General features: G+C 39.3%; 4 protein-coding genes and 6 long non-coding RNA genes across 10 annotated transcripts; 6 read left to right on the top strand and 4 right to left on the bottom strand.

Moving 5' to 3' along the window:
- Nucleotides 1–127: 127 nt before the first annotated feature.
- Nucleotides 128–5,490, bottom strand: LOC309474000. Its single transcript, XR_014197164.1, has 3 exons — nucleotides 5,323–5,490; nucleotides 1,563–1,676; nucleotides 128–333 (listed from the first exon to the last, which is right to left on the bottom strand). It is a non-coding gene; the product is annotated as an uncharacterized lncRNA (long non-coding RNA).
- Nucleotides 5,491–11,714: 6,224 nt separating this feature from the next.
- Nucleotides 11,715–16,794, top strand: LOC309473990. Its single transcript, XR_014197151.1, has 3 exons — nucleotides 11,715–12,381; nucleotides 15,726–15,791; nucleotides 16,087–16,794. It is a non-coding gene; the product is annotated as an uncharacterized lncRNA (long non-coding RNA).
- A 27,652-nt stretch (nucleotides 16,795–44,446) lies between these two features.
- LOC309474539 (uncharacterized protein) lies at nucleotides 44,447–47,800 on the bottom strand (the record flags this gene model as incomplete). Its single annotated transcript, XM_082137074.1, has 5 exons — nucleotides 44,447–45,453; nucleotides 45,652–46,613; nucleotides 46,787–46,920; nucleotides 47,235–47,261; nucleotides 47,780–47,800. The coding sequence occupies 5 exons, from the start codon at nucleotides 47,798–47,800 to the stop codon at nucleotides 44,654–44,656; spliced, it is 1,944 nt and encodes a 647-aa protein (XP_081993200.1). The 3' UTR covers nucleotides 44,447–44,653.
- Nucleotides 47,801–52,412: 4,612 nt separating this feature from the next.
- On the top strand, nucleotides 52,413–53,961 carry LOC309474266. The gene is made up of 2 exons (XR_014197278.1): nucleotides 52,413–53,170; nucleotides 53,789–53,961. It is a non-coding gene; the product is annotated as an uncharacterized lncRNA (long non-coding RNA).
- A 10,519-nt stretch (nucleotides 53,962–64,480) lies between these two features.
- Nucleotides 64,481–70,316, bottom strand: LOC309474538 (outer dynein arm-docking complex subunit 3-like; the record flags this gene model as incomplete). The annotated part of the gene is made up of 7 exons (XM_082137073.1): nucleotides 70,117–70,316; nucleotides 68,175–68,288; nucleotides 66,923–67,083; nucleotides 66,636–66,825; nucleotides 66,206–66,290; nucleotides 64,972–65,090; nucleotides 64,481–64,648 (listed from the first exon to the last, which is right to left on the bottom strand). The coding sequence occupies exons 1-7, from the start codon at nucleotides 70,183–70,185 to the stop codon at nucleotides 64,481–64,483; spliced, it is 906 nt and encodes a 301-aa protein (XP_081993199.1). The 5' UTR covers nucleotides 70,186–70,316.
- A 2,994-nt stretch (nucleotides 70,317–73,310) lies between these two features.
- On the top strand, nucleotides 73,311–79,505 carry LOC309474816. Its single transcript, XR_014197431.1, has 3 exons — nucleotides 73,311–73,977; nucleotides 78,437–78,502; nucleotides 78,798–79,505. It is a non-coding gene; the product is annotated as an uncharacterized lncRNA (long non-coding RNA).
- Nucleotides 79,506–84,188: 4,683 nt separating this feature from the next.
- Nucleotides 84,189–85,360, top strand: LOC309514005 (outer dynein arm-docking complex subunit 3-like; the record flags this gene model as incomplete). The annotated part of the gene is made up of 3 exons (XM_082190122.1): nucleotides 84,189–84,326; nucleotides 84,434–84,511; nucleotides 84,639–85,360. The coding sequence occupies 3 exons, from the start codon at nucleotides 84,189–84,191 to the stop codon at nucleotides 84,831–84,833; spliced, it is 411 nt and encodes a 136-aa protein (XP_082046248.1). The 3' UTR covers nucleotides 84,834–85,360.
- Nucleotides 85,361–106,505: 21,145 nt separating this feature from the next.
- LOC309513595 lies at nucleotides 106,506–107,926 on the top strand. The gene is made up of 2 exons (XR_014211490.1): nucleotides 106,506–107,142; nucleotides 107,754–107,926. It is a non-coding gene; the product is annotated as an uncharacterized lncRNA (long non-coding RNA).
- A 13,421-nt stretch (nucleotides 107,927–121,347) lies between these two features.
- LOC309514039 (outer dynein arm-docking complex subunit 3-like) lies at nucleotides 121,348–125,051 on the bottom strand (the record flags this gene model as incomplete). The annotated part of the gene is made up of 4 exons (XM_082190152.1): nucleotides 124,839–125,051; nucleotides 122,897–123,010; nucleotides 121,647–121,807; nucleotides 121,348–121,549 (listed from the first exon to the last, which is right to left on the bottom strand). Exons 1-4 carry the CDS (start codon nucleotides 124,905–124,907, stop codon nucleotides 121,348–121,350), a joined length of 546 nt encoding a protein of 181 aa, XP_082046278.1. The 5' UTR covers nucleotides 124,908–125,051.
- A 5,374-nt stretch (nucleotides 125,052–130,425) lies between these two features.
- Nucleotides 130,426–135,202, top strand: LOC309473988. The gene is made up of 3 exons (XR_014197148.1): nucleotides 130,426–130,789; nucleotides 134,134–134,199; nucleotides 134,495–135,202. It is a non-coding gene; the product is annotated as an uncharacterized lncRNA (long non-coding RNA).
- The last annotated feature ends 8,977 nt before the right edge of the window (nucleotides 135,203–144,179 follow it).

The following is a 144,179-nucleotide window of genomic DNA, read 5'->3' as shown; positions in this document are numbered from 1 at the left end:
ATGAAAGTCTTCTTTGGTCAATGGTTGCTTGGTCAATGATTGACTCCGACTGCTGCTTCAGCTTGACACGGGTGATGACATCCTCATCATTGCTCCTGTTGTCTTCATCTGTTGACAGAAAGGTCAAACATTATTAAAGTTAAAGCTTATTTAGCGATATCAGCCGAATGGCTTAGTGCAGGTGCTAATGGATCAAGGTTGATCAGTTTGCCCTTCTTATTTGTAATGAAAGTCTTCTTTGGTCAATGGTTGCTTGGTCAATGATTGACTCCGGCTGCTGCTTCAGCTTGACACGGGTGATGACATCCTCATCATTGCTCCTGTTGTCCTCATCTGTTGACAGAAAAGACATGCAGGTGTGTTAGGTGTGTGTCAGCTCTGTCTGCTAAACGTAATAGTTCTGTTATTGTTCCATATGGATCAACAGCATTCATAGTTCCCATGTACCAGTAGGCCAGTCTCTCAGTCACACACACAATCACACGTAAACGTGATCTGGCCTTTGAGACATTAACAAATCCACCACCACTCTGTACAACAGAAGGGTGAGCTTTAATACTTCATACTTCAATGTATATGTAATGAGTGATTATAATCAAGGTATTAATCAATATTTTTCCTTCTAAATATCAAATGAGTTAAATGACTTCTCTGGGGATTTTACTTTGTTATAGAAGTTACCAGTGTGATTACTGAAATGTTCTTTTCATGTATTCTTTAATGTCTGTGTTTGATATCTGAATGCAGTAACAGTGCTTGCTCATTTAGCCCGGCTTCCAGAAATGAAATATGGATTTGTTTTGTGTTTGAGAAAGGTCTTCAACGTGTTAAAACATAGGGTCATTGAAGCCAATAGTTTAAGGGACCATTTCTTTGTTAAAGCCTTACTTTCCAGTTAGACTAAAGTGTAGCTCTCCTTGAGAGAAAGAATGCATTATCTTGATGTTTTGAGAGGACTCTCCTGTTTATAGTTAGAGCCTGGCCAAATCCAACCTTAGAGAAGCTGTGTGTCGGTGTGTGTGTGTTAATCTTCTTGGTTACAGGTTAAGGAACCACTGGCATTATTGGAGATTGACTGAGTTATTGTTCTGGACATGCTGGCGCCCAGCAATGCAGATCTGTGACCTGGAAGGTCACGACGTGTCTAACTTCAGGGTCTGAGTGTCAGCGGCATAATCGATAGAGATATGCTTCCGTCTATATGTATATGTGTGGAAAATTACTATGTTTATCTATTTCTTAGCCAATCAGAAACTGCAACCTGAATAAAGGACGTAGCTTAGACCTTGGTGAAGGGTATAACTGCTGTGTGTGTGTGTGTGGTGTAGGATATAACTGCTGTGATCTTTGTAACTGTAAGTGGGGCGGCCTACGAACTACTGTGTGAGTCTTGAAGCTGAACTTCTGCTGATGAAACTGCAAACTATCTTCAGTAAAACTTTTCTTTAATTTATTATAATTCTGACTCCGGGGTCTTCTTTCAAACATCTGGTCCTTGTGTCCTAAACTGTTACTCCCCTAACACACTGAAAACAGTTGAATGTTGTGTTGTGTGTCCTCACCCGTGGGTCTGTGACTCCAGTGGCCTCTCTGATTTGCTGGAAAGCTTCCTCAAAAGGAGAGATGGCTTCCACTTCTTCTACTGCGTTGGCCTCGCTGCTCAGCTCGTCGGGGAGCTATTTTTCAACATTGATAATAATAAGAAAGGTTACTTGAGCACCAAATCCATATTAGAATGATTTCTGAAGAATCATGTGACATTGAAGACTGTATATGATGCTGAAAATATAGCTTTGCATCACAGGCATAAATTATATACTTAAATAGAAAACAGTTATTTTAAATTGTAATAACATATTTCGCAACATTACTTTATTTCTCATCAAATAAATGCAGCTTTGGTGAGCAAAAGAGACTTAATATCGTAATTATTCCAAGCTTTTGACCGGAAGTGTATATACTTATAAATAGTTGAATTGTCTATTTTATTTTATTGTTGTGAGCTTTGCAGCATGCTAACACAAAGCTCTATTAACATCAATTGCGAGTCCAGTCTCCTGTGCACTTCACATGAGAAGTGCTATTAGTATGACACACATATCTTTATGCTTATTAGAGTATTACATTGTTATCTGATGTGTGATGGATGATGCTCGCTCTTCTCTTCCTCTCCTTTGCCTGAGCAATCCTCTCCTCCTGCTGCTTCTTGTAGAGGGAGAGGATTTTCTCTCGCTTTCTGCGCTCTCTGCACACTAGGGCTGCATCTAACGATTATTTTTGTTGTCGATTAATCTATCGATTATTTCTTCGATTAGTCGACTAATCTAACGATTATTTTTCCGATTAATCTAATGATTATTTTTGGGATTAGCTGATTTATCCATTGGCAAACTTTCCAATAAATAATAAGTACAACAATATATCAGCTGTATTTTGAAGAGGGTAGTGCATCTGTATATTATTTTAACATGAAATCTATGAATGATGACAAAAAAAATATTCTTTCAGAAAGGGTAATTGTCATTTTATTATGAAATATGCGAACAGGAAGCATTTTAAACTTTATTTTTAACTAATGGTACTATTGAAAAAAATGTAAGATACACAGGCCTATTTAGGAAATGTGTTTACTATAATCTGTTATTAATTACCGTAGTGGGAGTATGATTTACTCAATTAACTTGTCCGAAAATGCACTTGTGTTTATCTGCAAAAAGGTTCACATACAATAGATTGCAGCCTATAGGCTACTGTTAATGTTAATATAACGTTAGTCGTTTGTTTTTAAAGTCTACATTAGAGACCTGCGCAGGACGGATTTCTCCCTTAATAATTCCTAAAAACAGGGTTGCCAACTCTCACGCATCTCGCGTGACAGTCACGCATTCAGCCTCAATCTCACGCTCTCACGCTCAACAAAGAAATCTCACGCAAAAATAGACATTCTTCTGTGCTCTATTTTTTTTTCACTCATGTGCACTAAATTTCAGAATTACTATAAACAATTCAGGCTCTTAACTACTGGATGGACCACTAGTTATGGCGCAAATTAGTTAAAAATCTCCCAGAACCTAGAGCGAGCACGCATGCGAGACTGTCGTCCAAACCAACCGATAGCGCGCGCACGCACGGCAGAGAGGGAAAGTCTTACAACTGCGCATTTTATCAGTTGCGGCGCCTTCATCTATAGTCTACACTGCAGCACGACGTATATTCACATCAAATGTTAACGCAGAGGAACGGGACACTGCAGTTCACAAAAGTTCATTATTTGCATGTGCTTTAAAGCCTTGCCGGTTAAACATGTCATTCGCTGCTGATGCGCTGTTCAAATATGCGCTTTACTGAGCGCGTACACTCGACGCGCACATGCACTAAAAAAGCCTGTTACTGGACTAAGTTATCTTGTGAGTCTAATATTGCGCTAATACTGTCAAATACAGACAATGTTTACATAAACAAAGTTGGTTATGTCTAAAGTGAAAGCAAACAGAGAAAATTAATTAAAATTTGCTTGTCATATATATATGCGTGTATATTAGACGCGTCGCGTGCAGTTCTTACAGAGACAGTAGCCCTAATAATAAACATGCTGCCGCTTGTTCTTAAAGAGATAGTTCACCCAAAACCAAACAGTTGCTGGTCCCCATTGACATACATAGTAGGAAAAAAATATACTATGGAAGTCACAGGGGTACATCAACTGTTTGGTTACTGACATTCTTTCAAATAACGTTTATTTTCAACAGAAGAAAGAAACTTATTCAGGTTTAAAACAACTTAAGAGAGTAAATTATGACTTTTTGGGGGGAGAACTATCCCTTTAATGTTAATAAAACAACAAAACACAGAGGAAATCATTCACTGCTCTTGACTGAGAACTTTAAGTCTTTTGTGTTTTATTTTCATATTTGTCCATTTAATTACTTTCTTCAATTCTACTGTTAAATACACCTATAGCTGAAAAAATAAAGCACTGTTTATTTCATTTGTATATTAAGTTGTGTATGTGTAATATGTATCTCTGTTCTTAATTTTTAATAACAAAGAAAATAGTGACAAAGATTTTAGCTTCGCCACTTTGACCTAAATGTCTGCCATTCTTTTTTATTTTATATTTTGTTACCTATATTTTGTTATAAGGCTTTGTTTTTAAAATAGGGACATTAGTTTGGCTGTAATGCTCAGTCACATGCAAAATAGTAAAACCAACATGAAAAAGAATCATGATAAAATCGTGATTTTTTCTGAAAAACAAAACAAAAATTGTGATATTATTGCCATATCGCCCACCCCAGGTGTAAAAAAGTGCCTAGATGTGCTTAGATGCTAAAAATGTGTTATTATTGATCATTATATCACACTACAATTAAACATAATGAAACATTCATTTGAATTGAAATTGTTTTATTAGCTTAGCTAATATTATTTATTAGCTTTTTCTAGAGATTGCAGTCATGCATGACATGGTGAAAAATGACTTGAAATAATACTGAAAATAGGTTAAGATGAATGTTAAAGGTGTGCTCCCTAAAAGCACAAGTGGCCCCTGCCTGCCCCCCCCCCCCCCCCCCCCCCCCCAGTTAGCCCCCCCCCCCCCCCCCCCCCGTCGGAGAAGTCTCACTCCGAGCTAAACTGAAAAGTTGGCAACCCTGTAAAAAGCTGACATCTCAGTTCATCGCGATCTCACAGATTAACTCTGTTATTATCAATGAAACTGGCTGCACAATGAATCTTTCATAATAGCTACACTTTGTTTGCTATAATCAGATGATTTGCCAGTATGCAGAATTCAGCACTGAACAAAAAGTCCATTTTGAGCGGTGAGGGGATTCTAGCATAAATGCATCTGATTGGCGTTCAAGAAATCAACACATATGTCTGTGATTGGCTACATTGTTCAACGCTGCAAACATGTTATAAATAGATAGAGACTCTGGCCTGTAAATCGTTTCTATTTTGTTTTAGTTGTTCTTGTTGCTTTTGTCAAACAGATGAATGACAATTTATTCGTTTTTAGATGTTCAATGTATAGATAATTCTATTTTGCGGGAGTTCCGCGAATCGTTTTATTCTCCCGCAACCAGCACACACACGAGTGCATTACCGCCCGCGCCCGGCCATCAGATCTATGTTCCCGGCTCCCGCGCCGCACTCTGTTGCGTTGTGACCCGCGGGAGTGCAGGTCTCTAGTCTACATGTGCATACACAACTTTTAAAAACTGGCAAATGAAAGCTTCGTTAACAGATTTAAGTTTAAGTTATAAATTAAAGTCCATTTTATTGTCACCGAATGGGGCATAGTTTGCATAGTGAAAGCACCTTTCTGTTCGGCCGTAGTGGTAAAGTATTCCCATACTTTGGATGATCGTGGTCTGTCATTTTCACCATGAGAGGGAGCAGAAGCCGCCATTACTCGATATTTAAACGTAAATAATTACGCGTCGACGCATTTCATGCGTGTCGACGTATTTTCATAGTCGACGTAATCGATGACTTCGACGCGTCGTTGCGGCCCTTTTTTTTTTTTTATTTATTTTTTTTTTTTTTTATTTTTATTTTTTATTATTATTATTATTTTTTTTTTTTTTTTTTTTTTATTGCATAACACATTTGATACAATTTGCTAAAAAATAAACTGATCTTGTAATACAAAATTCATTTAAGTACAGTTCACGTTTTCAAAAGGAATAAAAAAAAATAAAAAAAATAAATAAAAAAAAGTAACAAATACACATCAGCCAATAGAGAATTGAGACCAACATCATACAAGTAGGCTAACAAATAATCTGTATAAAAATTATAAATAACATAAAAGTACACAGCCAGAGTATCAGACAGTAAATATCAGTTAAATTAATTATAAAGTTAACTTAGATAAGTATTGCATACATTTTGATGCTGATTTACCATCTAATCCAGAGATACAGTCTATATAATTTTTTAAGTCAAGCTTAAAAACATTGAAAAGAGGTATGTTCTTCATAAATTTCGATTTATGAATAAAGAATTTTCCAAGCAAAATTAATAAGTTGACTATATATTGTACAAAGGAGTTTGAGTCAGAAAAGTAAAAGAAGACGTCAAAATTAGATAAGTGTATGTTTGAGCCAAGTTGTCCATTAATGAAACACTGTATATCATTCCACAGAGAAGAGCTATGTGAACAGCTATAGAATAAATGGTCTAACGTTTCTGTTTCCAGAGAGCAGAAGCTACATTTTTCCTCTACAGTAGGGATAAATTTAGAAATAATCTTGTTACAGGGGTAATAATGGTGAAGAATTTTAAATGATATTTCTTTTACTTTGTTTGTGATTAAAAATGTATGTGGGTTACTCCATGCTCTATTCCAGTTAATATGTTCATACAAGGGGGACCATTTGTACCTGGAGGCAGGGATAGATTTTGCACATAAAAGGTTTTTTATTACTTTGTTGTTGACTTTTCTGTCTAGAAAAGATAGACCATTTATTGAAACACTGCTGGAGAAAGATATATTAATTTGATCCAAATCTGTCTCATCTCTAAGTAGGGTGATGATCCCATGGGGTATAGCTCTGGTTACAATATCAAATTCTTTTCTTGGAGGATGGAAATTAAATTTATGTGTGAAGTCATCATAAGTTAAAATTTGATTTGAGTTATTTAATAATTGGGATACCAGAATAATATCATGTTTAAACCAGTTTTCTATAAAGAGAGTCTTGTTTCTATATATTATGTTCATGTTGTTCCAGATAAAACATTTGTGAGGGGAGAAATTGTGTTTGTACAAAAGTGACCAACAAGTTAGAGCCTGTTTATGGAAGTTTGACAGTTTGACTGGCAGTCTGTTGATGGAGTATGGGCATTGAAGTAAGAATGTGATTTTACCAAGTTTTTCAAAGATAAAGTTTGGCACAATGTTCCACAAACTGTTTGGATTTTTTAGAAATCTTTTAATCCATTTGATTTTTAATATCTCATTGAAAAGTGAGAAGTCAATTACAGATAACCCCCCGTCCTCAATTTTATTAGTCAAGATGTTTTTCCGGATTTTATGGGGTTTCTTCCTCCATATAAAGTTATATAATAGTTTGTCTAGATTGGCACATTGGAATTTAGGTATTTCTATTGATGTAAATAAATATGCTGCTCGTGAGAGACCTTCTGCTTTAGAAAGAAGAACCCTGCCATACGTAGATATATCTCTTGCGAGCCAAGAGTCAAACTTTTTATTAATAGAGTCATGTAGTAATGAGATATTACTCTCTGTCATCAACTTGTGATTATGACTGATTTTTATTCCAAGATAAGTTACTAAATTATTTATATTTATGCCACATATTTGACCCAAATGCTTATTTTTAAGAGAAAACAGCTCACATTTTGAAAGATTTAGATTCAAGCCTGAGCTTTCAGCAAATTGGTTTACAATATTTAGTGCAACTCCTATTTGGGATTCATTTTTTAGAAACAGGGTTGTGTCATCCGCCAGCTGTGAAATTTTTATTTCTCTTTCATTTAAAGAAATTCCTTTGAATGAACTCTTGTGGATTAAATCACAGAGAATCTGAGCCACAATCAAAAATAGAAGAGGCGAGGTGGGGCAGCCTTGGCGGATACCTTTGTTAATGTAAAATCTGGGTGAAGTTCCATTAGCCAATTTAACACAACTGTTTCCTCCCATGTACAGAGTTTTTACAGCATTAATAAAATTCTTACCAAAATTAAAAAAGTTTAAAGTATCAAAAATAAATTTGTGGCTTATCGTGTCAAAGGCTTTCTGAAAGTCTAAGAATAAAATCAGGTGTTCATCATCTAGAAAGTCTTTGTATTCAATTAGATCCAAAACTAAGCGAATGTTATTGGCTATGTGACGATCTTTCATGAAACCAGATTGGCATTCATCAATTAAAGTGTGTAGTTTAGATTTGAGACGTTTTGCTAAGATAGAAGCTAGAATCTTATAGTCATTATTTAGCAATGTAATGGGACGCCAATTTTCGATTAATAGAGAGTCTTTGTGAGGTTTTGGAATAAGTGTTATGACACCTTGCCTCAGAGAAGGAGGAAGCTCCCCTCTGTCAAGAGATTCTTTGAAGACAGCCAGAAGAAATGTACCTAGTGACTCAGAGAAACATTTATACAACTCAGAGGTCAGGCCATCACAGCCTGGTGACTTATTGTTCTTTAATTGAGCTATTCCCCAAATAATCTCCTCAAGAGTTATGCCCTGGCAGCAGATTTTATTATATTCTGCATCTACACATTTAGGCGAGTTAATCAAGCTAAAGATTTCCTCTGGATCTTTGAGATTAATATCTTTTGAGTAAAGTTTTTCATAAAAAGCACTTATATAGTTTGATATCTCTTTACTATCCTCGCTAATCTTTTCCCCAATGTCAAGTTTTCTTATAGAATTGATTTCATTTCTTCTTTTTTCCATGTTAAAGAAATATCTGCTGTTTTTCTCACCCCGTTCCATCCAATTCCTACGTGACCTTATAAAAGCTCCTTTCGCTTTGTTCTCATATAAAATATCTAGTTGATTTTGTAATTCTAATAAGGTATTATTATCTTCTTGGCTCAAATGCTCTTTTTCAGTAAGTTTGTTAATATTATTGATTAGCGTGCAAGTTACATTTTTCTTTTTGTGTGCCAATATCTTACCATAACCTGAGCAGACGCCTCTAATTTTCGTCGTTGCGGCCCTACTGCACACCTTCTCGTCCTGAAGCTGCAGCTCAGCCTGGACACACACACACACACACACACACACACACACACACACACACATCTTAATGAAATGAGGCATTTATAGAGCGCTCTCCCCTCAACCACCACCAGTGTGCAGCATCCACTGTCAGAACAATGGCGCCAGTGCGCTCACCACACACCAGCTATAGGTGGAGAGGAGAGAGAGTGATAAAGCCAATTGAAAGCATGAGGATTCTTATTCGTAGGCCATGATTGATAAAGGCCAATGGAGGGAATTTGGGCAGGACACCGGAGTTACACCCCTACTCTTTACGAGAAGCATTACTTGCACAACCTTTACCATGGCACACTTACACGTATGCTTGCTTTATTATCTCATTACATTTTTTGGTTACACTTTATTTTACGGTGTCATTGTTACAGTGTAATTATATATTTAAGTACTGAGTAATATTAATTAAGTGCAAGTACTTACTATAGGGTTAGGATTAGGGTTTGATTGAGGGTTAGTTGCATGTAATTATGCATAATTAACTGTTAATACTATTGTAAGTACATGTAACATATGTAACAAGGACACTGTAAAATAAAGTGTTACCCATTTTTTTTTTATCATTTATTAAATGCTTTGTCTTTACCATGGCTGCATCCTTTGAGAAGTGAGCGTCACCGTTCGTGACCTGCAGTTCTTTGAGCACTTGTGTCTGCCGGTGGATCTCTGCCTCCATCCTGTCCAGCCGTGGCTGAAATGTAAAACTGTCTCCCTGAAGAAACAAATAAGAGGATAATCATAAATGTTTATTTACCATGATGCTGTTCAAAAGATTGGGGTCGCTAAGAGTTTTAATCTTAAAGGGATTATTCACCCAAAACTGAAAATTCTGTCATTATTTACTCACCCTCATGTGGTTCCAAACCCATAAGACTTTCGTTCATCTTCGGAACACAAATGAAGATATTTTTCTGTCCCTCTATTGACAGCCTATGCAACTACCACTTTCAAGCCCCAGAAAGGGAATAAGTAATCACCGAAAAAGCACCGTGGCGCATGTGTGTTGTTGTTGCATGAACGCATGCTGGAGATTAATATTTTGTAAATAAGGTGGTAAATTATGTTTGTTTTTTTCGCAATATTTAATATTATTATATATTAGAATATTAAGAATATTTATTTTAAATATTTTTAAAAGATTACTTTAATGATGTCTATACTACCTTTCTGGGGCTTGAAAGTGGTAGTTGCGTAGCTGTCAATGGAGGGACAGAAAGCTCTCAGATTTCATAAAAAAGATCTTAATCTTGTGTTCCGAAGATGAAGAGTAATTAATGACAGAATTTTCAATTTTAGCTGAACTAACCCTTTAATGAAAGAAGTCTCTTATGCACACCTGTACAATTTAAAATAACTGTTTTCTATTTTAATCTATTTTATAATGTAATTTTTTCCTGTGATCAAAGCTGAATTTTCAGCAGCCATTCTTCATTCCCAGTGTCACATGATCCTTCAGAAATCATTCTAATATGCTGATTTGGTGCTCAAGAAACATTTATGATTATTATAAGAATATATTTTGAATGGTATGGATGAGTGTCATTGGATACATTGGATTGCTTAAATTTTCAACATTAAATATATGGGGTATCATGCTTTATAATACACATCTGTGTGGGTTTATGTGTGTGTGCTGTGTCAGTCTGTACATGAACCAGTTCATCTGTTCTTTCTCAGATACCTGTAGTTTGTCCTTCTCTTTGAGGTATCCTCGCATTACGTTCTTTGCTTCATGACGTTTCAGCTGCGCTTCCTCCAATCTGTTTTCCAGAATGCGCAATTTCTATAAAACAAGCACACAAGTTCATTCATTTTCTTGCTTGAACTAACATATTTAATTGTGCTCATCGATACAGGGTGGCTAAACACTCTGCTTCCCACTAATCAAGACAGAGGGGAAGACGAAAGACTTGAGAGAAGGAAGAAGAGCATTTACAATGGAAGAATGACCACTTAGGGAAACTTATGGCAGAGTTCCCTTCTTTACTCTAATTCTCATTATGATGTGCAAAAAAATCGTATTCTCGTGAATTGTTTAGATTATATAATAATAATGGTGATAATAAAACTGTGGGCATGGTTTACAGTAATTACAGTAAGGAGAAATTGGGACAAAAATGATTTGACTGGAAAAAAAGGCTCAATATTCTTACTGCTTTTTTTCCTTTCGATTTTGGGAGGAAACCTGGACAATTCTTAAATTGTAAGATTCACCAGTGTTCATTCAAAATAAAAAAAAGAGACAATTTCTACCTTTTCCTCGTCTAGTTCCTGGTTGTCAGGCAGAGGCTTCATGCTCTCGTACTGGCGCTTCAACTCCTCCAAACGCTGCCTCTGTGTGTCAGTGGTTTGTTTCAAAGCATTCAGCTTCTTCGCTTTATCACAAACCTCCTTCTCCAGCACCGTCAGAGCCGACTGCACAACAAAAATGACTGTCAACCACAACTGATATGCAGGTGATTCTGTAACCACTGGATAGTACAAGTGAAAGAAGTGGAAAAAGGTTTTTAAATAACTGATATAAAGGTTCATTTAACCTCACCTTAACGGGCATGTTCCTAAATGATTCATTCTCCATCCCACGGTCTTGAAAAACATCCTTGGTTACTTGTTCCTCTCCCTGGAACAACCAAGACCAAGATATGCATCAAATACAGCTATAACGTGACTTAAATGATATGGATATGTTTTAACATTACATATGTGTGTGTGTTCATAATGTCTGACCTCAGCCAGTTTCTTGCGCATGTTTTCATTCGCATGCTGCAACGTGATCTCATGAGAATACGTGTGTATTTTTACGTAAAGTGTAATTCTACCATACGTACATTTACTTACGTTTTATACACACAGAAACGTATAATACTGACGTATTTACAGCACTAAAACGTAAAATATTTACGTATTAACAGCACAAAAACGTAAATTATTGATTATTGATTATTGAGAGTAAATTCAACCCAGGGTCCTTTGCACCATGACCTCAAGCATTCCAGGGGTGTTTGGCTTGAGGTCATGGTGCAAAGGACCCTGGGTTGAATTTACTCTGAACCATCCCTTTAATTTTATGAAGAATACTTTCTGTGCACCAAAAAAAACAAAATGTCAACTTTATTCAGTAATTTCTTCCCTTCTGTATCAGTCTCCAACGCACATTCACGAGAGCACCACGACGCATGCGCGGCCTCGCGTGCATCTTCCTCTGCTTGTAGGTTATATGTCAGAACGCCAGCTGCTGCGTCATCACCACACACACACACGTGTCGTGGTGCTCTCGTGAACGCGCATCGGAGACTGATACATAGTATAGGTGTTTTAGAATGTTTTTTTTTTTTATGTTTTTTTTAGAAACTGTATAAGAAAAATTCATTAAGTGTCCAGGGATGTTTTCTCTGTAGTTAGTGATTAAGGAAATGTTTTTACATTCAAATGATGCATGCATGAAATGTCTGAGCATTCCTCTTGGTCTCTGGCAGATGAAGGGTCCGACACCACAGCTGACTCCAGACTCAGAAGAACAAACACTGCAGCTGATGTCTGAGGCTGAGCAGAAACTGATGCTGCTGAAGGAGGAACTACAGGGCAAAGATCTGGCAACCATCCTGAAGGAGATAGAGGAAGAGGAGGTGAGGAACAATGATTAGTCAAGTTGCTGTTATTGTATTTTGGGTTGTTGAATATTTGTAACTATTGAAACATTGACTGTTTTGTTTACTTTAGGAATATATGTCATATTTAACTTTTTTGGAAGTTCTAAAATAACGCTGACTAATATTACTAATATGTTGTTTATTTCATGCCCCTTTGCAGTTCCCTCGTCCCGGTTACTAACGTAACCTAGCTTACCTGGCCAGCTTACGCTATGAGAAAACTCCATTTCTCGAGAATATTGAAGCCAAATCTTTAAAACGCAGTGCAGCTGCACAGCATACACAGATAAACAGCGAGTACGGTCATTGGCTGTGCTGCGGCAACTGCACGAATCTATGGCGAGGCAGCTCAGACTCACGAACCAATTCCAGGTTATAAAACCTCATAAATGTGGACGGCGAGGCCCAGCCTGCCACCACACATATCTTCAATGGGTATTCCACTTGACCAAGCCCAAGACGAGGCCATGCCTCTCGTGGAATGAGCTCTGACCCCTTGGTGCGGCCGCCAAAGCATACGAAAAACTGTTCCGACTGTCAGAATGCTCCCGATAAACTCTGAGAGCCCTGACGGGACAGAGTAAATTCGTGTCTCTTTCATCCTCTGGTGAGCGAAGAGCTGCGAGTGAAATAACCTGTGCTCTGAACGGAGTCGAGAGCATTTTAGGAATATAACCATACCTTGGCTTGAGGACGGCTCTGGAGTCGTTAGGCCCAAACTCAAGGCAGGACGCGCTCACTGATAGCACATGTAAATCGCCCACTCTCTTGACTGAAGCGAGCGCCAGAAAAAGAGCGGTTTTGAACGAGAGGTGCTTCAGGTCCGCACACCGAAGCGGCTCAAACGGTGCACCCTTCAATGCTTCCAGGACCGTGGAGAGGTCCCAGATAGGCACAGAGGGGGGTCGCGGAGAGTTTAGCCTCCTTGCCCCTTTAAGGAAGCGCACAATGTTCCTTCCTAGTGATTGTCCGGCCACAAGAGCATGAGATGATGTTATGGCCGCCACATTTACTTTGAGCGTGGAGGGGGTGCGACCCGCGTTCAAGAGCTCTTGCAAAAAAAACCAGTACACTTGGTACTTTGCATGAGTCGGGGTCCAAGCTCCGTGCTGCGCACCAGCCAGAGAACACCACCCATTTCTGAGCATAGAAGTGCCTAGTTGAGGGGGCTCCTGCTTCAGTGATGGTTTTTAGCACCCTATGCAGGAGACACCCAGGTACCCGTTGAGGGGCCATACATGAAGGGCCCACAAGTCGGGACGGGGATGCCAGATTTTCCCGTTCGCCTGCGTGAGGAGATCTCTTCTCAGCGGAATTAGCCATGGGGCTGTTTCCAGCAGTTGTGTCAACTCGGAGAACCATAACTGGGTCTGGAAGACCCAGCACTGCACACTTGCTTTCCCTGATCTGTTCGATGACTTGTGGTAGCATCGTGACCGGAGGAAATGCATATAACGGGCGGCTCGGCCAGTCGTGGGCAAGCGCGTCCTTGCTCTTTGAGAAAAATCCTCTTCTTAATATCATTCATTCATCTTTGTCATCAGGATACGTACCAAAAACTTTTAAGCTGGCTATGATTAAACCGCTTGTTAAAAAAACGCAACTCAACTTGATCGTACAGAATTAGTCAATTACAGGCCGATCTCGAATCTACCTTTTCTTTCAAAGATACTAGAAAAGGCGGTATCCTCACAACTATGTTCCTTTTTAGAAAGAAATGATATCTGCGAGGATTTTCAGTCAGGATTTAGACCGTACCATAGTACTGAGACTGCTCTCATAAGAGTTACAAATGATTTGCTCTTATCATCCAATCGTGGTTGTATCTCTCTATTAGTGTTACTCGATCTTAGTGCTGCATTTGATACTATTGACCACAACATTCTTTTAAATAGACTCGAAAATTATGTTGGCATTAATGGAATTGCATGAGCACGGTTTAAATCATACTTATCCGACCGTTATCCGTTTGTAGCAGTAAATGAAGAGATGTCTCATCGATCACAAGTTCACTATGGCGTACCACAAGGCTCAGTACTAGGACCGTTGCTTTTCACTCTGTACATGCTACCCTTGGGAGATATCATTAGGAAGCATGGAATTAGTTTTCACTGTTATGCTGATGATACTCAGCTCTATATTTCTTCACGCCCTGATGAAACTTACTAATTCACAAAATTAACGGAATGCATAGGTGATATAAAAAATTGGATGACTAGTAATTTCCTACTACTTAATTCTGAAAAAACAGATTCTATTTATTAGACAAAAAATGTCCTCACGTAATAATCTAGAATACTGTCTAACACTTGATGGCTGCTCTGTTAAGTCTTCGTCGTCGGTTAGGAACCTGGGTGTGCTCTTTGATACCAATCTTTCATTTGAAAGTCACGTGTCTAGTATCTGTAAAACCGCATGCGGAACAATTAGTCCATGCGTTCATGACATCAAGGCTAGATTGTTGTAATGCTATTATGGGTGGTTGCCCTGCACGCTTAATATTCAAATTACAGCTGGTCCAAAACGCAGCAGCTAGAGTTCTTACCAGAACCAGAAAGTATGACCATATTAGCCCGGTTCTGTCAACACTGCACTGGCTCCCTATTAAACATTGTATACATTTTAAAATATTGCTGATTACTTACAAAGCACTAAATGGTTTAGCTCCGCAGTACTTGAGCGAGCTCTTAACGCATTATAGTCCTTCACGTCTATTGCAATCTCAAAATTCCGGCCAGTTGATAATACCTTTTAACACCAAAACTTTGGAACAGTCTTCCTAACATTGTCCGGGAAGCAGACACACTCTGTCAGTTCAGAGCTAGACTAAAAACACATCTCTTTGACCTAGCATACACATAACACATTATAGACTTTTATAATTCAATGTTAGGCTGCATAGATTAGGTCAGCCGGAACCGGGAACACTTCCCATAAATCCTGATGTACTCGTTACATCATAAGAAGAATGGCGTCTACGCTAATATTAGTCTCTCTGTTTAGTACGATGGTTAGAAACTTTGTTAGAAGCTTAACTTTTTGTCATCTCTCTTCATTGTTAATTTTAAAACAACAGGGAAGACTTGGCCTGTGTAAAGTCTACATCATTTCCTAGTAAAATTATCACTCAAGGTATTGTTGCACAGTCACGCTCTCCTGACTTCATCCGGTTCAACAACTTTGCCATGATTATTATATTATTATAATATAGAATTGGCTGTCTGCAGTTTTACATGTATCCCCTCATGCCCATGGTGTTTGATTGGTAGGCAGACAGGCTCTTTAAGCCCATACATTTATACTGTGCAATATTTCTATAGATGACCAGGGGAACGCTGCCTGTGTAACTTCGGGTTCACCTCATCTCCCTGACTCAGTTACTCAAGGTATTATTTAAATGTGGTGCCGTGTCCATCACTAGACACACTTGCTAATGTGCAATCAACACTTACATTATGTTTGGTTAGACATAGAAAGCATAGAAAGAAGCTGGATGTATCTTGTTTTTAACAAGCATGTTAATGAAAACAATCTAACTTGATTTTTAGCAGATCTAAAGGCAATTTATTATCACACACATTTTGTCTACACAAGTTCCAGCTTGTTTGGCGATTTTGAACAGCAACATCTCTTCCTGCAAGTAATTTTTTTTATCTTCTAATCTTTGTTTTAATTGTTCAGGTGTCTGTGTTTCATCAAGGCGGTGTGTGAAGAGACGACAACGCAGTACTGAAGTGTCAACCAGTCTCTCCGTTTACTGAAGTGAGGTGGACCCCGGCCGTATCCAGATCAGATGGTGGATCTGCACCTGGACCCAACCATGACGCATCCCTGAAGTGCCAGCCTCATCAGCCCTGTGAAGGCCTCATCGACACGACCAATCTGACCTCTGACCTGTAACGCTGCCTGGATCATAATCATACACTGTTCGCTCGTTGGCTAGAGGAGAACTGGCCCCCGACTGAGCCTGGGTTCTCCCAAGGTTTTTTTCTCCATTCTGTCACTGATGGAGTTTTGGTTCCTTGCCACTGTTGCCTTTGCTTTTGGCTTGCTTAGTTGGGGACATTTAATATTCAACAATATTATTGATCTGCCTTAATAAGTATAATAAATAATAAATATCGTTTTCTGGTGGACGATGATGCAATTTTCTTCTAGAAACAAACTTTGTTGTATTATTTTCATGTTATCAATGTGAAGCTGCTTTGATACAATCTGTATTGTAAAAAGCGCTATATAAATAAAGGTGATTTGACTTGACTTGACCATGGTCTGAGGAGGAGATGTCAGGATTCACTTTTATTTTCCTTCATTCATTTTTACAATGCTGTCCTTTGTTAAGGAACGGATTCTTGAGGTGACCAAATCAAATAAAGTTCAGTGATTCAACTAATGTTGTTTTGTGTATTAATAATGACAAACCTAGATTATTAAATGCAGATGAATCAAGTTTAGTAGTCAAACATAATGAAATCAACTAATGAGCTAAATATACTTGGTGAGACCTCAGCAACTTGCGATCCTATCCACAATCTCCACCAAACAACAAAAGAGCAAGCATTATTATAATAATGTGATTAGGTTGTCTGAGAGAATTGAGGTTGCTTGTATTGAGACTATAACCCTACGCTCCACAAATAGGACTGGTTGAAGGGGAGTGTGTAAGTGCATTTTCTTTTAAAACTTTGACAATGTCAATCAAGACATTAAAGCATGGAGGCCTTCAAGTTACTTATTAGGCTATTTAGGCTTCGTTCTCCTTTATATGTTGCTGCTTTTTATGTTCTTGTTGCATTCTATAAACCCTTACTATTAAAATTGCTAGTAAAGCTGATGAACTCTGATAGAAAGTGAAACTTTTTAAATAGGTTTTAACATATACCCTCATCACTTTGTGTAATTTGTGACAATATCCCAAAGTAGATAAACTTGTTTTTGAAGAGTGGGTTGGTAAGGAGCAAGTGTAGTTAGTAATATTTGGAGAAATGAGATTCCTTTATGCATGTTGTTGATGTTAAAAGTCCAGGTCATTTCTAAAGGTAGATTTTATGCACTATAACCTATTAATCGGACTGGTGATAACGTGAAAAAATACGTGAAAACGTTCTGATTTGACATCTTTATGCATGGGAAAAAGAGGCAAGAAGAAAGTTAAACAAGTTTGGCTTGACACCATGTCTTCCGACGCATCTGGCTCAACTGATCAATTTGAGAATTCAGCATCAGCCTCGAGTAGTGCTGGATTTAAACTTAAGAAAGATACCGAATCACAGTGGTTTGACACATGTCCAAATTTCGACAATGAGGTTGTTGTCACATCCCTCCCCAGATAGCAACATTGTTTCGGCCCAGATCCGGCCCACATATGGCACTTGTGGAATGCAGATCTGGCCCACATGCAGCGTGGAATGACGGCCCTTGGGTGGCCCACTCCTGTTTGCCAGATCTGGGCCACAAGCAGGCCATAGCAATGCCACATGTCAGCCAAGAGCAAAGAAATAAACCAGAACTGGACCTTATCTGAGCCACAAAGTCTGTGTGTATTAAATGTGGAGTCATTTAACAGTGATTGGTGTTTCCATCAGGCGCGTAGCCAGTAATGGGCCAGGGCGGCACTGGCCCGCCCACATTACTCACTGGCCCGCCCAGGCAAGTTTGATCAAAATACATTTTTAGTTTCTTTTTATTATTCAAATGTATTTAAGAAAATATATTAATATAATCCTGATTTATTGTTGACTGGTGTGTGTGTTTAATTTGTTTTCCGAATAAAATGGAACTGTTGAAGCAAGTTGTATAAACTCTCTCTCCGGAAAGTAATTGGTTGCTATGGTTGCTATAGACTCTCTGGGCGGCGGGCTCTGGGCTAATTTTGGTAACTTAGCTGCTTTTTAGCCAAAAAGTTATTTGAAAAAAGAACTCTGTGACTCTTTGGACTATGATGAGACCATTTCTGTTTTCAGCACTAAACCCAGGCACTTACGTCTTGTTTTGTAGAATGAAAACAACAAAGGTAGGCCTGTTGTTTAACTAATTTCCTTAATTTTTGCCCGTGAAGTGATTTAACCCATTCAGACCCTGCGTCCATTACAATGGACATCACATGTCAACCCCCCTTTTTTTTTTTACTTCTGGAGCATTTCACCTAGTTTAAAGCCTGCAGTCCATTAGATTGGATGCTTGTCATCCAATCAAATGGCAGTAAAGCTCTGCATGTAGTAATTATTAAAAAAAAACACTACTTTGAAGAGAAGCATGTCAGCACTTCACTCCAAACACAGAAGCAAGCAACATTTTCTATGGTTTTATTTAAATTTTTTGATATGTTTGTCAGTATTTCATAGTTTGTATGTAAAATAGAAAGATTGAACTTATTAATTAAAGTTAAAAATCGATTGTAGAATTTCAAATTTTAAATCAGGATTTTTTCAAATGTGTCTGTCCATTAGAATGGACAGTGGGTTCAAAAGCCTGTTACTGAAATCACATTCCAGTAATTGAAGTCCAGTAATGCTGATTGAAATTTCTTATATAAAAAATCTATATCACAGTACCAATACATTTTTTTTACTTTTTCATATGCAGAATATATAGTTCTTGAAGTGCTTGAACATATAGCTGATGGAAGTATCTCAGATGTTGACTTTATGTGGAGTGATGATGAGGAAGATGGAGATGTAAGAAAAATATCCGTATTTAAAACTTTATAAAGTAAAATGACTAGCTTCCGGCGAAACTGTACAAAACATACAGATTTGACATAAATCTAAAGCGTAACTTGAAAATGAATCATTTTTCTTACACAAACGCATCGCTTCGCTTCAGAAGGCCTTTATTTACCTTCAAGAGCCGCATGGAGCACTTTTATCATGGATGGATGCACTTTTATGGACTTTCAACAGAAACAACCATTCACTGCCATTATAAAGCTTGGAAGCCAGGACATTTTTTAATATAACTCCGATTGTATTCGTCTGAAAGAAGAACAATGTCATACACCTAGGATGGCTTGAGGGTGAGTAAATCATGGGCCAATTTAAATTTTTGGGTGAACTATCCCTTTATAGGTATAGTACACCCAAAAATTATATTTGTCATCACTTACTCATCCTTATGTTGTTCCAAATCTGTATGAGTTTCTTTATTCGGCTGAACACAAAAGAAGATATTTTGAAGAATGTCGGTAACTAGACAGTTGACAGTATAGCCATTGATTTCCATATTTTTTCCCATTATAGCCTATATTTCCTAATAACTACATATTATATTATGATATAATATTATCATTATTAGTAATTATTTTGAAAATTACAATAATATTTATCAGTAATGTATCAATATAGATATTACAGTACAACACCGTATAATTAATTACAGCAAAAGCAGATCAAATGACGAAATACAGTACAAATCCAGTAAAGTACTATTTGGTAGTTTACAGTACTGATCTTGTGTACTGTAAAGTGAATTACAGTAGTTACTGGAAATCGAAATACATGCATCATGCATGGCAACCGTGCTGCCATAATGTACTGTAGAAATACAAGAAATCGTTAACAGAGAAATTGTTTCAAAGATGCACACAGTAAATTACTCTAAAGTGAATGCGTTGATTGATTCCTAGGTTTATTTTGTTATAAATAAACAAATGTGCGATCTATAAAGCAAAAACCTTACAATTAAAGTTGAAATGTTGTAATGTTCAAGTTTTTGATCTAAAAAAAGAAAGATGCGCAAAGAAAATGACTCTAACATGACCATATTGATTGATTCTAAGATATTTAGTTTGTTACAAACAATGTGCAATCTATAAAACAAAAACCTCAAAATTAAAGTTGAAATGGTATACTGTTGGAAAGTTTTTGACCTTGAGAAAAAGCTTTAAGTATATACTAACAATTTTTATGTTTATTATTTAATTTTATGTTGGTACATTTTTGTGAAGTACACCTGTTTTGACCTGACGTCCATTGAAATGGACAAAAAAAATTACAATTAAAGCCAAACATTTTTAAAAAAATTTTTATTTGTTCTCATTTATAGAAGCCTCATGAGCTGGGAAAATGTACTTTTATATTTTTCAGAAACTTAAAACATAATTCAGGTCTGAAGTGATTTAAGGCGAGACACGGCAGGCAAAAACATAGGGTTTTTTTTTCACTGGTCAATTTTGAGATTTTTGGCCATTTGTCTTCAATGCCTTCTTTCAGACTTGTGGTGAAAAAAAGTCCAAAATACACATTTTGGTCTTTATTTTACTACATTTTGTCTATTTGCGTCTGTAGATTTCTCCTAAATTCAACAAAAGTTGGCGTTCGCGTTCTAAATCAATATGTTGCTCCGCCATCGCTTCTGCACCCTTATTGCTGGTGGTTTTTCCAGCCTAATTACTGAGCTCTGTTGGTTGAACATGATGATTAGACAGTGTTTTGTTATTGCCTTTGCCGAATATTGCAAAATAAAGGTGTAACTGTTTTTGCAGTTTGTCTATTCTTTTTTTCTAATCTCTAAGGTTTAATTATTTAAGTCATTTTTTTTTTCTAGGAAAAACTATAGGCCCACTCACTTTTTCACTGGCCCGCCCAAAATACAATTTCTGCCTACGCCACTGGATATATGGTTCAAAGCTCACAAACATATTGGTGATACACCTTCTATTTCTCAGTTCTCTCCTATCTGGAGTAATGCACAGTTCACTCCGGGCAGGGCAGACGGCGGTTTAGTTTATAATATAATAAATATTCATAAAAATGCCTGGCGTCAATAAGCAAGCTATTCAGCGAAATGTTTCCGAGCTCCAGCGAAAAATTCAACTTCTGGGTAACTTAAGTTTTTTATTACAGATTTCGCCAATTAAGCTGAAACAGTTAACGTTAACTTAAAACCTGCTTAAATAGTCAGTAATATTGCGGCAGTAGTGGAATAATGAGTATTTCAATTGTTTTCTTATTATTGCTCTTATTAATAATGTATTCTCAAGGATGGCAATGTTGTGTTGTAATGTCAGCCTGGAGTTATTATATAGCAAAGTTGCTTCTATAGCTGTTTAATACATTTATATTACCTTTAAATTGAATAAAGAGCTCAGTAAAATTGTCTACAGAAAGTTAATATTGCATTAATTAAACCCAACTTCGCATGAATGTTTCTCTCTGTCCACTAGAGAGAGAAAGAAGCGCGAATTTCGAAAGCTCTCAGTCTGTCATCGAGAGGAACAGAGAAACCATCTGGCAGCTGAAACATGCGAATGAAAACATGCGCAAGAAACTGGCTGAGGTCAGACATTATGAACACACACACACATATGTAATGTTAAAACATATCCATATCATTTAAGTCACGTTATAGCTGTATTTGATGCATATCTTGGTCTTGGTTGTTCCAGGGAGAGGAACAAGTAACCAAGGATGTTTTTCAAGACCGTGGGATGGAGAATGAATCATTTAGGAACATGCCCGTTAAGGTGAGGTTAAATGAACCTTTATATCAGTTATTTAAAAACCTTTTTCCACTTCTTTCACTTGTACTATCCAGTGGTTACAGAATCACCTGCATATCAGTTGTGGTTGACAGTCATTTTTGTTGTGCAGTCGGCTCTGACGGTGCTGGAGAAGGAGGTTTGTGATAAAGCGAAGAAGCTGAATGCTTTGAAACAAACCACTGACACACAGAGGCAGCGTTTGGAGGAGTTGAAGCGCCAGTACGAGAGCATGAAGCCTCTGCCTGACAACCAGGAACTAGACGAGGAAAAGGTAGAAATTGTCTCTTTTTTTTATTTTGAATGAACACTGGTGAATCTTACAATTTAAGAATTGTCCAGGTTTCCTCCCAAAATCGAAAGGAAAAAAAGCAGTAAGAATATTGAGCCTTTTTTTCCAGTCAAATCATTTTTGTCCCAATTTCTCCTTACTGTAATTACTGTAAACCATGCCCACAGTTTTATTATCACCATTATTATTATATAATCTAAACAATTCACGAGAATACGATTTTTTTGCACATCATAATGAGAATTAGAGTAAAGAAGGGAACTCTGCCATAAGTTTCCCTAAGTGGTCATTCTTCCATTGTAAATGCTCTTCTTCCTTCTCTCAAGTCTTTCGTCTTCCCCTCTGTCTTGATTAGTGGGAAGCAGAGTGTTTAGCCACCCTGTATCGATGAGCACAATTAAATATGTTAGTTCAAGCAAGAAAATGAAAGAACTTGTGTGCTTGTTTTATAGAAATTGCGCATTCTGGAAAACAGATTGGAGGAAGCGCAGCTGAAACGTCATGAAGCAAAGAACGTAATGCGAGGATACCTCAAAGAGAAGGACAAACTACAGGTATCTGAGAAAGAACAGATGAACTGGTTCATGTACAGACTGACACAGCACACACACATAAACCCACACAGATGTGTATTATAAAGCATGATACCCCATATATTTAATGTTGAAAATTTAAGCAATCCAATGTATCCAATGACACTCATCCATACCATTCAAAATATATTCTTATAATAATCATAAATGTTTCTTGAGCACCAAATCAGCATATTAGAATGATTTCTGAAGGATCATGTGACACTGGGAATGAAGAATGGCTGCTGAAAATTCAGCTTTGATCACAGGAAAAAATTACATTATAAAATAGATTAAAATAGAAAACAGTTATTTTAAATTGTACAGGTGTGCATAAGAGACTTCTTTCATTAAAGGGTTAGTTCAGCTAAAATTGAAAATTCTGTCATTAATTACTCTTCATCTTCGGAACACAAATTAAGATCTTTTTTATGAAATCTGAGAGCTTTCTGTCCCTCCATTGACAGCTACGCAACTACCACTTTCAAGCCCCAGAAAGGTAGTATAGACATCATTAAAGTAATCTTTTAAAAATATTTAAAATAAATATTCTTAATATTCTAATATATAATAATATTAAATATTGCGAAAAAAACAAACATAATTTACCACCTTATTTACAAAATATTAATCTCCAGCATGCGTTCATGCAACAACAACACACATGCGCCACGGTGCTTTTTCGGTGATTACTTATTCCCTTTCTGGGGCTTGAAAGTGGTAGTTGCATAGGCTGTCAATAGAGGGACAGAAAAATATCTTCATTTGTGTTCCGAAGATGAACGAAAGTCTTATGGGTTTGGAACCACATGAGGGTGAGTAAATAATGACAGAATTTTCAGTTTTGGGTGAATAATCCCTTTAAGATTAAAACTCTTAGCGACCCCAATCTTTTGAACAGCATCATGGTAAATAAACATTTATGATTATCCTCTTATTTGTTTCTTCAGGGAGACAGTTTTACATTTCAGCCACGGCTGGACAGGATGGAGGCAGAGATCCACCGGCAGACACAAGTGCTCAAAGAACTGCAGGTCACGAACGGTGACGCTCACTTCTCAAAGGATGCAGCCATGGTAAAGACAAAGCATTTAATAAATGATTAAAAAAAAATGGGTAACACTTTATTTTACAGTGTCCTTGTTACATATGTTACATGTACTTACAATAGTATTAACAGTTAATTATGCATAATTACATGCAACTAACCCTCAATCAAACCCTAATCCTAACCCTATAGTAAGTACTTGCACTTAATTAATATTACTCAGTACTTAAATATATAATTACACTGTAACAATGACACCGTAAAATAAAGTGTAACCAAAAAATGTAATGAGATAATAAAGCAAGCATACGTGTAAGTGTGCCATGGTAAAGGTTGTGCAAGTAATGCTTCTCGTAAAGAGTAGGGGTGTAACTCCGGTGTCCTGCCCAAATTCCCTCCATTGGCCTTTATCAATCATGGCCTACGAATAAGAATCCTCATGCTTTCAATTGGCTTTATCACTCTCTCTCCTCTCCACCTATAGCTGGTGTGTGGTGAGCGCACTGGCGCCATTGTTCTGACAGTGGATGCTGCACACTGGTGGTGGTTGAGGGGAGAGCGCTCTATAAATGCCTCATTTCATTAAGATGTGTGTGTGTGTGTGTGTGTGTGTGTCCAGGCTGAGCTGCAGCTTCAGGACGAGAAGGTGTGCAGTCTGCACTCAATGAAAATTGGTAAATCCCCTGGTATTGACGGGCTTTCAGTAGAATTCTATCTTCACTTTTGGGAGTTTATTAAATTGCCTTTATTTCATATGTATAAGGAATGCATCAGTCAGGGAGAGATGACCTCTACAATGAAACAGGGAGTTATATCCCTTATACCCAAGTCAAGCAAGGACCCTTTATTAATTGACAATTGGCGGCCTTTTACTCTTTTAACATTAGATTATAAAATGTTAGCCTCTGTTTATGCTAAAAGATTACGTACTGGTCTAAATAACATTATTTCAGAATCTCAGTCGGGCTTCATGAAAGGCCGTCACATATCTAATAATAAAAGGTTAGTATTAGATGTGCTAGATTACTCTAATTTAATTCACTCAGATGGTCTCATACTTTTTCTTGATTTTCAAAAAGCTTTTGATTCCTTAGAACACACATTTCTTTTTCGCACTCTAGAGTTATTTGGATTCGGTAAATCATTTATTGATACTGTAACCATGTTTTATAGAGATATTAACAGCTCAGTGATCGTTAACTTTGATACATCCAAAAGGTTTGACATCCATCGTGGAGTCAGACAGGGCTGTTTTTATTTCTTTTAGCCACTGAACTACTTTGTCTAAGGATTAACCAAAATGAAAGTTTGACAGGAATCTCTATATTTGATCGAGAGTTTAAAATTGCACAGTTAGCTGACGACACCACACTATTCTTGGAGGATAAAAAACAGTTACCTAATGCTCTGGAATTGGTGGAACAATTTTCTTGTGCTTCGGGTCTAAAACTTAACATTTCGAAACGTGAAATTATCTCAATTCATGATATAGATGAGACATCATTGGAGGGGATCCCAGTTAAAAACTGTGTAAAATATCTATATCACTAAAAATCCAGTTGGATTTTTTAAACTTTTCTGATTTAAACTTTTACCGACTTTTACTTTTCTTTTAAACTTTTCTGATAAAATGACAAAAACTAAAAACATCTTTAACATCTGGCTTCAGAGAGATCTTTCATTATACGGTAGAGTCCTTTTATCTAAGGTGGAAGGGCTCTCTCGCTTTGTATACCCTGCTCTTTCTTTGTTTATCAATGATAAAGCTATAAGGGAAATTAACAAAATATTTTTGGATTTTATTTGGAAAAATAGGCCTCACAAATTGAAAAAAGAAGTACTCTCTAATTCCAGAGGTGAAGGTGGCCTTGACTTTTTAGATTTTGCTGATACTATAAACACCTTTAAAGTAAACTGGCTGAAAAGATGCCTTGTGAATCCAGTGTCGTTATGGTTTTTCATTCCTAATAATATCTTCAACAAACTCGGTGGCCTGTCTTTCCTATTAAAGTGTAACTTTTTACCTAGCAAGTTACCCATCTCCTTATCTAACTTTCATCAGCAATGCCTTCTCTCGTGGAAATTGTGTTTTGTCCATTGCTTTCCCCCCCACAAAGTTCTCCTTTGGAATAACGCGGATATAACCGTTAGAAATAAATCTCTCTTTTTCCCTAGATGGTTTAACAATAATTTTAATTGCATTCTATCTGTCTTTGATGATTCTGGTCATATTCTAACTTACAAGCAATTTTTGAATCACCATAACTTTCATACTAACGGTATTCATACTATATAGAACGTGTGGTGAAGTATCCGGTCACTCTGAAGTGATGGGTCCGGGCTGAGGACCCAAGCAATCCGATTGGTTCAAAGCACGTTTTATGGGTAATCGCTTTAGTGCCTGCTTACAAATCAACCAAAATCACTTTATTATAGAAGACGTTTGTACTACGTTATAACGAGTCATTAATGTATTTAATGTATTTTAAATTATACGTTTCATATACTAGTATTTAACCCTGCCCTGCAGACATGTATGGGCACCTTTTGAGGACACCTAATAAAAGTGGTGGAGATCAGGCAAGACGTGGTGCTATAACTGTCAAAAAAAGCTTTCCTAAGTAAATTGCCTGTATTGGCTGTAAATGGTATTTTCCATCAATCATCTAAGTTTATTTGTTTATGTGGATCCCCATTAGCCACTACCTAGGCAGTGTCTACTCTTCCTGGGGTCCCAACAAGTAAAAAATACAAAACTACATGTAATCAACAACAATAAAAAGTCAAGTCAATGAAACATACTAACCCAACATTCATTCCAAATATCAAAATCAACAATTTACTATATATAGTGTCATTAAATGTTCCTTTAAATATTTTTTAAAAACTACTTTTTCTTGTAAAAATGTGTAATATATCAATGGTAAATCATTCCATATTTTCATTCCTCTATACATTACAGTCCGTTGTTTACCAGTGGTTTTCGAAACAGGAAATAAAAAACATCCCTTTTATTCATCCTGGTGTAAAAAATATGACTAGTACTACTATACAAAAGTTGGGAGTACAGGACATTAGGAACTCTAGACACAGAAATAATTCTTATAAAATAAAGCAGAGACAATCCTTCACCAGTGCATTCTTGGTATATTAGCTCTTCTACAACAGTTTAAATTGAGTCGTGTTGCTCTGTTCTGGACAAATTTAATTAATTTCTTTCTTTTTTTTCTTTACTTGATGCACTCGATCACACCACTGGGCAATAGCACGCGATTCATCCAATCACTGATTGTGCTGCAGTGACTGACACCCCTGAGAGCCAACAGTAGCGGCATATTCATAAGGCCCGCCCACAGGTCGCGCCCGCGCTGCTGTCCTCATGAGCAGAGGGAAGGGAATCAGATGAGAACAGATCAGATGAGACAGCAGAACGGAGCATTTCTCCAGAAACTCCTTCTACTAAATGATAATCATAATCTATCGGGAAATGTGATTGTGTGCACTTGGAAACTTTGGATGCATCAGCCTGGAGTGTTGTCGTCAGAGTGAGAAAGGTGAAGTGGAAATCGGAGTAAAGATTTAGTGGATCCCAGAGTGATAATCTTTATTGAATAATCTTCTTTAATTGAATATATAATGCAATCTCGTTTTGATGAGTGACTTTTTTTTTTTTATCATATGTTATCTTATGAAAGATATGTCAATTTCAGAAATGATTTGATATGAGCTGAGTCGAGTAGGCCGCACTCACAGCGCGAGCTGAACTAGTTAGCCGTGGGCTAAAGCTACCACGTGTAAAGGCCAATTTATACTTCTGCGTCGAGTGTACGCCGTAGTGTGCGCGTCAGGGTACGGCGAAGGGTACGACGTATGGTACACGTCAATGCGTATGCTACGCCGTACCTTCTACGCGCACCCGACGCAGAAGTATAAATTGGCCTTAACAATGATCATTGTATCATGAGTTGAGACAATGAGCGATTAATGAGTGTCGATGTGTTAAATAACTGTCGAAATTTTGGATTAATGTGTCATTTGAGCTGCGCATGTAAGTTATATGATTTGTTACTGAAATGTTGAATCAGAAATTAATTATTGTACGTTTGCCTTGTGTTTTCCAAGGCTGCGTTTTCTTGTTCTCTGTTTTTTTCCTATGTGAACGTGATCGGCAAGTGTATCCTGTTTTGTGCCATAAATAATCCTGTGGAGGTGAATCGTCTACCTAGTGGATGCAATTAAATGTGCACAAATGGCTAGCTGACCAGTGCCCATGGACCTTCCCTTTTGAACCATAATTTGAAACCATCATCTGGTAGGATAATTACAATTTTCTTTAGTTTTCCAGACTCAAAAGACTTTATTTTTTTTTTATTATTTTTTTTGACTTCTGAAATGGAGAGACTTTGTTTTTTGTAGGGCTGTAATCAACCAAAGAAAATCTTGGTCGACTGAAATCCTGAAATTTTCGACTAAAAATGACGTTAGAAAAAAAAAAAAGTTAAATGAATTAGCTGCGCACTGTACGCAGTACTTGGTAGCCTTGTTGTCCGCCTAAATGAATTATAAATAAACATAAAAAACAAGTAGGCTATTTGCAGTATATTAAAGCTGCCGTCTGCAAAAATGTTTTGATCATATTCAGTGAAATTGACACTATAATCCGACAGAACAACATAAATAAGGTGGTTTTAGAAAAAAACCCGAGCTTCTAACTCCACCTGGAGCGTGTTATTTGTTTTGCAAAAATCCACCGCTCCCGCTTCATCAGGTCCAATCAGCGCAGGGGGGTGTGAGATCTGACTGTCAATCACAGGTCGTGCACACGCCACAGATCCCCCCTCACTCGCGCACGTTAATATCACGTGCACACGCCACGCCTGAAGTTCTCTAGGAGATTGCATGAAGCGTGATGGCGGAGAGAAAATCTACTAAAATGCTTCCAATTCCTCGGTTATTGCTATCTATGGATAGATTAGCCAGGGCAGCCTACCTCCGAGTCCATGGTGTTGATAGATGCTGAAGAGACGGACGCGTTCACAGAAAATCAGGTACACACGCACAGTGACGCACTGACGAGCACGACCTCGATGGGAGGGTGCTCGCTGGTAGTGGGGAGGGGCATGAGAGTTAGTTAGTTAGTTTTATTTAAAGTTTGACAAGGCAGGATATTGAGGGACAAAACCCTGAAATGTATCAAACAGAACACATACTCAAAACAACCTTACCTAATTGAAATAAATTAATTAAAGAAATAATAATAAATAAAACAACCAGGTAGAGTAAAAACAGATACACAAAAAACCTGGAATACATCAGGCATCATGCAAAAAACAAACAAACTGTAAATTATTTATAAAACAGTTTAAGAGCACGTGGAATAAAAGAAAGTTCATGTCTTTTTGATTTACTCCTGGGCACAACAAACTCCCTATGCTGCCGTAGTAGGTAAGTAGGTCTTGGAGCCACAGACAAGAAACAATGCAGTGGTGATGAACTGTCTTTGAGTAATTTTGTAAAAGTACGTATAGTGGCCTCGTCACGCCTCTCACTCAGTGATGGGACAGTAGAAGTTGGAACACCTATTATCCGACAGCAACGTTTTTGGACCCTCTCTAGCTCATCAGAGAGACCTTTAGGTAGTCCACCCCATACTGGGCTAGCGTACTCAAGGACTGGCCGTATAAATGTTAGATACACTTTCATTAAAACATCACAAGGGAGACCCGCATTTTTAGCAACACAGAGATAGTGTATTCTAGGACGCACCTTCGAAATCATGTACTTAATGTGGGCATCCCACGACAGATCAGAGGAAATTTGGACTCCAAGCAGTTTAAAAGTGGAAACTCTGCCAATTGCATGTCCTGATATTATGGGAGAGGAAGGGCAGGGAATGTTTTCATCTTTCCTGGCGCTTATGACCATGTTCACAGACTTACCTCTATTCATTGCCAATGAAAATTCCTGTCCCCAATCCGCCACTGAATCCAAGGCCCTCTGAGTTAATCCTGGTAGGGATCCCATTAAAAATTCAGTAATTGTTAAATCATCAGCATATTTTACCGGAATTACTGAAGGAGGCAGAAAGGAATCCAAGCTGTTTATGGCGATGACAAAAAGCAGAGGGGATAGAAGACCCCCCTGAGGAACACCAGCTGAAACTGGATAGGAGTTAGACACACAGGAGCCCCATTTCACCTTTTGCTCTCTGTTACTCAGATAGCTCCTTACACTGAGCCAGAGCGGTCGTCTGACATTCATGTCAGCTAAAGCATAGAGCAGTTGACAATGATCAATTGTGTCAAAAGCTCGAGTAAAATCAACAAAAACAGCATGGATGTCCAATTTAGGATTGGTGTTAAGTGCATCATGCCAGGATTGCAAAATTTGAATCAGAGCAGTCTCAGTTGATCTGTTCGCCATGAAGCCATGTTGTGATGGTTGAATTTTAGCAACTGTATCCTCCAGAATGGCATCTCTGAGGATTCCTTCATACACTTTTCCAACACAGCTGAGTAATGAAATCTGCCGATAGTCTACTGGAAAACTGGGCTTTGTTTTTTTGGGAACAGCCTTGACCACAGCCTCCTTCCATTGTTTTGGGAAAATATTATTTTGCATGCACGTGTTAAAAATATCACATAGCACCGGTGCCAGTTCCTCGTGAAAGGTCTCTAATATCCAAGGAGGAATGTCGTCAGGACCAGCAGCCTTTGCTGCCTTCACTTTGCGTAGTTTGACCTTAACTTGTCCAATACTCAAAAGAGGTATACTACAACTGGATAAATTGCAGGCAACCTCTTCCTCAGACGGAGAAATATGACTTGCATAATCCCACACAGAAGCAAAGTGCTTTGCCAAGTGATCACATTCACATTGCATGATGTTATGATCCTGAGACACCACATCACTCTTATCTTCTTCCATCCCCATTAAAGCCTTCACAGACTTAAACCATTGTTTAGGCTTGGTGTTTTGCAGTTTCTCGACCTCATGTTTATAATATTGTTTCTTTGCATTCTTAATTTTTTTGGCAATAATTGTTTTTAGTTTACTGTAGGATGTTTTATTGCCAGAACAAAAGGCACGCTGTCTTTCTTTTATCAGATCTTTGATTTGTATGGTCATCCAAGGTTTGTCATTATTTGTAATAGAAACTTTCTTAAATGGAATTGTTTTGTCTAAGATAGACTTGATCGTGGAAGTGAAGGCACTAACCTTAGCCTCGGGGTCCGTAGCCTCATGAATGTGAGAAAAATCAGAAGTATTCATGAGAAGGCCCAATTGCCTATTTGTTTCAGAAGTACGTTTTCTACAAAAAATGTGCTTGACAGGCTTGGTGGGCCAGGTTCCAGCATTTAGCAGGATAGTCTCATGGTCAGAGGAGCCAACAGGAGGCAAATGCTCTGGTGACTCATACATGGAGGAAATGTTAGTAAAGATTGAGTCTAATTGACTGGTCTTCCTTGTTGCTCCAGCCACTATTTGTTTCAGACCATGTCTGCTACAGATGGTTTCAGACTTGTACTTATTTGTATCACCGAGTATGACAATTGCGGCCTGTTGGTAATTGCATTCAATATTCCTAAGGCAGCAATCCAGGTACTGAGTGATTAGTGTGTCAGGTTGTGCTGTTGTTGAAGATTGCGGAGGAAAATACAGCACAGCTGCGATAATACAACTTAACCCTCGAGGGAGACGACTGGGACGTAACCAGACCCACAATGCTTCATATTTGTCGTCTTCTAGGTGAGTCAGTCGAATCTGAGTGATGTTTTCATCGACATACAAGGCGACTACTCCTCCCCCACAGCCCTCACGATCCCGCCGATGTATTGTATATCCAGGCAGAGTTACAGTTGAGTCTGGGATATCAGCATTTAGCCAGGTCTCAGATACAGCAATAACTGCTGAGTTATTAGTCACAGCTATACTGTACAGCTCATCGCACTTGTAGCGTAAGGAGCGCACATTGGAAAGTAGAAAACCAGGCATGATTGGCCTTGATTTATGTTGGTTTGTCTCAATGTAAATTAAGTTCTTAGGATGGTAGCAACAGTCAGAAGAAGTAAACAGACTTAGCTCAGTCAGCTTCCTCTTAACATCCACTGTGGTCCCACAGAAAGAAGGACGATTTCCAACAATTGTAGATATTGTGCGAATGTAATTTTTCCCAGCTTTCTTACCCCTTGGGCGAGATCTAAGTCGTAGAATCCCAGCTTGCTGCAAGATGGTTTTAACTTCAGGAGCCAAAGGGGATGAATGTCTTTTCAAACTTAAATTGTTTTTAAAACCGAGTTGTGTCATTATTAACTTGGGGAAAGACAGAGACAGTTTCTTGAAAGGTTGCAGTGAAGAATTTTCATCCATCCAGCTGTAGTCGAGTAGGCCGCAATTTTCCTAGAATCCATCAAATATCTCCTCAGAGTAATTCCATCCAAGTGTCCTGATGCCCAATTTAGAAATAAAATCACACTATAAGGTGATCTGTTCGTGCATTTCTAGACTTTAAGTTAGTATTGTTTAAAAAGCTAAAAAAAAAAAGGTATGTTCTGAGCAGCTCAAAATTCATGCGGCTGCCCTTAAAAGCGCCACCTAGTGTTTTTTTGTAAACATTCAACTAGTGTTGCACGGTGTACCGATACTTCAAAAGTATCGCGATACTCGGAAATTAAAAACGTCACGATACCTAAATTTATCAGTATCGATACTTAAATTTTTTTTTGTTGAAAAAACGCCTCCCTATGGACGTCTGTGTTTTTTTCCTGACGCACGCAGCAAAGAACCTGCCGCTGTCAGTGTCATGTTACAAAACACTACAGCGAGATGGCTGCATGTGCGAGCACAAGTGGTCCACGACTCGTAGAAAAAGATGACGCGAGGAGTGACATATGGAAGTACGTTGCCTACCTTGCTCTGTTGCTCGGTGCACCGATACTTCAAAAGTAAATAGGAAATGAAAAACGTCACGATTCCTTAATTTATTAGTATCATACTTCTAAGAATGACCACGTTCCAGATTTGTAAGGCCGGCGACACACTGTCTGCGTGTCGTGTCCGTTTTTATTTCGGCTCCCATGTTAACTGCCTGCGTGACACACGCGTCTGGGCGCAGCTCGAGACGCGCGGAAAACGCGTGTATGCTATAAATAGAACCGACGCCTATTTTTCACACGACACGCAAGCGTGTTGGAAGCGTTTCCAGGCAAAATAGAATAGGAAAAGATGTTTCTATGTCATTTTGACACGAATACATATTAATAAATGACATTTTGATGTTTGAAAGTTTTGACATAAATACAATATAAATGTAATTTAAAAAAATATTATCGATTTTCAAATATTGCACCTCTCAATACAGAACGAATTATTCTGTAGCCTATTGTTGTCTTTGCTGCTATATATTTATGTTTAACATGAAGTATAGGCCTTCCACAACTCTCTCCCCACATGTCAAATATATCACCAATGAGGCTTATCATATGTTACCAATATTAAACATTGTTTAATATAATCGCTGTTCATATTTCTTTTCAAAGTTCAGAATCAAGATAAAGCTCTTATGTTTCTTATGATAAATGAGATAATGCTGCTAAATTTATCTTTTTTTTTTTCCTTGAATGTCATTGCTCTAATTTATTTTTTATATTTCATATTTTGTTCAAATGTTTAATATATCTGCTGTTCATATGTTCATTTATTAGTGTGTTATATGATTAGAATGTTGTCCCGGTTTTAAAATAAAGCACAGCAGTGATATTTGAGAGTGTTTCTCCCTTTTCAGGAAAAGTATCGAAAAAGTATCGAAATCGCAATACTTGACTTGGTATCGGTATCGAAACAATAATTTTGGTATCGTGACAACACTACATTCAACATTTTGGCTAATCGTCCCAATCTGCCAGACTTGCCGACGGAAGCTTTAAAGGGATAGTTCACTTTGAAATTAAATTTTGGTATGTTTTAGCTTACCTCAAGGGCATCCAAGATGTAGGTGTCTTTTCCGCAGTAGTTTCAATTTTGATATTTTTAGGTCAAACCGTTCTTGTCTGTCAGTCATATAATGCAGGTCTATGGTCACCACCTCAAAGAGCATGCACAGAGTCCCAATTAAAACAATTCCCCGTCGTCCAAATTAAACAATTCCCCATCGTAAGTACACATTGATGGCCTAAGACACGAAACGAGCGGTTTGTGTGAGAAAACGAACAGTATTTATATAGTTTTTACCTCTTATACACAGCCATGTCGAAGTGATCTGACGTGTACGCAGACTGGTGCATAGATATACACTAGATGTCGCCTTAAAGACATTCGTTCCAATAAACTGCCGTAGACAAGGCGACATCTACAGGGTGGGCCATTTATATGGATACACCGTGGTGGCATGGGAGTGGTTGGTGATATTGAGGTCCTGTTTGTGGCACATTAGTATATGTCATGGTCACCACCCGTCTTGAGGAGTTTGCCCCCTCACATGTACTGGTGTGCCACAAACGGGACTTTGGTGTCACCAGCCATTCCCATGTTGCGGTGTATCCATATAAAAGGCCCACCCTGTAGTGTGTATATATCTATGCACCAGTCTGCGTACACGTCAGATCACTTGGACATGGCTGTGTATAAGAGGTAAAAACTATATAAATACTGTTCGTTTTTTCACACAAACCGCTCGTTTCGTGTCTTAGGCCATCAATGTGTACTTACGATGGGGAATTGTTTAATTTGGACGACAGGGAATTGTTTTAATTTGGACTCTGTGCATGCTCTTTGAGGTGGTGACCATAGACCTGCATTATATGACTGACAGACAAGAACGGTTTGACCTAAAAATATCAAAATTGAAACTACTACGGAAAAAAAGACACCTACATCTTGGATGCCCTTGAGGTAAGCTAAAACATACCAAAAATTAATTTCAAAGTGAACTATCCCTTTAAATCGTTTTTGACCTAATTATTTTGCACTGAAATTAGTCTGACACACGAGTCTGTCGGCTCTGACAGCGTTGCATCACGTGCACCTGCACAATATCATAGCCTATGATTTCCGAAAATAGTACTGTTGTCAACTAGTGATATCACAAGAACTTTTGAGGAATATACAACCAGGGGTTAAATTGGGATTTATTATGTGGGGGGGCTCTCCCTAGGGGAGTCCGGAGGTATGCTCCCCTGAAAAAAAAGAAGGAAAAAACCCAACATTAAATGGCAATTTCTGGAGAGTTTTGTGCAAAGAAATGGAGAAATTGAGTGTTACATGATATGTGAAAAACTGCAAGGTTAAGAGCAAATACTTTGCATTGTTGTAGTATTAACAGGTATTAGGACATTTAGCATTTACATTACTGTTAATCAGCAGTGGTGGAATGTAACGAAGTACAAATACTTTGTTACTTTATTTAAGTACATTTTTCACATATCTTTACTTTACATAAGTAGAATCAATAGTGCATTGGCTACTTTTGACTTTTACTTCGTTACATTTTGCAGCAATTATTAAATGGACATAAATGAATCCTTAAAGGATGGCACTTTATGGGACATTTGCACAAAAAGAATAAATAACTTACCGTAGCCTATTTTATAAGTCGCTCCGGAGTCGCATATCAGTCAAAAAATGCGCCACGAGGAAGAAAAAACATATATTGCCTAAGTCGCACTGGACTAAGTCGCATTTTTTTAGAAATTTATTTCACACACACACAAAATAAATAAATATTTACAGACAGTTCTCCGTTACGGACGTGAGCGCTCTAAAGCGGCACTGAAATAATGTTTTAAAACTTTCACAGAGACCTCAAACTGAAAGCACAAAGCCTGTCTTTAAATTTAATTTCGTTTTGTATTAATTGTATCTTAATTTTAATCGATGTTTCATCAACCAATTGTCTGGATTTAATAAATAAGAAGTAAATATACTAGGCAATTAGAAAATAGATAATCAGGACATGGAGGCGCTGGCGAACCTGGAGCTCGTCTCATAAATGAACCGAAACTCAGCGTGGGCCTATAAGGTAGCCTATTGCCTCACAGACCTGAGACATATAGATAGCTTGAAATGTCTAATGAAATATTTTACATATTTGCCTGTTCCTTACAAAACACTGACAGTGGGGTTTTTGACTGGGTTTTTTTTTTCTTTTCTTTTTTTGAGCAGCTTCGGACAAATTCTTTCGACACGCATACAATAGACTATTACGTAACACTCTGCGCTTATGTTTTAAAAACATAATTTAACATATAAATAACAGTTTTTAAATAGCCCACTTAAAGTGTTTATTACAAATAAATGACTAAATGCTAAAAATGTAGACATTTTAATGAACAAACATATGCGTTGCATTTACAATTCTGTGAAAACAGCACCCCCACTTCCCGCGGCCCTGAATACCGTATTTTCCGCACTATAAGGCGCACCGGATTATAAGGCGCACCTTCAATGAATGGCCTATTTTAGAACTGTTTTCATATATAGGGCGCACCGGATTATAAGGCGCATAGAATAGAAGATACTGCAGTCAAACGTTTGACTGGGTTTGCGTTATGTAGTGGTCACCAACCTTTTCAAGCCTAAGATCACATCCAAAGTCCAAATGTAAACCAAGATCTACCACTTGCAAAAAAATATGAAACAACAAGTGGCTGAGCTGTAAAACCTTGTTTATATTTGACGCATCCGCATGAGCACGAAGGTAATAAAAAACTAATATCCGTCTGCTCGGGCAGATTCGGCTCAAAGTCGTGCATCTTCGGATGCGGAGGCGCTCGCGCGGCAAAATGACGTCATTGTGACAGCGCGCGCGCCTCCGCATCCGAAGATGCACGACTTTGAGCCGAATCTGCCCGAGCAGACGGATATTAGTACATCTCATCACACCGGCACCCAGTTTGCGCGACTAAATCAGTTGTATGGTCTGGTGTTCAGTCTAAAACAAAACAGTTGCGTCAAGATGCCTCGTCTGTTTGGGGAGGTGCGCGCGCAGTCAGCGGAGGCTCGCGCTCCGGTGCCAGGCGAAAGTAAACAAAAGGTTTAAGTCAGCGGTTGTTTTACAGACATTAATATAAGGTGCCAGATCCATATATAAGGCGCTCCGGATTATAAGGCGCACTGTCGTTTTTTGAAAAAATTAAAGGCTTTAAGTGCGCCTTATAGTGCGGAAAATGCGGTAAAATGAATGTTATGTTCTGTGGAGAGTATCCGGTGGGTAGCCTAGTATTACTTTTGGTTTGCGCAGTGTAATTCACAGAATTACAAAAAAAATATTTTGCCACCTAAAAGTTAAAGATTTTTTGTGTCACGTCCACGGCATGTGTAGCCTATTTCCCTCATATTAAATATTAAACGCATGTGTAGACTGATATTTTTCTAATGTCTGGACTCCTTTATTAAGGGAGTATTGATATAAACAGTTTTAATATATTGGTATTAAATGCATTTTCTGAGAATTTATATTTCAAGTTTTTACTGCATGTCACGTCCATAACGCTGGAATTGACATCACTTGATTACACATTGTATTACCTTGTTATGATATAGTGACCCATACAATGTGCCAAACATATTTTCCTTACCTTGTTGTTCAAGGCCAGGGCACTTTTTGTACAACCAACGTTGTGCTGAACTTGACAAAATTGATCTCCAGCGGCGGCCAGCAGCTTGTGAGTTTTTATTTATTTATTGTTTAAGGCGGTTGAAGGTTCTGGAACTTTTGCGCGCTTCCACATCCCGCGCAACTACGGATCTCCCAGGAACATTCATTATATATTGCTGCGTACATTTATCCGTGTCGGAGTTTTGAGTAGTAGCCTAAGATGTGCATGGCATGCGCGAGCGGTGCGCGATCATGGTCGACTGACAACGAGATTAAGCAGCTGAACAAGAATACGGCCGTGTTCCGATTGTTCTCATCTCTGTTCCGCCGAGACAAAATAGACATGCCATTTAAAAAATCTTTCATTTATTGTCAGAAATATGTTTTCAAAAGCATCACTTTCATCAAATTTGATGTGACATAATTTCCATTAGGCAACTGACTGTAAACAGGCACATCAGGACACAAACGAGCAGGCTTATGTGCCGGGGCTGAGCCCCGGAGAGCCCCGGCCCAATTTAACCACTGTATACAACATAATTTAGACAATTGTTTTTGTCATATGTATTATTAATAACTGACAGACACTATCATTTCAGCCGCTCTGTGCAGCTCGCATGAACATAGGAGCTCAGCTTCGCGGCTGAGACACGAATAGACTATTAACTTAAAGCTTTTACTCTTAAAGGTCCCATGACATGCTACTTTTTGTAGGCTTTAATATAGGCCTTAGTGGTCCCTAGTACTGTATCTGAAATCTCTTTCCAAAAATTCAGCCTCGGTGCAGAATTATAGCCACTACAAGCCAGTCCCAGAATGAGCTTCCTTCAGACAGGCCGTTTCGGTGTCTGTAGCTTTAAATACTAATGAGGAGGAGAAAGGCGGCGCGAGGTGGAGGGTGGGTGTGGCCTTGACCATCTTGCGCAACGGGAACGTGGCGTGCATGTTTACGTTGGATATAGCAATGGCAAGAAGACACGCAGTCTTTCAAGCATTTCAGTTTGACCCAGAATCTGATCCAGATGGAGAAGCAACGGATGAAGAAGTTGCAACTCAGCGGCTCCAGCAGGACGTTTCCGAATGGTCAGTTTAAAATATTATGTCTGGATACGGTACTTTATTCGGATGGTTTAGTTATTATCATGTAGCTAACGCGAACCTACTGTTGCCTTTTCATGAGAGATCTGTAACGTCTGTATTTATCTTATTACAATATCATCAAGCTCTGCGATCTTGAAATGCGGATATCGCGCGCGCCATATAACCAACAGGAAAACGGTTATCCAAATAACAAAGACGTGTACAACACTCACGTTACAGTGTGTGTATTCACACACATAAACTGCATAGCTGCATAGATAATGTTACAGCCACATTCTACGTGTAAAATCTAGGTAACGTTAACCATAAACAGTAAAGCAACACACTTATATATCATTAGTTGACTTACTTGTCCGAGGTGTGTAGCTGAGCCAAAGAGAGTGATCCAGACTTTAGTTTCAGACGTTCAGCAAGCCCAGCTCTGTATTGACCCTTCGGTGTTCATTTGTACATCCAATTATTGAGCAATTGTTATGCTTCGCTCGCTCAAAAGCCATGATATCTCTCGTCTCGTGGACAAACTAAAATCGCGCGCGCGTTCCTACTTCCTAGCGCATTTTCTCATGGGCGGAAAATCTCTGGGCGGGCAAAGCAGAGACAGGGGAGGTAACATTTCCTCCTTATGACGTCATAAGGAGGAGATTCAAGATCAGCGCGTATGAACCTCCATTTTCTCAAAGGCAGAGAAAGATAGCAAAAGCTCGATTTACACCGATTGAAATTTTTAGAAACTTGGGGACCATATACAGGCTAGGGGAACTCATATTAATGTTAAAAAACCTCAGAAAGTGAAAATTTCATGTCATGGGACCTTTAAACACAAAAGGCACGTCCACTTTAATAAAAAAAGAATATTTATTAAACAAACCAGATCAAGAGCAGAAACGAAATAAAGTGCATAACTGAAAAATAAAGCATAGGCTCAAAACTAAAACAAACAGTGTAGCAGCTACAGTGCACAGCGCAAATTTGTATTCGACTTTTTTCCCGTTTTCTATTTAAAAAAAATGCTTCCACACTGCCGATGTCTTTGTTGACATGGTAGAAGAGGACTGACTATGAGTTAAACGCTCTCACAATTAAATTAATAATATTCAGCAAACCTTCTAGTAGCCTACTTTCTTCAATCTGTCTCTCTTCTCCAGTGGGTTGGGCTAATCCAAAAGAAGTGAAAGTAAGGGGGGTGTTCTGAAGACAGAGTGTTACCTGTGAAACAGGGGTGCTCTGAAAATACCCCCATTAGCAATTAGTACTTTCCACCTGATGAAATGAACGCGGCAAAACTGATGAAATGAACGCGGCAAAAAATCGACCAATCAGAATTTTGGTCGAGCCTGAACGTATCGACCAATTAATCGACTAATCGACTAGGAGATTACAGCCCTAGTTTTTTGTACTTGAACTGATCGAGAGAAGTTTGAACAACTCTTTAAACTGAATCATTTTGTTCACGAACTCTGATCAGCTGAGTCGTTTGATTCATGAACTTTGTTCAACTAAATCAATTCATCTCTCCAGCATTTCCAATTCATATTGTTGAACATACTATTTTACTATAGAAAGATAAGGTGGTTTATTGGAAGGAATTATGAATCAAGTTTTCAGATTTCTGTACAGCTCAAATCACACACAAATGCTCTCTTAAGCATTGTTTAAATATTCTGTTCTCTTTCAATAGAAAACAAAACAAAAAATGAATCAGCTGCATTAGAAACTCTTAAACTGCAAACAATTATTGTAAGAATAATAATAATAAAAAAATTGACATGACAATTGAGCTATTCTCATTCGCCTTTTAATTTACAGTATGAAAAAATTAACTGGCATGATATTCTTCATAACATCTCCTTTTGTAAGTCTTCATGAATATGGAACAAAATACAGGCAAGTGATAAGACCGTTATACCTAATAGTGTTACAATAATAAAAACAGCCCTGACTCCTACGCTCGATCAAGCTTTATTCTATGCAAAAATAACTCATCACATTACTGTAATTATATTATAATTGTTCATTTTATTACTATTATTAGTTGTATTGCATTGCATTCTCTAATAAAGAGATTTACTGCTAGTTATTTAGTTCCAGCTGGAGAACGTTCACCTCTCACCGGCTCCTCTTGTGCAGGGGTGTTTCCTCTTTAAGTGCTTTAACATGCATGTTGTGCTCCCGTGAAAAACGAGTTCCGCCTTGCATGTATTGCACACGACAGCATTCTTGGTTTGAAGTTTTGTGAAACTTTCACACACCTTGCTAGTTCGGATTCGTTTGCACTCTGTCATAATTCGCGCTGTTTTCTCTTCTACCGCAATAGCATTTGTAACGGCTGCATTACACTCTTACACTCGGGAGCAGCTTATTTCATGTAAACAGGATTAGACTGCGGCTTTATAAGCGGAGCTGATACGGGAAGTCCAACGGGATAGTGCACTTTCTGAGATTTTTTTTTTTTCTTTTCTCGTGACTCGTGAGATTGTCGTTTACATTATTCATTTGTTGGAAACGCACATTTATTTTTGACTTGTCGGAGTCGGGCTTTAACTACAGCACAAACTGTTTGCATTGCCCTAAGATTATTTGCAAGTGGCTCTTTCCTTTACACTATTGGAGATGCGGAGAACTTGATGGAAAGTGCTGTCTGTCGTGTCATTCGGAGTTTACCTGGCGCTTTTAGGTTTAAAAAACAGTTCTAGGTTTTTTTGTGGCATTTCCAAGCCACTGCAGACCCAATGTTGTAAAGCAGTGTTTTTTAAAGCAGTTTTTTTTTAGGCTATCATAATTTTTTATGAAGATCATGCAATCATGACCATGCCGATTACAGTATATGTCACTCAGGCTTCACTAACGTGATTGGTACCATAGACTGCCATCAAGGCCTCAATGAAGGGGATTATGTGAACAGAAAGGGGGTTCACAATGTAAATGTGCAGCCCAGTTACTATTGTAATTCCTAATATTCCAGATTAGTAATATTATATCAAATTTAAAAAAAGGCAGTTGACTAAAATCTTCCATATCACAAATGTGAAAGCAAAATGGCCAGGATCTGTGCATGACTTAAGAATTTTCAGAGATTCACATTTATGCACATTATTTGAAAGTGGTAAGGAAAGTTCCACAATTAAATATCAAGCTCACTGTATTACATACACTTATGCTGATCCTAACAGAACTGCATTTTTTCATAGGTGATTATGACATGTTCCTGCCTGCAGACAGGTGTTTTATGACCCCATTCCCTGACCCAAACCAGTTACAACGCAGCTCTAGCCAGGACAAGGGCACACAATGAAATGAACTTTGGCTAACTAAAGGGAAGATTTCAGTGTCTGATAAGTCTGAGGGTTGCACACCTGACACTGTGACATTGTTGCATGTGCCATATTAGTATTACACAACATTGCCAAAAAAAACACTTTTCATTAAATGTTTAATAAAAGACAAATATGCTTAGTTCCTTGAGTTTTATTTCAATTGTTCTTTGTAAAGTAAAGCCAGTGTTCAAATGCCTGCAACAAGAGATATTAGACACATGCCCCATGCAACAAATGAAAAGGAAAAGTTGTCTATACACTGCCCACCTGTAGGCCTATGTCTCCTCTGTCTGTGCAGACTCTTCTGTAGGCCTTTCTGTAGATGTGGAATCCTGCAACTTATATTGCAGCCATAAAGCATACAAGTATACATTAAGTAAAGTTATTTATGCACTTGCAGGTAGGCTAGTTCCTCCATATGACAGTTATCTGAGAGGGTTTATTCACTGTCCAGTGCAATGGAAACAAATGGACATTACAAAGTCTTATACTTTCTTTCCTTTGGAAAGTTAGAAAATGTCCACTTATATTTCAGCCACCACTTTCTTGGGAACAGATACAAGTGTGTATTATGTAAAAGTGCACAAAAGAGGAAAACACAATGTCATTACAATGAACTACACTCTGGAAAAATGTGATCAATAACTCATGGCAAAATATTTTTACATTAACATAAGTTTATCAGTTTTCACTTTCACAAGTCAAAGCAATTCATCATTACTCAAGATTTAACAGTTGAAATTACTATACGGCCTTAATTTAATGCAGCAAAAATTATTTTACAGTGTAGGCTACTAAGATCTTTTCTTTTTTTTCTCAGCCTTTTTCTTGGTTGCTTTTATAAACAGACAACCATTTATTTAACAGTGCCTTTTATAAAAGAGACTATAATATAGCAAAAAAAGACCTTCAAAAAAGTACTTCACTTTTATTTGTTCCCATGTTCTAGTGTGGTGACTCTGACATTACAATGAACAAAGTAATTATGCAATTATTAAAATACAAATATATAGGCTAATAAGTGATAAAAACATCTAACATGGCCACTTCTAACGGATTTAAATTGTCTGCTACTTTTTGCCAGCCCTCTCTCCTGGCTTTTGTAGACTTTGAGGTGTTCCTTGGTTAATTCCGAATAAACTTCGACTATTAGTTCTTGCTCTGCTGAGGAGAAAAACTGAGCGTGCTCTTTAGCCACGCTGAGCAGCCAATAGCAGAGTTGCTGATCAATATTTCTACTATCGATACATATCCCCTTTTAACCCAGCGCATGAAAGCGCAATTATCTCAGATAACTCAATCCAGCTATACTAATCATATCCGGCAAGTGTGTTCGAAGAACCTAATTAGCCAGATCATGATTAGCACGATGATATCATCTTGGATGTGTCATTTGATCTCGGATGTAATAAGCATCCGAAGCATCCGAAATGAATATAAAATGAATATAATAAGCAACGTACGAAGAACGAGCCCCAGTTCGCTTCTTCCACGCTTGCTCTCGGGTTTTGCCATTTTGTCGTAGTATGCGTCGATATAAGACTCCAAACTTTCAATTGTCTCTTGTGCAAACGATTCCAGTTTCTTATGTTATGTAAAGATTACAGATTGAGTTGGGTAAATAACCTTTAAAGAGGGGTTTTGGCCTTAGCAGCGTCTCAGCGTGCCATCAGCATGCCTGATGTTGTCTGATTGTCTTTTAAGAGTTTTAATCTTAAAGGGATTGTTCACCCAAATTCTGTTATTATTTACTCACCCTCATGTGGTTCCACACACAAGACTTTTGTTCATCTTCGGAACACAAATGAAGATATTTTTCTGTCCCTCCACTGACAGCCTATGCAACTACCACTTTCAAGCCCCAGAAAGGGAGCAAGTAATCCATGTGTCTCCAGTGGTTTATCCGCAACTTAACAAAGCGACACGAGTGCTTTGTTTGTGCAAAAAAACACAATTTAGCACTTTATTTACAAAATATGAATCTCCATTGCGCGTTTACGAGAGCACCGTGGCGCATGTTTGTTCTGTTGATGCAAAAGCAGACGTTGTTGCATGAACGCATGCTGGAGATTAATATTTTGTAAATAAGGTGGTCAATTGTTTTTATTTAGTTTTTTCGCAAACAAAGCACTCTTTAATATTTTTTATAGATTAATGATGTCCATACTACCTTTCTGGGGCTTGAAAGTGGTAGTTGCGTAGCTGTCAATGGAGGGACAGAAAGCTTTCAGATTTCATAAAAAAGATCTTCATTTGTGCTCCGAAGATGAAGAGTAATTGACATAATTTTCAATTTTAGCTGAACTAACCCTTTAATGAAAGAAGTCTCTTATGCACACCTGTACAATTTAAAATAACTCTTTTCTATTTTTAATGTAATTTTTTCCTGTGATCAAAGCTGAATTTTCAGCAGCCATTCCTCATTCCCAGTGTCACATGATCCTTCCGAAATCAATCTAATATGCTGATTTGGTTCTCAAGAAACCTTTCTTATTATTATAAGAATAAGAATATATTTTGAATGGTATGGATGAGTGTCATTGGATACATTAGATTGCTTAAATTTTTCCCATCACATATATGGGGTATCATGCTTTATAATACACATCTGTGTGAGTTTATGTGTGTGTGCTGTGTCACATTTACATTTACATTTAGTCATTTAGCAGACGCCCTTATCCAAAGCGACTTACAAATTAGGACTAAGTTCAGCGAGTCATCATAAAGAGGCAAAAGCAACAACAACGCAGGAAGTGCTCAAAATACGAAGTTCAGGTATTATTCAGAGTAGCATAAGCCTGATAAGTGATGTTTCAAAGGGAAAGGATTATTTTTTTTTTTTTTTTTTTCTATAAGGTTAAGTGCTCACGGAAGAGATTGGTTTTCAGCTGTTTTTTGAATGTTGTCAGGGATTCTGCATTCCGGATGAGGGTGGGGAGAGCGTTCCACCAGCATGGAACTGTAAATGAGAATGTTCTGGAAAGTGATTTTGTGGCTTTCTGTGATGGAACCACGAGACGTCGCTCGTTGACCGATCGTAGGTGTCTGGTAGGGATGTAGACTCGTAGGAGTGAGTGAAAGTAGGAGGGAGCTGAGCCTGTGATAGTTCTGTAAGCAAGCGTCAGTGCCTTGAACTTGATGCGAGCAGCTAGAGGTAGCCAGTGCAGAGAGATGAACAGAGGAGTGACGTGGGCCCTCTTGGGCTCGTTGAAGACAAGACGAGCTGCAGCATTCTGGATCATCTGTAGGGGTTTGGTCGCACATGCTGGGAGTCCAGCCAGAAGGGCATTGCAGTAGTCAAGCCTAGAGATGACCAGGGCCTGGACGATAAGTTGTGTTGCATGCTCAGTTAGGAAAGGCCTGATCTTCCTGATGTTGTGCAGTGCAAACCTGCATGATCGAGCTGTCTTTGAAATGTGATCTGTGAAGGTCAGCTGGTCATCAAACGTTACTCCAAGATTTCTGACCGATCTTGATGGGGTGATTAATGATGACTCTAGCTGGATGGTGAAGTCGTGCTGTAGAGACGGATTGGCAGGGAGGACGAGAAGCTCAGTCTTTGCCAGGTTGAGCTGCAGGTGGTGTTCCTTCATCCATGTGGAGATGTCCGCCAGACAGCTTGAGACCCGTGCAGCTACTGTGGGATCATCTGGTTGAAAGGAGAGGAAGAGCTGTGTGTCATCAGCATAGCAGTGGTAGGAAAAACCATGTGCCTGTATGATGTGTCCCAGTGATGTGGTGTAGATGGAGAAGAGGAGGGGACCAAGAACTGAACCCTGGGGAACCCCTGTGGTCAGCTGATGTGCTCTGGATACCTCGCCTCTCCATGCGACCTTGAAGGACCTACCTGTGAGATAGGACTCAAACCAGTGGAGTGAAGTTCCTGTGATGCCCAGCGATGAGAGGGTGGACAGAAGGATCTGATGATTCACCGTGTCGAAGGCAGCAGACAGATCCAGGAGAATGAGGACTGAAGATTTGGAAGCAGCTTTTGCGATCCGTAGGGCTTCTGTGACTGACAGTAATGCAGTCTCAGTTGAATGTCCTTTCTTGAAGCCAGATTGGTTGACATCCAGCTGGTTGTTTAGAGACAAGAAGGATGTTAGTTGGTTGAAGACAGCTCTTTCAAGTGTCTTCGCAATGAATGGTAGGAGAGAGATAGGTCTGTAATTCTCTACCAATGATGTGTTTAGCGTTGGTTTTTTGAGCAGTGGAGTAACCCGAGCCTGCTTGAATGCTGTAGGGAAGGTGCCAGTGTGGAGGGATGAGTTGATGATGTGTGTGAGTGATGGTAGAAGTGTGGGAGAGATGGCTTGTAGAAGGTGTGAGGGGATGGGGTCAAGCGTGCAGGTGGTAGGGTGACTGGAGAGGAGAAGTGTAGATACTTCTTCCTCGGTTAGCGAAGAAAAGGAGGACAGAGGGGTATTGGCTGTGGAAGGGGTCGGTCTGGGTTCCTGTGTGTGTGGAGCTGAGAACTGACTGCTGATAGCTGTTGTTTTGTTGGTGAAGAAGGTCGCAAAATCGTCAGCAGTTAAGGAGGAGGCGGGAGGTGGTGGAGGTGGACAGAGGAGAGAGTTGAATGTCTTGAAGAGTAATCGTGTGTTGGAGGAGCTGTTGATCTTGTTGTGGAAGTATGAAGATTTTGCAGCATGAACATCAACAGAAAAGGAGGAGAGGAGAGATTGATACATACTCAGGTCAGATGCGTCTTTTGATTTGTGCCATTTCCTCTCCGCTGCCCTGAGTTTGGTCCGGTGTTCCCGAAGAACCTCAGATAACCAGGGGTTAGAGGGAGTAGTGCGTGCTGGCCTGGAGGAGAGAGGGCAGATAATGTCTAGAGAAGAGATTAGAGTGGAGCATAAGGTGTCCGTTGCGGTATTCACATCCAGAGATGAGAATTGTGAGGGTGGGGGAAGAGAGGATGATACGGCAGAGGAGAGATGGGAGGGGGAAAGTGAGCGCAGGTGAGTGTCAGTCTGTACATGAACCAGTTCATCTGTTCTTTCTCAGATACCTGTAGTTTGTCCTTCTCTTTGAGGTATCCTCGCATTACGTTCTTTGCTTCATGATGTTTCAGCTGCGCTTCCTCCAATCTGTTTTCCAGAATGCGCAATTTCTATAAAACAAGCACACAAGTTCATTCATTTTCTTGCTTGAACTAACATATTTAGAAAGACTTGAGAGAAGGAAGAAGAGAATTTACATAGGAAGAATGACCACTTAAGGAAACTTATTGGCAGAGTTCCCTTCTTTACTCTAATTCTCATTATTAGGGACATTATTAGACAACCTAGTTCCTGGTTGTCAGGCAGAGGCTTCTGCTCTGTGGCTTCATGCTCTCGTACTGGAGCTTCAACTCCTCCAAACTCCTCCTCTGTGTGTCAGTGGTGTGTTTCATAGCATTCAGCTTCTTCGTTTTATAACACACACCTCCTTCTCCAGCACCGTCAGAGCCGACTGCACAACAAAAATTACTGTCAACCACAACTGATATGCAGGTGATTCTGTAACCACGGGCAATTTAACTGGATAGTACAAGTGAAAGAAGTGACAAAAGGTTTTTAAGTTTTTAAAAAGGTTTGTTCCTGAATGATGGATTCTCCATCCCACGGTCTTGAAAAACATCCTTGATTACTTGTTCCTCTCCCTGGAACAACCAAGACCAAGATATGCATCAAATACAGCTATAACGTGACTTAAAGGACAAGTTCGGTATTTTACACTTAAAGCCTTGTTTACAGATTGTTTCTGATGAAATAGAACGGTTAAGATTAAAATTTGGACACATGCTGCTTTCCCGAGAATTGAAACCTAAAATTCTCGGGACAGCAGTATGTGTCCAAATTTTAATCTTAACCGTTCTATTTCATCAGATGCGATCTGTAAACAGGGCTTTAAGTGTAAAATACCAAACTTGTCCTTTAAATGATATGGATATGTTTTAACATTACATGTGTGTGTTCATAATGTCTGACCTCAGCCAGTTTCTTGTGCATGTTTTCATTCTCATGTTTCAGCTGGACGATGGTTTCTGTTCTTCTCGATGACAGACAGTCTGAGAGCTTTCAAAATACGCGCTTCTTTTTCTCTCTAGTGGACAGAGAGAAACATTCAGCGGCCATGCGAAGTTGGGTGTAATATCATGCAATATTAACTTTCTGTAGACTATTTTACTGAGCTCTTTATTCAATTTAAAAGTAATATAAATGTATTAAACAGCTATAGAAGCAACTTTGCTATATAATAACTCCAGGCTGACATTACAACACATTGCCATCCTTGAGAATACATGATTAATAAGAACAATAATAAGAAAACAATTGAAATACTCATTATTCCACTACTGCCGCAATATTACTGACTATTTAAGCAGGTTTTAAGTTAACGTTAACTGTTTCAGCTTAATTGGCGAAATCTGTAATAAAAAACTTAAGTTACCCAGAAGTTGAATTTTTCTCTGGAGCTCGGAAACTGGATTATGGATAGCTTGCTTATTGATGCCAGGCATTTTTATGAATAGTTATTATTTTATAAAGGTTTAAATAAAGATTTCTGTCTCTATCTGTGTTACCGCCAGTAATTTGAAACTTGTTTGTCTAAAACTCGTTGCTTAGCAACTCAACCACAGTGTAGCTGGACGTTGGCTCATGAATATTAATTAAGTGACATACCTTTATGCTCGAGAAAGTGGACATTACGTGCATGAGCTAATTAATATTTATTATTTTCTCAACCTGATCACATCACAGAATTATTTAATATATTGTAAGAAAAAATGAAGTGGACGTCGAAGATCTAAAAAAATGAAGTTTATTACAGCATAGTAGTGGCAAGGTACACAAAGCACCTTGGGTTCACCGGCGTCAGAATGAACCCCGAACATACCCAATCCTAAACCTTTTATCCTGGTCTTAATGTAAATGAAGTTGCTCTTCTCGCAACAGCTGTGGTCTGTATGTTAATGAAATTAAGACACCCCATGGTCCGTAGTGTCCCACAGAAGGTTCTCTGTTATTCTTTCAAATAAGAACAGCCAAAGGTTAAAGTGATAAGATTGTTTGAAGTCCCTGTAATCAAGATGGTTATTGGTTGCCCTCTGTGATACTATTTACATATTACTGAGATTGGATGTAATTGTCTCTATATGATAATTAAGCTATTTTAAGTGAAGGAACATTTTGATATATATATATATATATATATATATATATATATATATATATATATATATATATATTGGAGTGGAAGTTGGGAACTGACCATAATTTCTTATAATATACACTCCGAAAAAAACAAGTACAAACTGAAAAATGGCTTTGTCACATGGATGCAAAATTCTTTCTATCAATCTTTTGGTCTTGTCCTAGTCCACTGTTTTCAGCCCCTCATTGGACTTCTTGAGGATGGGCAGTATCTCTGGCATGAAGTATGGTCTGTCCACTGTGCCATCATTGCGTTCAAGATCCTCCACTGTTGGAACAATTTAGGTTGAGGCAAACAATAGCATGATCTTAACATGAAACATTTGCCAAATAGTATAAATGCTAACAATGGAAGCATCACCTTAAGAGCAAAGAAAGGCTTGATCTCAACAAAGACTCTAGAGAGTTCAGTTTATTATGGAGATCACATTAACAACATGCAAAGATTGAGAAAAGTGAAGCACAGAGTTAGAAAAAGAGGCAATAGAGCGGCAAACAGCGACAAATATCAGGCATTGAAAAGGTTATAATCTGTCGATACAATAACCAGAGCAGACTAAAATATAGGGCAATACACCTTTTTTTTTTAGTTCACTTACTTCAGGTGCTTTTTTCATGTTCTGTTACACTGCACCATGAAATGACCACATTAGGCATATCATTTTCACATTTTTCAGATACATTTCCACAAATTCTTACAAAATGACATTTTGGTCCCGGCTGGTATGACTGTAAACAGATGGTTTTTTTTTTGTTGTTGCTGTAAACATAGCGATACTGCAAAATCCTTTTGCGTTCTTCAAAATAATTAAGAGATTGATAAGTAACAATAATTAGGCACAAGTCGAGCACCTACATTACACTTTTACATGTCCTTACATTAAAATGTTCTACATAAATCACAAGTGCTATGTAAGCATATCTAATGGGGTTTAGGTCCACGTAAACAATTGTCATCCGTTCAATCAACTCATACTTTGAGTAAAAGACTGTTTCTGTCCTATGTGTCATGCCGTCCATTATGTGCGCCTCTTCAATGCTCTTGATTTAGTGACGTCTCTTCTTCTTGCTCCTGCTTAAAGGAACACGCTGACTTTTTGGGACTTTAGCTTATTCACCGTATCCCCCAGAGTTAGATAAGTCCATACATACCCTTCTCATCTCTGTGCGTGCCGTAACTCTGTCTGACGCACCCACCGCTAGCCTAGCTTAGCACAAAGACTGGAGGTAAACGGCTCCAGCTAGCACACTGCTCCCAATAAGTGACAAAATAACGCCAACATTTTCCTATTTACATGTTGTGATTTGTATAGTCAAAGCGTGTACAAATAACAAGGTCACATGAGACACAGACATCTTCTAACCGTATACATACTGGGAACTATATTCTCAGAAGGCGAAGCACTGCTACTTCTGCGGAGTAAATATGAGCTTCAAACATACAGTGACTGGGTTGAAATAATACAACGCTTTAGTGTAAATAATGATAAATAACTACAGTGGCGATTTGAAGGAAAGGCTGTTACTGTACCGTATAAGTCTCAGTACTGGCCAACACTAATGTGAATAATATACAGTATATTAACCCTGAGAATATAAATATACCGTTTCCAACAAAGTCCAGCATCTTTATTGTTCCACATTCATAATGGCAGTCAATGAACTTATGAGAATATATATCTGAATGACAGCATCAGTTTCTTCAGTTGTACTGATGTTGTTCACTCGATCTTATAGACTGTATCTGCATTTAAATGCCATTTGGATTAAACATGTTGATGTAATATCTGACATTTGAGACAGACAGCTGTTCTGCTGGATTCAGATTCAGAATCAGAATCTGGAGATATTCATAAATCATAGTTCATATATCGTTTATCTCCTCCATAACATAATTTGAGCGGAGGAGGACTTTTATTTTATTACTCTCAGTATTATCAGTGAAACTGTCATTTCAACTGGATTTGATTTTAATTTAATATGAGATTTTGATTCAATTTTTTTGCACTTGTCTCACACACGTCACGTGTTCCTGAAGAGAGATCGAGAGTCTGAAGCTCAACAGACGCAAAGTGAACAAATGCAAATGAGTTGAGGGCAAGTTTCTCTGCAGCAGGTGCAAAATGCCTTCAAACCATGAGAAACTGCACAAATTGAGCTGTTGCAGATCTACACTCTCTCACACACACACACACACACACACACACACACACAGATGTGAGTTGAGAACAGCAGTGCCGTGCATGCGTACGTATCATAGACTGTAAAGAAATATGGACGTAGTGTCCGTGACGTCACCCGTAGGTTTCTGAAGGGCATTTTTGAAGCCTAAAGTGGGCGGAGCCGGCCGTCACCATATTGGCCTTGCGTCACTCCCGGATAACAGAAAATAGGCAAACAGGCGGGGCGTGAGTGGAGCTAAGAAGCCTGGCCATAAATATGAGCCTGGCTATCTGAAATCACCTAGCTCGACGTCATCGAGTTAGCTGATGATGTAAAGCCAATTAAAAGTTCCTATTTTTGCCCTTCGAAATATTATAATAGTTAAAAGACATGGCTACAAGTGAGACTGTGTATTACTTCGAGAGTGTTTGTGCGTGACAGTGATTTATGTGCATAACGTTACATGTCAGTCACTCTTTCATGGTCCGTCAGCGCGGCATCGCTCAAGTTCGTAGAGAGCTTATTCAGTCCATTTTAAATTCTGAATTTGGCCGCCTCTCAAATTGGTTAAACCATATATTGCCTTTGAAGTGCAAGTAAATGCGCTAGAAAATCCGCGCTCATTCATGTGCATTTAATGCATGGACGGAGAAAGCGCCGACGCCTGCATGATTTCATCTGACAGTACATAAGCATATTATAATCCATCTGTTCCATGATAGCAGAACGAACGGGCCTTTATTGATGTTTTAAATTTGAAAACCCCAAAAAGCAAAGAAATTGTCAGACATCCATCCATGTTCACAGAGGAAAACAACTGAAATACAGCGCTGGTTGTTGTCTCAAACGATAACGACGGAATCCAAAGACGTGGGCTTTGTACCCAAGTATAAAATTTTATGAAATAATCCCGAAAAAAAGCACAAACACTGCAGAGAAGGCAAGTTCAGCAGCTAACATTTGCTGAGGTGAAGTGACGGCTAGTAATAGCAGACAAACGGCTAGCATTGACAGCGGCAATCCATCTGTCACTCAAGTGGCCACGCCCTTAAATTTAAATATTAATCAACTAAACGGACGAGTTATAAAAAAAATTCACCCCCCTCACAGTTGTTATGAAGGGCAAAATTAGCTGTATAAACCAAAACCACATAGAGATCCAGGCTGTAAACATGTTTTTTTCTGCTGTAAAGTTGGTAATTTTTAGAGCCCGACCGATAAATCGGCGGGCCAATATTATCGGCCGATATTAGGCATTTTTCAAACTATCGGTATCGGCATTTATAATGGCCGATAAATGAATATTTAAAAAATAAAATAAAAGCAGACGAAACACGCTTCAACCATGTTATGAGTGTTGGCGCTGCATAGTTTGTCCACCAGAGGGCACTATACAAGGAAGATCGCTCGGGCTAGAGGAGTGCATGAACAGAGTCCAGAGTTCACCTGAGTCGGGAGACGGCAGCGCCGGATGATTCTGTCAGCATTAAAGACTTTTTAAATAATTTAACTCGCGTTCATGTTTGAATGCCTTGTGTTTGTGATGCAAAAGACTATGCGCGCTAACCATTACCATAGTAAACATAGTAAACGCTTGAAGATACGCATAGTGTAAAAACATAGTACGCTTGAAGAAATCCGACCAATCATAAAGGCTATCACAGTCATGTTTTTATTTTATCTGTCAGTAGCCTACGTCTCGTCTCTTTATACCGGACTAACATAAAATAAAGCAACTTTTTTTTCGGGAGCTTCCTCTGTTTCTCTGACTGAAAATATCTGTATGGGAGTCGAGAGAGTGCTAAAGCTCCTCAGGTCGTATTTTTGGTGGCATATATTTGTAGAAATTATCATTCTTTCTAATTGTGATGTAAATATGTCCTGTAACTACCAGATAAACAGTAAGTTAACAGACGCGACTGAAGAAGTAAGTGTGTCCTCTTTCTTTTGTGAAATTGTAACCTGTGGTAAAACATCGATGCTTGGGTTTTAAATATTCAAGTAAACAACAAAAATGCCAGCAAACGGCCGCTTTTATCATGTTTGTTTTCAACGCTGTTTCCAGTGATTTCTGATTAGTTTTCTGCCTAAATAAAGTAATGATTACTGTATTTATAACTAGCATATCTGTAGTTCCAGTTTTTGAATTGTAAAATGTAAGTTAGGCACGCGAGGAGTGAACATTTAGACATAGAGAAAAAGTATCAAACAGCCTGTGCATAAAAGTTAGCTTTTCTTTTACACGTGTGTGAAATCCAAGTGTGCGTTGCTGACTTCGTTTAACCGCAGCATTAACGAGTCACATAATGTATTTAGTGCATCACTAAGTAGTAGATTTTAGAAGGCAGGCAGCAAATGATGATTGAAAATGGTTTGTTGTAGCTTGATGGAATAGATGGATAGAATTAAAAGAGTGCAGGTAAAGGGATAAGCAAGTTGACATTGTAATTATAAGGTAGCTTATAACATTGACATTTGGCAGACGCTTTTATCAAAAGCGACTTACATTGCATTTCAAGGTACACATTTACAATCTTATCAGTTCTTCACACACACACACACACACACACACACACACACAATTACATGATTTATTACTGTCAATATTAATAATAATAGTTGACTTTTTTGTTCAAAGGACTTTAAGTTTCATATCTTAAGTTTGTATTTTTATACATTATATTTATCAGAACTTTAATATATTCTGTTCTGTTGTGACAATAAAACAAACAAGTTTATTTTTAAACTGCATTATCATATTATTTTAGTAAGGCTGAGGACTCTTAAATAACGACAAATAACTAATGTTAGGGAAATCTGTTCATGTTTTGTTACGCGTTTCTGGATTTTTAAAAATATATATATATATATATATCGGCCGATATATCGGAATATCGGATTTTTAAATCACCAAATATTTGTATCGGTATCGGCCTTAAAAATCCTTTATCGGTCGGGCTCTAGTATTTTTAACATGAGGGAGATACAGATTTGACTCACTTCTGCAGCCAGGCCAAGCGGCCAGTTAATGAATTGCAGTTTAACTCACTTCCGTGTTGGTTTCAAGAGAGAGACGGGGAGGTTGCCACTTGGTACGTATACGTGTGTGTGCGTGTGTATGTCAGTTTGACTGTGTTGAGTGAGTGTGTGTGTGTAAGACTAAAACTATTGGTCAAAAAACATTTTCGTAAACTGAAATAAATGATACTTTTTACCATAAATGAGAAACTAAAACTAAACAAAACTAACAACTGTTACTGAAAAACTAACCGAAATGAAATAATAATTATATAATAATAGTAATAAATAAGTATTTCCATCATTTCTAGACCTTATGCAAACACAACTGTACTTTAACACCAAGTAAGATAAGCATCATATATGAAACTAAACAAGACACCACAGATATTAGACAGGATACCACACTGAGCAGAAAACAGGAAAGAAAAACCAAATAGCCTAGCATGTCAAACCACAAACATTTGTCAGAATAGAAGAAAACTAAATGTCTGGTCTGAATAGAACACATGAATATATGAGTATAACTATGAGTATATGATATTAAAAGATGCAATAGACTAAAAGCATAAATGGATCAATACAAGAATAATGTGTGAAAGGATTAATCATAGAAATAACCATAAAAGAATAATCATACGCATAGTTTTTGTTTAACAAGATTTAATTTTTATTATGAATGAGTATGAATGAATAATTTGTACTTTTAAGTTGCATTTGTTTGGTTCTTTGTTCAATCTCAAACAATTATTATAACTATAATTACTAAAACTAAATATATAAAAACTAAATAGAAATGTGTTCACAAAATAAAATCTAAACAAACACTTGCATGTTATTTGTGAGGCTTTATCAATGTGAGGCTTTATTTTTTAGGCTTTTGGCGCTATAGCGAGCGATAACAAACATGCGTCTTTCGGAAGAACATTGAAGCCGGAACTACTTCTCTCTCTGTGTGCGTCTATGACGAGTCACGCAGGTACTGGGCTACTCCGCAGCGATCCGAACCAGGGTAAAATAGTCTCAATGTAATCACTTATTATAGGTGTACCATAGTGATTCAGGATAAGACAAAAACACGGTTTGGAAAATGGATTCATGATGAACTCGCTCATTATATAAATTTTGAACAGAAAAAAGTTAAGGACTTTTATTTAATGCAAATTGCTCAAAACTTTTCAAAATATGATGCGACCCCCCACAGAGCTCGCTGAGGCCCCCTTGTGGGCCGCGACCCCCCTGTTGGGAACCGATGCTCTACACGACATCTGCTGCTCCATATCGCTGCGTATCTGCTAACCCTCCTAATGAACATCTATGGAAAAGTGCCAGATATAAGTGGCTGTGGATGTAGTGTAACACTCCAATAGAATATTTTGTGGAGTTTACACTATATGAAGAGAACAATTGTCCCGTTTCTGAAATTAACAGTATGGAGGAGAAATAACAAATGTCAACACAAATAGTTCATCAGAAAACCCAAGTCTATTATACAAAACAAACAAAAATAACAATATGTATACAATTAACAATTTCACAGCGTTTACAATAGTGTGCGTGCGTGCGTACGTGTGTGTGTGTGTGTGTGTGATAAATCCTTAAGTCCAGCGTGCTGCGCGCTAGGTGCAAAGATCAGATCCCACTGGTGGTGTGGAGAATCCGTGAGCAGTTTCTGACTGTTTAAAGTGTTCCAGGAAAGTAATCCATCAATTCAAGATACAGATACAATATCATATATTGATGATGATGATTAGTGCACAACAAAAGGGTTAAATATATCATATATTTTTATTGACAAGAACACATTTCCTTTGCCAACACTTAGCGTCAGATAACTTAAAGACATTACTATACGCTGATTTCACGCAGCCGTTATTTTGAAATCGAAAGCGAGGCTCCGGTGGGAAGAAAACCGGAAGTGTCGCCTTTAATCACAGGAGAGTCGGTAATGCGATGGCGTATTGTTGTGTTTAATGATATTGTGTCAATTCTAAAAATGTACAAACATTTCTTTCATACTTTAGACTATATACAGTGAAATTCATTTATAAATAAAATATTTTTTTTATATATAATTCAGAATGTAAAAAACGAAGCAGGAATGAACTATATACATATCCTATATTGGATATTAACATCCAATAGTGTAAATCGCGGCAGCAGCTTCAGGTTGGTAATCCAAGGCATTGTTGTTTATCTTTACTTCCGGGGTTCTTCCAACCGGAGCCTCACTTTCGATTTCAAAATGGCGGCTGCGTGAAATCAGCGTATTGCTACATTGCTATGCCATTGCTACACTTTCTATGACTGCTCCAGAGACGACTTGTTGCTAATTTTGCTCATACACACACCCACCCACCCACACACACACACCAACCTGGACCTGGAGGTGGACACACACACACAGACTCAGACACACACACCAACCTGGACCTGGAGATAATAATAATAATGTCTAGTCTGATTAATAATAATAATAATGTCTAGTGAGTCTGGTTCGATTCTGATTCGGTTACTTGCGCTTCGTGAGGCGTAACTTACACGCACACACACGCAAGGTCTCTCGCCTCCTCTCTCGCTACGTATGCGCGCTCTTGCTCGCTCGCTCTAGATTCCGGGAGATTTTAACTAATTTGCGGGCATCAGGGAGCCGCTATCAACATGCGGGAGACTCCCGGAACTTCCGGGAGAATTGGGATGTCTGCCGTTGCCATGATTTTTGGAATGACTGATCGCGAGAGGAAAAAATGACGTTAGTCGCATAACATTGGATAATGTAAAGAAACGGCGTCATTTCGCAATAGTTTTTTATCGATATTTAGAAAAGAATCGCAAAAGTTTTGCGCGAATCTGTAATGGAAACGCGACAGCGTTTAACATAGACTAACTTCTCAGAGTTATGTTGTGCAACAGTGTTCATTATACTGTGATGAATGTGGGGATTTATCTTTGTGTTCGGCTTTGATGCCGCCCATTTGAACCTTTCTGCAGCACTTTGTCGTATTGACTGAAGACAGGGATAATTGATTTCACCTGGAGTAGAGGATATTTAAGAGAGGAGAGGTGAGAGAATGGGCTCTCGACAGTGGTGAACGTGACTGGCTTTTCCGGGCTCGGCAAATAAATGGGTACGCTTGGTGTTGCTCGAGACCGTTAGGGTTTGTCCGGCAACGAAGATAGCTAGATAGATTGTATCGGTGTAGTTAGATAATAGTGGGACGGGTGTAGGAGCGCTGGCCACATATACTTCGGGTACGCTGGACTGGGGACGTGCTGATTTTTCCACTTGATAAACTGCTTGCTGTTTGATCACGATTGCTATTGTGCCGTGCGGGGCTGAGGATAACCACTGGAGTGCAGTGTAGTGACGTTTTTGGAGTTTCACTTGTGTAACGCCGTTTGCCTTAGTGGGAGCGTACTGAGTAAATGTTTGTTCAACTTCTTTAAATGCTGCTTTACATAATGAGTATATTTTTCTAAATTAACTTGTCAATAAAGTGATTATTTCCATAAAGTCTGGTGTGTGATGTACCCTCTGTCCTCCAGAAAATTTGGTTAAACCTCTTAAAAATAGAAAGGTTTACTACACTGGTGGCAGCGGTGGGACGATAAATAAATAAATAAATATGGAGGGAGGGGGTATGTCTGTGTCCCAATTAGGGGCGAGTTCATCGGTTTCAAATGGTGATATGATAGCTGCTAACTCTAATGTAATTTCAGTTCCTCGCCCCCTTTTCATGCCAGAAACATTTACTGGGGTGGGACGGGAATGGTCTGAACAATTTGAGATGGCGGCGCAAGTAAATGGGTGGGATAATGAGCTTAAGTTAAAGTTTATGTCTTTATTATTTTCGGGTCGAGCCAGGGATATTTATGGTGGACTTCCTTATGAAGCAAAGAATAATTATGTTCTTTTAAAAGATGCAATGGGTAAGTGTTTAGAGCCTTGTGAGAGTGCAGACTGGAATCGGGTGAGCTTTTCCTCCCGACGTCGGCTCCATAACGAGACTGCTCGTGAGTTTGGTAATGCATTAAGACGCTTGATTTATAAAGCTTACCCTTCTGCTGATGGTGCTACGCAAGATTTACTGGCTCATGATCACTTTGTTGCACACATAGGTAGCGGTGACATACGTATACATTTGCGTAGTGCAAAACCTGCCACTTTGGAAGGCGCAATTAATTTAGCATCTGAATTGGAACTTATTCGGGATTTAGAACATACACATTGTTCAGATTCTAAAGTTCGTGGTCTGAGTCTGCAGAATTCATCGGATAAGGTTGAAGTTTTACTGGGCATAGTGGAGGAGTTGCGTCAGGAGGTTAAGGCTTTACAAGTTACTGTAAAGGATATACAGGTGAAGTCTGCACGCACCACTCCTCTGAAAAATTCATCTGAGCCACAGGACCGTTTTCGGACCGAAGCATGTTGGGAATGCGGTTGTACTAGACACTTGCGCAGAAATTGCCCTTATTTGCAGGGAAACTAGAGGGGGCGGGCACAACAGGCCAAATGTCTGCCCCCACGACTGTGTCTGATAAATTGGCCTCAGTTTCTTCAACCGATGCTGGAGTTTTTCTGACTGGTAAAGTAGGTGGGTGTGAAACACGTTTATTGATTGACACTGGTGCACAGGTTTCTATTGTACCCAAGCAGTTTTGGCTAAAAGTAACTAATGGGGGGTCCTGTTTAGATGGATATCAGGGCAGAGTAGCTGTGGCGAATGGTGGAGAAATGGTAATTTTGGGTCGTTGGCAGACTGTATGTCAATTTGATTCTTTGGCTGTTGTCGCTGAGTTTTTGGTGGCTGATGTTACCCCCCAAGAATTACTGTTGGGTACAGACTTTCTTTCCAAATTTGGGGCAGTTATTGATCTGGGTGAAAAATGTTGCCGGTTAAAGAAGCTCCCCTTGTTTAGTGAAGATGGTAGTGGACAACCTAAGGTAGTTAGGGTGCAGGCAGATATTATGATTCCTCCTCGTACTGAAGCTATTGTACCTGGTAAAGTAGAAGGACTTCTTCCACAACATTATGAGGGTATGGTGGAGCCTTTCTCCATCATGCTCCCAACATGTGACGTTTTGGTAGCTCGAGTGGTTTGTAAGGTTGAGGAAGGGGTTGTGCCAGTGCGAGTCATTAATGTGTCAGAAGATAATTGTGTTTTAAAGCAAAATATGAAGATTGGCACTTTTTTTCCCGATGTAGAGGTAGGGGATAGTGCGTTGACTACCAAAGTGAATGAGTCAATTTCCTCCCCTCCTTTGACTGTAGACTATTTAGTGTCACATTTTGGGTTGAAGGATCGGGGGTTTAATTCTAGTCAGATGCGGGCAATTGCGGAGTTATTACATCGTAATGCGTCTGTATTCAGTAAGGGGGATAATGATTTGGGGAGAACTCATCTTGCTTTGCACAAAATAGATACTGGCTCTGCACAGCCTGTTAAATTGCCCCCTCGGCGTGTACCTTTGCACCTCCAGCAGGAGGTTGTTGAGCAGATAAAACAGATGCAAGATAATGACATTATTCGTCCATCATGTAGTCCGTGGGCAGCACCTGTGGTTTTGGTCAGAAAAAAAGATGGCAGTCTTCGTTTTTGCGTAGATTATCGTAAACTAAATGACGTTACAAGGAAGGATGCATATCCCCTCCCTAGGATTGACGATGCTCTCGATAGCCTAACAAATGCCTGTTGGTTTTCTACTTTAGACTTGGCAAGTGGCTACTGGCAGGTGGAGGTGGACCCTCAGGATAGACCTAAGACTGCATTCATTTCTCGTCAGGGTTTATTTGAATTTAACGTTTTAAGTTTTGGGTTATGTAACTCTCCAAGCACTTTTCAACGCCTGATGGATGTTGTTTTGGCTGACCTGCAGTGGACCACTTGTTTAGTGTATCTAGATGACATCATTGTTTTTGGGCGAACCTTTCAAGAGCATCTTCAGAGGTTGGATGAGGTTCTTTTGAAACTTCGTCATGCTAATCTTAAGGTTAAACCTTCCAAGTGTACCCTTTTTTCCTCCCAAGTGCAATACCTGGGTCACGTGATATCTTCTGAGGGAGTAATGGCAGATCCATCTAAGGTAAAAGCAGTACGGGCTTGGCCTACACCTAAAACCCAGACGGAGGTGAGAAGTTTTGTAGGATTAGCCTCCTATTATAGAAGATTTATTAAAGGGTTTGCTGAGATTGCTCGCCCTTTACATCAGCTCACCGAAAAGGGAAAAAGATTTGGTTGGGGGGAGGACTGTCAAGAGGCCTTTCAACAATTAAAAGCTAGTCTTATTAGTGCTCCCGTTTTGGCCTATCCAGACCCTAAAAAGCCATTTATTTTAGACACTGATGCCAGTGATGTGGGAATCGGGGCTGTATTGTCTCAAGAGGATGGGGGTTTGGAGCGGGTGGTGGCGTATGCTAGTAGAGCTTTGACTAAACAAGAACGGAAGTATGCCACCACAAAGAAGGAGCTGCTTAGTGTGGTAACTTTTACAAAGCACTTTAAACATTACTTGCTTGGGAGGGAGTTTTTGTTGAGAACTGATCATAGTTCATTGCGCTGGCTGCATAACTTCAGTGGGGTGGAGGGGCAGTTGGCTCGCTGGTTAGAGCAACTGGCCAACTTTCAATATAAGATCATTCATAGACCGGGGAAGCAGCATGCCAATGCTGATGCTCTCTCAAGGCTCCCCGGATCTGGGAGTGGAAGCAACAGGGAGGAGAGTGGTAATTTCCCTCAGTCTAAGGTACAAGTTACAGTAGTTCGAGCAGTGAGTGAGGCTGATGGAATGGGGGGTCCCATAAGGGAAATGCAGGAGATCGAAGATGATTTGGTTAAGGCTCAGCAAGAGGACCCAAATATTCGGCTGCTTATTCAGTTGAAAAATGGGTCAGGGGATGATTGTAGGGAAGCTGAGCTAAACCCTGCCCTTGTTAAGTATTTGCCAGTGTGGGACCAATTGCAGATCCAGAATCAGCGGTTGGTGAGGATACCTCCAGCAAATTCCGACGCTGTTTCGGCAATACAGGTGGTTTTGCCTAGAAGTCTGGTTCCAGGGGTGTTGTCCATGCTGCATAATACATCCACTGGGGGGCATTTAGGGATCCATAAGTTACAAGCTAAGGTGAAGGATCGTTTTTATTGGCCTGGGTGGTTTGGGGATGTTAAAAAATGGTGTAGGGAGTGTCATGATTGCGCTTCTCGAAAGGCTCATGGAAAGGCCCCTTGTGCCCCTCTTCAGATGTCTGTTGTATCCCGCCCATATGAACGTGTGGCTGTAGATATACTGGGCCCATTACCAGAGACTCTAAATAAAAATAAGTATATTTTAATTATTGGTGATTATTTTTCTAAATGGACCGAAGCATTCCCTCTTCCTAATCAAGAGGCTCAGTCCATTGCTAGAGTGTTGGTAGAGGAGTGGGTGTGCCGGTATGGAGTACCGCGGAGTTTGCATTCGGATCAAGGGAGAAACTTTGAGTCTAACCTGTTTAAGGAGTTGTGTAGATTGCTGCAAATAAACAAGTCTCGTACTTCTCCGTATCGCCCTCAATCTGACGGGCTAATAGAACGGTTTAATCGCACTTTATTATCAATGCTTTCATTGTTTGTGGATGAAAATCAGATGAACTGGGATAGGTTGCTGCCATATGTGATGATGGCCTATCGTAGTAGTGTGCAGACAAGCACTGGGTTTACACCGTATAAGGTGTTATTCGGGCAGGAGATGGTCCTTCCAGTGGATATTATGTTGGGAGTAGATAATATGCAGAAATTTCAGTCTGTAAATGAATATGTGGCTGGAGTAGCAGAAAGTTTATCTACAGTGGTAGAAGCAGTAAAAAGGCATCAGAGTCAAGCGTCTCAGCGACAGAAGACATGTGCTGATTTTCGAGCAAATTTCCACTATTATGTAGTTGGTGAATTAGTTTGGATTCAAAACAAAGCACGTAAACGGGGTGTGTGTCCTAAGTTGCAGAGACGATTTAAGGGGCCATTTAAAATCTTAGAAAGGGTGTCGGATGTGCTGTATAGAGTACAGCTCTCAGAGGGGGGTTCTGAGAGTGTTGTGCATTTCAATCGAATGAAACCTTATGTTGCTTGTTCTGTTTCAGAATCTATGGGGCAGGATGACCAAATTACTCCTGTGGACCGGGCTGCTGAACGACACCCGGAGGTCCAAAGCCGTGCAGAAGGACATGATTTCATATGGGGGTATCATCAACCTGCTGTTCCAGAGGCTGTCCAGACAAGAGAGAAGCCTGCTGCATTTAGCATCGAAGGAAATCCACTATCGAAGTCTTCTGTGGAAGGTGGTCTTTCCAGGGGAAATGTAAATCCTGCTCCTGTGGACACCGGTTTAGGTGAGATGCAGCAGGAGAGTGGGCACCAGAGGATGGAAGTTGGAGGCTCCCTTCCAGAGCTATGTCCACAAAGGATGCAGCCAGCTCGTTCTCGGAGACCACCAGCTTGGTCTAAGGATTATAATTTGATGTGACTCGAGGACGAGTCCGGTCTACCCGAGGGGAGGGGATAGTGTGATGAATGTGGGGATTTATCTTTGTGTTCGGCTTTGCCGCCCATTTGAACCTTTCTGCAGCACTTTGTCGTATTGACTGAAGGCAGGGATAATTGATTTCACCTGGAGTAGAGGATATTTAAGAGAGGAGAGGTGAGAGAATGGGCTCTCGACAGTGGTGAACGTGACTGGCTTTTCCGCGCTCGGCAAATAAATGGGGACGCTTGGTGTTGCTCGAGACCGTTAGGGTTTGTCCGGCAACGAAGATAGCTAGATAGATTGTATCGGTGTAGTTAGATAATAGTGGGACGGGTGTAGGAGCGCTGGCCACATGTTCCCGGAGCGGTTTTAAGAGCTGCGTTGCACAAAGAGACATTGTGATTCCCAAAGAGAAACGTGCTGCACAAAGAGGACTAATTAATGCCAGTTCCATTATGATTAATCGCTGCGACTGTGGGACGGGAATAACTTGAAGAAGAGCGCGTGCTGTCTCTGTGGACAAATTCGGCACGGCTGATTCCTTTCCCTAGACCTCGGGATGGGGTCTTGTCTCCTGGAAACGGGGAAGTGGTTTATATTTTAATATATCATGTGTGGTGTGAGTGTGAGTGTGACTGTTGTGGTTTCAGAGTTTTAGACGTTATATGGACATTATACTTCGGGTACGCTGGACTGGGGACGTGCTGATTTTTCCACTTGATAAACTGCTTGCTGTTTGATCACGATTGCTATTGTGCCGTGCGGGGCTGAGGATAACCACTGGAGTGCAGTGTAGTGACGTTTTTGGAGTTTCACTTGTGTATCGCCGTTTGCCTTAGTGGGAGCGTACTGAGTAAATGTTTGTTCAACTTCTTTAAATGCTGCTTTACATAATGAGTATATTTTTCTAAATTAACTTGTCAATAAAGTGATTATTTCCATAAAGTCTGGTGTGTGATGTACCCTCTGTCCTCCAGAAAATTTGGTTAAACCTCTTAAAAATAGAAAGGTTTACTACAATACTAACCATTCAACTCCGGATTGATTCTGGAATCTTCGGCTTAGCTGGGGGAATAAGCATTAAGCACCGGCAACAATCCGTCCTCTAACTAACGCATGCTCATGTTTTGATTCAGATCGTGCTCGAAGAGGAGGGGGCTAGTCGTGCCTCCGTTGTCAGTTTGTGAGAGAGAGGGAGGAGGGAGCAAGCTGCGCGCAGCTCTACAATAAAATAAAATGTTACCCATATTAAAATAGTAAAAAAAATCGGAATCAATCCATGGCGGTCAGCGTTGGTATTGTGGCGGGCCGCCACAAATTAATGAATGTGTGGGAAACCCTGTAATCAACACTGAGAAGGTTTGAGCTCCACTGAAGGACTTCATATTGTCATTAAAGCTGCTTATGGGCTAAACATTCATTTTCTTCACAGGGATTGTGAGAGACATTGTTACTTCAATGTATATGTAATGAGTGATTATAATCAAGGTATTAATCAATATTTTTCCTTCTAAATATCAAATGAGTTAAATGACTTCTCTGGGGATTTTACTTTGTTATAGAAGTTACCAGTGTGATTACTGAAATGTTCTTTTCATGTATTCTTTAATGTCTGTGTTTGATATCTGAATGCAATAACAGTGCTTGCTCATTTAGCCCGGCTTCCAGAAATGAAATATGGATTTGTTTTGTGTTTGAGAAAGGTCTTCAACGTGTTAAAACATAGGGTCATTGAAGCCAATAGTTTAAGGGACCATTTCTTTGAAAAAAACCAAAATACAATAACAGCAACTTGACTAATCATTGTTCCTCACCTCCTCTTCCTCTATCTCCTTCAGGATGGTTGCCAGATCTTTGCCCTGTAGTTCCTCCTTCAGCAGCATCAGTTTCTGCTCAACCTCAGACAACAGCTGCAGTGTTTGTTCTTCTGAGTCTGGAGTCAGCTGTGGTGTCGGACCCTTCATCTGCCAGAGACCAAGAGGAATGCTCAGACATTTCATGCATGCATCATTTGAATGTAAAATTAAAATTAAAGGGATGGTTCAGAGTAAATTCAACCCAGGGTCCTTTGCACCATGACCTCAAGCCAAACACCCCTGGAATGCTTGAGGTCATGGTGCAAAGGACCCTGGGTTGAATTTACTCTGAACCATCCCTTTAATTTTATGAAGAATACTTTCTGTGCACCAAAAAAACCAAAATGTCAACTTTTTGAAGAAGAAGATGGCTTAGTGTACAGCCGAATGGCTTAGTGCAGGTGCTAATGGATCAAGGTTGATCAGTTTGCCCTTCTTCTTTGTAATGCAAGTCTTTGGTCAATGGTTGCTTGGTCAATGATTGACTCCGACTGCTGCTTCAGCTTGACACGGGTGATGACATCCTCATCATTGCTCCTGTTGTCCTCATCTGTTGACAGAAAAGACATCCAGGTGTGTTAGGTGTGTGTCACCTCTGTCTGCTAAACGTAATAGTTCTGTTATTGTTCCATATGGATCAACAGCATTCATAGTTCCCATGTACCAGTAGGCCAGTCTCTCAGTCACACACACATTCACACGTAAACGTGATCTGGCCTTTGAGACATTAACAAATCCACCACCACTCTGTACAACAGAAGGGTGAGCTTTAACTTCCACACAGTGTACAGATTAAGGAATGGAACTAAATCAGAACAGCACAGGTGAACATCTTGATAAGAGGGAGCTTTTGAACTGTGTACATCAAAAAACACATGGCCGTTCCTGGTCAAGAGCTTTCCAAGTTCACAAATCAGTGATCACTGGTGCAAAATGAAAATCAGAGTGCCCAAGATAAAGAAGTATAATGGGAAAAAAAGTTTTAAACACATACAGTATGCCAAGTTCTTAGATATACTGTATGTAATCTTTGTATCCGTGTTGATTTCATATGGCTTTTATGTTCAACAAGAAGTTTAAATTTAACAAATGTCATGTGGTGTAACCATCAAGTAAAAACTAATAGCATATTTTATTTATACCTCGATGAATGATAAAATATATTTTTCAAGCTAAAAATTATTTGTAAATATATCAAGTAGGATTTTTTATTGAGGAGTTTTTTTTTTACTATATGATATGTGTGACTTCACGCCCCAAAAAGCTTAATTCAGATATAGGACACATGTATGGAAGCCCATTTCCGCCATTAAGCAATAATTATGAGATAAGAAGTCAGTTATGGCATAACAAATTTAAATGATCAAGAAAAGTCATAAGTATTACAAAGCGTTGAAATTATGAGATAAAAAGTCAATTATGGCATAAAAATTTAAATTGTCAGGAAAAGTCACAATTACAAAAAGTTTTAATTAAAATATAAAAAGTAAATTATAACATAAAAAGAGTAAATGAAAACAAAAAGTTATAGAAAAAAAATCATAATTGTGATAAAACATTTAGACTTTTTATCTCATAATTATGACTTGGTATTTCACCAAAGCATGATTTTTTTTCTTATGTGGCAGAAATGAGATTCCATGGTGATATGAGCTAGTGTCTCACCATCAAAAGAGTCCTGTTTCTGGTCCTCACGGAACAGAATGCGCGTGTTATCCTTGGGTAGATCTTCTGCTATCTTGGCAAGGAACTGCAAAGGGTCATGAAATAAACAACATATTAGTAATATTAGTAAGCGTTATTTTACAACTTCCAAAAAAGTAAAATATGACATATATTCCTAAAGTAAACAAAACAGTCAATGTTTCACTAGTTACAAATCTTCTACAAGCCAAAATACAATAACAGCAACTTGACTAATCATTACTGTCCATTTTGTTTTTTTTGGTGCACAGAAAGTATTCTTCATAAAATTAAAGGGATGGTTCAGAGTAAATTCAACCCAGGGTCCTTTGCACCATGACCTCAAGCCAAACACCCATGGAATGCTTGAGGTCATGGTGCAAAGGACCCTGGGTTGAATTTACCCTGAAACCAGGGGGTTTATGTATTTGACAAGATTCATTAGTACCAGTGGTATGTGTTGAAGTTTTTCACTGAGGTGCTTCACTCCTGCTTTGGCAGCGTTCAGTGCATGTTTGAGTCCGTACAGACGATCTTTAGCTGCATCACGGCGCTGCTGCGTCTGCTCAAGCTGCTGCTGAAGCTCACAAACCTGCAGAGAGCTGACCGAGGACAATAATGTTATGTTACTATTCAGTCACAATAACAGAGAATGTGAAGTGATATCATATTCACACTGTCTACAATGTCTGCTCTTACCTTGAGAGTTCAGTTTCTACTGAGTATTTCATATCCTGAAGCTGAGTTTGAAGCATATTCCTCTCTTCCTTCAGTGGAAGCAGCAAACTCTCATTTTCTGCCTTCATCTTCAACAAACGTTCCTGTGTTTTTCTCCGAGAGATAAACAGGCCCACTAGTTCCTATTACAAGAGAAATCAGGAATACACATTGCTTAACACAAGAACAGAATAAACATTGCTTAACAAGGAGTAATCTATAATATACTTCAATGTATATGTAATGAGTGATTATAATCAAGGTATTAATCAATATTTTTCCTTCTAAATATCAAATGAGTTAAATGACTTCTCTGGGGATTTTACTTTGTTATAGAAGTTACCAGTGTGATTACTGAAATGTTCTTTTCATGTATTCTTTAATGTCTGTGTTTGATATCTGAATGCAGTAACAGTGCTTGCTCATTTAGCCCGGCTTCCAGAAATGAAATATGGATTTGTTTTGTGTTTGAGAAAGGTCTTCAACGTGTTAAAACATAGGGTCATTGAAGCCAATAGTTTAAGGGACCATTTCTTTGTTAAAGCCTTACTTTCCAGTTAGACTAAAGTGTAGCTCTCCTTGAGAGAAAGAATGCATTATCTTGATGTTTTGAGAGGACTCTCCTGTTTATAGTTAGAGCCTGGCCAAATCCAACCTTAGAGAAGCTGTGTGTCGGTGTGTGTGTGTGTGTGTGTGTTAGTCTTCTTGGTTACAGGTTAAGGAACCACTGGCATTATTGGAGATTGACTGAGTTATTGTTCTGGACATGCTGGCGCCCAGCAATGCAGATCTGTGACCTGGAAGGTCACGACGTGTCTAACTTCAGGGTCTGAGTGTCAGCGGCATAATCGATAGAGATATGCTTCCGTCTATATGTATATGTGTGGAAAATTACTATGTTTATCTATTTCTTAGCCAATCAGAAACTGCAACCTGAATAAAGGACGTAGCTTAGACCTTGGTGAAGGGTATAACTGCTGTGTGTGTGTGTGTGGTGTAGGATATAACTGCTGTGATCTTTGTAACTGTAAGTGGGGCGGCCTACGAACTACTGTGTGAGTCTTGAAGCTGAACTTCTGCTGATGAAACTGCAAACTATCTTCAGTAAAACTTTTCTTTAATTTATTATAATTCTGACTCCGGGGTCTTCTTTCAAACATCTGGTCCTTGTGTCCTAAACTGTTACTCCCCTAACACACTGAAAACAGTTGAATGTTGTGTTGTGTGTCCTCACCCGTGGGTCTGTGACTCCAGTGGCCTCTCTGATTTGCTGGAAAGCTTCCTCAAAAGGAGAGATGGCTTCCACTTCTTCTACTGCGTTGGCCTCGCTGCTCAGCTCGTCGGGGAGCTATTTTTCAACATTGATAATAATAAAAAAGGTTACTTGAGCACCAAATCCATATTAGAATGATTTCTGAAGAATCATGTGACATTGAAGACTGTATATGATGCTGAAAATATAGCTTTGCATCACAGGCATAAATTATATACTTAAATAGAAAACAGTTATTTTAAATTGTAATAACATATTTCGCAACATTACTTTATTTCTCATCAAATAAATGCAGCTTTGGTGAGCATAAGAGACTTAATATCGTAATTATTCCAAGCTTTTGACCGGAAGTGTATATACTTATAAATAGTTGAATTGTCTATTTTATTTTATTGTTGTGAGCTTTGCAGCATGCTAACACAAAGCTCTATTAACATCAATTGGGAGTCCAGTCTCCTGTGCACTTCACATGAGAAGTGCTATTAGTATGACACACATATCTTTATGCTTATTAGAGTATTACATTGTTATCTGATGTGTGATGGATGATGCTCGCTCTTCTCTTCCTCTCCTTTGCCTGAGCAATCCTCTCCTCCTGCTGCTTCTTGTAGAGGGAGAGGATTTTCTCTCGCTTTCTGCGCTCTCTGCACACTAGGGCTGCATCTAACGATTATTTTTGTTGTCGATTAATCTATCGATTATTTCTTAGATTAGTCGACTAATCTAACGATTATTTTTCCGATTAATCTAATGATTATTTTTGGGATTAGCTGATTTATCCATTGGCAAACTTTCCAATAAATAATAAGTACAACAATATATCAGCTGTATTTTGAAGAGGGTAGTGCATCTGTATATTATTTTAACATGAAATCTATGAATGATGACAAAAAAAAAATTCTTTCAGAAAGGGTAATTGTCATTTTATTATGAAATATGCGAACAGGAAGCATTTTAAACTTTATTTTTAACTAATGGTACTATTGAAAAAAATGTAAGATACACAGGCCCATTTAGGAAATGTGTTTACTATAATCTGTTATTAATTACCGTAGTGGGAGTATGATTTACTCAATTAACTTGTCCGAAAATGCACTTGTGTTTATCTGCAAAAAGGTTCACATACACTAGATTGCAGCCTATAGGCTACTGTTAATGTTAATATAACGTTAGTCGTTTGTTTTTAAAGTCTACATTAGAGACCTGCGCAGGACGGATTTCTCCCTTAATAATTCCTAAAAAGCTGACATCTCAGTTCATCGCGATCTCACAGATTAACTCTGTTATTATCAATGAAACTGGCTGCACAATGAATCTTTCATAATATCTACACTTTGTTTGCTATAATCAGATGATTTGCCAGTATGCAGAATTCAGCACTGAACAAAAAGTCCATTTTGAGCGGTGAGGGGATTCTAGCATAAATGCATCTGATTGGCGTTCAAGAAATCAACACATATGTCTGTGATTGGCTACATTGTTCAACGCTGCAAACATGTTATAAATAGATAGAGACTCTGGCCTGTAAATCGTTTCTATTTTGTTTTAGTTGTTCTTGTTGCTTTTGTCAAACAGATGAATGACAATTTATTCGTTTTTAGATGTTCAATGTATAGATAATTCTATTTTGCGGGAGTTCCGCGAATCGTTTTATTCTCCCGCAACCAGCACACACACGAGTGCATTACCGCCCGCGCCCGGCCATCAGATCTATGTTCCCGGCTCCCGCGCCGCACTCTGTTGCGTTGTGACCCGCGGGAGTGCAGGTCTCTAGTCTACATGTGCATACACAACTTTTAAAAACTGGCAAATGAAAGCTTCGTTAACAGATTTAAGTTTAAGTTATAAATTAAAGTCCATTTTATTGTCACCGAATGGGGCATAGTTTGCATAGTGAAAGCACCTTTCTGTTCGGCCGTAGTGGTAAAGTATTCCCATACTTTGGATGATCGTGGTCTGTCATTTTCACCATGAGAGGGAGCAGAAGCCGCCATTACTCGATATTTAAACGTAAATAATTACGCGTCGACGCATTTCATGCGTGTCGACGTATTTTCATAGTCGACGTAATCGATGACTTCGACGCGTCGTTGCGGCCCTACTGCACACCTTCTCGTCCTGAAGCTGCAGCTCAGCCTGGACACACACACACACACACACACACATCTTAATGAAATGAGGCATTTATAGAGCGCTCTCCCCTCAACCACCACCAGTGTGCAGCATCCACTGTCAGAACAATGGCGCCAGTGCGCTCACCACACACCAGCTATAGGTGGAGAGGAGAGAGAGTGATAAAGCCAATTGAAAGCATGAGGATTCTTATTCGTAGGCCATGATTGATAAAGGCCAATGGAGGGAATTTGGGCAGGACACCGGAGTTACACCCCTACTCTTTACGAGAAGCATTACTTGCACAACCTTTACCATGGCACACTTACACGTATGCTTGCTTTATTATCTCATTACATTTTTTGGTTACACTTTATTTTACGGTGTCATTGTTACAGTGTAATTATATATTTAAGTACTGAGTAATATTAATTAAGTGCAAGTACTTACTATAGGGTTAGGATTAGGGTTTGATTGAGGGTTAGTTGCATGTAATTATGCATAATTAACTGTTAATACTATTGTAAGTACATGTAACATATGTAACAAGGACACTGTAAAATAAAGTGTTACCCATTTTTTTTTAATCATTTATTAAATGCTTTGTCTTTACCATGGCTGCATCCTTTGAGAAGTGAGCGTCACCGTTCGTGACCTGCAGTTCTTTGAGCACTTGTGTCTGCCGGTGGATCTCTGCCTCCATCCTGTCCAGCCGTGGCTGAAATGTAAAACTGTCTCCCTGAAGAAACAAATAAGAGGATAATCATAAATGTTTATTTACCATGATGCTGTTCAAAAGATTGGGGTCGCTAAGAGTTTTAATCTTAAAGGGATTATTCACCCAAAACTGAAAATTCTGTCATTATTTACTCACCCTCATGTGGTTCCAAACCCATAAGACTTTCGTTCATCTTCGGAACACAAATGAAGATATTTTTCTGTCCCTCTATTGACAGCCTATGCAACTACCACTTTCAAGCCCCAGAAAGGGAATAAGTAATCACCGAAAAAGCACCGTGGCGCATGTGTGTTGTTGTTGCATGAACGCATGCTGGAGATTAATATTTTGTAAATAAGGTGGTAAATTATGTTTGTTTTTTTCGCAATATTTAATATTATTATATATTAGAATATTAAGAATATTTATTTTAAATATTTTTAAAAGATTACTTTAATGATGTCTATACTACCTTTCTGGGGCTTGAAAGTGGTAGTTGCGTAGCTGTCAATGGAGGGACAGAAAGCTCTCAGATTTCATAAAAAAGATCTTAATTTGTGTTCCGAAGATGAAGAGTAATTAATGACAGAATTTTCAATTTTAGCTGAACTAACCCTTTAATGAAAGAAGTCTCTTATGCACACCTGTACAATTTAAAATAACTGTTTTCTATTTTAATCTATTTTATAATGTAATTTTTTCCTGTGATCAAAGCTGAATTTTCAGCAGCCATTCTTCATTCCCAGTGTCACATGATCCTTCAGAAATCATTCTAATATGCTGATTTGGTGCTCAAGAAACATTTATGATTATTATAAGAATATATTTTGAATGGTATGGATGAGTGTCATTGGATACATTGGATTGCTTAAATTTTCAACATTAAATATATGGGGTATCATGCTTTATAATACACATCTGTGTGGGTTTATGTGTGTGTGCTGTGTCAGTCTGTACATGAACCAGTTCATCTGTTCTTTCTCAGATACCTGTAGTTTGTCCTTCTCTTTGAGGTATCCTCGCATTACGTTCTTTGCTTCATGACGTTTCAGCTGCGCTTCCTCCAATCTGTTTTCCAGAATGCGCAATTTCTATAAAACAAGCACACAAGTTCTTTCATTTTCTTGCTTGAACTAACATATTTAATTGTGCTCATCGATACAGGGTGGCTAAACACTCTGCTTCCCACTAATCAAGACAGAGGGGAAGACGAAAGACTTGAGAGAAGGAAGAAGAGCATTTACAATGGAAGAATGACCACTTAGGGAAACTTATGGCAGAGTTCCCTTCTTTACTCTAATTCTCATTATGATGTGCAAAAAAATCGTATTCTCGTGAATTGTTTAGATTATATAATAATAATGGTGATAATAAAACTGTGGGCATGGTTTACAGTAATTACAGTAAGGAGAAATTGGGACAAAAATGATTTGACTGGAAAAAAAGGCTCAATATTCTTACTGCTTTTTTTCCTTTCGATTTTGGGAGGAAACCTGGACAATTCTTAAATTGTAAGATTCACCAGTGTTCATTCAAAATAAAAAAAAGAGACAATTTCTACCTTTTCCTCGTCTAGTTCCTGGTTGTCAGGCAGAGGCTTCATGCTCTCGTACTGGCGCTTCAACTCCTCCAAACGCTGCCTCTGTGTGTCAGTGGTTTGTTTCAAAGCATTCAGCTTCTTCGCTTTATCACAAACCTCCTTCTCCAGCACCGTCAGAGCCGACTGCACAACAAAAATGACTGTCAACCACAACTGATATGCAGGTGATTCTGTAACCACTGGATAGTACAAGTGAAAGAAGTGGAAAAAGGTTTTTAAATAACTGATATAAAGGTTCATTTAACCTCACCTTAACGGGCATGTTCCTAAATGATTCATTCTCCATCCCACGGTCTTGAAAAACATCCTTGGTTACTTGTTCCTCTCCCTGGAACAACCAAGACCAAGATATGCATCAAATACAGCTATAACGTGACTTAAATGATATGGATATGTTTTAACATTACATATGTGTGTGTGTTCATAATGTCTGACCTCAGCCAGTTTCTTGCGCATGTTTTCATTCGCATGCTGCAACGTGATCTCATGAGAATACGTGTGTATTTTTACGTAAAGTGTAATTCTACCATACGTACATTTACTTACGTTTTATACACACAGAAACGTATAATACTGACGTATTTACAGCACTAAAACGTAAAATATTTACGTATTAACAGCACAAAAACGTAAATTATTGATTATTGATTATTGAGAGTAAATTCAACCCAGGGTCCTTTGCACCATGACCTCAAGCATTCCAGGGGTGTTTGGCTTGAGGTCATGGTGCAAAGGACCCTGGGTTGAATTTACTCTGAACCATCCCTTTAATTTTATGAAGAATACTTTCTGTGCACCAAAAAAAACAAAATGTCAACTTTATTCAGTAATTTCTTCCCTTCTGTATCAGTCTCCAACGCACATTCACGAGAGCACCACGACGCATGCGCGGCCTCGCGTGCATCTTCCTCTGCTTGTAGGTTATATGTCAGAACGCCAGCTGCTGCGTCATCACCACACACACACACGTGTCGTGGTGCTCTCGTGAACGCGCATCGGAGACTGATACATAGTATAGGTGTTTTAGAATGTTTTTTTTTTTAATGTTTTTTTTAGAAACTGCATAAGAAAAATTCATTAAGTGTCCAGGGATGTTTTCTCTGTAGTTAGTGATTAAGGAAATGTTTTTACATTCAAATGATGCATGCATGAAATGTCTGAGCATTCCTCTTGGTCTCTGGCAGATGAAGGGTCCGACACCACAGCTGACTCCAGACTCAGAAGAACAAACACTGCAGCTGATGTCTGAGGCTGAGCAGAAACTGATGCTGCTGAAGGAGGAACTACAGGGCAAAGATCTGGCAACCATCCTGAAGGAGATAGAGGAAGAGGAGGTGAGGAACAATGATTAGTCAAGTTGCTGTTATTGTATTTTGGGTTGTTGAATATTTGTAACTATTGAAACATTGACTGTTTTGTTTACTTTAGGAATATATGTCATATTTAACTTTTTTGGAAGTTCTAAAATAACGCTGACTAATATTACTAATATGTTGTTTATTTCATGCCCCTTTGCAGTTCCCTCGTCCCGGTTACTAACGTAACCTAGCTTACCTGGCCAGCCTACGCTATGAGAAAACTCCATTTCTCGAGAATATTGAAGCCAAATCTTTAAAACGCAGTGCAGCTGCACAGCATACACAGATAAACAGCGAGTACGGTCATTGGCTGTGCTGCGGCAACTGCACGAATCTATGGCGAGGCAGCTCAGACTCACGAACCAATTCCAGGTTATAAAACCTCATAAATGTGGACGGCGAGGCCCAGCCTGCCACCGCACATATCTTCAATGGGTATTCCACTTGACCAAGCCCAAGACGAGGCCATGCCTCTCGTGGAATGAGCTCTGACCCCTTGGTGCGGCCGCCAAAGCATACGAAAAACTGTTCCGACTGTCAGAATGCTCCCGATAAACTCTGAGAGCCCTGACGGGACAGAGTAAATTCGTGTCTCTTTCATCCTCTGGTGAGCGAAGAGCTGCGAGTGAAATAACCTGTGCTCTGAACGGAGTCGAGAGCATTTTAGGAATATAACCATACCTTGGCTTGAGGACGGCTCTGGAGTCGTTAGGCCCAAACTCAAGGCAGGACGCGCTCACTGATAGCACATGTAAATCGCCCACTCTCTTGACTGAAGCGAGCGCCAGAAAAAGAGCGGTTTTGAACGAGAGGTGCTTCAGGTCCGCACACCGAAGCGGCTCAAACGGTGCACCCTTCAATGCTTCCAGGACCGTGGAGAGGTCCCAGATAGGCACAGAGGGGGGTCGCGGAGAGTTTAGCCTCCTTGCCCCTTTAAGGAAGCGCACAATGTTCCTTCCTAGTGATTGTCCGGCCACAAGAGCATGAGATGATGTTATGGCCGCCACATTTACTTTGAGCGTGGAGGGGGTGCGACCCGCGTTCAAGAGCTCTTGCAAAAAAACCCAGTACACTTGGTACTTTGCATGAGTCGGGGTCCAAGCTCCGTGCTGCGCACCAGCCAGAGAACACCACCCATTTCTGAGCATAGAAGTGCCTAGTTGAGGGCGCTCCTGCTTCAGTGATGGTTTTTAGCACCCTATGCAGGAGACACCCAGGTACCCGTTGAGGGGCCATACATGAAGGGCCCACAAGTCGGGACGGGGATGCCAGATTTTCCCGTTCGCCTGCGTGAGGAGATCTCTTCTCAGCGGAATTAGCCATGGGGCTGTTTCCAGCAGTTGTGTCAACTCGGAGAACCATAACTGGGTCTGGAAGACCCAGCACTGCACACTTGCTTTCCCTGATCTGTTCGATGACTTGTGGTAGCATCGTGACCGGAGGAAATGCATATAACGGGCGGCTCGGCCAGTCGTGGGCAAGCGCGTCCTTGCTCTTTGAGAAAAATCCTCTTCTTAATATCATTCATTCATCTTTGTCATCAGGATACGTACCAAAAACTTTTAAGCTGGCTATGATTAAACCGCTTGTTAAAAAAACGCAACTCAACTTGATCGTACAGAATTAGTCAATTACAGGCCGATCTCGAATCTACCTTTTCTTTCAAAGATACTAGAAAAGGCGGTATCCTCACAACTATGTTCCTTTTTAGAAAGAAATGATATCTGCGAGGATTTTCAGTCAGGATTTAGACCGTACCATAGTACTGAGACTGCTCTCATAAGAGTTACAAATGATTTGCTCTTATCATCCAATCGTGGTTGTATCTCTCTATTAGTGTTACTCGATCTTAGTGCTGCATTTGATACTATTGACCACAACATTCTTTTAAATAGACTCGAAAATTATGTTGGCATTAATGGAATTGCATGAGCACGGTTTAAATCATACTTATCCGACCGTTATCCGTTTGTAGCAGTAAATGAAGAGATGTCTCATCGATCACAAGTTCACTATGGCGTACCACAAGGCTCAGTACTAGGACCGTTGCTTTTCACTCTGTACATGCTACCCTTGGGAGATATCATTAGGAAGCATGGAATTAGTTTTCACTGTTATGCTGATGATACTCAGCTCTATATTTCTTCACGCCCTGATGAAACTTACTAATTCACAAAATTAACGGAATGCATAGGTGATATAAAAAATTGGATGACTAGTAATTTCCTACTACTTAATTCTGAAAAAACAGATTCTATTTATTAGACAAAAAATGTCCTCACGTAATAATCTAGAATACTGTCTAACACTTGATGGCTGCTCTGTTAAGTCTTCGTCGTCGGTTAGGAACCTGGGTGTGCTCTTTGATACCAATCTTTCATTTGAAAGTCACGTGTCTAGTATCTGTAAAACCGCATGCGGAACAATTAGTCCATGCGTTCATGACATCAAGGCTAGATTGTTGTAATGCTATTATGGGTGGTTGCCCTGCACGCTTAATATTCAAATTACAGCTGGTCCAAAACGCAGCAGCTAGAGTTCTTACCAGAACCAGAAAGTATGACCATATTAGCCCGGTTCTGTCAACACTGCACTGGCTCCCTATTAAACATTGTATACATTTTAAAATATTGCTGATTACTTACAAAGCACTAAATGGTTTAGCTCCGCAGTACTTGAGCGAGCTCTTAACGCATTATAGTCCTTCACGTCTATTGCAATCTCAAAATTCCGGCCAGTTGATAATACCTTTTAACACCAAAACTTTGGAACAGTCTTCCTAACATTGTCCGGGAAGCAGACACACTCTGTCAGTTTAGAGCTAGACTAAAAACACATCTCTTTGACCTAGCATACACATAACACATTATAGACTTTTATACTACAGGGCCGTTGAATGCTTGAATCTGATTGGTTGACGAACGTTCTAAGGTGTGCATTATTTTCAGGGAAACGCACGGCTAAAGTAGTTCCAGGCAGGTCTTGACCGCATTACAGTTCCATATCACTTCGCGTAGTCAACTGTAATAACGGAAAATAGGATACAATTCATAACAAGAAAAAGCATTTCGCCCCATGCGCTTGATCTGCAATTTTCAATGTCTAGCTTCACAATCAATAGAAACATGTTGTTTAATTTGAATAAATAAACTATAAAGTCCTATCTATAATCAATAGAAAATTAAACTGAATATAGGCTAAATAAATGGATAGTCCTGCAGCACGGATTTTTATTGCAGATAATTTAACAAATCAATAATTATTGATAGGCCTACTTGTTAAAAGGGCTTTGGGTTTCATTTATTTGGCTAGTCTACTGTCATCTGTCAATAATAGAAAAAAAAAAAAAAAAGAATTAACGAATTAATTAAAACGAATTTAATTAATTAATAAATAATAATATTGACGCACATGCTTTTCTGTCTCATTATTGCACCATCTCTCTCTAATAACTGCATTAATAACTGCATAAAGCCGGGAACACACTTTAAGGCCGGTTATGAATGTAATTTGATACTTATGACTGATCATGTCCAAACGCGTGTTCAGCGCGTTCAGTCTGTGTTCAAAGTCGGTGTTTAAAATCTGCTGCAGTCGATGAAAACAGTCAGAGAATGGGTCAGCTAGTCGTGTGTCCCCAGCATTAGTCTGCTATCAGCGGCTCAAACCTCCGTTACTAACTCTGAAATGACGTTTTGGAATTAGCAACGGAGGCATGGGATTAGATGCGTAAGAAATTAGTCCTACATACAAGAGCGTTTTAATGACAAAAACTTTACAAACGTCTTGAAATACATAATCTGAACAATGTTTCGAGGTGTGGTAACTGTAGTATAAGCGGAATAATTGACTTCAGGCCGTTGAATTATTAGAAAAATAATGCACACCCGAGGTGTAACGGCCACTCCGCTTCGCGTCGTGACCGCATTACCACCTCGGGTGTGCATTATTTTTCTAATAATTCAACGGCCTGTCGTCAATTATTCCTTACTTATAATTCAATGTTAGGCTGCATAGATTAGGTCAGCCGGAACCGGGAACACTTCCCATAAATCCTGATGTACTCGTTACATCATAAGAAGAATGGCGTCTACGCTAATATTAGTCTCTCTGTTTAGTACGATGGTTAGAAACTTTGTTAGAAGCTTAACTTTTTGTCATCTCTCTTCATTGTTAATTTTAAAACAACAGGGAAGACTTGGCCTGTGTAAAGTCTACATCATTTCCTAGTAAAATTATCACTCAAGGTATTGTTGCACAGTCACGCTCTCCTGACTTCATCCGGTTCAACAACTTTGCCATGATTATTATATTATTATAATATAGAATTGGCTGTCTGCAGTTTTACATGTATCCCCTCATGCCCATGGTGTTTGATTGGTAGGCAGACAGGCTCTTTAAGCCCATACATTTATACTGTGCAATATTTCTATAGATGACCAGGGGAACGCTGCCTGTGTAACTTCGGGTTCACCTCATCTCCCTGACTCAGTTACTCAAGGTATTATTTAAATGTGGTGCCGTGTCCATCACTAGACACACTTGCTAATGTGCAATCAACACTTACATTATGTTTGGTTAGACATAGAAAGCATAGAAAGAAGCTGGATGTATCTTGTTTTTAACAAGCATGTTAATGAAAACAATCTAACTTGATTTTTAGCAGATCTAAAGGCAATTTATTATCACACACATTTTGTCTACACAAGTTCCAGCTTGTTTGGCGATTTTGAACAGCAACATCTCTTCCTGCAAGTAATTTTTTTTATCTTCTAATCTTTGTTTTAATTGTTCAGGTGTCTGTGTTTCATCAAGGCGGTGTGTGAAGAGACGACAACGCAGTACTGAAGTGTCAACCAGTCTCTCCGTTTACTGAAGTGAGGTGGACCCCGGCCGTATCCAGATCAGATGGTGGATCTGCACCTGGACCCAACCATGACGCATCCCTGAAGTGCCAGCCTCATCAGCCCTGTGAAGGCCTCATCGACACGACCAATCTGACCTCTGACCTGTAACGCTGCCTGGATCATAATCATACACTGTTCGCTCGTTGGCTAGAGGAGAACTGGCCCCCGACTGAGCCTGGGTTCTCCCAAGGTTTTTTTCTCCATTCTGTCACTGATGGAGTTTTGGTTCCTTGCCACTGTTGCCTTTGCTTTTGGCTTGCTTAGTTGGGGACATTTAATATTCAACAATATTATTGATCTGCCTTAATAAGTATAATAAATAATAAATATCGTTTTCTGGTGGACGATGATGCAATTTTCTTCTAGAAACAAACTTTGTTGTATTATTTTCATGTTATCAATGTGAAGCTGCTTTGATACAATCTGTATTGTAAAAAGCGCTATATAAATAAAGGTGATTTGACTTGACTTGACCATGGTCTGAGGAGGAGATGTCAGGATTCACTTTTATTTTCCTTCATTCATTTTTACAATGCTGTCCTTTGTTAAGGAACGGATTCTTGAGGTGACCAAATCAAATAAAGTTCAGTGATTCAACTAATGTTGTTTTGTGTATTAATAATGACAAACCTAGATTATTAAATGCAGATGAATCAAGTTTAGTAGTCAAACATAATGAAATCAACTAATGAGCTAAATATACTTGGTGAGACCTCAGCAACTTGCGATCCTATCCACAATCTCCACCAAACAACAAAAGAGCAAGCATTATTATAATAATGTGATTAGGTTGTCTGAGAGAATTGAGGTTGCTTGTATTGAGACTATAACCCTACGCTCCACAAATAGGACTGGTTGAAGGGGAGTGTGTAAGTGCATTTTCTTTTAAAACTTTGACAATGTCAATCAAGACATTAAAGCATGGAGGCCTTCAAGTTACTTATTAGGCTATTTAGGCTTCGTTCTCCTTTATATGTTGCTGCTTTTTATGTTCTTGTTGCATTCTATAAACCCTTACTATTAAAATTGCTAGTAAAGCTGATGAACTCTGATAGAAAGTGAAACTTTTTAAATAGGTTTTAACATATACCCTCATCGCTTTGTGTAATTTGTGACAATATCCCAAAGTAGATAAACTTGTTTTTGAAGAGTGGGTTGGTAAGGAGCAAGTGTAGTTAGTAATATTTGGAGAAATGAGATTCCTTTATGCATGTTGTTGATGTTAAAAGTCCAGGTCATTTCTAAAGGTAGATTTTATGCACTATAACCTATTAATCGGACTGGTGATAACGTGAAAAAATACGTGAAAACTTTCTGATTTGACATCTTTATGCATGGGAAAAAGAGGCAAGAAGAAAGTTAAACAAGTTTGGCTTGACACCATGTCTTCCGACGCATCTGGCTCAACTGATCAATTTGAGAATTCAGCATCAGCCTCGAGTAGTGCTGGATTTAAACTTAAGAAAGGTACCGAATCACAGTGGTTTGACACATGTCCAAATTTCGACAATGAGGTTGTTGTCACATCCCTCCCCAGATAGCAACATTGTTTCGGCCCAGATCCGGCCCACATATGGCACTTGTGGAATGCAGATCTGGCCCACATGCAGCGTGGAATGACGGCCCTTGGGTGGCCCACTCCTGTTTGCCAGATCTGGGCCACAAGCAGGCCATAGCAATGCCACATGTCAGCCAAGAGCAAAGAAATAAACCAGAACTGGACCTTATCTGAGCCACAAAGTCTGTGTGTATTAAATGTGGAGTCATTTAACAGTGATTGGTGTTTCCATCAGGCGCGTAGCCAGTAATGGGCCAGGGCGGCACTGGCCCGCCCACATTACTCACTGGCCCGCCCAGGCAAGTTTGATCAAAATACATTTTTAGTTTCTTTTTATTATTCAAATGTATTTAAGAAAATATATTAATATAAACCTGATTTATTGTTGACTGGTGTGTGTGTTTAATTTGTTTTCCGAATAAAATGGAACTGTTGAAGCAAGTTGTATAAACTCTCTCTCCGGAACGTAATTGGTTGCTATGGTTGCTATAGACTCTCTGGGCGGCGGGCTCTGGGCTAATTTTGGTAACTTAGCTGCTTTTTAGCCAAAAAGTTATTTGAAAAAAGAACTCTGTGACTCTTTGGACTATGATGAGACCATTTCTGTTTTCAGCACTAAACCCAGGCACTTACGTCTTGTTTTGTAGAATGAAAACAACAAAGGTAGGCCTGTTGTTTAACTAATTTCCTTAATTTTTGCCCGTGAAGTGATTTAACCCATTCAGACCCTGCGTCCATTACAATGGACATCACATGTCAACCCCCCTTTTTTTTTTACTTCTGGAGCATTTCACCTAGTTTAAAGCCTGCAGTCCATTAGATTGGACGCTTGTCATCCAATCAAATGGCAGTAAAGCTCTGCATGTAGTAATTATTAAAAAAAAACACTACTTTGAAGAGAAGCATGTCAGCACTTCACTCCAAACACAGAAGCAAGCAACATTTTCTATGGTTTTATTTAAATTTTTTGATATGTTTGTCAGTATTTCATAGTTTGTATGTAAAATAGAAAGATTGAACTTATTAATTAAAGTTAAAAATCGATTGTAGAATTTCAAATTTTAAATCAGGATTTTTTCAAATGTGTCTGTCCATTAGAATGGACAGTGGGTTCAAAAGCCTGTTACTGAAATCACATTCCAGTAATTGAAGTCCAGTAATGCTGATTGAAATTTCTTATATAAAAAATCTATATCACAGTACCAATACATTTTTTTTACTTTTTCATATGCAGAATATATAGTTCTTGAAGTGCTTGAACATATAGCTGATGGAAGTATCTCAGATGTTGACTTTATGTGGAGTGATGATGAGGAAGATGGAGATGTAAGAAAAATATCCGTATTTAAAACTTTATAAAGTAAAATGACTAGCTTCCGGCGAAACTGTACAAAACATACAGATTTGACATAAATCTAAAGCGTAACTTGAAAATGAATCATTTTTCTTACACAAACGCATCGCTTCGCTTCAGAAGGCCTTTATTTACCTCCAAGAGCCGCATGGAGCACTTTTATCATGGATGGATGCACTTTTATGGACTTTCAACAGAAACAACCATTCACTGCCATTATAAAGCTTGGAAGCCAGGACATTTTTTAATATAACTCCGATTGTATTCGTCTGAAAGAAGAACAATGTCATACACCTAGGATGGCTTGAGGGTGAGTAAATCATGGGCCAATTTACATTTTTGGGTGAACTATCCCATAGGTATAGTACACCCAAAAATTATATTTGTCATCACTTACTCATCCTTATGTTGTTCCAAATCTGTATGAGTTTCTTTATTCGGCTGAACACAAAAGAAGATATTTTGAAGAATGTCGGTAACTAGACAGTTGACAGTATAGCCATTGATTTCCATATTTTTTCCCATTATAGCCTATATTTCCTAATAACTACATATTATATTATGATATAATATTATCATTATTAGTAATTATTTTGAAAATTACAATAATATTTATCAGTAATGTATCAATATAGATATTACAGTACAACACCGTATAATTAATTACAGCAAAAGCAGATCAAATGACGAAATACAGTACAAATCCAGTAAAGTACTATTTGGTAGTTTACAGTACTGATCTTGTGTACTGTAAAGTGAATTACAGTAGTTACTGGAAATCGAAATACATGCATCATGCATGGCAACCGTGCTGCCATAATGTACTGTAGAAATACAAGAAATCGTTAACAGAGAAATTGTTTCAAAGATGCACACAGTAAATTACTCTAAAGTGAATGCGTTGATTGATTCCTAGGTTTATTTTGTTATAAATAAACAAATGTGCGATCTATAAAGCAAAAACCTTACAATTAAAGTTGAAATGTTGTAATGTTCAAGTTTTTGATCTAAAAAAAGAAAGATGCGCAAAGAAAATGACTCTAACATGACCATATTGATTGATTCTAAGATATTTAGTTTGTTACAAAAGTTTTTGACCTTGAGAAAAAGCTTTAAGTATATACTAACAATTTTTATGTTTATTATTTAATTTTATGTTGGTACATTTTTGTGAAGTACACCTGTTTTGACCTGACGTCCATTGAAATGGACAAAAAAATTTACAATTAAAGCCAAACATTTTTATTTATTTTTTTATTTGTTCTCATTTATAGAAGCCTCATGAGCTGGGAAAATGTACTTTTATATTTTTCAGAAACTTAAAACATAATTCAGGTCTGAAGTGATTTAAGGCGAGACACGGCAGGCAAAAACATAGGGTTTTTTTTCACTGGTCAATTTTGAGATTTTTGGCCATTTGTCTTCAATGCCTTCTTTCAGACTTGTGGTGAAAAAAAGTCCAAAATACACATTTTGGTCTTTATTTTACTACATTTTGTCTATTTGCGTCTGTAGATTTCTCCTAAATTCAACAAAAGTTGGCGTTCGCGTTCTAAATCAATATGTTGCTCCGCCATCGCTTCTGCACCCTTATTGCTGGTGGTTTTTCCAGCCTAATTACTGAGCTCTGTTGGTTGAACATGATGATTAGACAGTGTTTTGTTATTGCCTTTGCCGAATATTGCAAAATAAAGGTGTAACTGTTTTTGCAGTTTGTCTATTCTTTTTTTCTAATCTCTAAGGTTTAATTATTTAAGTCATTTTTTTTTTCTAGGAAAAACTATAGGCCCACTCACTTTTTCACTGGCCCGCCCAAAATACAATTTCTGCCTACGCCACTGGATATATGGTTCAAAGCTCACAAACATATTGGTGATACACCTTCTATTTCTCAGTTCTCTCCTATCTGGAGTAATGCACAGTTCACTCCGGGCAGGGCAGACGGCGGTTTAGTTTATAATATAATAAATATTCATAAAAATGCCTGGCGTCAATAAGCAAGCTATTCAGCGAAATGTTTCCGAGCTCCAGCGAAAAATTCAACTTCTGGGTAACTTAAGTTTTTTATTACAGATTTCGCCAATTAAGCTGAAACAGTTAACGTTAACTTAAAACCTGCTTAAATAGTCAGTAATATTGCGGCAGTAGTGGAATAATGAGTATTTCAATTGTTTTCTTATTATTGCTCTTATTAATAATGTATTCTCAAGGATGGCAATGTTGTGTTGTAATGTCAGCCTGGAGTTATTACATAGCAAAGTTGCTTCTATAGCTGTTTAATACATTTATATTACCTTTAAATTGAATAAAGAGCTCAGTAAAATTGTCTACAGAAAGTTAATATTGCATTAATTAAACCCAACTTCGCATGAATGTTTCTCTCTGTCCACTAGAGAGAGAAAGAAGCGCGAATTTCGAAAGCTCTCAGTCTGTCATCGAGAAGAACAGAGAAACCATCTGGCAGCTGAAACATGCGAATGAAAACATGCGCAAGAAACTGGCTGAGGTCAGACATTATGAACACACACACATATGTAATGTTAAAACATATCCATATCATTTAAGTCACGTTATAGCTGTATTTGATGCATATCTTGGTCTTGGTTGTTCCAGGGAGAGGAACAAGTAACCAAGGATGTTTTTCAAGACCGTGGGATGGAGAATGAATCATTTAGGAACATGCCCGTTAAGGTGAGGTTAAATGAACCTTTATATCAGTTATTTAAAAACCTTTTTCCACTTCTTTCACTTGTACTATCCAGTGGTTACAGAATCACCTGCATATCAGTTGTGGTTGACAGTCATTTTTGTTGTGCAGTCGGCTCTGACGGTGCTGGAGAAGGAGGTTTGTGATAAAGCGAAGAAGCTGAATGCTTTGAAACAAACCACTGACACACAGAGGCAGCGTTTGGAGGAGTTGAAGCGCCAGTACGAGAGCATGAAGCCTCTGCCTGACAACCAGGAACTAGACGAGGAAAAGGTAGAAATTGTCTCTTTTTTTTATTTTGAATGAACACTGGTGAATCTTACAATTTAAGAATTGTCCAGGTTTCCTCCCAAAATCGAAAGGAAAAAAAGCAGTAAGAATATTGAGCCTTTTTTTCCAGTCAAATCATTTTTGTCCCAATTTCTCCTTACTGTAATTACTGTAAACCATGCCCACAGTTTTATTATCACCATTATTATTATATAATCTAAACAATTCACGAGAATACGATTTTTTTGCACATCATAATGAGAATTAGAGTAAAGAAGGGAACTCTGCCATAAGTTTCCCTAAGTGGTCATTCTTCCATTGTAAATGCTCTTCTTCCTTCTCTCAAGTCTTTCGTCTTCCCCTCTGTCTTGATTAGTGGGAAGCAGAGTGTTTAGCCACCCTGTATCGATGAGCACAATTAAATATGTTAGTTCAAGCAAGAAAATGAATGAACTTGTGTGCTTGTTTTATAGAAATTGCGCATTCTGGAAAACAGATTGGAGGAAGCGCAGCTGAAACGTCATGAAGCAAAGAACGTAATGCGAGGATACCTCAAAGAGAAGGACAAACTACAGGTATCTGAGAAAGAACAGATGAACTGGTTCATGTACAGACTGACACAGCACACACACATAAACCCACACAGATGTGTATTATAAAGCATGATACCCCATATATTTAATGTTGAAAATTTAAGCAATCCAATGTATCCAATGACACTCATCCATACCATTCAAAATATATTCTTATAATAATCATAAATGTTTCTTGAGCACCAAATCAGCATATTAGAATGATTTCTGAAGGATCATGTGACACTGGGAATGAAGAATGGCTGCTGAAAATTCAGCTTTGATCACAGGAAAAAATTACATTATAAAATAGATTAAAATAGAAAACAGTTATTTTAAATTGTACAGGTGTGCATAAGAGACTTCTTTCATTAAAGGGTTAGTTCAGCTAAAATTGAAAATTCTGTCATTAATTACTCTTCATCTTCGGAACACAAGATTAAGATCTTTTTTATGAAATCTGAGAGCTTTCTGTCCCTCCATTGACAGCTACGCAACTACCACTTTCAAGCCCCAGAAAGGTAGTATAGACATCATTAAAGTAATCTTTTAAAAATATTTAAAATAAATATTCTTAATATTCTAATATATAATAATATTAAATATTGCGAAAAAAACAAACATAATTTACCACCTTATTTACAAAATATTAATCTCCAGCATGCGTTCATGCAACAACAACACACATGCGCCACGGTGCTTTTTCGGTGATTACTTATTCCCTTTCTGGGGCTTGAAAGTGGTAGTTGCATAGGCTGTCAATAGAGGGACAGAAAAATATCTTCATTTGTGTTCCGAAGATGAACGAAAGTCTTATGGGTTTGGAACCACATGAGGGTGAGTAAATAATGACAGAATTTTCAGTTTTGGGTGAATAATCCCTTTAAGATTAAAACTCTTAGCGACCCCAATCTTTTGAACAGCATCATGGTAAATAAACATTTATGATTATCCTCTTATTTGTTTCTTCAGGGAGACAGTTTTACATTTCAGCCACGGCTGGACAGGATGGAGGCAGAGATCCACCGGCAGACACAAGTGCTCAAAGAACTGCAGGTCACGAACGGTGACGCTCACTTCTCAAAGGATGCAGCCATGGTAAAGACAAAGCATTTAATAAATGATTAAAAAAAAATGGGTAACACTTTATTTTACAGTGTCCTTGTTACATATGTTACATGTACTTACAATAGTATTAACAGTTAATTATGCATAATTACATGCAACTAACCCTCAATCAAACCCTAATCCTAACCCTATAGTAAGTACTTGCACTTAATTAATATTACTCAGTACTTAAATATATAATTACACTGTAACAATGACACCGTAAAATAAAGTGTAACCAAAAAATGTAATGAGATAATAAAGCAAGCATACGTGTAAGTGTGCCATGGTAAAGGTTGTGCAAGTAATGCTTCTCGTAAAGAGTAGGGGTGTAACTCCGGTGTCCTGCCCAAATTCCCTCCATTGGCCTTTATCAATCATGGCCTACGAATAAGAATCCTCATGCTTTCAATTGGCTTTATCACTCTCTCTCCTCTCCACCTATAGCTGGTGTGTGGTGAGCGCACTGGCGCCATTGTTCTGACAGTGGATGCTGCACACTGGTGGTGGTTGAGGGGAGAGCGCTCTATAAATGCCTCATTTCATTAAGATGTGTGTGTGTGTGTGTGTGTGTGTCCAGGCTGAGCTGCAGCTTCAGGACGAGAAGGTGTGCAGTCTGCACTCAATGAAAATTGGTAAATCCCCTGGTATTGACGGGCTTTCAGTAGAATTCTATCTTCACTTTTGGGAGTTTATTAAATTGCCTTTATTTCATATGTATAAGGAATGCATCAGTCAGGGAGAGATGACCTCTACAATGAAACAGGGAGTTATATCCCTTATACCCAAGTCAAGCAAGGACCCTTTATTAATTGACAATTGGCGGCCTTTTACTCTTTTAACATTAGATTATAAAATGTTAGCCTCTGTTTATGCTAAAAGATTACGTACTGGTCTAAATAACATTATTTCAGAATCTCAGTCGGGCTTCATGAAAGGCCGTCACATATCTAATAATAAAAGGTTAGTATTAGATGTGCTAGATTACTCTAATTTAATTCACTCAGATGGTCTCATACTTTTTCTTGATTTTCAAAAAGCTTTTGATTCCTTAGAACACACATTTCTTTTTCGCACTCTAGAGTTATTTGGATTCGGTAAATCATTTATTGATACTGTAACCATGTTACAGCTCAGTGATCGTTAACTTTGATACATCCAAAAGGTTTGACATCCATCGTGGAGTCAGACAGGGCTGTTTTTATTTCTTTTAGCCACTGAACTACTTTGTGTAAGGATTAACCAAAATGAAAGTTTGACAGGAATCTCTATATTTGATCGAGAGTTTAAAATTGCACAGTTAGCTGACGACACCACACTATTCTTGGAGGATAAAAAACAGTTACCTAATGCTCTGGAATTGGTGGAACAATTTTCTTGTGCTTCGGGTCTAAAACTTAACATTTCGAAATGTGAAATTATCTCAATTCATGATATAGATGAGACATCATTGGAGGGGATCCCAGTTAAAAACTGTGTAAAATATCTATATCACTAAAAATCCAGTTGGATTTTTTAAACTTTTCTGATTTAAACTTTTACCGACTTTTACTTTTCTTTTAAACTTTTCTGATAAAATGACAAAAACTAAAAACATCTTTAACATCTGGCTTCAGAGAGATCTTTCATTATACGGTAGAGTCCTTTTATCTAAGGTGGAAGGGCTCTCTCGCTTTGTATACCCTGCTCTTTCTTTGTTTATCAATGATAAAGCTATAAGGGAAATTAACAAAATATTTTTGGATTTTATTTGGAAAAATAGGCCTCACAAATTGAAAAAAGAAGTACTCTCTAATTCCAGAGGTGAAGGTGGCCTTGACTTTTTAGATTTTGCTGATACTATAAACACCTTTAAAGTAAACTGGCTGAAAAGATGCCTTGTGAATCCAGTGTCGTTATGGTTTTTCATTCCTAATAATATCTTCAACAAACTCGGTGGCCTGTCTTTCCTATTAAAGTGTAACTTTTTACCTAGCAAGTTACCCATCTCCTTATCTAACTTTCATCAGCAATGCCTTCTCTCGTGGAAATTGTGTTTTGTCCATTGCTTTCCCCCCCACAAAGTTCTCCTTTGGAATAACGCGGATATAACCGTTAGAAATAAATCTCTCTTTTTCCCTAGATGGTTTAACAATAATTTTAATTGCATTCTATCTGTCTTTGATGATTCTGGTCATATTCTAACTTACAAGCAATTTTTGAATCACCATAACTTTCATACTAACGGTATTCATACTATATAGAACGTGTGGTGAAGTATCCGGTCACTCTGAAGTGATGGGTCCGGGCTGAGGACCCAAGCAATCCGATTGGTTCAAAGCACGTTTTATGGGTAATCGCTTTAGTGCCTGCTTACAAATCAACCAAAATCACTTTATTATAGAAGACGTTTGTACTACGTTATAACGAGTCATTAATGTATTTAATGTATTTTAAATTATACGTTTCATATACTAGTATTTAACCCTGCCCTGCAGACATGTATGGGCACCTTTTGAGGACACCTAATAAAAGTGGTGGAGATCAGGCAAGACGTGGTGCTATAACTGTCAAAAAAAGCTTTCCTAAGTAAATTGCCTGTATTGGCTGTAAATGGTATTTTCCATCAATCATCTAAGTTTATTTGTTTATGTGGATCCCCATTAGCCACTACCTAGGCAGTGTCTACTCTTCCTGGGGTCCCAACAAGTAAAAAATACAAAACTACATATAATCAACAACAATAAAAAGTCAAGTCAATGAAACATACTAACCCAACATTCATTCCAAATATCAAAATCAACAATTTACTATATATAGTGTCATTAAATGTTCCTTTAAATATTTTTTAAAAACTACTTTTTCTTGTAAAAATGTGTAATATATCAATGGTAAATCATTCCATATTTTCATTCCTCTATACATTACAGTCCGTTGTTTACCAGTGGTTTTCGAAACAGGAAATAAAAAACATCCCTTTTATTCATCCTGGTGTAAAAAATATGACTAGTACTACTATACAAAAGTTGGGAGTACAGGACATTAGGAACTCAAGACACAGAAATAATTCTTATAAAATAAAGCAGAGACAATCCTTCACCAGTGCATTCTTGGTATATTAGCTCTTCTACAACAGTTTAAATTGAGTCGTGTTGCTCTGTTCTGGACAAATTTAATTAATTTCTTTCTTTTTTTTCTTTACTTGATGCACTCGATCACACCACTGGGCAATAGCACGCGATTCATCCAATCACTGATTGTGCTGCAGTGACTGACACCCCTGAGAGCCAACAGTAGCGGCATATTCATAAGGCCCGCCCACAGGTCGCGCCCGCGCTGCTGTCCGCATGAGCAGAGGGAAGGGAATCAGATGAGAACAGATCAGATGAGACAGCAGAACGGAGCATTTCTCCAGAAACTCCTTCTACTAAATGATAATCATAATCTATCGGGAAATGTGATTGTGTGCACTTGGAAACTTTGGATGCATCAGCCTGGAGTGTTGTCGTCAGAGTGAGAAAGGTGAAGTGGAAATCGGAGTAAAGATTTAGTGGATCCCAGAGTGATAATCTTTATTGAATAATCTTCTTTAATTGAATATATAATGCAATCTCGTTTTGATGAGTGACTTTTTTTTTTTTTATCATATGTTATCTTATGAAAGATATGTCAATTTCAGAAATGATTTGATATGAGCTGAGTCGAGTAGGCCGCACTCACAGCGCGAGCTGAACTAGTTAGCCGTGGGCTAAAGCTACCACGTGTAAAGGCCAATTTATACTTCTGCGTCGAGTGTACGCCGTAGTGTGCGCGTCAGGGTACGGCGAAGGGTACGACGTATGGTACACGTCAATGCGTATGCTACGCCGTACCTTCTACGCGCACCCGACGCAGAAGTATAAATTGGCCTTAACAATGATCATTGTATCATGAGCGATTAATGAGTGTCGATGTGTTAAATAACTGTCGAAATTTTGGATTAATGTGTCATTTGAGCTGCGCATGTAAGTTATATGATTTGTTACTGAAATGTTGAATCAGAAATTAATTATTGTACGTTTGCCTTGTGTTTTCCAAGGCTGCGTTTTCTTGTTCTCTGTTTTTTTCCTATGTGAACGTGATCGGCAAGTGTATCCTGTTTTGTGCCATAAATAATCCTGTGGAGGTGAATCGTCTACCTAGTGGATGCAATTAAATGTGCACAAATGGCTAGCTGACCAGTGCCCATGGACCTTCCCTTTTGAACCATAATTTGAAACCATCATCTGGTAGGATAATTACAATTTTCTTTAGTTTTCCAGACTCAAAAGACTTTTTTTTTTTTTTTTTTTTTTTTGACTTCTGAAATGGAGAGACTTTGTTTTTTGTAGGGCTGTAATCAACCAAAGAAAATCTTGGTCGACTGAAATCCTGAAATTTTCGACTAAAAATGACGTAAAAAAAAAAAAGTTAAATGAATTAGCTGCGCACTGTACGCAGTACTTGGTAGCCTTGTTGTCCGCCTAAATGAATTATAAATAAACATAAAAAACAAGTAGGCTATTTGCAGTATATTAAAGCTGCCGTCTGCAAAAATTTTTTGATCATATTCAGTGAAATTGACACTATAATCCGACAGAACAACATAAATAAGGTGGTTTTAGAAAAAAACCCGAGCTTCTAACTCCACCTGGAGCGTGTTATTTGTTTTGCAAAAATCCACCGCTCCCGCTTCATCAGGTCCAATCAGCGCAGGGGGGTGTGAGATCTGACTGTCAATCACAGGTCGTGCACACGCCACAGATCCCCCCTCACTCGCGCACGTTAATATCACGTGCACACGCCACGCCTGAAGTTCGCTAGGAGATTGCATGAAGCGTGATGGCGGAGAGAAAATCTACTAAAATGCTTCCAATTCCTCGGTTATTGCTATCTATGGATAGATTAGCCAGGGCAGCCTACCTCCGAGTCCATGGTGTTGATAGATGCTGAAGAGACGGACGCGTTCACAGAAAATCAGGTACACACGCACAGTGACGCACTGACGAGCACGACCTCGATGGGAGGGTGCTCGCTGGTAGTGGGGAGGGGCATGAGAGTTAGTTAGTTAGTTTTATTTAAAGTTTGACAAGGCAGGATATTGAGGGACAAAACCCTGAAATGTATCAAACAGAACACATACTCAAAACAACCTTACCTAATTGAAATAAATTAATTAAAGAAATAATAATAAATAAAACAACCAGGTAGAGTAAAAACAGATACACAAAAAACCTGGAATACATCAGGCATCATGCAAAAAACAAACAAACTGTAAATTATTTATAAAACAGTTTAAGAGCACGTGGAATAAAAGAAAGTTCATGTCTTTTTGATTTACTCCTGGGCACAACAAACTCCCTATGCTGCCGTAGTAGGTAAGTAGGTCTTGGAGCCACAGACAAGAAACAATGCAGTGGTGATGAACTGTCTTTGAGTAATTTTGTAAAAGTACGTATAGTGGCCTCGTCACGCCTCTCACTCAGTGATGGGACAGTAGAAGTTGGAACACCTATTATCCGACAGCAACGTTTTTGGACCCTCTCTAGCTCATCAGAGAGACCTTTAGGTAGTCCACCCCATACTGGGCTAGCGTACTCAAGGACTGGCCGTATAAATGTTAGATACACTTTCATTAAAACATCACAAGGGAGACCCGCATTTTTAGCAACACAGAGATAGTGTATTCTAGGACGCACCTTCGAAATCATGTACTTAATGTGGGCATCCCACGACAGATCAGAGGAAATTTGGACTCCAAGCAGTTTAAAAGTGGAAACTCTGCCAATTGCATGTCCTGATATTATGGGAGAGGAAGGGCAGGGAATGTTTTCATCTTTCCTGGCGCTTATGACCATGTCCACAGACTTACCTCTATTCATTGCCAATGAAAATTCCTGTCCCCAATCCGCCACTGAATCCAAGGCCCTCTGAGTTAATCCTGGTAGGGATCCCATTAAAAATTCAGTAATTGTTAAATCATCAGCATATTTTACCGGAATTACTGAAGGAGGCAGAAAGGAATCCAAGCTGTTTATGGCGATGACAAAAAGCAGAGGGGATAGAAGACCCCCCTGAGGAACACCAGCTGAAACTGGATAGGAGTTAGACACACAGGAGCCCCATTTCACCTTTTGCTCTCTGTTACTCAGATAGCTCCTTACACTGAGCCAGAGCGGTCGTCTGACATTCATGTCAGCTAAAGCATAGAGCAGTTGACAATGATCAATTGTGTCAAAAGCTCGAGTAAAATCAACAAAAACAGCATGGATGTCCAATTTAGGATTGGTGTTAAGTGCATCATGCCAGGATTGCAAAATTTGAATCAGAGCAGTCTCAGTTGATCTGTTCGCCATGAAGCCATGTTGTGATGGTTGAATTTTAGCAACTGTATCCTCCAGAATGGCATCTCTGAGGATTCCTTCATACACTTTTCCAACACAGCTGAGTAATGAAATCTGCCGATAGTCTACTGGAAAACTGGGCTTTGTTTTTTTGGGAACAGCCTTGACCACAGCCTCCTTCCATTGTTTTGGGAAAATATTATTTTGCATGCACGTGTTAAAAATATCACATAGCACCGGTGCCAGTTCCTCGTGAAAGGTCTCTAATATCCAAGGAGGAATGTCGTCAGGACCAGCAGCCTTTGCTGCCTTCACTTTGCGTAGTTTGACCTTAACTTGTCCAATACTCAAAAGAGGTATACTACAACTGGATAAATTGCAGGCAACCTCTTCCTCAGATGGAGAAATATGACTTGCATAATCCCACACAGAAGCAAAGTGCTTTGCCAAGTGATCACATTCACATTGCATGATGTTATGATCCTGAGACACCACATCACTCTTATCTTCTTCCATCCCCATTAAAGCCTTCACAGACTTAAACCATTGTTTAGGCTTGGTGTTTTGCAGTTTCTCGACCTCATGTTTATAATATTGTTTCTTTGCATTCTTAATTTTTTTGGCAATAATTGTTTTTAGTTTACTGTAGGATGTTTTATTGCCAGAACAAAAGGAACGCTGTCTTTCTTTTATCAGATCTTTGATTTGTATGGTCATCCAAGGTTTGTCATTATTTGTAATAGAAACTTTCTTAAATGGAATTGTTTTGTCTAAGATAGACTTGATCGTGGAAGTGAAGGCACTAACCTTAGCCTCGGGGTCCGTAGCCTCATGAATGTGAGAAAAATCAGAAGTATTCATGAGAAGGCCCAATTGCCTATTTGTTTCAGAAGTACGTTTTCTACAAAAAATGTGCTTGACAGGCTTGGTGGGCCAGGTTCCAGCATTTAGCAGGATAGTCTCATGGTCAGAGGAGCCAACAGGAGGCAAATGCTCTGGTGACTCATACATGGAGGAAATGTTAGTAAAGATTGAGTCTAATTGACTGGTCTTCCTTGTTGCTCCAGCCACTATTTGTTTCAGACCATGTCTGCTACAGATGGTTTCAGACTTGTACTTATTTGTATCACCGAGTATGACAATTGCGGCCTGTTGGTAATTGCATTCAATATTCCTAAGGCAGCAATCCAGGTACTGAGTGATTAGTGTGTCAGGTTGTGCTGTTGTTGAAGATTGCGGAGGAAAATACAGCACAGCTGCGATAATACAACTTAACCCTCGAGGGAGACGACTGGAACATAACCAGACCCACAATGCTTAATATTTGTCGTCTTCTAGGTGAGTCAGTCGAATCTGAGTGATGTTTTCATCGACATACAAGGCGGCGACTCCTCCCCCACAGCCCTCACGATCCCGCCGATGTATTGTATATCCAGGCAGAGTTACAGTTGAGTCTGGGATATCAGCATTTAGCCAGGTCTCAGATACAGCAATAACTGCTGAGTTATTAGTCACAGCTATACTGTACAGCTCATCGCACTTGTAGCGTAAGGAGCGCACATTGGAAAGTAGAAAACCAGGCATGATTGGCCTTGATTTATGTTGGTTTGTCTCAATGTAAATTAAGTTCTTAGGATGGTAGCAACAGTCAGAAGAAGTAAACAGACTTAGCTCAGTCAGCTTCCTCTTAACATCCACTGTGGTCCCACAGAAAGAAGGACGATTTCCAACAATTGTAGATATTGTGCGAATGTAATTTTTCCCAGCTTTCTTACCCCTTGGGCGAGATCTAAGTCGTAGAATCCCAGCTTGCTGCAAGATGGTTTTAACTTCAGGAGCCAAAGGGGATGAATGTCTTTTCAAACTTAAATTGTTTTTAAAACCGAGTTGTGTCATTATTAACTTGGGGAAAGACAGAGACAGTTTCTTGAAAGGTTGCAGTGAAGAATTTTCATCCATCCAGCTGTAGTCGAGTAGGCCGCAATTTTCCTAGAATCCATCAAATATCTCCTCAGAGTAATTCCATCCAAGTGTCCTGATGCCCAATTTAGAAATAAAATCACACTATAAGGTGATCTGTTCGTGCATTTCTAGACTTTAAGTTAGTATTGTTTAAAAAGCTAAAAAAAAAGGTATGTTCTGAGCAGCTCAAAATTCATGCGGCTGCCCTTAAAAGCGCCACCTAGTGTTTTCTTGTAAACATTCAACATTTTGGCTAATCATCCCAATCTGCCAGACTTGCCGACGGAAGCTTTAAAGGGATAGTTCACTTTGAAATAAAATTTTGGTATGTTTTAGCTTACCTCAAGGGCATCCAAGATGTAGGTGTCTTTTCCGCAGTAGTTTCAATTTTGATATTTTTAGGTCAAACCGTTCTTGTCTGTCAGTCATATAATGCAGGTCTATGGTCACCACCTCAAAGAGCATGCACAGAGTCCAAATTAAAACAATTCCCCGTCGTCCAAATTAAACAATTCCCCATCGTAAGTACACATTGATGGCCTAAGACACGAAACGAGCGGTTTGTGTGAGAAAACGAACAGTATTTATATAGTTTTTACCTCTTATACACAGCCATGTCGAAGTGATCTGACGTGTACGCAGACTGGTGCATAGATATACACTAGATGTCGCCTTAAAGACATTCGTTCCAATAAACTGCCGTAGACAAGGCGACATCTACAGGGTGGGCCATTTATATGGATACACCGTGGTGGCATGGGAGTGGTTGGTGATATTGAGGTCCTGTTTGTGGCACATTAGTATATGTCATGGTCACCACCCGTCTTGAGGAGTTTGCCCCCTCACATGTACTGGTGTGCCACAAACGGGACTTTGGTGTCACCAGCCATTCCCATGTTGTTGCGGTGTATCCATATAAAAGGCCCACCCTGTAGTGTGTATATATCTATGCACCAGTCTGCGTACACGTCAGATCACTTGGACATGGCTGTGTATAAGAGGTAAAAACTATATAAATACTGTTCGTTTTTTCACACAAACCGCTCGTTTCGTGTCTTAGGCCATCAATGTGTACTTACGATGGGGAATTGTTTAATTTGGACGACAGGGAATTGTTTTAATTTGGACTCTGTGCATGCTCTTTGAGGTGGTGACCATAGACCTGCATTATATGACTGACAGACAAGAACGGTTTGACCTAAAAATATCAAAATTGAAACTACTACGGAAAAAAAGACACCTACATCTTGGATGCCCTTGAGGTAAGCTAAAACATACCAAAAATTAATTTCAAAGTGAACTATCCCTTTAAATCGTTTTTGACCTAATTATTTTGCACTGAAATTAGTCTGACACACGAGTCTGTCGGCTCTGACAGCGTTGCATCACGTGCACCTGCACAATATCATAGCCTATGATTTCCGAAAATAGTACTGTTGTCAACTAGTGATATCACAAGAACTTTTGAGGAATATACAACCAGGGGTTAAATTGGGATTTATTATGTGGGGGGGCTCTCCCTAGGGGAGTCCGGAGGTATGCTCCCCTGAAAAAAAAGAAGGAAAAAACCCAACATTAAATGGCAATTTCTGGAGAGTTTTGTGCAAAGAAATGGAGAAATTGAGTGTTACATGATATGTGAAAAACTGCAAGGTTAAGAGCAAATACTTTGCATTGTTGTAGTATTAACAGGTATTAGGACATTTAGCATTTACATTACTGTTAATCAGCAGTGGTGGAATGTAACGAAGTACAAATACTTTGTTACTTTATTTAAGTACATTTTTCACATATCTTTACTTTACATAAGTAGAATCAATAGTGCATTGGCTACTTTTGACTTTTACTTCGTTACATTTTGCAGCAATTATTATACTTTCTACTCCACTACATTTCTACAATGTTTCGTTACATTTTCTGATCAGTTTTCCCCTGCCAAAACAGGGATTGAAAAATCTCCTGTTTTCGGTGCTGATGCGGTGGTGACGCGTTCATGTAACATGTAAGGGTGGCGCTGCCAATAAAGGCCTAAAAGCTGTCACAAAGAACCGGCAAAAGTAATGATTATGAATATGTAAAATATAGCAAGGAGACATTTTAATTGTTTATTAATGAACAAGTGTTTTCTAAAAATTACACATGCAGCAGTCTGTTTACTTTTTGAATTGTTCTGTTTAAAAGAAGACATTTCAAGCTTTCTATATTTTTTTTTTACCTCAGAATAGTTTATATCTCACAATTCTGATTTTATAACACGAAATTTCGACGAATATCATGCAATTCTTACTTTATATCTCCCAATTGCGACTTTATTACTCAGAATTGCGACTTTATTTCTCACAATTCTGACTTCATATCTCGCAATTCTGAAAAAAAAAGGGGCGTCGCCACTTTTGAATAAGAAACAATATCAAGACTATAAAACTCTGCACATTAAATTTTTGACTTTATTGATTCTGCTTTTATTCGTAATGCAATGGACCGGTCAACGGGACATAAATGAATCCTTAAAGGATGGCACTTTATGGGACATTTGCACAAAAAGAATAAATAACTTACCGTAGCCTATTTTATAAGTCGCTCCGGAGTCGCATATCAGTCAAAAAATGCGCCACGAGGAAGAAAAAACATATATTGCCTAAGTCGCACTGGACTAAGTCGCATTTTTTTAGAAATTTATTTCACACACACACAAAATAAATAAATATTTACAGACAGTTCTCCGTTACGGACGTGAGCGCTCTAAAGCGGCACTAAAATAATGTTTTAAAACTTTCACAGAGACCTCAAACTGAAAGCACAAAGCCTGTCTTTAAATTTAATTTCGTTTTGTATTAATTGTATCTTAATTTTAATCGATGTTTCATCAACCAATTGTCTGGATTTAATAAATAAGAAGTAAATATACTAGGCTATTAGAAAATAGATAATCAGGACATGGAGGCGCTGGCGAACCTGGAGCTCGTCTCATAAATGAACCGAAACTCAGCGTGGGCCTATAAGGTAGCCTATTGCCTCACAGACCTGAGACATATAGATAGCTTGAAATGTCTAATGAAATATTTTACATATTTGCCTGTTCCTTACAAAACACTGACAGTGGGGTTTTTGACTGGGTTTTTTTTTTCTTTTCTTTTTTTGAGCAGCTGCGGACAAATTCTTTCGACACACATACAATAGACTATTACGTAACACTCTGCGCTTATGTTTTAAAAACATAATTTAACATATAAATAACAGTTTTTAAATAGCCCACTTAAAGTGTTTATTACAAATAAATGACTAAATGCTAAAAATGTAGACATTTTAATGAACAAACATATGCGTTGCATTTACAATTCTGTGAAAACAGCACCCCCACTTCCCGCGGCCCTGAATACCGTATTTTCCGCACTATAAGGCGCACCGGATTATAAGGCGCACCTTCAATGAATGGCCTATTTTAGAACTGTTTTCATATATAGGGCGCACCGGATTATAAGGCGCATAGAATAGAAGATACTGCAGTCAAACGTTTGACTGGGTTTGCGTTATGTAGTGGTCACCAACCTTTTCAAGCCTAAGATCACATCCAAAGTCCAAATGTAAACCAAGATCTACCACTTGCAAAAAAATATGAAACAACAAGTGGCTGAGCTGTAAAACCTTGTTTATATTTGACGCGTCCGCATGAGCACGAAGGTAATAAAAAACTAATATCCGTCTGCTCGGGCAGATTCGGCTCAAAGGTAGGCTAGTTCCTCCATATGACAGTTATCTGAGAGGGTTTATTCACTGTCCAGTGCAATGGAAACAAATGGACATTACAAAGTCTTATACTTTCTTTCCTTTGGAAAGTTAGAAAATGTCCACTTATATTTCAGCCACCACTTTCTTGGGAACAGATACAAGTGTGTATTATGTAAAAGTGCACAAAAGAGGAAAACACAATGTCATTACAATGAACTACACTCTGGAAAAATGTGATCAATAACTCATGGCAAAATATTTTTACATTAACATAAGTTTATCAGTTTTCACTTTCACAAGTCAAAGCAATTCATCATTACTCAAGATTTAACAGTTGAAATTACTATACGGCCTTAATTTAATGCAGCAAAAATTATTTTACAGTGTAGGCTACTAAGATCTTTTCTTTTTTTTCTCAGCCTTTTTCTTGGTTGCTTTTATAAACAGACAACCATTTATTTAACAGTGCCTTTTATAAAAGAGACTATAATATAGCAAAAAAAGACCTTCAAAAAAGTACTTCACTTTTATTTGTTCCCATGTTCTAGTGTGGTGACTCTGACATTACAATGAACAAAGTAATTATGCAATTATTAAAATACAAATATATAGGCTAATAAGTGATAAAAACATCTAACATGGCCACTTCTAACGGATTTAAATTGTCTGCTACTTTTTGCCAGCCCTCTCTCCTGGCTTTTGTAGACTTTGAGGTGTTCCTTGGTTAATTCCGAATAAACTTCGACTATTAGTTCTTGCTCTGCTGAGGAGAAAAACTGAGCGTGCTCTTTAGCCACGCTGAGCAGCCAATAGCAGAGTTGCTGATCAATATTTCTACTATCGATACATATCCCCTTTTAACCCAGCGCATGAAAGCGCAATTATCTCAGATAACTCAATCCAGCTATACTAATCATATCCGGCAAGTGTGTTCGAAGAACCTAATTAGCCAGATCATGATTAGCACGATGATATCATCTTGGATGTGTCATTTGATCTCGGATGTAATAAGCATCCGAAGCATCCGAAATGAATATAAAATGAATATAATAAGCAACGTACGAAGAACGAGCCCCAGTTCGCTTCTTCCACGCTTGCTCTCGGGTTTTGCCATTTTGTCGTAGTATGCGTCGATATAAGACTCCAAACTTTCAATTGTCTCTTGTGCAAACGATTCCAGTTTCTTATGTTATGTAAAGATTACAGATTGAGTTGGGTAAATAACCTTTAAAGAGGGGTTTTGGCCTTAGCAGCGTCTCAGCGTGCCATCAGCATGCCTGATGTTGTCTGATTGTCTTTTAAGAGTTTTAATCTTAAAGGGATTGTTCACCCAAATTCTGTTATTATTTACTCACCCTCATGTGGTTCCACACACAAGACTTTTGTTCATCTTCGGAACACAAATGAAGATATTTTTCTGTCCCTCCACTGACAGCCTATGCAACTACCACTTTCAAGCCCCAGAAAGGGAGCAAGTAATCCATGTGTCTCCAGTGGTTTATCCGCAACTTAACAAAGCGACACGAGTGCTTTGTTTGTGCAAAAAAACACAATTTAGCACTTTATTTACAAAATATGAATCTCCATTGCGCGTTTACGAGAGCACCGTGGCGCATGTTTGTTCTGTTGATGCAAAAGCAGACGTTGTTGCATGAACGCATGCTGGAGATTAATATTTTGTAAATAAGGTGGTCAATTGTTTTTATTTAGTTTTTTCGCAAACAAAGCACTCTTTAATATTTTTTATAGATTAATGATGTCCATACTACCTTTCTGGGGCTTGAAAGTGGTAGTTGCGTAGCTGTCAATGGAGGGACAGAAAGCTTTCAGATTTCATAAAAAAGATCTTCATTTGTGCTCCGAAGATGAAGAGTAATTGACATAATTTTCAATTTTAGCTGAACTAACCCTTTAATGAAAGAAGTCTCTTATGCACACCTGTACAATTTAAAATAACTCTTTTCTATTTTTAATGTAATTTTTTCCTGTGATCAAAGCTGAATTTTCAGCAGCCATTCCTCATTCCCAGTGTCACATGATCCTTCCGAAATCAATCTAATATGCTGATTTGGTTCTCAAGAAACCTTTCTTATTATTATAAGAATAAGAATATATTTTGAATGGTATGGATGAGTGTCATTGGATACATTAGATTGCTTAAATTTTTCCCATCACATATATGGGGTATCATGCTTTATAATACACATCTGTGTGAGTTTATGTGTGTGTGCTGTGTCAGTCTGTACATGAACCAGTTCATCTGTTCTTTCTCAGATACCTGTAGTTTGTCCTTCTCTTTGAGGTATCCTCGCATTACGTTCTTTGCTTCATGATGTTTCAGCTGCGCTTCCTCCAATCTGTTTTCCAGAATGCGCAATTTCTATAAAACAAGCACACAAGTTCATTCATTTTCTTGCTTGAACTAACATATTTAGAAAGACTTGAGAGAAGGAAGAAGAGAATTTACATAGGAAGAATGACCACTTAAGGAAACTTATTGGCAGAGTTCCCTTCTTTACTCTAATTCTCATTATTAGGGACATTATTAGACAACCTAGTTCCTGGTTGTCAGGCAGAGGCTTCTGCTCTGTGGCTTCATGCTCTCGTACTGGAGCTTCAACTCCTCCAAACTCCTCCTCTGTGTGTCAGTGGTGTGTTTCATAGCATTCAGCTTCTTCGTTTTATAACACACACCTCCTTCTCCAGCACCGTCAGAGCCGACTGCACAACAAAAATTACTGTCAACCACAACTGATATGCAGGTGATTCTGTAACCACGGGCAATTTAACTGGATAGTACAAGTGAAAGAAGTGACAAAAGGTTTTTACTGATATAAAGGTTCATTGAACCCCACCTTAACAGGCATGTTCCTGAATGATGGATTCTCCATCCCACGGTCTTGAAAAACATCCTTGATTACTTGTTCCTCTCCCTGGAACAACCAAGACCAAGATATGCATCAAATACAGCTATAACGTGACTTAAAGGACAAGTTCGGTATTTTACACTTAAAGCCTTGTTTACAGATTGTTTCTGATGAAATAGAACGGTTAAGATTAAAATTTGGACACATGCTGCTTTCCCGAGAATTGAAACCTAAAATTCTCGGGACAGCAGTATGTGTCCAAATTTTAATCTTAACCGTTCTATTTCATCAGATGCGATCTGTAAACAGGGCTTTAAGTGTAAAATACCAAACTTGTCCTTTAAATGATATGGATATGTTTTAACATTACATGTGTGTGTTCATAATGTCTGACCTCAGCCAGTTTCTTGTGCATGTTTTCATTCTCATGTTTCAGCTGGACGATGGTTTCTGTTCTTCTCGATGGCAGACAGTCTGAGAGCTTTCAAAATACGCGCTTCTTTTTCTCTCTAGTGGACAGAGAGAAACATTCAGCGGCCATGCGAAGTTGGGTGTAATATCATGCAATATTAACTTTCTGTAGACTATTTTACTGAGCTCTTTATTCAATTTAAAAGTAATATAAATGTATTAAACAGCTATAGAAGCAACTTTGCTATATAATAACTCCAGGCTGACATTACAACACATTGCCATCCTTGAGAATACATGATTAATAAGAACAATAATAAGAAAACAATTGAAATACTCATTATTCCACTACTGCCGCAATATTACTGACTATTTAAGCAGGTTTTAAGTTAACGTTAACTGTTTCAGCTTAATTGGCGAAATCTGTAATAAAAAACTTAAGTTACCCAGAAGTTGAATTTTTCTCTGGAGCTCGGAAACTGGATTATGGATAGCTTGCTTATTGATGCCAGGCATTTTTATGAATAGTTATTATTTTATAAAGGTTTAAATAAAGATTTCTGTCTCTATCTGTGTTACCGCCAGTAATTTGAAACTTGTTTGTCTAAAACTCGTTGCTTAGCAACTCAACCACAGTGTAGCTGGACGTTGGCTCATGAATATTAATTAAGTGACATACCTTTATGCTCGAGAAAGTGGACATTACGTGCATGAGCTAATTAATATTTATTATTTTCTCAACCTGATCACATCACAGAATTATTTAATATATTGTAAGAAAAAATGAAGTGGACGTCGAAGATCTAAAAAAATGAAGTTTATTACAGCATAGTAGTAGCAAGGTACACAAAGCACCTTGGGTTCACCGGCGTCAGAATGAACCCCGAACATACCCAATCCTAAACCTTTTATCCTGGTCTTAATGTAAATGAAGTTGCTCTTCTCGCAACAGCTGTGGTCTGTATGTTAATGAAATTAAGACACCCCATGGTCCGTAGTGTCCCACAGAAGGTTCTCTGTTATTCTTTCAAATAAGAACAGCCAAAGGTTAAAGTGATAAGATTGTTTGAAGTCCCTGTAATCAAGATGGTTATTGGTTGCCCTCTGTGATATTATTTACATATTACTGAGATTGGATATAATTGTCTCTATATGATAATTAAGCTATTTTAAGTGAAGGAACATTTTGATATATATATATATATATATATATATATATATATATATATATATTGGAGTGGAAGTTGGGAACAGACCATAATTTCTTATAATATACACTCCGAAAAAAACAAGTACAAACTGAAAAATGGCTTTGTCACATGGATGCAAAATTCTTTCTATCAATCTTTTGGTCTTGTCCTAGTCCACTGTTTTCAGCCCCTCATTGGACTTCTTGAGGATGGGCAGTATCTCTGGCATGAAGTATGGTCTGTCCACTGTGCCATCATTGCGTTCAAGATCCTCCACTGTTGGAACAATTTAGGTTGAGGCAAACAATAGCATGATCTTAACATGAAACATTTGCCAAATAGTATAAATGCTAACAATGGAAGCATCACCTTAAGAGCAAAGAAAGGCTTGATCTCAACAAAGACTCTAGAGAGTTCAGTTTATTATGGAGATCACATTAACAACATGCAAAGATTGAGAAAAGTGAAGCACAGAGTTAGAAAAAGAGGCAATAGAGCGGCAAACAGCGACAAATATCAGGCATTGAAAAGGTTATAATCTGTCGATACAATAACCAGAGCAGACTAAAATATAGGGCAATACACCTTTTTTTTTAGTTCACTTACTTCAGGTGCTTTTTTCATGTTCTGTTACACTGCACCATGAAATGACCACATTAGGCATATCATTTTCACATTTTTCAGATACATTTCCACAAATTCTTACAAAATGACGTTTTGGTCCCGGCTGGTATGACTGTAAACAGATGGTTTTTTTTTTTGTTGCTGTAAACATAGCGATACTGCAAAATCCTTTTGCGTTCTTCAAAATAATTAAGAGATTGATAAGTAACAATAATTAGGCACAAGTCGAGCACCTACATTACACTTTTACATGTCCTTACATTAAAATGTTCTACATAAATCACAAGTGCTATGTAAGCATATCTAATGGGGTTTAGGTCCACGTAAACAATTGTCATCCGTTCAATCAACTCATACTTTGAGTAAAAGACTGTTTCTGTCCTATGTGTCATGCCGTCCATTATGTGCGCCTCTTCAATGCTCTTGATTTAGTGACGTCTCTTCTTCTTGCTCCTGCTTAAAGGAACACGCTGACTTTTTGGGACTTTAGCTTATTCACCGTATCCCCCAGAGTTAGATAAGTCCATACATACCCTTCTCATCTCTGTGCGTGCCGTAACTCTGTCTGACGCACCCACCGCTAGCCTAGCTTAGCACAAAGACTGGAGGTAAACGGCTCCAGCTAGCACACTGCTCCCAATAAGTGACAAAATAACGCCAACATTTTCCTATTTACATGTTGTGATTTGTATAGTCAAAGCGTGTACAAATAACAAGGTCACATGAGACACAGACATCTTCTAACCGTATACATACTGGGAACTATATTCTCAGAAGGCGAAGCACTGCTACTTCTGCGGAGTAAATATGAGCTTCAAACATACAGTGACTGGGTTGAAATAATACAACGCTTTAGTGTAAATAATGATAAATAACTACAGTGGCGATTTGAAGGAAAGGCTGTTACTGTACCGTATAAGTCTCAGTACTGGCCAACACTAATGTGAATAATATACAGTATATTAACCCTGAGAATATAAATATACCGTTTCCAACAAAGTCCAGCATCTTTATTGTTCCACATTCATAATGGCAGTCAATGAACTTATGAGAATATATATCTGAATGACAGCATCAGTTTCTTCAGTTGTACTGATGTTGTTCACTCGATCTTATAGACTGTATCTGCATTTAAATGCCATTTGGATTAAACATGTTGATGTAATATCTGACATTTGAGACAGACAGCTGTTCTGCTGGATTCAGATTCAGAATCAGAATCTGGAGATATTCATAAATCATAGTTCATATATCGTTTATCTCCTCCATAACATAATTTGAGCGGAGGAGGACTTTTATTTTATTACTCTCAGTATTATCAGTGAAACTGTCATTTCAACTGGATTTGATTTTAATTTAATATGAGATTTTGATTCAATTTTTTTGCACTTGTCTCACACACGTTACGTGTTCCTGAAGAGAGATCGAGAGTCTGAAGCTCAACAGACACAAAGTGAACAAATTCAAATGAGTTGAGGGCAAGTTTCTCTGCAGCAGGTGCAAAATGCCTTCAAACCATGAGAAACTGCACAAATTGAGCTGTTGCAGATCTACACTCTCTCTCACACACACACACACACACACACACACACAGATGTGAGTTGAGAACAGCAGTGCCGTGCATGCGTACGTATCATAGACTGTAAAGAAATATGGACGTAGTGTCCGTGACGTCACCCGTAGGTTTCTGAAGGGCATTTTTGAAGCCTAAAGTGGGCGGAGCCGGCCGTCACCATATTGGCCTTGCGTCACTCCCGGATAACAGAAAATAGGCAAACAGGCGGGGCGTGAGTGGAGCTAAGAAGCCTGGCCATAAATATGAGCCTGGCTATCTGAAATCACCTAGCTCGACGTCATCGAGTTAGCTGATGATGTAAAGCCAATTAAAAGTTCCTATTTTTGCCCTTCGAAATATTATAATAGTTAAAAGACATGGCTACAAGTGAGACTGTGTATTACTTCGAGAGTGTTTGTGCGTGACAGTGATTTATGTGCATAACGTTACATGTCAGTCACTCTTTCATGGTCCGTCAGCGCGGCATCGCTCAAGTTCGTAGAGAGCTTATTCAGTCCATTTTAAATTCTGAATTTGGCCGCCTCTCAAATTGGTTAAACCATATATTGCCTTTGAAGTGCAAGTAAATGCGCTAGAAAATCCGCGCTCATTCATGTGCATTTAATGCATGGACGGAGAAAGCGCCGACGCCTGCATGATTTCATCTGACAGTACATAAGCATATTATAATCCATCTGTTCCATGATAGCAGAACGAACGGGCCTTTATTGATGTTTTAAATTTGAAAACCCCAAAAAGCAAAGAAATTGTCAGACATCCATCCATGTTCACAGAGGAAAACAACTGAAATACAGCGCTGGTTGTTGTCTCAAACGATAACGACGGAATCCAAAGACGTGGGCTTTGTACCCAAGTATAAAATTTTATGAAATAATCCCGAAAAAAAGCACAAACACTGCAGAGAAGGCAAGTTCAGCAGCTAACATTTGCTGAGGTGAAGTGACGGCTAGTAACAGCAGACAAACGGCTAGCATTGACAGCGGCAATCCATCTGTCACTCAAGTGGCCACGCCCTTAAATTTAAATATTAATCAACTAAACGGACGAGTTATAAAAAAAATTCACCCCCCTCACAGTTGTTATGAAGGGCAAAATTAGCTGTATAAACCAAAACCACATAGAGATCCAGGCTGTAAACATGTTTTTTTCTGCTGTAAAGTTGGTAATTTTTAGAGCCCGACCGATAAATCGGCGGGCCGATATTATCGGCCGATATTAGGCATTTTTCAAACTATCGGTATCGGCATTTATAATGGCCGATAAATGAATATTTAAAAATAAAATAAAAGCAGACGAAACACGCTTCAACCATGTTATGAGTGTTGGCGCTGCATAGTTTGTCCACCAGAGGGCACTATACAAGGAAGATCGCTCGGGCTAGAGGAGTGCATGAACAGAGTCCAGAGTTCACCTGAGTCGGGAGACGGCAGCGCCGGATGATTCTGTCAGCATTAAAGACTTTTAAAATAATTTAACTCGCGTTCATGTTTGAATGCCTTGTGTTTGTGATGCAAAAGACTATGCGCGCTAACCATTACCATAGTAAACATAGTAAACGCTTGAAGATACGCATAGTGTAAAAACATAGTACGCTTGAAGAAATCCGACCAATCATAAAGGCTATCACAGTCATGTTTTTATTTTATCTGTCAGTAGCCTACGTCTCGTCTCTTTATACCGGACTAACATAAAATAAAGCAACTTTTTTTTCGGGAGCTTCCTCTGTTTCTCTGACTGAAAATATCTGTATGGGAGTCGAGAGAGTGCTAAAGCTCCTCAGGTCGTATTTTTGGTGGCATATATTTGTAGAAATTATCATTCTTTCTAAATGTGATGTAAATATGTCCTGTAACTACCAGATAAACAGTAAGTTAACAGACGCGACTGAAGAAGTAAGTGTGTCCTCTTTCTTTTGTGAAATTGTAACCTGTGGTAAAACATCGATGCTTGGGTTTTAAATATTCAAGTAAACAACAAAAATGCCAGCAAACGGCCGCTTTTATCATGTTTGTTTTCAACGCTGTTTCCAGTGATTTCTGATTAGTTTTCTGCCTAAATAAAGTAATGATTACTGTATTTATAACTAGCATATCTGTAGTTCCAGTTTTTGAATTGTAAAATGTAGCCTAAGTTAGGCACGCGAGGAGTGAACATTTAGACATAGAGAAAAAGTATCAAACAGCCTGTGCATAAAAGTTAGCTTTTCTTTTACACGTGTGTGAAATCCAAGTGTGCGTTGCTGACTTCGTTTAACCGCAGCATTAACGAGTCACATAATGTATTTAGTGCATCACTAAGTAGTAGATTTTAGAAGGCAGGCAGCAAATGATGATTGAAAATGGTTTGTTGTAGCTTGATGGAATAGATGGATAGAATTAAAAGAGTGCAGGTAAAGGGATAAGCAAGTTGACATTGTAATTATAAGGTAGCTTATAACATTGACATTTGGCAGACGCTTTTATCAAAAGCGACTTACATTGCATTTCAAGGTACACATTTACAATCTTATCAGTTCTTCACACACACACACACACACACAATTACATGATTTATTACTGTCAATATTAATAATAATAGTTGACTTTTTTGTTCAAAGGACTTTAAGTTTCATATCTTAAGTTTGTATTTTTATACATTATATTTATCAGAACTTTAATATATTCTGTTCTGTTGTGACAATAAAACAAACAAGTTTATTTTTAAACTGCATTATCATATTATTTTAGTAAGGCTGAGGACTCTTAAATAACGACAAATAACTAATGTTAGGGAAATCTGTTCATGTTTTGTTACGCGTTTCTGGATTTTTAAAAATATATATATATATATATATATATCGGCCGATATATCGGAATATCGGATTTTTAAATCACCAAATATTTGTATCGGTATCGGCCTTAAAAATCCTTTATCGGTCGGGCTCTAGTATTTTTAACATGAGGGAGATACAGATTTGACTCACTTCTGCAGCCAGGCCAAGCGGCCAGTTAATGAATTGCAGTTTAACTCACTTCCGTGTTGGTTTCAAGAGAGAGACGGGGAGGTTGCCACTTGGTACGTATACGTGTGTGTGCGTGTGTATGTCTGTTTGACTGTGTTGAGTGAGTGTGTGTGTGTAAGACTAAAACTATTGGTCAAAAAACATTTTCGTAAACTGAAATAAATGATACATTTTACCATAAATGAGAAACTAAAACTAAACAAAACTAACAACTGTTACTGAAAAACTAACCGAAATGAAATAATAATTATATAATAATAGTAATAAATAAGTATTTCCATCATTTCTAGACCTTATGCAAACACAACTGTACTTTAACACCAAGTAAGATAAGCATCATATATGAAACTAAACAAGACACCACAGATATTAGACAGGATACCACACTGAGCAGAAAACAGGAAAGAAAAACCAAATAGCCTAGCATGTCAAACCACAAACATTTGTCAGAATAGAAGAAAACTAAATGTCTGGTCTGAATAGAACACATGAATATATGAGTATAACTATGAGTATATGATATTAAAAGATGCAATAGACTAAAAGCATAAATGGATCAATACAAGAATAATGTGTGAAAGGATTAATCATAGAAATAACCATAAAAGAATAATCATACGCATAGTTTTTGTTTAACAAGATTTAATTTTTATTATGAATGAGTATGAATGAATAATTTGTACTTTTAAGTTGCATTTGTTTGGTTCTTTGTTCAATCTCAAACAATTATTATAACTATAATTACTAAAACTAAATATATAAAAACTAAATAGAAATGTGTTCACAAAATAAAATCTAAACAAACACTTGCATGTTATTTGTGAGGCTTTATCAATGTGAGGCTTTATTTTTTAGGCTTTTGGCGCTATAGCGAGCGATAACAAACATGCGTCTTTCGGAAGAACATTGAAGCCGGAACTACTTCTCTCTCTGTGTGCGTCTATGACGAGTCACGCAGGTACTGGGCTACTCCGCAGCGATCCGAACCAGGGTAAAATAGTCTCAATGTAATCACTTATTATAGGTGTACCATAGTGATTCAGGATAAGACAAAAACACGGTTTGGAAAATGGATTCATGATGAACTCGCTCATTATATAAATTTTGAACAGAAAAAAGTTAAGGACTTTTATTTAATGCAAATTGCTCAAAACTTTTCAAAATATGATGCGACCCCCCACAGAGCTCGCTGAGGCCCCCTTGTGGGCCGCGACCCCCCTGTTGGGAACCGATGCTCTACACGACATCTGCTGCTCCATATCGCTGCGTATCTGCTAACCCTCCTAATGAACATCTATGGAAAAGTGCCAGATATAAGTGGCTGTGGATGTAGTGTAACACTCCAATAGAATATTTTGTGGAGTTTACACTATATGAAGAGAACAATTGTCCCGTTTCTGAAATTAACAGTATGGAGGAGAAATAACAAATGTCAACACAAATAGTTAATCAGAAAACCCAAGTGTATTATACAAAACAAACAAAAATAACAATATGTATACAATTAACAATTTCACAGCGTTTACAATAGTGTGCGTGCGTGCGTACGTGTGTGTGTGTGTGTGATAAATCCTTAAGTCCAGCGTGCTGCGCGCTAGGTGCAAAGATCAGATCCCACTGGTGGTGTGGAGAATCCGTGAGCAGTTTCTGACTGTTTAAAGTCTTCCAGGAAAGTAATCCATCAATTCAAGATACAGATACAATATCATATATTGATGATGATGATTAGTGCACAACAAAAGGGTTAAATATATCATATATTTTTATTGACAAGAACACATTTCCTTTGCCAACACTTAGCGTCAGATAACTTAAAGACATTACTATACGCTGATTTCACGCAGCCGTTATTTTGAAATCGAAAGCGAGGCTCCGGTGGGAAGAAAACCGGAAGTGTCGCCTTTAATCACAGGAGAGTCGGTAATGCGATGGCGTATTGTTGTGTTTAATGATATTGTGTCAATTCTAAAAATGTACAAACATTTCTTTCATACTTTAGACTATATACAGTGAAATTCATTTATAAATAAAATATTTTTTTTATATATAATTCAGAATGTAAAAAACGAAGCAGGAATGAACTATATACATATCCTATATTGGATATTAACATCCAATAGTGTAAATCGCGGCAGCAGCTTTAGGTTGGTAATCCAAGGCATTGTTGTTTATCTTTACTTCCGGGGTTCTTCCAACCGGAGCCTCACTTTCGATTTCAAAATGGCGGCTGCGTGAAATCAGCGTATTGCTACATTGCTATGCCATTGCTACACTTTCTATGACTGCTCCAGAGACGACTTGTTGCTAATTTTGCTCATACACACACCCACCCACCCACACACACACACCAACCTGGACCTGGAGGTGGACACACACACACAGACTCAGACACACACACCAACCTGGACCTGGAGATAATAATAATAATGTCTAGTCTGATTAATAATAATAATAATGTCTAGTGAGTCTGGTTCGATTCTGATTCGGTTACTTGCGCTTCGTGAGGCGTAACTTACACGCACACACACGCAAGGTCTCTCGCCTCCTCTCTCGCTACGTATGCGCGCTCTTGCTCGCTCGCTCTAGATTCCGGGAGATTTTAACTAATTTGCGGGCATCAGGGAGCCGCTATCAACATGCGGGAGACTCCCGGAACTTCCGGGAGAATTGGGATGTCTGCCGTTGCCATGATTTTTGGAATGACTGATCGCGAGAGGAAAAAATGACGTTAGTCGCATAACATTGGATAATGTAAAGAAACGGCGTCATTTCGCAATAGTTTTTTATCGATATTTAGAAAAGAATCGCAAAAGTTTTGCGCGAATCTGTAATGGAAACGCGACAGCGTTTAACATAGACTAACTTCTCAAGAGTTATGTTGTGCAACAGTGTTCATTATACTGTGATGAATGTGGGGATTTATCTTTGTGTTCGGCTTTGATGCCGCCCATTTGAACCTTTCTGCAGCACTTTGTCGTATTGACTGAAGACAGGGATAATTGATTTCACCTGGAGTAGAGGATATTTAAGAGAGGAGAGGTGAGAGAATGGGCTCTCGACAGTGGTGAACGTGACTGGCTTTTCCGCGCTCGGCAAATAAATGGGTACGCTTGGTGTTGCTCGAGACCGTTAGGGTTTGTCCAGCAACGAAGATAGCTAGATAGATTGTATCGGTGTAGTTAGATAATAGTGGGACGGGTGTAGGAGCGCTGGCCACATGTTCCCGGAGCGGTTTTAAGAGCTGCGTTGCACAAAGAGACATTGTGATTCCCAAAGAGAAACGTGCTGCACAAAGAGGACTAATTAATGCCAGTTCCATTATGATTAATCGCTGCGACTGTGGGACGCGAATAACTTGAAGAAGAGCGCGTGCTGTCTCTGTGGACAAATTCGGCACGGCTGATTCTTTTCCCTAGACCCCGGGATGGGGTCTTGTCTCCTGGAAACGGGGAAGTGGTTTATATTTTAATATTTCATGTGTGGTGTGAGTGTGACTGTTGTGGTTTCAGAGTTTTAGACGTTATATGGACATTATACTTCGGGTACGCTGGACTGGGGACGTGCTGATTTTTCCACTTGATAAACTGCTTGCTGTTTGATCACGATTGCTATTGTGCCGTGCGGGGCTGAGGATAACCACTGGAGTGCAGTGTAGTGACGTTTTTGGAGTTTCACTTGTGTATCGCCGTTTGCCTTAGTGGGAGCGTACTGAGTAAATGTTTGTTCAACTTCTTTAAATGCTGCTTTACATAATGAGTATATTTTTCTAAATTAACTTGTCAATAAAGTGATTATTTCCATAAAGTCTGGTGTGTGATGTACCCTCTGTCCTCCAGAAAATTTGGTTAAACCTCTTAAAAATAGAAAGGTTTACTACACTGGTGGCAGCGGTGGGACGATAAATAAATAAATAAATATGGAGGGAGGGGGTATGTCTGTGTCCCAATTAGGGGCGAGTTCATCGGTTTCAAATGGTGATATGATAGCTGCTAACTCTAATGTAATTTCAGTTCCTCGCCCCCTTTTCATGCCAGAAACATTTACTGGGGTGGGACGGGAATGGTCTGAACAATTTGAGATGGCGGCGCAAGTAAATGGGTGGGATAATGAGCTTAAGTTAAAGTTTATGTCTTTATTATTTTCGGGTCGAGCCAGGGATATTTATGGTGGACTTCCTTATGAAGCAAAGAATAATTATGTTCTTTTAAAAGATGCAATGGGTAAGTGTTTAGAGCCTTGTGAGAGTGCAGACTGGAATCGGGTGAGCTTTTCCTCCCGACGTCGGCTCCATAACGAGACTGCTCGTGAGTTTGGTAATGCATTAAGACGCTTGATTTATAAAGCTTACCCTTCTGCTGATGGTGCTACGCAAGATTTACTGGCTCATGATCACTTTGTTGCACACGTAGGTAGCGGTGACATACGTATACATTTGCGTAGTGCAAAACCTGCCACTTTGGAAGGCGCAATTAATTTAGCATCTGAATTGGAACTTATTCGGAATTTAGAACATACACATTGTTCAGATTCTAAAGTTCGTGGTCTGAGTCTGCAGAATTCATCGGATAAGGTTGAAGTTTTACTGGGCATAGTGGAGGAGTTGCGTCAGGAGGTTAAGGCTTTACAAGTTACTGTAAAGGATATACAGGTGAAGTCTGCACGCACCACTCCTCTGAAAAATTCATCTGAGCCACAGGACCGTTTTCGGACCGAAGCATGTTGGGAATGCGGTTGTACTAGACACTTGCGCAGAAATTGCCCTTATTTGCAGGGAAACTAGAGGGGGCGGGCACAACAGGCCAAATGTCTGCCCCCACGACTGTGTCTGATAAATTGGCCTCAGTTTCTTCAACCGATGCTGGAGTTTTTCTGACTGGTAAAGTAGGTGGGTGTGAAACACGTTTATTGATTGACACTGGTGCACAGGTTTCTATTGTACCCAAGCAGTTTTGGCTAAAAGTAACTAATGGGGGGTCCTGTTTAGATGGATATCAGGGCAGAGTAGCTGTGGCGAATGGTGGAGAAATGGTAATTTTGGGTCGTTGGCAGACTGTATGTCAATTTGATTCTTTGGCTGTTGTCGCTGAGTTTTTGGTGGCTGATGTTACCCCCCAAGAATTACTGTTGGGTACAGACTTTCTTTCCAAATTTGGGGCAGTTATTGATCTGGGTGAAAAATGTTGCCGGTTAAAGAAGCTCCCCTTGTTTAGTGAAGATGGTAGTGGACAACCTAAGGTAGTTAGGGTGCAGGCAGATATTATGATTCCTCCTCGTACTGAAGCTATTGTACCTGGTAAAGTAGAAGGACTTCTTCCACAACATTATGAGGGTATGGTGGAGCCTTTCTCCATCATGCTCCCAACATGTGACGTTTTGGTAGCTCGAGTGGTTTGTAAGGTTGAGGAAGGGGTTGTGCCAGTGCGAGTCATTAATGTGTCAGAAGATAATTGTGTTTTAAAGCAAAATATGAAGATTGGCACTTTTTTTCCCGATGTAGAGGTAGGGGATAGTGCGTTGACTACCAAAGTGAATGAGTCAATTTCCTCCCCTCCTTTGACTGTAGACTATTTAGTGTCACATTTTGGGTTGAAGGATCGGGGGTTTAATTCTAGTCAGATGCGGGCAATTGCGGAGTTATTACATCGTAATGCGTCTGTATTCAGTAAGGGGGATAATGATTTGGGGAGAACTCATCTTGCTTTGCACAAAATAGATACTGGCTCTGCACAGCCTGTTAAATTGCCCCCTCGGCGTGTACCTTTGCACCTCCAGCAGGAGGTTGTTGAGCAGATAAAACAGATGCAAGATAATGACATTATTCGTCCATCATGTAGTCCGTGGGCAGCACCTGTGGTTTTGGTCAGAAAAAAAGATGGCAGTCTTCGTTTTTGCGTAGATTATCGTAAACTAAATGACGTTACAAGGAAGGATGCATATCCCCTCCCTAGGATTGACGATGCTCTCGATAGCCTAACAAATGCCTGTTGGTTTTCTACTTTAGACTTGGCAAGTGGCTACTGGCAGGTGGAGGTGGACCCTCAGGATAGACCTAAGACTGCATTCATTTCTCGTCAGGGTTTATTTGAATTTAACGTTTTAAGTTTTGGGTTATGTAACTCTCCAAGCACTTTTCAACGCCTGATGGATGTTGTTTTGGCTGACCTGCAGTGGACCACTTGTTTAGTGTATCTAGATGACATCATTGTTTTTGGGCGAACCTTTCAAGAGCATCTTCAGAGGTTGGATGAGGTTCTTTTGAAACTTCGTCATGCTAATCTTAAGGTTAAACCTTCCAAGTGTACCCTTTTTTCCTCCCAAGTGCAATACCTGGGTCACGTGATATCTTCTGAGGGAGTAATGGCAGATCCATCTAAGGTAAAAGCAGTACGGGCTTGGCCTACACCTAAAACCCAGACGGAGGTGAGAAGTTTTGTAGGATTAGCCTCCTATTATAGAAGATTTATTAAAGGGTTTGCTGAGATTGCTCGTCCTTTACATCAGCTCACCGAAAAGGGAAAAAGATTTGGTTGGGGGGAGGAGTGTCAAGAGGCCTTTCAACAATTAAAAGCTAGTCTTATTAGTGCTCCCGTTTTGGCCTATCCAGACCCTAAAAAGCCATTTATTTTAGACACTGATGCCAGTGATGTGGGAATCGGGGCTGTATTGTCTCAAGAGGATGGGGGTTTGGAGCGGGTGGTGGCGTATGCTAGTAGAGCTTTGACTAAACAAGAACGGAAGTATGCCACCACAAAGAAGGAGCTGCTTAGTGTGGTAACTTTTACAAAGCACTTTAAACATTACTTGCTTGGGAGTGAGTTTTTGTTGAGAACTGATCATAGTTCATTGCGCTGGCTGCATAACTTCAGTGGGGTGGAGGGGCAGTTGGCTCGCTGGTTAGAGCAACTGGCCAACTTTCAATATAAGATCATTCATAGACCGGGGAAGCAGCATGCCAATGCTGATGCTCTCTCAAGGCTCCCCGGATCTGGGAGTGGAAGCAACAGGGAGGAGAGTGGTAATTTCCCTCAGTCTAAGGTACAAGTTACAGTAGTTCGAGCAGTGAGTGAGGCTGATGGAATGGGGGGTCCCATAAGGGAAATGCAGGAGATCGAAGATGATTTGGTTAAGGCTCAGCAAGAGGACCCAAATATTCGGCTGCTTATTCAGTTGAAAAATGGGTCAGGGGATGATTGTAGGGAAGCTGAGCTAAACCCTGCCCTTGTTAAGTATTTGCCAGTGTGGGACCAATTGCAGATCCAGAATCAGCGGTTGGTGAGGATACCTCCAGCAAATTCCGACGCTGTTTCGGCAATACAGGTGGTTTTGCCTAGAAGTCTGGTTCCAGGGGTGTTGTCCATGCTGCATAATACATCCACTGGGGGGCATTTAGGGATCCATAAGTTACAAGCTAAGGTGAAGGATCGTTTTTATTGGCCTGGGTGGTTTGGGGATGTTAAAAAATGGTGTAGGGAGTGTCATGATTGCGCTTCTCGAAAGGCTCATGGAAAGGCCCCTTGTGCCCCTCTTCAGATGTCTGTTGTATCCCGCCCATATGAACGTGTGGCTGTAGATATACTGGGCCCATTACCAGAGACTCTAAATAAAAATAAGTATATTTTAATTATTGGTGATTATTTTTCTAAATGGACCGAAGCATTCCCTCTTCCTAATCAAGAGGCTCAGTCCATTGCTAGAGTGTTGGTAGAGGAGTGGGTGTGCCGGTATGGAGTACCGCGGAGTTTGCATTCGGATCAAGGGAGAAACTTTGAGTCTAACCTGTTTAAGGAGTTGTGTAGATTGCTGCAAATAAACAAGTCTCGTACTTCTCCGTATCGCCCTCAATCTGACGGGCTAATAGAACGGTTTAATCGCACTTTATTATCAATGCTTTCATTGTTTGTGGATGAAAATCAGATGAACTGGGATAGGTTGCTGCCATATGTGATGATGGCCTATCGTAGTAGTGTGCAGACAAGCACTGGGTTTACACCATATAAGGTGTTATTCGGGCAGGAGATGGTCCTTCCAGTGGATATTATGTTGGGAGTAGATAATATGCAGAAATTTCAGTCTGTAAATGAATATGTGGCTGGAGTAGCAGAAAGTTTATCTACAGTGGTAGAAGCAGTAAAAAGGCATCAGAGTCAAGCGTCTCAGCGACAGAAGACATGTGCTGATTTTCGAGCAAATTTCCACTATTATGTAGTTGGTGAATTAGTTTGGATTCAAAACAAAGCTCGTAAACGGGGTGTGTGTCCTAAGTTGCAGAGACGATTTAAGGGGCCATTTAAAATCTTAGAAAGGGTGTCGGATGTGCTGTATAGAGTACAGCTCTCAGAGGGGGGTTCTGAGAGTGTTGTGCATTTCAATCGAATGAAACCTTATGTTGCTTGTTCTGTTTCAGAATCTATGGGGCAGGATGACCAAATTACTCCTGTGGACCGGGCTGCTGAACGACACCCGGAGGTCCAAAGCCGTGCAGAAGGACATGATTTCATATGGGGGTATCATCAACCTGCTGTTCCAGAGGCTGTCCAGACAAGAGAGAAGCCTGCTGCATTTAGCATCGAAGGAAATCCACTATCGAAGTCTTCTGTGGAAGGTGGTCTTTCCAGGGGAAATGTAAATCCTGCTCCTGTGGACACCGGTTTAGGTGAGATGCAGCAGGAGAGTGGGCACCAGAGGATGGAAGTTGGAGGCTCCCTTCCAGAGCTATGTCCACAAAGGATGCAGCCAGCTCGTTCTCGGAGACCACCAGCTTGGTCTAAGGATTATAATTTGATGTGACTCGAGGACGAGTCCGGTCTACCCGAGGGGAGGGGATAGTGTGATGAATGTGGGGATTTATCTTTGTGTTCGGCTTTGCCGCCCATTTTAACCTTTCTGCAGCACTTTGTCGTATTGACTGAAGGCAGGGATAATTGATTTCACCTGGAGTAGAGGATATTTAAGAGAGGAGAGGTGAGAGAATGGGCTCTCGACAGTGGTGAACGTGACTGGCTTTTCCGCGCTCGGCAAATAAATGGGGACGCTTGGTGTTGCTCGAGACCGTTAGGGTTTGTCCGGCAACGAAGATAGCTAGATAGATTGTATCGGTGTAGTTAGATAATAGTGGGACGGGTGTAGGAGCGCTGGCCACATGTTCCCGGAGCGGTTTTAAGAGCTGCGTTGCACAAAGAGACATTGTGATTCCCAAAGAGAAACGTGCTGCACAAAGAGGACTAATTAATGCCAGTTCCATTATGATTAATCGCTGCGACTGTGGGACGGGAATAACTTGAAGAAGAGCGCGTGCTGTCTCTGTGGACAAATTCGGCACGGCTGATTCCTTTCCCTAGACCTCGGGATGGGGTCTTGTCTCCTGGAAACGGGGAAGTGGTTTATATTTTAATATATCATGTGTGGTGTGAGTGTGAGTGTGACTGTTGTGGTTTCAGAGTTTTAGACGTTATATGGACATTATACTTCGGGTACGCTGGACTGGGGACGTGCTGATTTTTCCACTTGATAAACTGCTTGCTGTTTGATCACGATTGCTATTGTGCCGTGCGGGGCTGAGGATAACCACTGGAGTGCAGTGTAGTGACGTTTTTGGAGTTTCACTTGTGTATCGCCGTTTGCCTTAGTGGGAGCGTACTGAGTAAATGTTTGTTCAACTTCTTTAAATGCTGCTTTACATAATGAGTATATTTTTCTAAATTAACTTGTCAATAAAGTGATTATTTCCATAAAGTCTGGTGTGTGATGTACCCTCTGTCCTCCAGAAAATTTGGTTAAACCTCTTAAAAATAGAAAGGTTTACTACAATACTAACCATTCAACTCCGGATTGATTCTGGAATCTTCGGCTTCGCTGGGGGAATAAGCATTAAGCACCGGCAACAATCCGTCCTCTAACTAACGCATGCTCATGTTTTGATTCAGATCGTGCTCGAAGAGGAGGGGGCTAGTCGTGCCTCCGTTGTCAGTTTGTGAGAGAGAGGGAGGAGGGAGCAAGCTGCGCGCAGCTCTACAATAAAATAAAATGTTACCCATATTAAAATAGTAAAAAAAATCGGAATCAATCCATGGCGGTCAGCGTTGGTATTGTGGCGGGTCGCCACAAATTAATGAATGTGTGGGAAACCCTGTAATCAACACTGAGAAGGTTTGAGCTCCACTGAAGGACTTCATATTGTCATTAAAGCTGCTTATGGGCTAAACATTCATTTTCTTCACAGGGATTGTGAGAGACATTGTTACTTCAATGTATATGTAATGAGTGATTATAATCAAGGTATTAATCAATATTTTTCCTTCTAAATATCAAATGAGTTAAATGACTTCTCTGGGGATTTTACTTTGTTATAGAAGTTACCAGTGTGATTACTGAAATGTTCTTTTCATGTATTCTTTAATGTCTGTGTTTGATATCTGAATGCAATAACAGTGCTTGCTCATTTAGCCCGGCTTCCAGAAATGAAATATGGATTTGTTTTGTGTTTGAGAAAGGTCTTCAACGTGTTAAAACATAGGGTCATTGAAGCCAATAGTTTAAGGGACCATTTCTTTGAAAAAACCCAAAATACAATAACAGCAACTTGACTAATCATTGTTCCTCACCTCCTCTTCCTCTATCTCCTTCAGGATGGTTGCCAGATCTTTGCCCTGTAGTTCCTCCTTCAGCAGCATCAGTTTCTGCTCAGCCTCAGACAACAGCTGCAGTGTTTGTTCTTCTGAGTCTGGAGTCAGCTGTGGTGTCGGACCCTTCATCTGCCAGAGACCAAGAGGAATGCTCAGACATTTCATGCATGCATCATTTGAATGTAAAATTAAAATTAAAGGGATGGTTCAGAGTAAATTCAACCCAGGGTCCTTTGCACCATGACCTCAAGCCAAACACCCCTGGAATGCTTGAGGTCATGGTGCAAAGGACCCTGGGTTGAATTTACTCTGAACCATCCCTTTAATTTTATGAAGAATACTTTCTGTGCACCAAAAAAAACAAAATGTCAACTTTTTGAAGAAGAAGATGGCTTAGTGTACAGCCGAATGGCTTAGTGCAGGTGCTAATGGATCAAGGTTGATCAGTTTGCCCTTCTTCTTTGTAATGCAAGTCTTTGGTCAATGGTTGCTTGGTCAATGATTGACTCCGACTGCTGCTTCAGCTTGACACGGGTGATGACATCCTCATCATTGCTCCTGTTGTCCTCATCTGTTGACAGAAAGGTCAAACATTATTAAAGTTAAAGCTTATTTAGCGATATCAGCCGAATGGCTTAGTGCAGGTGCTAATGGATCAAGGTTGATCAGTTTGCCCTTCTTCTTTGTAATGCAAGTCTTTGGTCAATGGTTGCTTGGTCAATGATTGACTCCGACTGCTGCTTCAGCTTGACACGGGTGATGACATCCTCATCATTGCTCCTGTTGTCCTCATCTGTTGACAGAAAGGTCAAACATTATTAAAGTTAAAGCTTATTTAGCGAAATCAGCCGAATGGCTTAGTGCAGGTGCTAATGGATCAAGGTTGATCAGTTTGCCCTTCTTATTTGTAATGCAAGTCTTCTTTGGTCAATGGTTGCTTGGTCAATGATTGACTCCGACTGCTGCTTCAGCTTGACACGGGTGATGACATCCTCATCATTGCTCCTGTTGTCCTCATCTGTTGACAGAAAAGACATCCAGGTGTGTTAGGTGTGTGTCACCTCTGTCTGCTAAACGTAATAGTTCTGTTATTGTTCCATATGGATCAACAGCATTCATAGTTCCCATGTACCAGTAGGCCAGTCTCTCAGTCACACACACAATCACACGTAAACGTGATCTGGCCTTTGAGACATTAACAAATCCACCACCACTCTGTACAACAGAAGGGTGAGCTTTAACTTCCACACAGTGTACAGATTAAGGAATGGAACTAAATCAGAACAGCACAGGTGAACATCTTGATAAGAGGGAGCTTTTGAACTGTGTACATCAAAAAACACATGGCCGTTCCTGGTCAAGAGCTTTCCAAGTTCACAAATCAGTGATCACTGGTGCAAAATGAAAATCAGAGTGCCCAAGATAAAGAAGTATAATGGGAAAAAAAGTTTTAAACACATACAGTATGCCAAGTTCTTAGATATACTGTATGTAATCTTTGTATCCGTGTTGATTTCATATGGCTTTTATGTTCAACAAGAAGTTTAAATTTAACAAATGTCATGTGGTGTAACCATCAAGTAAAAACTAATAGCATATTTTATTTATACCTCGATGAATGATAAAATATATTTTTCAAGCTAAAAATTATTTGTAAATATATCAAGTAGGATTTTTTATTGAGGAGTTTTTTTTTTACTATATGATATGTGTGACTTCACGCCCCAAAAAGCTTAATTCAGATATAGGACACATGTATGGAAGCCCATTTCCGCCATTAAGCAATAATTATGAGATAAGAAGTCAGTTATGGCATAACAAATTTAAATGATCAAGAAAAGTCATAAGTATTACAAAGCGTTGAAATTATGAGATAAAAAGTCAATTATTGCATAAAAATTTAAATTGTCAGAAAGTCACAATTACAAAAAGTTTTAATTAAAATATAAAAAGTAAATTATAACATAAAAAGAGTAAATGAAAACAAAAAGTTATAGAAAAAAAATCATAATTGTGATAAAACATTTAGACTTTTTATCTCATAATTATGACTTGGTATTTCACCAAAGCATGATTTTTTTCTTATGTGGCAGAAATGAGATTCCATGGTGATATGAGCTAGTGTCTCACCATCAAAAGAGTCCTGTTTCTGGTCCTCACGGAACTGAATGCGCGTGTTAAACTTGGGTAGATCTTCTGCTATCTTGGCAAGGAACTTCAAAGGGTCATGAAATAAACAACATATTAGTAATATTAGTAAGCGTTATTTTACAACTTCCAAAAAAGTAAAATATGACATATATTCCTAAAGTAAACAAAACAGTCAATGTTTCACTAGTTACAAATCTTCTACAAGCCAAAATACAATAACAGCAACTTGACTAATCATTACTGTCCATTTTGTTTTTTTTGGTGCACAGAAAGTATTCTTCATAAAATTAAAGGGATGGTTCAGAGTAAATTCAACCCAGGGTCCTTTGCACCATGACCTCAAGCCAAACACCCATGGAATGCTTGAGGTCATGGTGCAAAGGACCCTGGGTTGAATTTACCCTGAAACCAGGGGGTTTATGTATTTGACAAGATTCATTAGTACCAGTGGTATGTGTTGAAGTTTTTCACTGAGGTGCTTCACTCCTGCTTTGGCAGCGTTCAGTGCATGTTTGAGTCCGTACAGACGATCTTTAGCTGCATCACGGCGCTGCTGCGTCTGCTCAAGCTGCTGCTGAAGCTCACAAACCTGCAGAGAGCTGACCGAGGACAATAATGTTATGTTACTATTCAGTCACAATAACAGAGAATGTGAAGTGATATCATATTCACACTGTCTACAATGTCTGCTCTTACCTTGAGAGTTCAGTTTCTACTGAGTATTTCATATCCTGAAGCTGAGTTTGAAGCATATTCCTCTCTTCCTTCAGTGGAAGCAGCAAACTCTCATTTTCTGCCTTCATCTTCAACAAACGTTCCTGTGTTTTTCTCCGAGAGATAAACAGGCCCACTAGTTCCTATTACAAGAGAAATCAGGAATACACATTGCTTAACACAAGAACAGAATAAACATTGCTTAACAAGGAGTAATCTATAATATACTTCAATGTATATGTAATGAGTGATTATAATCAAGGTATTAATCAATATTTTTCCTTCTAAATATCAAATGAGTTAAATGACTTCTCTGGGGATTTTACTTTGTTATAGAAGTTACCAGTGTGATTACTGAAATGTTCTTTTCATGTATTCTTTAATGTCTGTGTTTGATATCTGAATGCAGTAACAGTGCTTGCTCATTTAGCCCGGCTTCCAGAAATGAAATATGGATTTGTTTTGTGTTTGAGAAAGGTCTTCAACGTGTTAAAACATAGGGTCATTGAAGCCAATAGTTTAAGGGACCATTTCTTTGTTAAAGCCTTACTTTCCAGTTAGACTAAAGTGTAGCTCTCCTTGAGAGAAAGAATGCATTATCTTGATGTTTTGAGAGGACTCTCCTGTTTATAGTTAGAGCCTGGCCAAATCCAACCTTAGAGAAGCTGTGTGTCGGTGTGTGTGTGTGTGTGTGTTAGTCTTCTTGGTTACAGGTTAAGGAACCACTGGCATTATTGGAGATTGACTGAGTTATTGTTCTGGACATGCTGGCGCCCAGCAATGCAGATCTGTGACCTGGAAGGTCACGACGTGTCTAACTTCAGGGTCTGAGTGTCAGCGGCATAATCGATAGAGATATGCTTCCGTCTATATGTATATGTGTGGAAAATTACTATGTTTATCTATTTCTTAGCCAATCAGAAACTGCAACCTGAATAAAGGACGTAGCTTAGACCTTGGTGAAGGGTATAACTGCTGTGTGTGTGTGTGTGGTGTAGGATATAACTGCTGTGATCTTTGTAACTGTAAGTGGGGCGGCCTACGAACTACTGTGTGAGTCTTGAAGCTGAACTTCTGCTGATGAAACTGCAAACTATCTTCAGTAAAACTTTCCTTTAATTTATTATAATTCTGACTCCGGGGTCTTCTTTCAAACATCTGGTCCTTGTGTCCTAAACTGTTACTCCCCTAACACACTGAAAACAGTTGAATGTTGTGTTGTGTGTCCTCACCCGTGGGTCTGTGACTCCAGTGGCCTCTCTGATTTGCTGGAAAGCTTCCTCAAAAGGAGAGATGGCTTCCACTTCTTCTACTGCGTTGGCCTCGCTGCTCAGCTCGTCGGGGAGCTATTTTTCAACATTGATAATAATAAGAAAGGTTACTTGAGCACCAAATCCATATTAGAATGATTTCTGAAGAATCATGTGACATTGAAGACTGTATATGATGCTGAAAATATAGCTTTGCATCACAGGCATAAATTATATACTTAAATAGAAAACAGTTATTTTAAATTGTAATAACATATTTCGCAACATTACTTTATTTCTCATCAAATAAATGCAGCTTTGGTGAGCATAAGAGACTTAATATCGTAATTATTCCAAGCTTTTGACCGGAAGTGTATATACTTATAAATAGTTGAATTGTCTATTTTATTTTATTGTTGTGAGCTTTGCAGCATGCTAACACAAAGCTCTATTAACATCAATTGCGAGTCCAGTCTCCTGTGCACTTCACATGAGAAGTGCTATTAGTATGACACACATATCTTTATGCTTATTAGAGTATTACATTGTTATCTGATGTGTGATGGATGATGCTCGCTCTTCTCTTCCTCTCCTTTGCCTGAGCAATCCTCTCCTCCTGCTGCTTCTTGTAGAGGGAGAGGATTTTCTCTCGCTTTCTGCGCTCTCTGCACACTAGGGCTGCATCTAACGATTATTTTTGTTGTCGATTAATCTATCGATTATTTCTTCGATTAGTCGACTAATCTAACGATTATTTTTCCGATTAATCTAATGATTATTTTTGGGATTAGCTGATTTATCCATTGGCAAACTTTCCAATAAATAATAAGTACAACAATATATCAGCTGTATTTTGAAGAGGGTAGTGCATCTGTATATTATTTTAACATGAAATCTATGAATGATGACAAAAAAAAAATTCTTTCAGAAAGGGTAATTGTCATTTTATTATGAAATATGCGAACAGGAAGCATTTTAAACTTTATTTTTAACTAATGGTACTATTGAAAAAAATGTAAGATACACAGGCCTATTTAGGAAATGTGTTTACTATAATCTGTTATTAATTACCGTAGTGGGAGTATGATTTACTCAATTAACTTGTCCGAAAATGCACTTGTGTTTATCTGCAAAAAGGTTCACATACACTAGATTGCAGCCTATAGGCTACTGTTAATGTTAATATAACGTTAGTCGTTTGTTTTTAAAGTCTACATTAGAGACCTGCGCAGGACGGATTTCTCCCTTAATAATTCCTAAAAAGCTGACATCTCAGTTCATCGCGATCTCACAGATTAACTCTGTTATTATCAATGAAACTGGCTGCACAATGAATCTTTCATAATATCTACACTTTGTTTGCTATAATCAGATGATTTGCCAGTATGCAGAATTCAGCACTGAACAAAAAGTCCATTTTGAGCGGTGAGGGGATTCTAGCATAAATGCATCTGATTGGCGTTCAAGAAATCAACACATATGTCTGTGATTGGCTACATTGTTCAACGCTGCAAACATGTTATAAATAGATAGAGACTCTGGCCTGTAAATCGTTTCTATTTTGTTTTAGTTGTTCTTGTTGCTTTTGTCAAACAGATGAATGACAATTTATTCGTTTTTAGATGTTCAATGTATAGATAATTCTATTTTGCGGGAGTTCCGCGAATCGTTTTATTCTCCCGCAACCAGCACACACACGAGTGCATTACCGCCCGCGCCCGGCCATCAGATCTATGTTCCCGGCTCCCGCGCCGCACTCTGTTGCGTTGTGACCCGCGGGAGTGCAGGTCTCTAGTCTACATGTCCATACACAACTTTTAAAAACTGGCAAATGAAAGCTTCGTTAACAGATTTAAGTTTAAGTTATAAATTAAAGTCCATTTTATTGTCACCGAATGGGGCATAGTTTGCATAGTGAAAGCACCTTTCTGTTCGGCCGTAGTGGTAAAGTATTCCCATACTTTGGATGATCGTGGTCTGTCATTTTCACCATGAGAGGGAGCAGAAGCCGCCATTACTCGATATTTAAACGTAAATAATTACGCGTCGACGCATTTCATGCGTGTCGACGTATTTTCATAGTCGACGTAATCGATGACTTCGACGCGTCGTTGCGGCCCTACTGCACACCTTCTCGTCCTGAAGCTGCAGCTCAGCCTGGACACACACACACACACACATCTTAATGAAATGAGGCATTTATAGAGCGCTCTCCCCTCAACCACCACCAGTGTGCAGCATCCACTGTCAGAACAATGGCGCCAGTGCGCTCACCACACACCAGCTATAGGTGGAGAGGAGAGAGAGTGATAAAGCCAATTGAAAGCATGAGGATTCTTATTCGTAGGCCATGATTGATAAAGGCCAATGGAGGGAATTTGGGCAGGACACCGGAGTTACACCCCTACTCTTTACGAGAAGCATTACTTGCACAACCTTTACCATGGCACACTTACACGTATGCTTGCTTTATTATCTCATTACATTTTTTGGTTACACTTTATTTTACGGTGTCATTGTTACAGTGTAATTATATATTTAAGTACTGAGTAATATTAATTAAGTGCAAGTACTTACTATAGGGTTAGGATTAGGGTTTGATTGAGGGTTAGTTGCATGTAATTATGCATAATTAACTGTTAATACTATTGTAAGTACATGTAACATATGTAACAAGGACACTGTAAAATAAAGTGTTACCCATTTTTTTTTTATCATTTATTAAATGCTTTGTCTTTACCATGGCTGCATCCTTTGAGAAGTGAGCGTCACCGTTCGTGACCTGCAGTTCTTTGAGCACTTGTGTCTGCCGGTGGATCTCTGCCTCCATCCTGTCCAGCCGTGGCTGAAATGTAAAACTGTCTCCCTGAAGAAACAAATAAGAGGATAATCATAAATGTTTATTTACCATGATGCTGTTCAAAAGATTGGGGTCGCTAAGAGTTTTAATCTTAAAGGGATTATTCACCCAAAACTGAAAATTCTGTCATTATTTACTCACCCTCATGTGGTTCCAAACCCATAAGACTTTCGTTCATCTTCGGAACACAAATGAAGATATTTTTCTGTCCCTCTATTGACAGCCTATGCAACTACCACTTTCAAGCCCCAGAAAGGGAATAAGTAATCACCGAAAAAGCACCGTGGCGCATGTGTGTTGTTGTTGCATGAACGCATGCTGGAGATTAATATTTTGTAAATAAGGTGGTAAATTATGTTTGTTTTTTTCGCAATATTTAATATTATTATATATTAGAATATTAAGAATATTTATTTTAAATATTTTTAAAAGATTACTTTAATGATGTCTATACTACCTTTCTGGGGCTTGAAAGTGGTAGTTGCGTAGCTGTCAATGGAGGGACAGAAAGCTCTCAGATTTCATAAAAAAGATCTTAATTTGTGTTCCGAAGATGAAGAGTAATTAATGACAGAATTTTCAATTTTAGCTGAACTAACCCTTTAATGAAAGAAGTCTCTTATGCACACCTGTACAATTTAAAATAACTGTTTTCTATTTTAATCTATTTTATAATGTAATTTTTTCCTGTGATCAAAGCTGAATTTTCAGCAGCCATTCTTCATTCCCAGTGTCACATGATCCTTCAGAAATCATTCTAATATGCTGATTTGGTGCTCAAGAAACATTTATGATTATTATAAGAATATATTTTGAATGGTATGGATGAGTGTCATTGGATACATTGGATTGCTTAAATTTTCAACATTAAATATATGGGGTATCATGCTTTATAATACACATCTGTGTGGGTTTATGTGTGTGTGCTGTGTCAGTCTGTACATGAACCAGTTCATCTGTTCTTTCTCAGATACCTGTAGTTTGTCCTTCTCTTTGAGGTATCCTCGCATTACGTTCTTTGCTTCATGACGTTTCAGCTGCGCTTCCTCCAATCTGTTTTCCAGAATGCGCAATTTCTATAAAACAAGCACACAAGTTCATTCATTTTCTTGCTTGAACTAACATATTTAATTGTGCTCATCGATACAGGGTGGCTAAACACTCTGCTTCCCACTAATCAAGACAGAGGGGAAGACGAAAGACTTGAGAGAAGGAAGAAGAGCATTTACAATGGAAGAATGACCACTTAGGGAAACTTATGGCAGAGTTCCCTTCTTTACTCTAATTCTCATTATGATGTGCAAAAAAATCGTATTCTCGTGAATTGTTTAGATTATATAATAATAATGGTGATAATAAAACTGTGGGCATGGTTTACAGTAATTATAGTAAGGAGAAATTGGGACAAAAATGATTTGACTGGAAAAAAAGGCTCAATATTCTTACTGCTTTTTTTCCTTTCGATTTTGGGAGGAAACCTGGACAATTCTTAAATTGTAAGATTCACCAGTGTTCATTCAAAATAAAAAAAAGAGACAATTTCTACCTTTTCATCGTCTAGTTCCTGGTTGTCAGGCAGAGGCTTCATGCTCTCGTACTGGCGCTTCAACTCCTCCAAACGCTGCCTCTGTGTGTCAGTGGTTTGTTTCAAAGCATTCAGCTTCTTCGCTTTATCACAAACCTCCTTCTCCAGCACCGTCAGAGCCGACTGCACAACAAAAATGACTGTCAACCACAACTGATATGCAGGTGATTCTGTAACCACTGGATAGTACAAGTGAAAGAAGTGGAAAAAGGTTTTTAAATAACTGATATAAAGGTTCATTTAACCTCACCTTAACGGGCATGTTCCTAAATGATTCATTCTCCATCCCACGGTCTTGAAAAACATCCTTGGTTACTTGTTCCTCTCCCTGGAACAACCAAGACCAAGATATGCATCAAATACAGCTATAACGTGACTTAAATGATATGGATATGTTTTAACATTACATATGTGTGTGTGTTCATAATGTCTGACCTCAGCCAGTTTCTTGCGCATGTTTTCATTCGCATGCTGCAACGTGATCTCATGAGAATACGTGTGTATTTTTACGTAAAGTGTAATTCTACCATACGTACATTTACTTACGTTTTATACACACAGAAACGTATAATACTGACGTATTTACAGCACTAAAACGTAAAATATTTACGTATTAACAGCACAAAAACGTAAATTATTAATTATTGATTATTGAGAGTAAATTCAACCCAGGGTCCTTTGCACCATGACCTCAAGCATTCCAGGGGTGTTTGGCTTGAGGTCATGGTGCAAAGGACCCTGGGTTGAATTTACTCTGAACCATCCCTTTAATTTTATGAAGAATACTTTCTGTGCACCAAAAAAAACAAAATGTCAACTTTATTCAGTAATTTCTTCCCTTCTGTATCAGTCTCCAACGCACATTCACGAGAGCACCACGACGCATGCGCGGCCTCGCGTGCATCTTCCTCTGCTTGTATGGCGTTATATGTGTGCCTCATTCCTGAGCGAGTAATTGTAAGTTTTGAGCAGAGAGAACTATATTTTGCAAGCACATTACATTATATTTTGAACAGAAATTAACAATCGCAAAAAAATAATGTGTTTGAGCAAAGGAAAAAACGATTCCGTGCTCAATAAATGCTTGTTTGCTATTATCCATATTAACGTGCAATAATAACCCCTCTCACGCAGTTTACTCAGGTGCTCTCTCACAAACTTATTCTCTGCGCTCCTGTCAAGTCCCTCTCTCTCTCTCTCAACCTCTTAATTCTGTGCGCGCTCAACTCTTGACACACACGCTCGCTCAACTCGACACACACACTCGCTCAACTCGACACACACGCTCGCTCAACTCTTGACACACACGCTCGCTCAACTCGACACACGCGCGCTCAATCTTGACACACACGCTCGCTCAACTCGACACACACGCGCGCTCAACTCTTGACACACACGCGCTCAACTCTTGACACACACGCGCGCTCAACTCGCAACAGCGTTACAAGTGTGCCACAAAATCAACCAATCGGAAAATTAAAGGTCAATTGTGATTGGCTGTTGGTCTCCAATCAAATCGCTAGTAGAACCAAAGCCCGTCTTGTAGAGCTATCCATAGATATCCATATCCATATATCCGTATATAATCCTTTATTATATGATATCTATGGAACTATCTACAGCATCCAGGAAGCTTACTGAAAAAAAAAAATCGAAAAAAATAACTGACTACAGCTAGACTAATAGATTAAAACACATTTTGGTAAGTATTTTTTTTTATTATTATTAACTTAAAAGTGCCTTGTTAGTTTTGTGTATTATAAATTATAATACACAAAAATAATAATTAAAATAATTATTATAATGGTGGTTTTCTTTAGATCACAGACATTACAGACATTAGCCTAATAGTTGGAGGGCACATTTTGTTTAATTGTTCGGAAAATGTCCGTTTTAAGAGTGAGGTCATTGTGTGAGGTGATTGACAGCTATATGTGACAGAGGAATATTATGACACTCCTCCAGAGATTCAGCTTATAATTTATAATGCTGTTGTGTTGTTTAACTTACAATATTATATCTCCTATTGTATTGTGACTAAAGTGGTGTGACATTTAGGTGTTGCTGTTCTGATGACATTCTGTGCTAGCATTAGAATGCTTGAAAAGGATAAGTCAAACTAGTCACAATAGGAGATATAATATTGTAAGTTAAACAACAAAACAGCATTATAATACACAAAACTAACAAGGCACTTTTAAGTTAATAATAAAAAAAAAATTACTTACCAAAATGTGTTTTAATCCATTAGTCTCGCTGTAGTCAGTTATTTTTTTGTATTTTTTTTCTTTTTTTTTCAGTAAGCTTCCTGGATGCTGTAGATGGTTCCATAGATATAATAAAGGATTATATATGGATATATGGATATATATGGATAGTTCTACAAGACGGGCTTTGTTTCTACTAGCGATTTGATTGGAGACCAACAGCCAATCACAATTGACCTTTAATTTTCCGATTGGTTGATTTTGTGGCACACTTGTAACGCTGTAGCGAGTTGAGCGAGCGTGTGTGTCAAGAGTTGAGCGCGCGTGTGTGTCGAGTTGAGCGAGCGTGTGTGTCAAGAGTTGAGCGCGCGTGTGTGTCGAGTTGAGCGAGTGTGTGTGTCGAGTTGAGCGAGCGTGTGTGTCAAGAGTTGAGCGCGCACAGAATTAAGAGGTTGAGAGAGAGAGAGAGGGACTTGACAGGAGCGCAGAGAATAAGTTTGTGAGAGAGCACCTGAGTAAACTGCGTGAGAGGGGTTATTATTGCACGTTAATATGGATAATAGCAAACAAGCATTTATTGAGCACGGAATCGTTTTTTCCTTTGCTCAAACACATTTTTTTTTGCGATTGTTAATTTCTGTTCAAAATATAATGTAATGTGCTTGCAAAATATAGTTCTCTGTGCTCAAAACTTACAATTACTCGCTCAGGAATGAGGCACATATATAACGCAATATAGTTCTCTGTGCTCAAAACTTACAATTACTCGCTCAGGAATGAGGCACATATATAACGCCATATGCTTGTAGGTTATATGTCAGAACGCCAGCTGCTGCGTCATCACCACACACACACACGTGTCGTGGTGCTCTCGTGAACGCGCATCGGAGACTGATACATAGTATAGGTGTTTTAGAATGTTTTTTTTTTTAATGTTTTTTTTAGAAACTGCATAAGAAAAATTCATTAAGTGTCCAGGGATGTTTTCTCTGTAGTTAGTGATTAAGGAAATGTTTTTACATTCAAATGATGCATGCATGAAATGTCTGAGCATTCCTCTTGGTCTCTGGCAGATGAAGGGTCCGACACCACAGCTGACTCCAGACTCAGAAGAACAAACACTGCAGCTGATGTCTGAGGCTGAGCAGAAACTGATGCTGCTGAAGGAGGAACTACAGGGCAAAGATCTGGCAACCATCCTGAAGGAGATAGAGGAAGAGGAGGTGAGGAACAATGATTAGTCAAGTTGCTGTTATTGTATTTTGGGTTGTTGAATATTTGTAACTATTGAAACATTGACTGTTTTGTTTACTTTAGGAATATATGTCATATTTAACTTTTTTGGAAGTTCTAAAATAACGCTGACTAATATTACTAATATGTTGTTTGTTTCATGCCCCTTTGCAGTTCCCTCGTCCCGGTTACTAACGTAACCTAGCTTACCTGGCCAGCTTACGCTATGAGAAAACTCCATTTCTCGAGAATATTGAAGCCAAATCTTTAAAACGCAGTGCAGCTGCACAGCATACACAGATAAACAGCGAGTACGGTCATTGGCTGTGCTGCGGCAACTGCACGAATCTATGGCGAGGCAGCTCAGACTCACGAACCAATTCCAGGTTATAAAACCTCATAAATGTGGACGGCGAGGCCCAGCCTGCCACCGCACATATCTTCAATGGGTATTCCACTTGACCAAGCCCAAGACGAGGCCATGCCTCTCGTGGAATGAGCTCTGACCCCTTGGTGCGGCCGCCAAAGCATACGAAAAACTGTTCCGACTGTCAGAATGCTCCCGATAAACTCTGAGAGCCCTGACGGGACAGAGTAAATTCGTGTCTCTTTCATCCTCTGGTGAGCGAAGAGCTGCGAGTGAAATAACCTGTGCTCTGAACGGAGTCGAGAGCATTTTAGGAATATAACCATACCTTGGCTTGAGGACGGCTCTGGAGTCGTTAGGCCCAAACTCAAGGCAGGACGCGCTCACTGATAGCACATGTAAATCGCCCACTCTCTTGACTGAAGCGAGCGCCAGAAAAAGAGCGGTTTTGAACGAGAGGTGCTTCAGGTCCGCACACCGAAGCGGCTCAAACGGTGCACCCTTCAATGCTTCCAGGACCGTGGAGAGGTCCCAGATAGGCACAGAGGGGGGTCGCGGAGAGTTTAGCCTCCTTGCCCCTTTAAGGAAGCGCACAATGTTCCTTCCTAGTGATTGTCCGGCCACAAGAGCATGAGATGATGTTATGGCCGCCACATTTACTTTGAGCGTGGAGGGGGTGCGACCCGCGTTCAAGAGCTCTTGCAAAAAAAAACAGTACACTTGGTACTTTGCATGAGTCGGGGTCCAAGCTCCGTGCTGCGCACCAGCCAGAGAACACCACCCATTTCTGAGCATAGAAGTGCCTAGTTGAGGGCGCTCCTGCTTCAGTGATGGTTTTTAGCACCCTATGCAGGAGACACCCAGGTACCCGTTGAGGGGCCATACATGAAGGGCCCACAAGTCGGGACGGGGATGCCAGATTTTCCCGTTCGCCTGCGTGAGGAGATCTCTTCTCAGCGGAATTAGCCATGGGGCTGTTTCCAGCAGTTGTGTCAACTCGGAGAACCATAACTGGGTCTGGAAGACCCAGCACTGCACACTTGCTTTCCCTGATCTGTTCGATGACTTGTGGTAGCATCGTGACCGGAGGAAATGCATATAACGGGCGGCTCGGCCAGTCGTGGGCAAGCGCGTCCTTGCTCTTTGAGAAAAATCCTCTTCTTAATATCATTCATTCATCTTTGTCATCAGGATACGTACCAAAAACGTTTAAGCTGGCTATGATTAAACCGCTTGTTAAAAAAACGCAACTCAACTTGATCGTACAGAATTAGTCAATTACAGGCCGATCTCGAATCTACCTTTTCTTTCAAAGATACTAGAAAAGGCGGTATCCTCACAACTATGTTCCTTTTTAGAAAGAAATGATATCTGCGAGGATTTTCAGTCAGGATTTAGACCGTACCATAGTACTGAGACTGCTCTCATAAGAGTTACAAATGATTTGCTCTTATCATCCAATCGTGGTTGTATCTCTCTATTAGTGTTTCTCGATCTTAGTGCTGCATTTGATACTATTGACCACAACATTCTTTTAAATAGACTCGAAAATTATGTTGGCATTAATGGAATTGCATGAGCACGGTTTAAATCATACTTATCCGACCGTTATCCGTTTGTAGCAGTAAATGAAGAGATGTCTCATCGATCACAAGTTCACTATGGCGTACCACAAGGGTCAGTACTAGGACCGTTGCTTTTCACTCTGTACATGCTACCCTTGGGAGATATCATTAGGAAGCATGGAATTAGTTTTCACTGTTATGCTGATGATACTCAGCTCTATATTTCTTCACGCCCTGATGAAACTTACTAATTCACAAAATTAACGGAATGCATAGGTGATATAAAAAATTGGATGACTAGTAATTTCCTACTACTTAATTCTGAAAAAACAGATTCTATTTATTAGACAAAAAATGTCCTCACGTAATAATCTAGAATACTGTCTAACACTTGATGGCTGCTCTGTTAAGTCTTCGTCGTCGGTTAGGAACCTGGGTGTGCTCTTTGATACCAATCTTTCATTTGAAAGTCACGTGTCTAGTATCTGTAAAACCGCATGCGGAACAATTAGTCCATGCGTTCATGACATCAAGGCTAGATTGTTGTAATGCTATTATGGGTGGTTGCCCTGCACGCTTAATATTCAAATTACAGCTGGTCCAAAACGCAGCAGCTAGAGTTCTTACCAGAACCAGAAAGTATGACCATATTAGCCCGGTTCTGTCAACACTGCACTGGCTCCCTATTAAACATTGTATACATTTTAAAATATTGCTGATTACTTACAAAGCACTAAATGGTTTAGCTCCGCAGTACTTGAGCGAGCTCTTAACGCATTATAGTCCTTCACGTCTATTGCAATCTCAAAATTCCGGCCAGTTGATAATACCTTTTAACACCAAAACTTTGGAACAGTCTTCCTAACATTGTCCGGGAAGCAGACACACTCTGTCAGTTCAGAGCTAGACTAAAAACACATCTCTTTGACCTAGCATACACATAACACATTATAGACTTTTATAATTCAATGTTAGGCTGCATAGATTAGGTCAGCCGGAACCGGGAACACTTCCCATAAATCCTGATGTACTCGTTACATCATAAGAAGAATGGCGTCTACGCTAATATTAGTCTCTCTGTTTAGTACGATGGTTAGAAACTTTGTTAGAAGCTTAACTTTTTGTCATCTCTCTTCATTGTTAATTTTAAAACAACAGGGAAGACTTGGCCTGTGTAAAGTCTACATCATTTCCTAGTAAAATTATCACTCAAGGTATTGTTGCACAGTCACGCTCTCCTGACTTCATCCGGTTCAACAACTTTGCCATGATTATTATATTATTATAATATAGAATTGGCTGTCTGCAGTTTTACATGTATCCCCTCATGCCCATGGTGTTTGATTGGTAGGCAGACAGGCTCTTTAAGCCCATACATTTATACTGTGCAATATTTCTATAGATGACCAGGGGAACGCTGCCTGTGTAACTTCGGGTTCACCTCATCTCCCTGACTCAGTTACTCAAGGTATTATTTAAATGTGGTGCCGTGTCCATCACTAGACACACTTGCTAATGTGCAATCAACACTTACATTATGTTTGGTTAGACATAGAAAGCATAGAAAGAAGCTGGATGTATCTTGTTTTTAACAAGCATGTTAATGAAAACAATCTAACTTGATTTTTAGCAGATCTAAAGGCAATTTATTATCACACACATTTTGTCTACACAAGTTCCAGCTTGTTTGGCGATTTTGAACAGCAACATCTCTTCCTGCAAGTAATTTTTTTTATCTTCTAATCTTTGTTTTAATTGTTCAGGTGTCTGTGTTTCATCAAGGCGGTGTGTGAAGAGACGACAACGCAGTACTGAAGTGTCAACCAGTCTCTCCGTTTACTGAAGTGAGGTGGACCCCGGCCGTATCCAGATCAGATGGTGGATCTGCACCTGGACCCAACCATGACGCATCCCTGAAGTGCCAGCCTCATCAGCCCTGTGAAGGCCTCATCGACACGACCAATCTGACCTCTGACCTGTAACGCTGCCTGGATCATAATCATACACTGTTCGCTCGTTGGCTAGAGGAGAACTGGCCCCCGACTGAGCCTGGGTTCTCCCAAGGTTTTTTTCTCCATTCTGTCACTGATGGAGTTTTGGTTCCTTGCCACTGTTGCCTTTGCTTTTGGCTTGCTTAGTTGGGGACATTTAATATTCAACAATATTATTGATCTGCCTTAATAAGTATAATAAATAATAAATATCGTTTTCTGGTGGACGATGATGCAATTTTCTTCTAGAAACAAACTTTGTTGTATTATTTTCATGTTATCAATGTGAAGCTGCTTTGATACAATCTGTATTGTAAAAAGCGCTATATAAATAAAGGTGATTTGACTTGACTTGACCATGGTCTGAGGAGGAGATGTCAGGATTCACTTTTATTTTCCTTCATTCATTTTTACAATGCTGTCCTTTGTTAAGGAACGGATTCTTGAGGTGACCAAATCAAATAAAGTTCAGTGATTCAACTAATGTTGTTTTGTGTATTAATAATGACAAACCTAGATTATTAAATGCAGATGAATCAAGTTTAGTAGTCAAACATAATGAAATCAACTAATGAGCTAAATATACTTGGTGAGACCTCAGCAACTTGCGATCCTATCCACAATCTCCACCAAACAACAAAAGAGCAAGCATTATTATAATAATGTGATTAGGTTGTCTGAGAGAATTGAGGTTGCTTGTATTGAGACTATAACCCTACGCTCCACAAATAGGACTGGTTGAAGGGGAGTGTGTAAGTGCATTTTCTTTTAAAACTTTGACAATGTCAATCAAGACATTAAAGCATGGAGGCCTTCAAGTTACTTATTAGGCTATTTAGGCTTCGTTCTCCTTTATATGTTGCTGCTTTTTATGTTCTTGTTGCATTCTATAAACCCTTACTATTAAAATTGCTAGTAAAGCTGATGAACTCTGATAGAAAGTGAAACTTTTTAAATAGGTTTTAACATATACCCTCATCACTTTGTGTAATTTGTGACAATATCCCAAAGTAGATAAACTTGTTTTTGAAGAGTGGGTTGGTAAGGAGCAAGTGTAGTTAGTAATATTTGGAGAAATGAGATTCCTTTATGCATGTTGTTGATGTTAAAAGTCCAGGTCATTTCTAAAGGTAGATTTTATGCACTATAACCTATTAATCGGACTGGTGATAACGTGAAAAAATACGTGAAAACGTTCTGATTTGACATCTTTATGCATGGGAAAAAGAGGCAAGAAGAAAGTTAAACAAGTTTGGCTTGACACCATGTCTTCCGACGCATCTGGCTCAACTGATCAATTTGAGAATTCAGCATCAGCCTCGAGTAGTGCTGGATTTAAACTTAAGAAAGATACCGAATCACAGTGGTTTGACACATGTCCAAATTTCGACAATGAGGTTGTTGTCACATCCCTCCCCAGATAGCAACATTGTTTCGGCCCAGATCCGGCCCACATATGGCACTTGTGGAATGCAGATCTGGCCCACATGCAGCGTGGAATGACGGCCCTTGGGTGGCCCACTCCTGTTTGCCAGATCTGGGCCACAAGCAGGCCATAGCAATGCCACATGTCAGCCAAGAGCAAAGAAATAAACCAGAACTGGACCTTATCTGAGCCACAAAGTCTGTGTGTATTAAATGTGGAGTCATTTAACAGTGATTGGTGTTTCCATCAGGCGCGTAGCCAGTAATGGGCCAGGGCGGCACTGGCCCGCCCACATTACTCACTGGCCCGCCCAGGCAAGTTTGATCAAAATACATTTTTAGTTTCTTTTTATTATTCAAATGTATTTAAGAAAATATATTAATATAAACCTGATTTATTGTTGACTGGTGTGTGTGTTTAATTTGTTTTCCGAATAAAATGGAACTGTTGAAGCAAGTTGTATAAACTCTCTCTCCGGAACGTAATTGGTTGCTATGGTTGCTATAGACTCTCTGGGCGGCGGGCTCTGGGCTAATTTTGGTAACTTAGCTGCTTTTTAGCCAAAAAGTTATTTGAAAAAAGAACTCTGTGACTCTTTGGACTATGATGAGACCATTTCTGTTTTCAGCACTAAACCCAGGCACTTACGTCTTGTTTTGTAGAATGAAAACAACAAAGGTAGGCCTGTTGTTTAACTAATTTCCTTAATTTTTGCCCGTGAAGTGATTTAACCCATTCAGACCCTGCGTCCATTACAATGGACATCACATGTCAACCCCCCTTTTTTTTTTACTTCTGGAGCATTTCACCTAGTTTAAAGCCTGCAGTCCATTAGATTGGACGCTTGTCATCCAATCAAATGGCAGTAAAGCTCTGCATGTAGTAATTATAAAAAAAAAACACTACTTTGAAGAGAAGCATGTCAGCACTTCACTCCAAACACAGAAGCAAGCAACATTTTCTATGGTTTTATTTAAATTTTTTGATATGTTTGTCAGTATTTCATAGTTTGTATGTAAAATAGAAAGATTGAACTTATTAATTAAAGTTAAAAATCGATTGTAGAATTTCAAATTTTAAATCAGGATTTTTTCAAATGTGTCTGTCCATTAGAATGGACAGTGGGTTCAAAAGCCTGTTACTGAAATCACATTCCAGTAATTGAAGTCCAGTAATGCTGATTGAAATTTCTTATATAAAAAATCTATATCACAGTACCAATACATTTTTTTTACTTTTTCATATGCAGAATATATAGTTCTTGAAGTGCTTGAACATATAGCTGATGGAAGTATCTCAGATGTTGACTTTATGTGGAGTGATGATGAGGAAGATGGAGATGTAAGAAAAATATCCGTATTTAAAACTTTATAAAGTAAAATGACTAGCTTCCGGCGAAACTGTACAAAACATACAGATTTGACATAAATCTAAAGCGTAACTTGAAAATGAATCATTTTTCTTACACAAACGCATCGCTTCGCTTCAGAAGGCCTTTATTTACCTCCAAGAGCCGCATGGAGCACTTTTATCATGGATGGATGCACTTTTATGGACTTTCAACAGAAACAACCATTCACTGCCATTATAAAGCTTGGAAGCCAGGACATTTTTTAATATAACTCCGATTGTATTCGTCTGAAAGAAGAACAATGTCATACACCTAGGATGGCTTGAGGGTGAGTAAATCATGGGCCAATTTACATTTTTGGGTGAACTATCCCATAGGTATAGTACACCCAAAAATTATATTTGTCATCACTTACTCATCCTTATGTTGTTCCAAATCTGTATGAGTTTCTTTATTCGGCTGAACACAAAAGAAGATATTTTGAAGAATGTCGGTAACTAGACAGTTGACAGTATAGCCATTGATTTCCATATTTTTTCCCATTATAGCCTATATTTCCTAATAACTACATATTATATTATGATATAATATTATCATTATTAGTAATTATTTTATAATTCCTCCTTGAACTGCCACCTTAACGTGGTGGAGGGGTTTGAGTACCCGAATGACCCTAGGAGCTATGTTGTCCGGGGCTATATGCCCCTGGTAGGGTCTCCCAAGGCAAACAGGTCCTAGGTGACGGGTCAGACTAAGAGCGGTTCAAAAGCCCTTTATGAGAAAAATTATATCGAGGACCGTGACGTCGCCCAGTATGGCGCAGCCGGGGCCCCACCCTGGAGCCAGGCCTGGGGTTGGGGCTCGTATGCGAGCGCCTGGTGGCCGGGCCTCCCCCCACGGGGTCCGGCCGGGCTCAGCCCGAAGGAGCGACGTGGGGCCGCCTTCCCGTGGGCTCACCACCTGCAGGAGGGACCGTAAGGGGCCGGTGCTGAGAGGATCGGGTGGCAGTCGAAGGCAGGGACCTCGGCAACCTGATCCCTGGACACGGAAGCTAGCTCTAGGGACGTGGAACGTCACCTCGCTGGCGGGGAAGGAGCCTGAGATTGTGCGTGAGGTTGAGAGGTTCCGACTAGAGATAGTTGGGATCACCTCTACGCACAGCTTGGGCTCTGGAACCACACTCCTCGAGAGAGGATGGACTCTTCACTACTCTGGAGTTGCCCATGGTGAGAGGCGGCGGGCTGGTGTGGGTTTGCTTATAGCCCCCCAGCTCAGCCGCCATGTGTTGGAGTTCACCCCGGTGAACGAGAGGGTCGTTTCCCTGCGCCTACGGGTCGGGGATAGGTCTCTCACTGTCGTGTGTGCCTACGGGCCAAACGGCAGTGCAGAGTACCCGGCCTTCTTGGGGTCTCTGGGAGGGGTGCTGGAAAGTGCTCCAACTGGGGACTCCGTCGTTCTACTGGGGGACTTCAATGCCCACGTGGGCAACGACAGTGACACCTGGAGGGGCGTGATTGGGAGGAACGGCCCCCCTGATCTGAACCCGAGTGGTGTTCAGTTATTGGACTTCTGTGCTAGTTACAGTTTGTCCATAACGAACACCATGTTCAAGCATAAGGGTGTCCATCAGTGCACGTGGCACCAGGACACCCTAGGCCGTAGGTCGATGATCGACTTTGTGGTCGTTTCATCTGACCTGCGGCCGTATGTCTTGGACACTCGGGTAAAGAGAGGGGCGGAGCTGTCAACTGATCACCACCTGGTGGTGAGTTGGATCCGATGGCGGGGGAGGAAGCTGGACAGACTCGGCAGACCCAAGCGTACTGTGAGGGTCTGCTGGGAACGTTTGGCCAAGTCTCCTGTCAGAGAGATCTTCAACTCCCACCTCCGGCGGAGCTTCGACCAGATCCCGAGGGAGGGTGGAGATATTGAGTCCGAGTGGACCATGTTCTCCACCTCCATTGTCGAAGCGGCCGCTCTGAGCTGTGGCCGTAAGGTCTCTGGTGCCTGTCGAGGCGGCAATCCCCGAACCCGGTGGTGGACACCGGAAGTAAGGGATGCCGTCAAGCTGAAGAAGGAGTCCTATCGGGCTTGGTTGGCTTGCGGGACTCCTGAGGCAGCTGACGGGTACCGGCAGGCCAAGCGAACTGCAGCCCGGGTGGTTGTGGAGGCAAAAACTCGGGCCTGGGAGGAGTTCGGTGAGGCCATGGAGAAGGACTATCGGCTGGCCTCGAAGATATTCTGGCAAACCGTCCGGCGCCTCAGGAGAGGGAAGCAGTGCCCTACCAACGCTGTTTACAGTAGAGGTGGGGAGCTGTTGACCTCAACTGGGGATGTCGTTGGACGGTGGAAGGAATACTTCGAGGATCTCCTCAATCCCGCCGTCACGTCTTCCATTGAGGAAGCAGAGGCTGAGGGCTCAGAGGTGGACTCGTCCATCACCCGGGCTGAAGTCACCGAGGTAGTCAAGAAACTCCTCGGTGGCAAGGCACCGGGGGTGGATGAGATCCGCCCTGAGTACCTCAAGTCTCTGGATGTTGTGGGGCTGTCTTGGCTGACACGTCTCTGCAGCATCGCGTGGCGGTCGGGGACAGTGCCTCTGGGATGGCAGACCGGGGTGGTGGTCCCTCTTTTTAAGAAGGGGGACCGGAGGGTGTGTTCCAACTACAGGGGGATCACACTTCTCAGCCTCCCTGGGAAAGTCTATGCCAGGGTACTGGAGAGGAGAATACGGCCGATAGTAGAACCTCGGATTCAGGAGGAACAGTGTGGTTTTCGTCCGGGCCGTGGAACACTGGACTAGCTCTATACCCTCTACAGGGTGCTGGAGGGTTCATGGGAGTTTGCCCAACCAGTCCACATGTGCTTTGTGGATTTGGAGAAGGCATTCGACTGTGTCCCTCGCGGCGGCCTGTGGAGGGTGCTCCGGGAGTATGGGGTCCGGGGTCCTTTGCTAAGGGCTGTCCGGTCCCTGTACGACCGAAGCAGGAGCTTGGTTCGCATTGCCGGCAGTAAGTCAGACTTCTTCCCGGTGCGTGTTGGACTCCGGCAGGGCTGCCCTTTGTCGCCGGTTCTGTTCATAATTTTTATGGACAGAATTTCTAGGCGCAGCCAGGGGCCGGAGGGTGTCAGGTTTGGTGACAACACGATTTCATCTCTGCTCTTTGCGGATGATGTTGTCGTGTTGGCCTCATCAAATCAGGACCTTCAGCATGCACTGGGACGGTTTGCAGCTGAGTGTGAAGCGGCTGGGATGAGAATCAGCACCTCCAAATCCGAGGCCATGGTCCTCAGTCGGAAAAGGGTGGCTTGCTCACTTCAGGTTGGTGGAGAGTTCCTGCCTCAAGTGGAGGAGTTTAAGTATCTTGGGGTTTTGTTCACGACTGAGGGAAGGATGGAACGGGAGATTGACAGACGGATCGGTGCAGCTTCTGCAGTAATGCGGTCGATGTACCGGTCTGTCGTGGTGAAGAAAGAGCTGAGCCGCAAGGTGAAGCTCTCGATTTACCGGTCAATCTACGTTCCTACTCTCACCTATGGTCATGAGCTTTGGGTCATGACCGAAAGGACAAGATCCCGGATACAGGCGGCCGAAATGAGCTTTCTCCGCAGGGTGGCTGGGCGATCCCTTAGAGATAGGGTGAGAAGCTCGGTCACTCGGGAGGAGCTCAGAGTAGAGCCGCTGCTCCTCCGCATCGAGAGGGGTCAGCTGAGGTGGCTCGGGCATCTGTTTCGGATGCCTCCTGGACGCCTTCCCGGGAAGGTGTTCCGGGCACGTCCCACTGGGAGGAGACCCCGGGGAAGACCTAGGTCACGCTGGAGAGACTATGTCTCCCGGCTGGCCTGGGAACGCCTCGGTGTCCTCCCGGAAGAGCTGGAGGAAGTGTCCGGGGAGAGGGAAGTCTGGGCATCTCTGCTTAGACTGCTGCCCCCGCGACCCGGCCCCGGATAAGCGGAGGAAGATGGATGGATGGAGTAATTATTTTGAAAATTATAATAATATTTATCAGTAATGTATCAATATAGATATTACAGTACAACACCGTATAATTAATTACAGCAAAAGCAGATCAAATGACGAAATACAGTACAAATCCAGTAAAGTACTATTTGGTAGTTTACAGTACTGATCTTGTGTACTGTAAAGTGAATTACAGTAGTTACTGGAAATCGAAATACATGCATCATGCATGGCAACCGTGCTGCCATAATGTACTGTAGAAATACAAGAAATCGTTAACAGAGAAATTGTTTCAAAGATGCACACAGTAAATTACTCTAAAGTGAATGCGTTGATTGATTCCTAGGTTTATTTTGTTATAAATAAACAAATGTGCGATCTATAAAGCAAAAACCTTACAATTAAAGTTGAAATGTTGTAATGTTCAAGTTTTTGATCTAAAAAAAGAAAGATGCGCAAAGAAAATGACTCTAACATGACCATATTGATTGATTCTAAGATATTTAGTTTGTTACAAACAATGTGCAATCTATAAAACAAAAACCTCAAAATTAAAGTTGAAATGGTATACTGTTGGAAAGTTTTTGACCTTGAGAAAAAGCTTTAAGTATATACTAACAATTTTTATGTTTATTATTTAATTTTATGTTGGTACATTTTTGTGAAGTACACCTGTTTTGACCTGACGTCCATTGAAATGGACAAAAAAAATTACAATTAAAGCCAAACATTTAAAAAAAAAAAATTATTTGTTCTCATTTATAGAAGCCTCATGAGCTGGGAAAATGTACTTTTATATTTTTCAGAAACTTAAAACATAATTCAGGTCTGAAGTGATTTAAGGCGAGACACGGCAGGCAAAAACATAGGGTTTTTTTTTCACTGGTCAATTTTGAGATTTTTGGCTATTTGTCTTCAATGCCTTCTTTCAGACTTGTGGTGAAAAAAAGTCCAAAATACACATTTTGGTCTTTATTTTACTACATTTTGTCTATTTGCGTCTGTAGATTTCTCCTAAATTCAACAAAAGTTGGCGTTCGCGTTCTAAATCAATATGTTGCTCCGCCATCGCTTCTGCACCCTTATTGCTGGTGGTTTTTCCAGCCTAATTACTGAGCTCTGTTGGTTGAACATGATGATTAGACAGTGTTTTGTTATTGCCTTTGCCGAATATTGCAAAATAAAGGTGTAACTGTTTTTGCAGTTTGTCTATTCTTTTTTTCTAATCTCTAAGGTTTAATTATTTAAGTCATTTTTTTTTTCTAGGAAAAACTATAGGCCCACTCACTTTTTCACTGGCCCGCCCAAAATACAATTTCTGCCTACGCCACTGGATATATGGTTCAAAGCTCACAAACATATTGGTGATACACCTTCTATTTCTCAGTTCTCTCCAATCTGGAGTAATGCACAGTTCACTCCGGGCAGGGCAGACGGCGGTTTAGTTTATAATATAATAAATATTCATAAAAATGCCTGGCGTCAATAAGCAAGCTATTCAGCGAAATGTTTCCGAGCTCCAGCGAAAAATTCAACTTCTGGGTAACTTAAGTTTTTTATTACAGATTTCGCCAATTAAGCTGAAACAGTTAACGTTAACTTAAAACCTGCTTAAATAGTCAGTAATATTGCGGCAGTAGTGGAATAATGAGTATTTCAATTGTTTTCTTATTATTGCTCTTATTAATAATGTATTCTCAAGGATGGCAATGTTGTGTTGTAATGTCAGCCTGGAGTTATTATATAGCAAAGTTGCTTCTATAGCTGTTTAATACATTTATATTACCTTTAAATTGAATAAAGAGCTCAGTAAAATTGTCTACAGAAAGTTAATATTGCATTAATTAAACCCAACTTCGCATGAATGTTTCTCTCTGTCCACTAGAGAGAGAAAGAAGCGCGAATTTCGAAAGCTCTCAGTCTGTCATCGAGAAGAACAGAGAAACCATCTGGCAGCTGAAACATGCGAATGAAAACATGCGCAAGAAACTGGCTGAGGTCAGACATTATGAACACACACACATATGTAATGTTAAAACATATCCATATCATTTAAGTCACGTTATAGCTGTATTTGATGCATATCTTGGTCTTGGTTGTTCCAGGGAGAGGAACAAGTAACCAAGGATGTTTTTCAAGACCGTGGGATGGAGAATGAATCATTTAGGAACATGCCCGTTAAGGTGAGGTTAAATGAACCTTTATATCAGTTATTTAAAAACCTTTTTCCACTTCTTTCACTTGTACTATCCAGTGGTTACAGAATCACCTGCATATCAGTTGTGGTTGACAGTCATTTTTGTTGTGCAGTCGGCTCTGACGGTGCTGGAGAAGGAGGTTTGTGATAAAGCGAAGAAGCTGAATGCTTTGAAACAAACCACTGACACACAGAGGCAGCGTTTGGAGGAGTTGAAGCGCCAGTACGAGAGCATGAAGCCTCTGCCTGACAACCAGGAACTAGACGAGGAAAAGGTAGAAATTGTCTCTTTTTTTTATTTTGAATGAACACTGGTGAATCTTACAATTTAAGAATTGTCCAGGTTTCCTCCCAAAATCGAAAGGAAAAAAAGCAGTAAGAATATTGAGCCTTTTTTTCCAGTCAAATCATTTTTGTCCCAATTTCTCCTTACTGTAATTACTGTAAACCATGCCCACAGTTTTATTATCACCATTATTATTATATAATCTAAACAATTCACGAGAATACGATTTTTTTGCA

This window comes from Leuciscus leuciscus, assembly GCF_965113295.1.
Source record: "Leuciscus leuciscus genome assembly, chromosome: 14".
Taxonomy (NCBI): Eukaryota; Metazoa; Chordata; class Actinopteri; order Cypriniformes; family Leuciscidae; genus Leuciscus; species Leuciscus leuciscus.
The sequence above is the reverse complement of the archived record's forward strand: the minus strand, read 5'-3'. Positions and strand labels throughout refer to the sequence as shown.